Source organism: Drosophila teissieri, chromosome 2L (assembly GCF_016746235.2).
Source record: "Drosophila teissieri strain GT53w chromosome 2L, Prin_Dtei_1.1, whole genome shotgun sequence".
NCBI classification, from domain to species: Eukaryota; Metazoa; Arthropoda; class Insecta; order Diptera; family Drosophilidae; genus Drosophila; species Drosophila teissieri.
This window is the reverse complement of record NC_053029.1, coordinates 7,766,333-7,883,316: the sequence shown is the minus strand read 5'-3', so window position 1 is coordinate 7,883,316 and position 116,984 is coordinate 7,766,333. Positions and strand designations below refer to the sequence as shown.

At 41.2% G+C, this 116,984-nt stretch overlaps 20 protein-coding genes across 33 annotated transcripts; 7 read left to right on the top strand and 13 right to left on the bottom strand.

Annotated features, from left to right (window-relative positions):
- Nucleotides 1-1,299: 1,299 nt before the first annotated feature.
- LOC122619895 (protein rolling stone) lies at nt 1,300-8,261 on the top strand. 2 transcript variants are annotated; one of them, XM_043797104.1, is made up of 7 exons: nt 1,300-1,358; nt 2,192-2,262; nt 5,826-6,075; nt 7,066-7,291; nt 7,356-7,475; nt 7,535-7,718; nt 7,783-8,261. In XM_043797104.1, exons 3-7 carry the CDS (start codon nt 5,974-5,976, stop codon nt 8,114-8,116), a joined length of 966 nt encoding a protein of 321 aa, XP_043653039.1. In that variant the 5' UTR covers nt 1,300-1,358; nt 2,192-2,262; nt 5,826-5,973; the 3' UTR covers nt 8,117-8,261. The 2 variants fall into 2 exon arrangements, with proteins under 2 accessions (XP_043653039.1, XP_043653048.1); XM_043797113.1 differs by lacking the exon at nt 2,192-2,262 and having other exon boundaries at nt 1,312-1,358.
- On the bottom strand, nt 4,675-5,490 carry LOC122619908 (sex-regulated protein janus-B). Its single transcript, XM_043797126.1, has 3 exons — nt 5,340-5,490; nt 5,107-5,271; nt 4,675-5,042 (listed from the first exon to the last, which is right to left on the bottom strand). The coding sequence occupies exons 1-3, from the start codon at nt 5,389-5,391 to the stop codon at nt 4,819-4,821; spliced, it is 441 nt and encodes a 146-aa protein (XP_043653061.1). The 5' UTR covers nt 5,392-5,490; the 3' UTR covers nt 4,675-4,818.
- A 2,533-nt stretch (nt 8,262-10,794) lies between the features above and the next one.
- LOC122626315 (adenylate kinase isoenzyme 5) lies at nt 10,795-15,683 on the top strand. 2 transcript variants are annotated; one of them, XM_043806516.1, is made up of 9 exons: nt 10,795-11,302; nt 12,655-12,966; nt 13,141-13,283; nt 13,673-13,855; nt 13,949-14,057; nt 14,133-14,448; nt 14,509-14,725; nt 14,831-14,995; nt 15,064-15,683. In XM_043806516.1, the coding sequence occupies exons 1-9, from the start codon at nt 11,281-11,283 to the stop codon at nt 15,463-15,465; spliced, it is 1,869 nt and encodes a 622-aa protein (XP_043662451.1). In that variant the 5' UTR covers nt 10,795-11,280; the 3' UTR covers nt 15,466-15,683. The 2 variants fall into 2 exon arrangements, with proteins under 2 accessions (XP_043662451.1, XP_043662450.1); XM_043806515.1 differs by having other exon boundaries at nt 13,949-14,448.
- A 266-nt stretch (nt 15,684-15,949) lies between these two features.
- LOC122626314 lies at nt 15,950-19,076 on the bottom strand. The gene is made up of 3 exons (XM_043806513.1): nt 18,642-19,076; nt 18,273-18,570; nt 15,950-17,802 (listed from the first exon to the last, which is right to left on the bottom strand). Exons 1-3 carry the CDS (start codon nt 19,070-19,072, stop codon nt 16,540-16,542), a joined length of 1,992 nt encoding a protein of 663 aa, XP_043662448.1. The 5' UTR covers nt 19,073-19,076; the 3' UTR covers nt 15,950-16,539.
- A 1,561-nt stretch (nt 19,077-20,637) lies between these two features.
- LOC122611945 lies at nt 20,638-23,390 on the bottom strand. Its single transcript, XM_043785372.1, has 3 exons — nt 22,715-23,390; nt 22,346-22,643; nt 20,638-21,900 (listed from the first exon to the last, which is right to left on the bottom strand). Exons 1-3 carry the CDS (start codon nt 23,152-23,154, stop codon nt 20,638-20,640), a joined length of 2,001 nt encoding a protein of 666 aa, XP_043641307.1. The 5' UTR covers nt 23,155-23,390.
- Nucleotides 23,391-26,571: 3,181 nt separating this feature from the next.
- On the bottom strand, nt 26,572-29,495 carry LOC122611943. Its single transcript, XM_043785369.1, has 3 exons — nt 28,700-29,495; nt 28,333-28,630; nt 26,572-27,834 (listed from the first exon to the last, which is right to left on the bottom strand). The coding sequence occupies exons 1-3, from the start codon at nt 29,137-29,139 to the stop codon at nt 26,572-26,574; spliced, it is 2,001 nt and encodes a 666-aa protein (XP_043641304.1). The 5' UTR covers nt 29,140-29,495.
- Nucleotides 29,496-29,631: 136 nt separating this feature from the next.
- LOC122616117 lies at nt 29,632-31,823 on the bottom strand. Its single transcript, XM_043791428.1, has 3 exons — nt 31,412-31,823; nt 31,069-31,354; nt 29,632-30,975 (listed from the first exon to the last, which is right to left on the bottom strand). The coding sequence occupies exons 1-3, from the start codon at nt 31,819-31,821 to the stop codon at nt 29,710-29,712; spliced, it is 1,962 nt and encodes a 653-aa protein (XP_043647363.1). The 5' UTR covers nt 31,822-31,823; the 3' UTR covers nt 29,632-29,709.
- A 251-nt stretch (nt 31,824-32,074) lies between these two features.
- LOC122616109 lies at nt 32,075-34,685 on the bottom strand. Its single transcript, XM_043791415.1, has 3 exons — nt 34,228-34,685; nt 33,865-34,162; nt 32,075-33,373 (listed from the first exon to the last, which is right to left on the bottom strand). Exons 1-3 carry the CDS (start codon nt 34,665-34,667, stop codon nt 32,084-32,086), a joined length of 2,028 nt encoding a protein of 675 aa, XP_043647350.1. The 5' UTR covers nt 34,668-34,685; the 3' UTR covers nt 32,075-32,083.
- A 935-nt stretch (nt 34,686-35,620) lies between these two features.
- LOC122611767 lies at nt 35,621-38,552 on the bottom strand. Its single transcript, XM_043785071.1, has 3 exons — nt 37,753-38,552; nt 37,385-37,682; nt 35,621-36,912 (listed from the first exon to the last, which is right to left on the bottom strand). Exons 1-3 carry the CDS (start codon nt 38,190-38,192, stop codon nt 35,650-35,652), a joined length of 2,001 nt encoding a protein of 666 aa, XP_043641006.1. The 5' UTR covers nt 38,193-38,552; the 3' UTR covers nt 35,621-35,649.
- A 384-nt stretch (nt 38,553-38,936) lies between these two features.
- On the bottom strand, nt 38,937-41,742 carry LOC122611774. 2 transcript variants are annotated; one of them, XM_043785091.1, is made up of 4 exons: nt 41,327-41,742; nt 40,983-41,268; nt 40,098-40,916; nt 38,937-39,398 (listed from the first exon to the last, which is right to left on the bottom strand). In XM_043785091.1, exons 1-4 carry the CDS (start codon nt 41,734-41,736, stop codon nt 38,952-38,954), a joined length of 1,962 nt encoding a protein of 653 aa, XP_043641026.1. In that variant the 5' UTR covers nt 41,737-41,742; the 3' UTR covers nt 38,937-38,951. The 2 variants fall into 2 exon arrangements, with proteins under 2 accessions (XP_043641026.1, XP_043641017.1); XM_043785082.1 differs by lacking the exon at nt 38,937-39,398 and having other exon boundaries at nt 39,525-40,916.
- Nucleotides 41,743-41,892: 150 nt separating this feature from the next.
- Nucleotides 41,893-44,125, top strand: LOC122625945. Its single transcript, XM_043806007.1, has 2 exons — nt 41,893-42,307; nt 42,365-44,125. The coding sequence occupies exons 1-2, from the start codon at nt 41,928-41,930 to the stop codon at nt 43,983-43,985; spliced, it is 2,001 nt and encodes a 666-aa protein (XP_043661942.1). The 5' UTR covers nt 41,893-41,927; the 3' UTR covers nt 43,986-44,125.
- Nucleotides 44,126-45,540: 1,415 nt separating this feature from the next.
- Nucleotides 45,541-51,221, top strand: LOC122612825. 3 transcript variants are annotated; one of them, XM_043786676.1, is made up of 2 exons: nt 45,541-45,708; nt 49,198-51,221. In XM_043786676.1, exons 1-2 carry the CDS (start codon nt 45,609-45,611, stop codon nt 50,763-50,765), a joined length of 1,668 nt encoding a protein of 555 aa, XP_043642611.1. In that variant the 5' UTR covers nt 45,541-45,608; the 3' UTR covers nt 50,766-51,221. The 3 variants fall into 3 exon arrangements, with proteins under 3 accessions (XP_043642611.1, XP_043642626.1, XP_043642619.1); XM_043786691.1 differs by lacking the exon at nt 45,541-45,708 and adding an exon at nt 46,702-47,264 and having other exon boundaries at nt 49,198-51,219; XM_043786684.1 differs by lacking the exon at nt 45,541-45,708 and adding an exon at nt 48,766-49,096 and having other exon boundaries at nt 49,198-51,219.
- Nucleotides 51,222-53,701: 2,480 nt separating this feature from the next.
- LOC122614422 (glycoprotein-N-acetylgalactosamine 3-beta-galactosyltransferase 1) lies at nt 53,702-61,556 on the top strand. Of its 2 annotated transcripts, none has more exons than XM_043788988.1 (4): nt 53,702-53,920; nt 59,596-59,766; nt 59,887-60,776; nt 60,842-61,556. In XM_043788988.1, the coding sequence occupies exons 2-4, from the start codon at nt 59,724-59,726 to the stop codon at nt 61,073-61,075; spliced, it is 1,167 nt and encodes a 388-aa protein (XP_043644923.1). In that variant the 5' UTR covers nt 53,702-53,920; nt 59,596-59,723; the 3' UTR covers nt 61,076-61,556. The 2 variants fall into 2 exon arrangements, with proteins under 2 accessions (XP_043644923.1, XP_043644928.1); XM_043788993.1 differs by lacking the exon at nt 53,702-53,920 and adding an exon at nt 58,464-58,610.
- LOC122614439 lies at nt 57,225-57,794 on the bottom strand. The gene is made up of 2 exons (XM_043789003.1): nt 57,724-57,794; nt 57,225-57,659 (listed from the first exon to the last, which is right to left on the bottom strand). The coding sequence occupies exons 1-2, from the start codon at nt 57,764-57,766 to the stop codon at nt 57,484-57,486; spliced, it is 219 nt and encodes a 72-aa protein (XP_043644938.1). The 5' UTR covers nt 57,767-57,794; the 3' UTR covers nt 57,225-57,483.
- A 188-nt stretch (nt 61,557-61,744) lies between the features above and the next one.
- On the top strand, nt 61,745-62,902 carry LOC122626067 (dTTP/UTP pyrophosphatase). Its single transcript, XM_043806181.1, has 4 exons — nt 61,745-61,891; nt 61,949-62,193; nt 62,361-62,507; nt 62,564-62,902. Exons 1-4 carry the CDS (start codon nt 61,802-61,804, stop codon nt 62,709-62,711), a joined length of 630 nt encoding a protein of 209 aa, XP_043662116.1. The 5' UTR covers nt 61,745-61,801; the 3' UTR covers nt 62,712-62,902.
- Nucleotides 62,903-63,055: 153 nt separating this feature from the next.
- Nucleotides 63,056-65,126, top strand: LOC122626065 (argininosuccinate lyase). Its single transcript, XM_043806179.1, has 3 exons — nt 63,056-63,915; nt 64,295-64,695; nt 64,755-65,126. The coding sequence occupies exons 1-3, from the start codon at nt 63,189-63,191 to the stop codon at nt 65,034-65,036; spliced, it is 1,410 nt and encodes a 469-aa protein (XP_043662114.1). The 5' UTR covers nt 63,056-63,188; the 3' UTR covers nt 65,037-65,126.
- Nucleotides 65,127-65,393: 267 nt separating this feature from the next.
- LOC122626066 (tetraspanin-6) lies at nt 65,394-67,826 on the bottom strand. The gene is made up of 5 exons (XM_043806180.1): nt 67,797-67,826; nt 67,561-67,672; nt 66,381-66,569; nt 66,099-66,269; nt 65,394-66,035 (listed from the first exon to the last, which is right to left on the bottom strand). The coding sequence occupies exons 2-5, from the start codon at nt 67,639-67,641 to the stop codon at nt 65,550-65,552; spliced, it is 927 nt and encodes a 308-aa protein (XP_043662115.1). The 5' UTR covers nt 67,642-67,672; nt 67,797-67,826; the 3' UTR covers nt 65,394-65,549.
- Nucleotides 67,827-69,034: 1,208 nt separating this feature from the next.
- On the bottom strand, nt 69,035-71,554 carry LOC122622011 (CD63 antigen). Its single transcript, XM_043800147.1, has 4 exons — nt 71,493-71,554; nt 70,465-70,554; nt 69,409-70,011; nt 69,035-69,280 (listed from the first exon to the last, which is right to left on the bottom strand). Exons 2-4 carry the CDS (start codon nt 70,531-70,533, stop codon nt 69,206-69,208), a joined length of 747 nt encoding a protein of 248 aa, XP_043656082.1. The 5' UTR covers nt 70,534-70,554; nt 71,493-71,554; the 3' UTR covers nt 69,035-69,205.
- Nucleotides 71,555-71,894: 340 nt separating this feature from the next.
- Nucleotides 71,895-107,785, bottom strand: LOC122621543 (serine-rich adhesin for platelets). Of its 8 annotated transcripts, XM_043799861.1 has the most exons (12): nt 107,630-107,779; nt 89,739-90,150; nt 82,150-82,695; nt 80,122-80,447; nt 78,642-80,031; nt 78,114-78,408; nt 77,901-78,056; nt 75,908-76,575; nt 75,186-75,849; nt 75,031-75,097; nt 74,399-74,464; nt 72,476-72,611 (listed from the first exon to the last, which is right to left on the bottom strand). In XM_043799861.1, the coding sequence occupies exons 2-11, from the start codon at nt 89,964-89,966 to the stop codon at nt 74,446-74,448; spliced, it is 4,359 nt and encodes a 1,452-aa protein (XP_043655796.1). In that variant the 5' UTR covers nt 89,967-90,150; nt 107,630-107,779; the 3' UTR covers nt 72,476-72,611; nt 74,399-74,445. The 8 variants fall into 8 exon arrangements, with proteins under 8 accessions (XP_043655648.1, XP_043655874.1, XP_043655796.1 ...); XM_043799713.1 differs by lacking the exon at nt 75,031-75,097 and having other exon boundaries at nt 71,895-72,611; nt 74,218-74,464; XM_043799939.1 differs by lacking the exon at nt 75,031-75,097 and having other exon boundaries at nt 72,444-72,611.
- A 7,070-nt stretch (nt 107,786-114,855) lies between these two features.
- On the bottom strand, nt 114,856-115,201 carry LOC122626799 (kappaPI-actitoxin-Avd3c). Its single transcript, XM_043807177.1, has 2 exons — nt 115,120-115,201; nt 114,856-115,055 (listed from the first exon to the last, which is right to left on the bottom strand). Exons 1-2 carry the CDS (start codon nt 115,196-115,198, stop codon nt 114,856-114,858), a joined length of 279 nt encoding a protein of 92 aa, XP_043663112.1. The 5' UTR covers nt 115,199-115,201.
- Nucleotides 115,202-116,984: the final 1,783 nt, after the last annotated feature.

Sequence of the window (116,984 nt, the reverse complement as noted above, 5' to 3'; positions counted from 1 at the left end):
TGTTATCAGATTTGTAAAGGTTATTAAAGCATATACTGTAAAGTGGAGCAGGTTAAATGACACAAAGATTTCGGTAACCGGAATACTTACTTTTTCGCTTACTTTTCCTAACCCAAATTTCAAGACTGTTGTTCTTTTTCAATGAAATGGTGACTAAGCTGCTTTCCTTGTAATGCTGCAATTAGACCACAACTCCAGTTCCAGTGTTAAACTCAAAAAGTGTGAGGTTCTTTCTAAATATTACGAAACATAACAATTAAGACATTAGCGAGATCGAGCTTCTCTTCTCTTCTGTTTTTTACCAGCTGTACGCGCAGGTAAAACCTACTTTTATGTGGCGGCAAACATTTGCCAAATAAAAGCACACACAAATGCACATATTTAGGTGAGCGAGTAATTAAGCCCAAAGTGGATAAAAGAGGAGGGCAAAAACAGAGCCAAAAAGCATCCATCGTTTTTTATGGCTACTTGGTCGTTCTGTCAATACAATACCCCCCAACACTATAAAAAAAAGTCGTTTCAATTCGATTTCAATTTTTATTCAAAACATAAATGAAGTTATCTAAATAAAGTGGAAAGTTTTTTTTAAAAAACATATTCTTGAGAATGCTCTGTGGATTTGCCACAACTAAAGGGATTCCAAAAATTGATAGGACAGAATTTTTAGAATATATGCTTGAGAATCGTATGTAGAATTTTAACAACTATAAAGTTCCCAAAAATGGATAAGATATATTCTTGAGGATATTCTGTGGAATTTCAACTAAAAAGTTTCCAAAAACTAATGACTGTGCCTGATTCGTTTCTGGAAAGCCCCGTTTAAAAAGAGCTGCACATTAAATCGCTTTCAAGCCATATGATCCCAAATTATCAAATAAAAAAGCTGATTTTAATTGTTTTGGCTTGAGATTATTCCCATTTACTCATATGGAATTTTTGTTATTTTAATGTAATATTATATTCTAGTTATTTTTAAAACGATAATTATTATGAATAATAATGATATTAGATAAATGTTTTGTAAACGAAAAGCATAGAATAAAACGTTGTGCAGTTTTAAAATTCATACCAAACATTTAACTAATAGTATTGCTGATTTTTCTCTGTACAGCTTCTCTCTTCCTCTCTCTTTCTCACGTCTCTGCCATAAAATACATGTGCAAACACACCTGCCTGCGTCGCCGTCGCCGCCGCCGTCGGCTGCGCAGCCGCGTCTGCGCTTACGATATTATATCGTAATACGATATACGGTGACTCCAGCAAAGCAGCACAAACGACAAGCCACGATCAGTTTTGATTCTTTCTTCGCAGCGAAAAGTTGTGATTTTTCGAGCCCATCTCCGCATATCAACTTTTTGGTGCGTTACTTAGTAGTATTATTTGGTTTTGTTTTCGCTGTTGTTTCTATTGCTGTTCTGGTGCATCGGTGCGTGAATGCGAAGTGATCGGCGGGTGTAATACTCAAACAGACTACAAATCCACTCACAGCAAACAAACAAACCAGCTCCAAATGGCTGGATACCGTTATGCAAAGTTGTTGTAGCTGTTACTGTGGTGACCCAAATAGAAATTACCAACCAAAAACCGGGCAAAAAATAAAAGACAATTCAAACCAACAGACCACGTTTATAATCGGCAAAGTACATGGCGAAAAAATGAAGAAAACTGTGTGCTACTTGACAAATTGGCAAACTAAAAAAAACAAACCAAAACGGTTGAAAAACAGCTAACATTTATTTAAAGAATTCTTGTTAGTGTGCTGCATGTGCTCAGTTAATTTAAAAGGCAAATAATTCCAAGCCACAATTCAACAAACTGATTACATACCTGAAAGTTATTCTAAGCAAAGAATATAGAATTATTCTATTCTATTTAAAGTTTGTTAATCAAATTAGTTATTAGAGCTAGAAATGGGTACTCGTCTAAATGATTTAACTTGAATTGAGAATAAAATCTTGACGGTGGTTTCTTTTAGTTCAAGGCCCTGCCAGCACTTACACACTTTATTCATTCGCATTTCATGTAAATTAGCGTTCTTAGACGTAAATATTTCTACTTTCGTGGCATAGGTTTTGCATACATATTGTCTCATTGGATTTACGATACGCTTCAAATCGCAGGCACGTCCGCAAAAAAGTTAATGAAAAAACGAGCCAAGTGAACGATTAAAAGTTTCCTGTTCTCCAAATAGCAACAATTCCAAGGAGCGGCAACCCAAATTGGACAACCAAATAAATCATAGTTTAAAGTGGTAGTGTGAAGGTGAGTTAAGCCGTGTAAAATCTGCAAATGCGCTCTAAATACACATTAAATCTTTAGTGTTAGCTAATTGACCGGTATGCATTAGCAAACTAGTTAGTGGGCATTTTCCGCGGTTTACTTTGGTTAGCTTGGAATTAATAACAAATACAGGGCAGGCCGGATTTGTTTATATTTATATTCTCTCTATTAACACTTTAGTAATTCGCTTCCGCTTGATTATCGAGTGAGATAATTATTTTCTTGCACTTTCAGTTATTGTACACTGACCTCGTTCAATTCCATAATGACACCTATTCGAAAACGGGTTTTATTTCGTAACGGAAAGTTGTCTGTGAGAATATGGGCCACAAGTTGATTATGAGCTATGTATGTACAAAATATTAGCTAGTTTAAGTAAGAATTAAATATAGCAGACGCTCTAATCTAAATAGCTGTATTTCTGAGATATTTTAGCCAAATAAAAACCAAATAATCAACCAAAATAATCATAATTGGCACTCTGCGCTTAATCAACAATTCGCAAACTAATTATATTGAGGGCTCCAATCGTCAATCAGGATTTATCAATTGGTTAATTAACGTCTAAAAGTGGTCTATTAAAAACTCGAGAATTTTTATGATCATTTTCGATTGGCCTTTGGACCAAACATTTTTGGACATCCACTTGAAGCCCATATGAAAGTTTCGATTGGCTATGATTAGCATTAACATAAGAAACACTTTCAATGGCGTTGAACTCTTTTGATTTCACTTTCTATTGGAGTGATTGAAAAGACTGTGACTGCTGAGTAGATGACGTCTCTTATCTAATCGAGTGGATCTTGATGAGGGAGTAGATATCATGGGAATCTAAAGTCTTCGGCTTGCCATTCACTCGAGTGGTTTGACGGCATTCAAGACGAACATTTATTTACACAGCTTGTAAAGGTCAACAAGTTTTAGTTTTTAAGGTTCAATGTGGTACAACTTGAAGAGCCATAAACCTATATTTCATTTGCCTACAGTTCGTTTCATTAATAAGGGCCATTTAAGAAAGTGACACAATTATGCTTAAAAAGCTCCTCATTAATTAAACTATTTGGAAAAAGAACAGTAAAAAATTATGAATGAATTATGTATGTATGTATGAATTAAACTACACTTTAGCCTTACCGTTTCGTCACGCAAGTTACACATTTGTGGACTGAAGGTAGTTTTGGCATCTTTTGTTGACGAAAATGAAGCCCAAGCGACAGCCGAAAAACCGTGTAAATAAAATGCACACTAAACAAGACACCAAAATGTCTTGGCCACCAAACCGAATGGCTCTGGGTTTGTTAACTGAATTAGCTGCCCTCCTTCCCTCACTTTTTAGCTCGTTAAAAAGATTCATTAGCGTGCCATGCGAGCAAGTTCAGGGACAATGAACATAGCACTCGAAAAATGTTTATATCAGAGTTATACTCTAGAGAAGTAATTACAATTAGACGGGTATGGCGCCACGTTTCTGTAAAACCAACGCGATTGCCGTGAAAATTATGACTGAATACAATTTTAGGGTCTAGTGTTTCAGGCAGAAAAGCTGTTTATAATTCTGGTTTCTGGTTTAGACCCAGCATATGCCGCTTTAATGAATACTTAGTCCGTCTATTGATACTTAGCTTTTTATTTAAGCACAACAAGCTAATTACTGTATTATTGCATCATTAAATGATTTTGAGACCAAGGTTAAAGAACAACTGGCTTTTTGAGCACTATCTTATCGGAATTGCCGAGGCTGCTCAGGTAATGTGAAGAAAAACAAAGATGTTTTATCTAGTCATAGGCCATTATGGCAGATGGCTGTAAATATTCTGTACAGCTTAAGTACTTTATTAATTACTCAGCTCTTTTATTGCAATTGGCGTCCTACCTCAAGGAATTTTTTTATAGAACCCCATTGTCGGAGCTTAGTGTGCTAGTAAATAAATTTATTGGGTAACCTTATATTTAATTTTTGCAATTAACAATCAACCCATGACAGGCAATATGCAGTACAATAAACTGCTGAGGGTCTCTGTCTGTTACCCCTGATGAAGCGAATAATTATTCACTGAATACATAATAATAGTGCGCTCGACGAAGCGAATGAACTGTGTGGTAAATTGATCCATAAATGATGCTACCCCCACCGCTCCAATTTATATAATTATATGAATAGTCAGCCATACAATAGTAGCATTATTAGCACGATAAACAGTCTACTAGCTCCAGCTTTTGAACCTTCGCCACTTGGGTTTCGCATTTTGCACACTAGCCTGTAACCTTTTTGGGTCAGCTTAATCTTAAAAACCTGGTTATGGCTACGCTTATGGCTTAGTAGATAAACTGAACAAACAAAAAACAGCGCAAGCATCGGTCAAAAGTTCAGGGATAAATGTTAAATGAAAAACCTTGTTACGTATAGTCCAATTTAATTAAAATTTAAGTAATGTATGCACGCAGTCACAAGACCAAAATTTTTCAAAAATAATTTGAACCAATAGTGATTGTCAAAACGAAAATAGTAACCGGACCGGACCGAAAGTACACATTTTTCTAGGGTTCCATACCACCAGATTCAGCATCGATCTTGTGATCGTTATAGATGGGTTTCAGTAGCTCACGGGCAGCTTCGTGATCGGCCTTTCCCAGGGCCTGGGATTTTCCATAGAGCTTGATGTACTTCTTTTCCTTGTCGTGGACCAAGTAACCACCTCCAAGACCCTGGGTGCACAAGCCCATCGCCTCAGCCTCCTTCTTCAACTCATCGTACACATCAACTGGGAAAATGGAAAATGGAAGAATGTTTGTAACCTTAGGGTCATGAGAACTATCCCAACTCACGATGGTACTTGGCCTTGGAATGGCTACGAATCACCTGCTTGGCGCTGCCCATTTCGCCATGGATGTAAACGTGGGCCATCATGTACTTGGACTTTCCACTTTCCACCTTGGCAACAGGGAACGCGACTAGACTTCGCATCGGCTTCTCACAATAGAGACGAGCCACTACATTAATAATTAATAAAATAATAAATTGGGATAACCCACTAGTCAGTTAGTGATTGTTGACTTACCTTGCATCATTGGCCGCCAAACGGGCTTTAGAAATTTTCCAGCAAACTCCATCTCCAAAAAATATTTTTTATTTTTATTTCTGTACGTGTGCTGTCGACTATACTGAGAATGAAAAGTGAATAACCTAAGGTCTCATACGAGACCGATGAGCCTTTTATGAATGTTTACTGAGGTTCGGAAAATTGGATTTGGATATAGATTTCTATAAACATAAAATATAAAATAAAAAATATATTTATCGATAGTAAACCAATTTGTTCTTATTAATATAATCAGATTGCTTAAAGGAATCGATAATGCTTTTTGTGGTTAAGTGAGCTCCACGACAATGTATAATGTTCTTTAGAATATATTACAGGCAGCCATAAATTATTATATTCTGGCGTGCTTATAACTAGGCAATAATTTAATGTTCCAAAAAGTAATTAATTAAGTTTACTTTTCTGTATATTTAAAACTGTATTTTCCCACATTACAAATTACAGCGAATCGTGATAAGCAATACACAGCTGCGCGTAGAATGGAATCGCTGAGTACGATTGTGATTGCATAATCGCACTGGGAATCACTGCTTTCGCAAAAGCTCCAATCCAAATACAAAGTCTGGTTCTTAAGGGCTCAGAAGCTAACGAGATGAGCAAACTACAGGTGATCGTGCACCCCGTGAAGAAAGAGTTCCAGCGCAAGAGCTGCGGATTCGACCATGATACGCCCGATGATTTTGTCAAGTCTCAGGTAAGAATTAACTCGGGGGATGGGTCAATTTAAATAGTTCAATGAAACGTTGACGACAGTACAAATAATCGCGTCCTTGGGCCTACGAAAAAAACGCCTCCACTCGACACGCACCTGAGCAGGTGTGCTTCTGTTTGCTTTGCACTCAGGTCAATGTACACGGTGGTCATATAAAAGTGCAGGTTGTCTCAAGCTACGAGACTATATGATACTATAAGATAGCTCTAGAGATGAATCTGTTTGCTCTTGTCAAAGGTCTTGGCTTAAATCGCTGTATGAATGTCTCAGATGCTTACTTTAATATAAAACCGAAAACTGAAGTAATGCAGTAAATGCAATACCGACTTTTGTGTTGATCACACATTAAAGTATTACAAAAATTGCTATTTTTATAACTCACCCAAAAAAAATGCCAATTCGTTTTATAATACTTAACCGAATCGAATCTCCTTACCATTCGTGAAAGACATTGGCCGTTTTACCATTTGGTATGGGACTCACCTTGAGCATTTTTAATGACTTCTTTTATTCAGAGTATCAACAGAATGAGGGGTCTCTGGATACGAAAAAATATGCACAAGCTGATATATATGACAGTACACTTTGACTTGTGTACACCGATTGCTCTTGCATTGTAAATTACTGTATTGAAATATTCATAAGCAGCAAGCCGTTACAAATTGTGTGGCAAGTCAAGTAAAAGCAATACTTTAAACATGCGACAGGTACAACAAATTGCGCTTCCCACTAATGGTGACCTTTAGCCCACTCTAATATACAAATTTTGAAAGGTTCGCTGCAGTACTTGCATGATTTAAAATGCACATCGAAAGCATTATAAAGAAATTATAGTATTTGGTTACAGCAATATGCAATGCAATTTTTAGGAGAACAATATGTCAAGTAAATATTGGATATTGTTCCTAAGCTGGGAAGTTTTTAAACAACCAATAATTGATGCTATGTTTAATATTTTTGTATCCATTGCAGTGGCAATCATGTACCAAGAGTATGGCCTACTTGTTTTATCGCTGGTTCATGGCCCTGTTCTTCGTGGTCGTGGTAGTAATCTCAATGTGGCCAGAAGCAGACGACAAAAGCAGTTATTGGCTCTACTTCATCTACATGACCAACTGGGGCATATGGATGTGCATGTTGACGAACGTCTTGGGTGCTGTTCTAGTCACCATATGGCATTATCATCCAGAATATGCGGGTGAGTTTGATATGGCAATTTTAAAGGAATAATAATAATAATATGCATGGTTTATATGCTCCAGATAAACTGTTGAATATGAAGAGCTTCTTTAGCTATTTTCGATTGTACTGGGGTATGCACATCATATCACTGGTCTTGTCCATCGTCATCACCATCATCTACTGGAGTCTTCTATATAATGGTGAGTTGTTCTTGCACTAAAGATCCCATATATCATGGACTGGTTCTCGTTTCCTTTAGCTAATGAAAGCGCTTTGGACGCCACGAATGTACTCACTCATGCATTCAACTCGATTTGCATGTTCATCGATCTGTGGATTGTAGCCCATCCTCTGCGGTTGCTGCATATATTTCTGCCAGTGTTATTTGGAGTTGTGTTTGCCATCTTTTCCTACATCTATCACTTGTGTGGTGGCATCAATAAGTGAGTTTCACATTTCTAACCGCAAACAATGAGCTCTGATTGACAAATACACCATTCTCTATAGGAAAGGCAAGCCTTATATCTACCATGTTATCGACTGGAGCAAACCTCAGAACGCCTTCATCACGGTCGTTGGCGTACTTATTTTGTCCTGTTGCATTTATGTGCTGCTTTTTGCCTTCTTCAAGCTGAGATTATTCCTCCATCGACGCTGTCGAAATGCTAATTTTGTACTGCCCACCAGTGCGAAGTCAAATGGGCAAGCTAATGGACTAGATGATAAATCTGGAAATGGAATTCAGCACTCACCATCCCGCATATCAATGGTATTGGGCAATTTCGCTGGCTACGAGAATCAGGCTTATTTGCCCACTGGCGAACTGTCGAATAAAAGTTAATGGATCAGTGTAACATTTAGTCGGTAGCATTTAGTCAAGTCAACTTGTAGAATTTATAACCAGTGATATTATATTATATTGTTTTGAGTTAAGTAAATAAATTCGTTCTGTGGAGTATTGTTACCCAACGGCTTTTGAAGGCAAACCCAATGTATGTCCTTCGTGGGAATCAATATTTATAGTTAAACAGAAAACATGCTCAAGAATTCCGATCAAAAATTCAAATAGTTAAAAGTTCCAAAAGGAAAGCAGGACCTAACCAATAGCCTTCGGGGTTTTTCAATTCGTTTGACACGCCCGCCTTTGGGAACTTCACAGTTGATAATTAAGAATTTATGTCAGACCGCATGAGGATAGCTGGAGGTGCATGTGCACCAAGAAGAATTCCAAGCCAATTACCTAACAGTGTGGCTGAGTAAGAATTGTGTAAATATTTTACTCAAGCCCTTAATCACTTTTGAATGGTCGCATTAGCCCAAATAGGCCCGAAGGACATTGAGTTGGAGGTAATAGGCCGGCAAGGACTGTAGTATTTCTGATAGTGGGGCATCTATTTATAAATGCTTGCAAGTGCGAAGAGATTTTCATTGTGGGTTTCATCTAATTATATGTAAAGATCCACTGTTTGCCTTATGAAACTCCCATTGAATCAATTTGAAGGAGCCCTTGTTTTTTAAACAAAAGTTGTATCTATTTTGTGGCTTGAGTCCAAATTATGAAAAATTATATATGATTATTGGAAATTAGTGTTTTATTCAATTTAAGGTTGTATGTGTCTCACTTCTTTATTAGACCATCCTCAAACAATGGGCTCAAATAATTTATAAGATCTCACCTGTAATTCGATTGAAGGTATTTTCATAATTTCTCATCCTCTCAACGCACTTTACGCCAACAAAGGAGCTCCTTAGCCAGTGTCCTTAATCACAGATGTTCGGTTCGAGTTGCTTAACCCTAAGTTGGCCGCCCCCGTCTGCCATTGTGTACACACGTTGGCCAAAACGCGTAGCCTTAATTAAGCTGGAAACGGGGATTTAATAGCCAAAGGACCCGCCCAGAGGGCCCAAGGACGAGCACGGGACACGAGCTGCGGCTGTTCACTGGTGGTTACTGGTGGTCATTGCAAGGATCTGCCTTACGCATAAGCTGGAAAAGCAAACCGAGGACTGCTGGTCAGGTGTGGGTTCAATGTCAATTGGTTGGTTGGTTGGTTGGCTGGTTGGCTGGTGGTCAATTCGTTTTGGTCAATTCGTCTGTTGTTATCTTTGTTGTTGCCGTCCTTGTGTCGACGGCACATGACATGTCACAAATTCCAACAAATTAGGCGTCGCATCTGTGGTTGCCCACGGATCGATATGAGACCAATTTGATCGATATGAAGTTTCCTTGAGCTTTGAACTTCTTCTACTGTCCTTGACGGGCCTATTCCACCTCTTCCCTCGCCCTTGTGCCAGTGTCAACTTCAAAAAACCCCCAGCGAATCGAATAGAATTTTAATTGAACACATTTTGGAAACTTTGACAGCTGTCCACACATTGCGTCTAGTCCTCCCCCAAAAAAATGAGGTATCATTGAACTGCAACCAGAAGTAAGCTAAATAATTAACGCCAATTAATAGTGTGAAATATTTATTGAAAGCCCGCCCACCACACATCACACAGCCCAGTGTTCCATTTCCCATCTACTGCATAAGGAATCCAACCCTATGTTACCACTTCCTGCCCCTGCTCCTCTGGATTTATCATTTTGGGGCTCTTGTCACTGTGGGTCAACATGACTGCGCAATTCTCCGCCTTCGAAGTCATTCATGATGATGATTCACAATGAACACGTACCTTGTGGCAGACTCATGATTGTTGAACGCACTTTCGAAAAGTACCAAAGGACATTTTTGTAGGGTACTTTATTTATATAATTATTTAGATATTATATCAAGAATTTGGAGATTTTAATGTTAAGAAGTGTCTTATTTGGTAAATTATCTAAGATATAAAATCTGGGTGTGTTTTAAAACCTTACATTTTGATCTTGAAACTTAAGTATTTGGTTAATTCACTAAGCTAAATTTAAAACCTTTAAAGGCTTTATAAAATGTAACTATTATTATGAGCCACGTTACCTGGTATATAACCTCTTGACCTGAACAGCTGCAAGTCAGGGGATTTATTTACACCTACGAAAACGGAAGGCTTAACGCCAACAACCAACAACGACGACAGGACACCAGCACGCCAGCACGGAAAGCACAACAAAAACCGGGAAAATGTTTTAAAAACCATGTACCATATACGCGAGAGCACACACATGTGTGTGAAGGATGTATGAGAAACGCACCGCTGGTTCCAGGACACAGGACACAGGACACGGGACACGGGACACTTTGTTTGGAGCGCATAAACAAATGGCGGCCCATGAATGACACGGACATGTGAGGTGGATTTCAGATGGGGGCACTGAGGCATTCTAAGGTCGTGCGTGAGACTTCCAATGGGGCAGGACAAGGAAATCCCGACCACCCACGCTAATACGAACGAGTATGGAGCTGCATTGGGGGTACGAAACTACTGGAACCGCTGCTCATGAAGTATTCATTAATTGGAATAGTGACCAGGGGAACCGGGCTCGTACAGCTAAAAACCGAGTCAGTTGTCAATTCTGAAACTCAGTTTCGTTTCGGACGTTCGTCGAGTTGTACGTGCTCGGTTTGTTCAACTGTTGAACCGTTGGCACCATTGGCACCGTGGAGCACTCGGATATCGGAAATCGGAGACCAAGTCGGCCGAGTTCGCGGCTAATGCAGGAATCAAAACACCAAAACCGGCAACGTCATGTAGTTCGTTGTGGTGCGTGTTGCCGACGATAAAGCGCGAGAACAAGTATCCCAGAGATACCAAATAATAAATGTACACATATTTATAATATACATCGGGCGAATACCACACACACGGTCGTCATGGACAGACGCAGTTACGGAGTGCAAAACATTTGTGGAATTCTAACAATTTCCACCGAGAATTGCTCCTGAATTGCACGCTTCATCTACGTTTTATTTTTAACGAGCTAATCATTTTAAAGTGGAAAGTGAGTGGGCTCGAGTGTGTGGGTGTGTGCGGTAGGGAAAACACTATTGCGAAAATTCAGCTATACTGGCCACCGAATGGATAATGGGTATTTGTTTAGACACAGGTGAGTAATGCCACATGCAGGAGATTTGTAATCAAAGATTAGCATTGCCTCTCCACGGCCAAAGATAACAAAAAGAACCCTAATGAGTCGCGCAGGCGAACACGACAGGTGAAACACGGTATAGAAACTTCATGGGTTTTTTCTCTGACCACGAGTTTTCAATGGCAATCGGTTTAAGTATAGAATAGCTTCTAGCTGAGCGCTGAAAACTATGAACTATTTTGCAGCATACTTTCGGGATACAGTCTATACTATTTTTGTAACTATTACGTATACGAACTACTGTACTTAAATATTATATATAGAGGCAGTCTACATTTTCTGAACCACATGTCAGCAGTTACTCTCGTTTCTTTCAAGTCCCGGTGACATATTCAATTGACCACAATTCAGGTTCAAAAAGGACAGGTTCAATTGAAATTACTGCAATCACTTTGCTTGAAATTTATTGAAAGAAAAAACAATTATCTGTGACAAAACGTTGCTTTTATGTGTATACACATAGCGTTATATCAAAATCGAGACCTTGCACAACGCTATAATTTGTATCGGAACTTGGACTCTTTGGACTCGTTGGCCTCCATGGCTGCCAGGTCCTTGGACATGTTCGTTGACCACCGAAGCTAGTACACATAAATCCTGACACTGGCGTCACACACAAAAACAAAAAGAAGCACGATACAAACGGGAAATCCCCGAGTCGAAAAGGGATAGCAACAATAACAAAACATGTCAATTAAATAAAACTGCAGGAAAATCAATAAAAATGTCACAAGACTGAACTGGTTCCGCCGACGCGGCCGCGGGTGGGAAAACGTGAAATGTCTAGGGGGAAATTTAGAGTGCTATGGGTTCGCTATTGAATGCTATGGATTCGCTGTGTCGCAGCTGATTTTCCATGAATGAATTCAGCGGTGACGCCATTCTATACTAAATACGGTTGCCATACAATTAAATAATTGTTAAACATGTTTTAATGATGGGCTTTGCGATTTGTTTCGCTCCCTGCTCTCTCACCTCTCCCGCCTTTCCACCCATCGAGTGCGTGTGCTTTCTGTCACTAATTTCCTACTCCTGGCAAATTGCTTCCGGCCTCGGTGAAGGCTGGCTAATGGCTAATGCCAACTTGGCACGTTATGTCTGCCCTTGCCTTTTTCCGGACCCCGGCTTCCTTTCGCTAACTTGCCAACACATCCGGTTTCCGGTTGAAAAATTTCTGCGCTTTTGCCGAAGTCAACTGTTGCTTCCACTTGCGGGGACTTGAAACATTTTCGTAGTCCATTATATAACACATTTAGCATATTGATTTTGTATTTTTAAACGATTAAATTGAAAATCATTTAACTTGCTAGATGCCAGCGCGGCACAAGATACCGGCGAACCAGGCAACGATTGGAATCTTACACGGAATCGAAATGCCCAAAATGCTGGCGATTTGGAGGCCGCTGCGGCGGCAGGACGATTGGGTTCTACCAATGTCGGCGCTATCGATATGCAAAATGCTGGAAAAATCAAATTCGATCCGCCCAAAGTGCCAGTGATATTTGTTTTAGGCGGCCCCGGTAGTGGCAAGGTCACCCATTGCGACACCTTCATGCAGGAGCGACGCGGCGTAACGCACATCAATATGATGGATCTCCTCCAGCAATATGCAATGGGCAATGGTAAGATGCGAGAATCGTTGGCTTTTAAGGCCAGAAGGTATATAAAAGCATGCTTTAGAGGAGAGACAGCTGTTTCGCGATGAAACCCAAGTGCAGTCTGCTTTATAAATTTAGTGCTGCATACTTTTAGACACCTTACCTCGTAGGCAAGTCTATAACATTTTCTTTCTACAGACATGCAAGACTTCTCGCAACTGTCGTCGAAGACAGTCACTGAGGTGCTGATGTTGGAAATGAAAATGGCTCCAGCTGCCAAAGCATACCTGATATCGGGATATCCACGCTCCATGCGCGACGTAGTCGAGTATTCTGAAAAGGTAATTTTCCACGCAAGCGACTACTTTTCGCTGTCTTCACCACCAGCTCACCCAATTATTATTATGAAGCCATTTTGGTTGCCGCACACTTTATTTGCCCAGTAAATTGCTGCCGAACTATTTCAACTAATTAACTGGCAAATGGGTCGCCGACAGTGTGTTTATTTGGCCATAATTCCCATGGATTTACACTGTCTCCAATGTACGAGTATATTATATATGCAAGTGCTAATTGGACAGTCTTGATGGAAACGGCACTTGGGGAGTTTCAAACACATGGCGTTAACCATGGCGTACAGACCTATCCTTTGCATAAGTAGGACATAATAATTTGGAGCCACAAGTAAAAATTAATCTTCTTTGTTCGACTTTTCCCACTTCCTTTTCAGATTCAAGTCGTGAATGGCGTGATTCTAATATCCTGGCGTCAGTCGGTTCTGCAGAAGCAAATCGATTATGGGGCCAAATTAGGTCATGTAGTACTCTCCTTAGCCAAAATGGAATTAGAAAATTTCTTTAAAAATGTGATGCCCGTCGCCGATTATTTTGATCAGAGCGACATGTTGTTGGCCGTAAGTATTGTGAAGATTGCAATAATTCTGAAGTAACAGCGTTTTAAAATCTAAATAAATAATATGATGTATTCGAATTATGTTCTTCTACAGGTGAATGGCGAACGTGCGCCCACAGAGGTATACAAAGACTTTCGCACCGCCGTCCTCGATATACTGAGCACCCTCGAGAACCAAGAGGCCGTGATGAATGGAGTTACAGGTATGGGCAGAGGGATACATGATATACCCGGCAGTATAGTTAGCGTAGACACCGCACCAAGTCAAGCCCAACAAGGGACTCAAATTGCAGAAGACATCGCGACCAATGCCTCTGAAACTGCGGGAACCGCTTTGGTCAGAGATTTGGCCATCGAACGGATGGAAGGTGGGCCAAATGGAGCCGTGACAGCCCTGAAAACGGGCACCACCAGTGCGGATGATGACAGCGGCGTTGTGGTCACCCAGCAGCCAAAGTTGCGCCTGGCTGCGGGACCAGATGAATCGGGATCGGACCTGCCACCAATTATCTGGGTGATCGGCGGTCCGGGCAGCAACAAGGCCACACTTTGCCTCAAGGCAGTGGGACTGAATCCTGGCTGGGCTCACATCAGGTATGTTGCATTCAATGTCTTCACTAAATAATCTGGCTTAAACTGACATTATTTTTGAAGTGTCGGTCGTCTTTTGCGCAACATCACGGACTCTGCACCACGTGCCAATACGGAGAGCTTCGCCGTCAAGGAAGCCCTGGCCGCTGGGGACATGGCCCCAGAGAAGTCGCTGAATCAGCTCCTGGAAACCAATCTGCGCCAGTTGCGAGATAGAACTGGAATTATCGTGGATGGCTATCCCAGAAACCTGCAGCAAGTCAAGTACTTTGAGAACAAGGTAATTATAGGGTGGCTAAATCCTTATTTATAAGTTACTTTACCCTTGGTAATTTGCAAATGTTCTAATCATTTGTATACTTTTTACTCCCTTTGGATTGCTCAGTACAAACAACTACCGCCTATTATCCTGCTGGATTGCTCTAAACTTCAGTTAGGCAGAGGACGTATAGATGACACGGTTTCCTCCTTTCGCCGCCGCTTGGAGCTCTTTCGTGAGCAAACCCTGCCCATGCTTAAGATTCTGGATACCAGTAATCGTTTGCAGATTGTAAGTAGCCGAAAGAACAATCAGAAAACATAAAATAACTATAACATAATATATAAATAAATTGACAGGTTGATGGAGACACGGATAGTCCATCTGTGCAGCGCGAGTTCGAGCGTCTCATCCGGAATCACATCCAGCGTTTGTTGAACAAAGCCGATGACATAGACGACTCAGCCAACTTGGGTAATCAGATGATGCGGAACGAGCAAACGGATGCCATTCTCCACGACCTGGAAACCAATGTGCCAGGTGCCGTGTCCACGATCAGTCACCACGTGAGCATGATGAACGGCCATCTAAAGAGTCGCGGAAGCGCCTTGGGGAGTGGGAAACCCCACGGCCAGATGATGAACGGACACGTTCCCGGCAGACCCGGAACTGGAACCGGACCCGTGGGCCAACCCGTACCCGTCGATTTCCGGCACATGCTCGAGGAGGCCGAGCGATATCCGGTCGACTCGTATATGTAGGTGTAGAGGTAGACTCAAAGGAATCCGCAGCGCAGACGGAAATCTAAGTTTTATAGTTTTCTAATCAATCTAGACTAAGCGTACTGTTAATGCTGGCTTGTTGAGTTATCGAAAGCGGTGCGGGGGACCAATGCGTAAGTTAGTTCGCCTAGATTAAGAGTTAGAAGAATTCAATTCAATACTTTATTTCACTGGACGAGTACCGACTTTGCCTAAGAGTGCGTTAGGGATAGACGTTAGAATGTACGATTTCAATAAAATCTCAAGAGAGTCGAAAGTGGCTCAAGAAATTAATAGTTTTAATATTTATTTATTCAATCAATTGCTATATTGTGGCACACCAGTAATTTTGCCCAAAAGAAGAGGTGAGCATCGTTCGGAAGAACGCTCGAATACTTCATGCACATCGCATAAGCTGCAAAAATTCCAGTAACTTATCATCCAGAACGACCCATCAAGACTTGCATTCTCTTTTTACGTTTTCTCTCCTTCGGATTGTCCAAATATTCTTTGGGTTTCTTCACATGTTGATAATTATTCAAAAGGACTTTATTTTCGGCATCCGTCGAACGCTGAATTCCATCCGAGTTTGGCCTTTTCTGATTGCGTTGTTGCATAAGCTGTTGAGCATTTTGATTAACAACTTTGATATCAACAGAGTCAATTTGGTCAACAGGACTTCCTAGCCTGTCAGGACTAATGTGATTGCACCATATAAATACAACGAGCATGGCAAAAAAAATAATTATAAACTTCCTAATCTTCATCATGGTTTTCAAATATTAAATTGATATCAAATATTCAATATCACATTCAACATAAAATTTTATAAACAAATTTTAAGTAGATACTTTTTTGACGAGTGAGACAAATAATGTTTGATGTTAAGCACATATTACTAATATATAACTAATATCTACAGTTTGGTTCGTTAAGGAACCTGTACATATACTGGGAAAAACTATTAGATACATAGTTTGGCACGACGGCTGCGGTCTTTTGTCGAGGCTAAATACCACGAATTACGGAAACCAGGGAAAAAACTAACGTAAAGGTATGAACTTTATATTGTACTTAAGAGCTTTTTGTGAGGTCAATGAAACAAATACAATATAGTTTTGCAAGCTTATCATCAATGCATGTGGAGTCATTTTTGTAGGAGTTTGTTCTGCTGATTTGTTCCACATCTACCTGGGCATATTTGGTGGAATTATGGTACACCACTGTAGCTTGGAAGTCAGCACTATTCTGTTTCACTTTGAACTTAGTACGATAAACGGCAGTTTCCATTTCTTTCATTTTTTGGTGCCAATCGATGTTCAGACCCGTCTTTAACTCAGTCTTATGGATATAGTCCAACGTCAAATTGCTGCAAAGGCTTGTTAGGTTCTTTCGAACGAAATACTCGTTCATTCGATCGATCACACTTTGGGCAATTGGAGTGGTCCAACTCAGTCCCGTGATAGTCCTGTAGGGTTCGCAGGTGCACCAGTGCTCCTCAATGCCCGCCTCCGAACAGGTACGGCCCTCCGGCAGAGGATAGAATAGCGACTGGCAGGTGGGGCAGTCGAAGGACTTGGGTAGCGTTTGACCATCTGGGGTACCCCCCAGCTCTATGATATGTTTCAGTGTATTGTGGAGGTCAAAGTTGGAACTAAGCCTGTGCTGATTTAGTTCTAGAGCCCTCACATAGGAAGGATATGTCTCACGGAACCAGGGAGGCAGATATATAAACATCATGGGCAGCCTCTCCTCCAGATAGCCCTCCTTCAGATCAGCCAACTTGCCAAATCTTGTTCCATGGTCGGCGAAAAATATCATAATCGTTTCCTCGAAAGCCCCATCCTCGTGCATATCGAGCAGATCTCCCAGAATCTTTTCCTGCATGGACGAACACAGAAATGGATCGTCGTGACTGAAGTGAGTTGACCAGAACATTCCCCAAATGGGACGATCGTGGACAAAACGCTGCGTGAACTGCTGGGCATAGTCGTAGATATAACGATTCGCTATCTTGCGTCCCAAACAGTATCGTATTATGTCATTTCCCGGCAATCGGTACACATCCATTTCGGTCTCCAGAGCCTTAAGCAATGGGCGAAAGTAGTAGTCCACCGGCTTCTTAGAGAATCCGGGCTTATTGAAGGTGAAATGATTAAATGTACTCTCGTCCTCCGCGTATCCTGTCAAATAACTGGCATTCTTGAAATACTTCCATATCATTGGCATTTTGTCTAAGCAGCCTTCATCATCAGTATCGCACACATTATCTTTCGCCGTACTGGGCGAATATCCACTGAGAATAGCGAGTATGTTGGGAAATGAGTTGTCGGCCACCTGAATGAAATAAAATGTGGAATTTTTTTTTATTACTCTATTTTTGTTCCAGTTTTTTTTAGGTAGTAATAGCTTTCGATATTTAACCCACATGTCCAATATCCACGTTTTCCACAGCTAAATAATTATTTATTTTAGCAACAAAGTACTAACAAGTTCTCAAAGATATTTACTCTCGACGGGGCTGTTACCCCATGCCGGTCGCAAAATGGTTCAATATTTAACGATGTGAACAGTTGTACACGTGGTTGATATTTAAGTTTTTAAAGATTTGGAATTGGGGGTTACAGCAAAGACCAAGAAACTTTGGCTCCCGACAAATAATACTTATAAGATCAGTTATCAGTTAAATAGAAATATATATACTTTCTTAATGTGATTCTAATCAATACAGCTTACTTAAAATCGAAAGTCAAAAACTTAAATCAAGCATTCGCAGATCAGAGTTTAGATGTGACTTATATTCCTACCTTATTGTATCCTTGCATCTCGTACCATCCTGGGCCCTGTAGAAAGTTGAAAACTTTGGGCATAGTTCGGCGTAAGTTTATCCGGGAAAGAGAGTCAATACCGTACATTATCACACTGGGCTTTCGAGCTGCCCTGGGTTTTATGTGGTCCTTGGGCAACGGCCGATGCTGGATGAAGGTGAAGGCGTCTTTCTGGAGGACGACTATCGGATCCTCAGCAGTCTGGCACTCGACGATTATACCCTCCACGTGAACTGGCACCTCGTAACCACTCGTGAAGTACTTTTTGCCCTTAAGACTGCGAAATATATGAAGTTGACGATTGGGTAATGATATTCAAGTGAAAAAGGAGACTCTCCCATGTCTTACTTGTCGTAAGTATCTACAAGATTTCCATATTTGATTTCGCGGTAAAAGCAATTGTAATCCGTATCTGTGAAATGAAGTAATTTTTGGGCGACTTCGTCGTCGATGTGCAGAACGTGCCGTTTGATAACTTTATTGTATTTTGTTGATATGAGATCGGTATCATTCGAGCAGGTGATTAGTGTTTGAGGTTTGTATACCTCCATAGCTTCGTCGTTAAAAGGGTCAACGAACGGAATATGGCATTTGGATGTTTTCACATAGTATTTCTGCGGTTCAGACTTCTTTGAAACTCGAGTGGTAGGCGGATATAACTTATTATTTGCATTCGAAAACGTATTCAATGGATATATTAGAAAAAGCGCGATGATCAAAAAGCAGCACAAGCCAAGGATCTTGTACAGCGAATGGGTGTAACAAATTCGCAACTCCATGGTGTTCCTTCGACCACATACACGACGCTACTAAGACAAATTCTAAACAGAACGCCCCTAAATAAGAATAACTATGGTTTCGTTATGATTTGCTATGAACAAATAACGTACGCGTGCCCGAAATATGTTCTCGAGGCACACTCAAGCTTCTTTACACATCGGCTGTTAAAAATTGAATAGGTTCGGAAATTTTCCTCAAACACTTTTAAAGTTATTAAAGTTCAGTCAATACATTACTTGGACAGAGTGTTATTAGAGTTCGATAAGCTCTAGTTGTAACGTTTGGGCGAACACAAGTTTTTAGATTTACCGACCGCCATTCTTACTTCGGTGACGTTGACTACCCAAGCTCTGAAGGTTGTTATACTGGAGGTATTGGTTAATGCGATCTACCACCAGTTCGGCCATCCGCCAAGTTTCTGGCAACGGGTGGAAGAGCGACTGACACTGGGGACAGTCGTAGGACCACTTCGTATCCTCCACCAAACCTTCAATGTTTAAAATGTGTTTCAAGGTATTGTACACGTCGTAGTTGGAACTCAGCCGGTTCTGATTCTGGGCCAAAGCCTCCACATAGAGCGGATATTTTGTTCGGAACCAGGGCGGTAAGTAAATAAACATCATGGGTTGTCTCTCCTCCAGAAACGATTCCTTTGTGGCCATTAGGGGACCAAACCGAGATCCATGATCCGAGAAGAATATCATAATCGTATGCTCGAAAGATCCATCCTTCTCGAAATTCAGCAGGTCGCCTAATACCTTGTGTTGCATGGCCGAGAGCATTGCAAAGTCATCGTGACTGAAGTGAGTTGACCAAAACATGCCCCAGATGGGACGTCCGTTGCATAAACTGGCGGAAGTAATCAAAGATGTAACCATTTGCTTTATTACACTCCTTCGACTTTAAAGGGCCGATTGTCCATAGATGATATTCTGGTAAAAGCTAGCAAAGTCATTACTGTTAGACTGCGACAGCTTGTGCAGCACATCCTTATTGACATCCAGGACATAGTGTTCCACACAATGAAGAGGAATAAAATCAATATGCATATAATAAATTGTTTAGATGACATTGAAGAATCCCTTTTTATTTTCAACATCGCCGTAAATCATTAATAAAGAAAAACTTAACATGATTTTATTATGTATTTCAATGAGAAGTGAACCGAGCCGATTGGGCAGAGCTATGTCTAACAACTGACTTCAAGCAGCTCCCGGAGATCGCAATCGATAAACATGGTCAATAGAATGAAAACGAATAAATATAAAATGACTATCCATCGACGATGATATTGAATGTTTACTTTTTATTATAAGTGAAGGTGTGGCATAAGCTTTATTCAACACAACTTAAATTCAGAAGTGAGGAATATAGCCTATTAGTTTCTTTTATTGAACTTCAAGTTTATTTTTACTTTATTATAGCACTGAGCTTAAAAAGTAATAGAATAGATTGGCACGACGACATGCGGGTCTCTTGACGAGGCTAAACATCACGAATAATGAAAACCAGGGAAACAACTAACGAAAAGGTTTTACAACTTAGTTTCAACTTTATTTTGTACTTAAGGGACTTTTTTGAGGTTAATGAAACAAATACAATATAGTTTTGCACGCTTATCATCAATGCATGTGGAGTCATTTTTATAGGAGGTCGTTCTGCTGATTTTCTCCACATCTACTTGGGCATATTTGGTGGAATTATGGTACACCACTGTAGCTTGGAAGTCAGCACTATTCTGTTTCACTTTGAACTTAGTACGATAAACGGCAGTTTCCATTTCCTTCATTTTTTGGTGCCAATCGATGTTCAGACCCGTCTTTAACTCAGTCTTATGGATATAGTCTAACGTCAAATTGCTGCAAAGGCTTGTTAGGTTCTTTTGAACGAAATACTCGTTCATTCGATCGATCACACTTTGGGCAATTGGAGTGGTCCAACTCAGTCCCGTGATAGTCCTGTAGGGTTCGCAGGTGCACCAGTGCTCCTCAATGCCCGCCTGCGAACAGGTACGGCCCTCCGGCAGAGGATAGAATAGCGACTGGCAGGTGGGGCAGTCGAAGGACTTGGGTAGCGTTTGACCATCTGGGGTACCCCCAATCTCTATGATATGTTTCAGAGTATTGTGGAGGTCAAAGTTGGAACTTAGCCTGTGCTGATTTAGTTCCAGTGCCCTCACATAGGAAGGATATGTCTCACGGAACCAGGGGGGCAGATATATAAACATCATGGGCAGCCTCTCCTCCAGATAGCCCTCCTTCAGATCAGTCAACTTGCCAAATCTTGTTCCATGGTCGGCGAAAAATATCATAATCATTTCCTCGAAAGCTCCATCCTCGTGCATATCGAGCAGATCTCCCAGAACTTTTTCCTGCATGGCCGACGGCAGAAATGGATCGTCGTGACTGAAGTGATTTGACCAGAACATTCCCCAAATGGGACGATCGTGGACAAAACGCTGCGTGAACTGCTGGGCATAGTCGTATATATAACGATTCGCTATCTTGCGTCCCAGACAGTATCGCATGAAGTCATGTTCCGGCAAACGGTACTCATCCATTTCGGACTCCAGAGCCTTAAGAAATGGGCGAAAGTAGTAGTCCACCGGCTTCTTAGAGAATCCGGGCTTCCTGTAGGTGAAATGATTCACGTTACTTTCGTCCTCCGCGTATCCTGTCAAATAACTGGCATTCTTGAAATACTTCCATATCATTGGCATTTTGTCTAAACAGCCTTCATCATCAGTATCGCACACATTTTTTTTGGCCGTACTGGCCGAATATCCACTGAGAATAGCGAGTATATTGGGAAATGAGTTGTCGGCCACCTGAAAATGTGGAATTTTTTATGTATTACTCTATTTTTGTCCCACACTAATAACGCTTTCGATATTTAATCAACATGTCCAATATCCAAGTTTTCCACAGCTAAATAATTATTTATTTTAGCAACAAGTACACAAAGATATTTACTCTCGACGGGGCTGATACCCCATGCCGGTCGCAAAATGGTTCAATATTTAACGATGTGAACAGTTGTACACGTGGTTGATATTTAAGTTTTTAAAGAGAATTGGTGGTTACAACAAAGACCAAGAAACTTTGGCTCCCGACAAATAATACTTATAAGATCAGTTATCAGTTAAATAGAAATATATATACTTTCTTAATGTGATTCTAATCAATACAGCTTACTTAAAATTGAAAGTCAAAAACTTAAATCAAGCATTCGCAGATCAGAGTTTAGATGTGTCATGTAACTTATATTCCTACCTTATTGTATCCCTGCATCTCGTACCATCCTGGGCCCTGTAGAAAGTTGAAAACTTTGGGCATAGTTCGGCGTAAGTTTATCCGGGAAAGAGAGTCAATACCGTACATTATCACACTGGGCTTTCGAGCTGCCCTGGGTTTTATGTGGTCCTTGGGCAACGGCCGATGCTGGATGAAGGTGAAGGCGTCCTTCTGGAGGACGACTATCGGATCCTCAGCAGTCTGGCACTCGACGATTATACCCTCCACGTGAACTGGCACCTCGTAACCACTCGTGAAGTACTTTTTGCCCTTAAGACTGCGAAATATATGAAGTTGATGATTGGGTAATGATATTCAAGTGAAAAAGGAGACTCCGCCTTGTCTTACTTGTCGTAAGTATCTACAAGATTTCCATATTTGATTTCGCGGTAAAAGCAATTGTAATCCGTATCTGTGAAATTAAGCAATTTTTGGGCGACTTCGTCGTCGATGTGCAGAACGTGCCGTTTGATAACTTTATTGTACTTTGCTGATATGAGATCGGTCTCATTCGAGCAGGTGATTAGTGTTTGAGGTTTGTATAACTCCATAGCTTCGTCGTTGAAAGGATCAACGAAGGGAATATGGCACTTGGATGTTTTCACATAGTATTTCTGCGGTTCAGACTTCTTTGAATCTCGAGAAACTCGAGTGGTAGGCGGATATAACTTATTATTTGCATTCGAAGACGAATTCGATGAATATATTAGAAAAAGCGCGATGATCAAAAAGCAGCACAAGCCAAAGATCTTGTACAGCGAATGGGTGTAACAAATTCGCAACTCCATGGTGTTCCTTCGACCACATACACGACGCTACTAAGACGAATTCTGAAGAGAACACTCCTAAATATGAACTACCCTGGCTTTGTTATCATTTGCTTTGAACAAACAACGTACCCGTGCCCGAAAATATGTTCTCGAGGCCACACTCAAGATTCTTTACACATCGGCTGTCAAAACTTGATTGTCAAATGGCACGAGCAGTAATATCATTCAGAAAGGTCCGGTTTCCACCTTTCGCCGCGGCTTGGAGCTCTTTCGCGAGCAATCTCTACCCATCCCTAAGATTCTAGACACCAGTAATCGTTTGCAGATTTTACAATCGAAAAGAAGAAGAATCAGAAAACATAAAATAACACATGTTGATAATTCTCCAAAAGGACTTTTTTTCCGGAGGCATTTGGAGGCATGTTACCGAGTTTTGCATTTTCCGCAAGCGTTGTTTCTTTAGGTCTTGAGCATTTTGATTAACAACATTGATATCAACAGGGTCAACCTGGTCAGCAGGACTCTAGTCTGGCAGGACTATTGTGATTACACCATATAAATACTAAATGCATGGCAAAAAAAATTATCGCCCTGGGAGAACTACAGTCCGTATATGCAGTGTTCTAGATAGATAGATATGTAGATAATGTTAGATAATGGTAAAAGTGCTTGATGGCATTAAACACCGCCAATGTTTCAAGATCATATGAGTGATATTTAGATTCCATTGGCGTGGTACATTTGCTGTAATACCTGACTACCCTGCGCTTACCCTCGACCTTGAGCAATAACATAGCGCCATAACCATTTGTGCTTGCATCCATATGCAACTCAATTGAAAATTTGGGGTCGAAAATAATTAATACTGAATCACTAGTTAATAATTTAATGATTTCCTCATCTTGTTCTTCCCATTTGAATTCATTTGATTTTGAAGTTAATTTGTAAAGCCTGAAGTAGTATATAAGCTAGGTTTATAGTACTATAAACTGTCTTATCTATGTGACTGAAGATGGTTTTGAGAGAAAGCTTGGATCTTCCTGGGGTTGGGCTTCGGTTCACCCTCCTTTATAACCAAATCCAAGTATTTTATCTCGGTCCGCAAAAATACACCTTTTTTTACATTGAAAGAAAACATTAATATCGATAACATGCTCAGCACATTCTCTAATCTCTCAAACGCCTCCTCTTTAGAATCTGATACGAGGGTCGTTTGATAAGTCCGTGACTTTTTGAATAAAATATATTTTTTTCGTCAAAGAAGCGTTTTATTTCTCAATATAATCTCCTTTTAGCTCTATACATTTAGTCCAGCGTTTTTCCAATATTTTTATTCCTTCCAAATAATAGGTTTTCTCAAGGCCCTCAAAATAGTCGTTTGTTTCTGTGATGACCTCTTCATTTGACCCGAATCTCTTACCGCCGAGCCATTTCTTCATGTTTGGAAACAAAAAATAGTCACAGGGGGCTAAATCTGGAGAATATGCTGGATGGGGTAGCAGTTCGTAGCCCAATTTATGAAATTTTGCCATGCTGACTACACACGTGTGCACCCGTGCATTGTCCTGATGGAACAAAAAATTCACGAGATCGTCTGCTTTCAATGCCTATAAAACGCAAACCAAAAAACGCAGCTTTCTCAAAATTTTACAGTCAGCTGTTAATCGATAACTGCTGACAGGAGCAGTGTTGTATTTAGAGCAGGTGCGCGGCAAACACAAAAAGTCACGGACTTATCAAACGACCCTCGTATAATTAAAACATCCACTGCATAGGTATTAACTAAATTCCCCAAGGCTTGGACTATGGCACGCTGAAACAGATAACGCGTTCTACAATCCATTGGCATTGCTAGAAATTCATATTGACCCTCGGAGTTACAAATGCTGTTCTCTCAACGGAATCGGGGTGAATTGGCACCAGATAAAAACGACCGTTTGAGTTCTATAAAAATCGAACCTCTTATTCTCAAACATTACTCCAGATCCAAGTTGAAAAATATCTTGCCCAATTATCATATCATATTTAAGGCACTTCTTATCTACAACGTGAAATAATAACTAAAAGTTAAATACAGAAATTTGTAAAGTGGACAGAATTTGCAAATTGCTCTTGACAACATTGTCGCCTATGCCACTTAAAATTACAAGAGTAAGGCATATTTTGCCGGCTAGCTTCTCGCTAATTGTTTCCTTTCTTAACGAGCATTCGGAACCAGAAGCAAAAAGAAAGGAAAACCGCTCACCAAATTGTATTGCCATCCCGTTCGGCTGAATTACCGCACACATGTCCACACTCCTCTCGATACTTTTATTCGCTTTTGCTGGTCCCTTCGTACACACTGATGCAATATATACAATGTTGCCGCATTTGAAACCCGTTACTGTTGATCTGCCGCTGCTATGGGCGGGTCTCGTCTTGTTTCTCTCTGCTCTTCTCTTTCGGCACTCGATTGCCTTGCGTCCGAATTTTCAGCAACAGTGGCATCTAATCGGTGTTTCCATTTTGTGCTTCTTCTTTTCGGGGCCTTGCTTAATTCTAGCGAGTTCCGCATTTCTCTTCGCGAGCGGTTTATGTTTGTTGTAAAAACTACACGCTGCAGTCTGAAATCAATTTGCGATTTGCTTAGCATCATCAGCAATGTTGCACCTTCTTGGGGATGTTCGCAAAGAATGATGCTACTTTCCGAATTGTCTTGCAGCGGTGGTGATCCCACTTCTGATGTTGGAGAAGAAAAGGACATGTTGATCCGCCATTATTTATTTCTTTCTTATTTTCCTTCACAACGCAGCAGCGAGTCGCAATGTTACTTTTTTTTAAATAGTTCTACTGTTCTCGACGGAGGGCCAACTCAGACTGCCTCAGCAAGAACTTCGCTCTCCTTCCCTACCGCGCTTTCATTCAGAAGCTCTCTCATGGAAAAACTCCCTTTAATTCTCTTCCTTTATCTTTGAACTTCCTTTATTTTCTGGCATATATCAAATTCAACATAATATTTTATTAAAATATTTCAAGTAAATACTTTTCTTACGAGTAAGAAAAATGACGTTTGATGTTAAATACTTATTTATTGAATTTATATATCTTTATATATATATATATATTTATATATTATCCTCAGCTGTTGGTCGTCCCTTAAACTTTATTTATCTTGAGCCTATGACAGTGCCGATCGACATTCGAAGCCATTCGGCTTACAGTCCATTTCCCCGGTCGTCTTAGGAAATGACTGATGAGAACAGCCACAAGCGGCTGTCAAGTTCAGGATTGAACATTAATTCCCGTAACTCAGCAGTTTTCAATACTGGGAAAAAGAAATTTAATATATTGGCACGACGACATGGGCTGCGGGTCTCTTGACGAGGCTAAACACCACGAATAATAGAAACAACTAACGAAAAGGTTTTACAACTTAGTTTAAACTTTATTTTGTACTTAAGGTACTTTTTTGAGGTCACTGAAACAAATACAATAAAGTTTAGCAAGCTTATCTTCTATGCATGTGGAGTCATCTTTGTAGGAGTTCGTTCTGCTGATTTTTTCCACATCTACTTGGGCATATTTAGTGGAATTATGGTAGACCACTGTGGCTTGGAATTCAGCATTATTCTGATTCACTATGAACTTAATACGATAAACAGCAGTTTCCATTTCCTTCATTTTTTGGTGCCAATCAATGTTCAGACCCGTTTTTAACTCGGTCGTATCGATATAGTTTAACGTCAGATTGCTGCAAAGGCTTGTTAGGTTCTTTTGAACGAAATACTCGTTCATTCGATCGATCACACTGTGGGCAATTGGAGTGGTCCAACTCAGTCCCGTGATAGTCCTGTAGGGTTCGCAGGTGCACCAGTGCTCCTCAATGCCCGCCTCCGAACAGGTACGGCCCTCCGGCAGAGGATAGAATAGCGACTGGCAGGTGGGGCAGTCGAAGGACTTGGGTAGCGTTTGACCATCTGGGGTACCCCCCAGCTCTATGATATGTTTCAGTGTATTGTGGAGGTCAAAGTTGGAACTAAGCCTGTGCTGATTTAGTTCTAGAGCCCTCACATAGGAAGGATATGTCTCACGGAACCAGGGGGGCAGATATATAAACATCATGGGCAGCCTCTCCTCCAGATAGCCCTCCTTCAGATCAGCCAACTTGCCAAATCTTGTTCCATGGTCGGCGAAAAATATCATAATCGTTTCCTCGAAAGCCCCATCCTCGTGCATATCGAGCAGATCTCCCAGAATCTTTTCCTGCATGGACGAAGGCAGAAATGGATCATCGTGACTGAAGTGACTTGACCAGAACATTCCCCAAATGGGACGATCGTGGACAAAACGCTGTGTGAACTGCTGGGCATAGTCGTAGATATAACGATTCGCTATCCTGCGTCCCAGACAGTATCGCATTAAATCATATTCCGGCAATCGATACTCATCCATTTCGGACTCCAGAGCCTTAAGCAATGGGCGAAAGTAGTAGTCCACCGGCTTCTTGGAGAAGCCGGGCTTAAGGTAGCTGAAATGATTCAAGCTACTCTCGTCCTCCGCGTATCCTGTCAAATAACTGGCATTCTTGAAATACTTCCATATCATTGGCATTTTGTCAAAGCAGCCTTCTTCATCAGTATCGCACACATTTTTTTTGGCTGTACTGGCCGAATATCCACTGAGAATAGCGAGTATATTGGGAAATGAGTTGTCGGCCACCTGAATGAAGTAAAATGTGGAATTTTTTATATATTACTCTATATTTGTCCTACAGTAATTTTTAGGGAGTAATAACATTTTCGATATTAAACCAACAAGCTTTCCACAGCTAAATAATTATTTATTTTAGCAACAAGTACTAACAAGAACTCAAAGATGTTTACTCTCGACGGCGATGTTACCCCATGCCGGTCTGAAAATGGTTCAATATTTAACGGTGTGAACAGTTGTAAACGTGGTTTATAATTAAATTTTAAATAAATAATTTAAATAATGAGAATTGGTAGTCTTTAAAAAATACCAAGAAGGTTTGGCTGCCGGCAAATAATACACATTAGGTAAGTTATAAAATGGAAATATTCACATTTTCTTAATGTTTTTTCTAATCAATCAATAAAAAATGATATCAATTTATGGACTTAATATAATAAGTGTAAAAATTCTTGACAAAAATTTAAGTTAAGCATTCGTATGTCAGGGTCATATAAATATTCCTACCTTATTGTATCCTTGCATCTCGTACCATCCTGGGCCCTGTAGAAAGTTGAAAACTTTGGGCATAGTTCGGCGTAAGTTTATCCGGGAAAGAGAGTCAATACCGTACATTATCACACTGGGCTTTCGTGCTGTCCTGGGTTTTACGGGGTCCTTGGGCAACGGCCGATGCTGAATGAAGGTGAAGGCGTCCTTCTGGAGGACGACTATCGGATCCTCAGCAGTCTGGCACTCGACGATTATACCCTCCACGTGAACTGGCACCTCGTAACCACTCGTGAAATACTTTTTGCCCTTAAGACTGGGAATATATGATGATGATTGTATAATAATTTTCAAATGAAAAAGAGGACTCCCACACTTGTCTTACTTGTCGTAAGTATCTGCATGATTTCCATATTTGATTTCGCGGTAAAAGCAATTGTAATCCGTGTCTGTGAAATTCAGTAATTTTTGAGCGACTTCGTCGTCGATGTGCAGAACGTGCCGTTTGATAACTTTATTGTATTTTGATGATATGAGATCGGTTTCATTCGAGCAGGTGATAAGTGTTTGAGGTTTGTATACCTCCATAGCTTCGTCGTTGAAAGGATCAACGTAGGGAATATGGCACTTGGATGTTTTCACAAAGTATTTCTGCGGTTCAGTCTTCTTCGAAACTCGAGAAACTCGCGTGGTACTCGAATATAACTTATTATTTGCATTCAAAGACGTATTGGATGGATATATTAGAAAAAGCGCGATAGTCAATAAGCAGCACAAGCCAAGGATCTTGTACAGCGAATGGGTGTAACCAATTCGCAACTCCATGGTGTTCCTTCGACCACATACACGACGCTACTAAGAAGAGAACACCGCTAAATAGGAATACACTTGGTTTCGTTATCATTTGCAATATATAAACGACCCACGCGTGCACGAAAATGTATTTTTGGCCTCGAAGCTCAAGCTTCATTACACATCGGCTGAAAAAATGTGTCAAGTGGCACGAGCAGTTTTATCTTTAGGATAGGTCAGGTTCGGGTATTACCGGAAAACACCACGTAGAAGCTATTAAAGTTTAGTTCTATGAGTTCAGAATAATTATTTTCTAGACAGAATATTTCTAGAGTTATACAAGCTTTAGTTGTAACATTTTTAAGCTCTACACTCGAGCGAACAAACGTTTTTAGATCTACCGACTTGGCAACGCTAGTCATTATGTTAATAGTATTTACAACCCACCTGAAATATTTTTCCTTTTCTTACCGCAATATTCCTCATTATTTTATGGTTAATATATCGTTTAAACCAGTTCGCCAGTTAAAATTCGAAAATATTTTGTTTATTAAAAAAAAATATAGAACTATATTGCATACATACATATATTAGGGTGTTTGATTACTGGAAAGTTAATATGGTTTCATTGTTTCTTATCTTTGATAGGCATATGCAGTACAACTTTTGAACATCTTCCTCTAAACATTCCGCATCCGGCCTATACTTATTAATTCGGCTAATTAGCTCCACATTGATCTGAAGCTCTTCAGTTCTTCTATCGTAGAGAACGGTGGCAGAGAACTCTGTCAAATTCTGATGAACCTGGAATTTGGTGTGATAATGGCGCAATCCCTTGCCCTGACTTACGTGTTCTTCGATCTCCAGCATTCTTACTTCGGTGACGTTGACTACCCTCAGGGTGAGATTGCTACACAAGCTCTGAAGGTTATGATGTTGGAGGTATTGGTTAATGCGATCTACCACCAGTTCGGCCATCCGCCAAGTCCCGCGGTCCTCCTGGACCTCCTCGTAGTTGTGGCAGGTACAGTAAGCCTCCGGTATGCCAGCCTCCGAGCAGCTTCGGGTTTCTGGCAACGGGTGGAAGAGCGACTGACACTGGGGACAGTCGTAAGACCACTTCGTATCCTCCACCAAACCTTCAATGTTTAAAATGTGTTTCAAGGTATTGTACACGTCGTAGTTGGAACTCAGCCGGTTCTGATTCTGGGCCAAAGCCTCCACATAGTGCGGATATTTTATTCGGAACCAGGGCGGTAAGTAAATAAGCATCATGGGTTGTCTCTCCTCCAGAAACGATTCCTTTGTGGCCATTAGGGGACCAAACCGAGATCCATGATCCGAGAAGAATATCATAATCGTATGCTCGAAAGATCCATCCTTCTCGAAATTAAGCAGGTCGCCTAAGACCTTGTGTTGCATGGCCGAGAGCATTGCAAAGTCATCGTGACTGAAGTGAGTTGACCAAAACATGCCCCAGATGGGACGTTCGGCCACGAATCGTTGCATAAACTGACGGCAGTAATCAAAGATGTAGCCATTTGCAAGTCGGCGACCCAGGCAATATTTCATTTTACAACTTGGGCAGTACAGGTTAAATGTTTCTTTTTCCAGGGCATCCAAAAGGGGACGAAAGTAGTAATCTGTGGGCTTATTGAAAAACCCTGGTTTCAAATAATTAAAAGTATTGATATTTAGTGAATCCTCGGCGTATGCTGTTAAATAGCCATCTCTTTTCATTTCCTTCCAAATGAAGGGTATTTTATCTAAACATCCTGGTTGACTTAAATCGCATATCTGATCTACAGCCGAATGTGGGGAATATCCTGTTAGGATGGCAAATATGTTGGGAAACGAATTATCAGCTACCTGTAATAAAAATTAGGTCTTAAGACAACAGTGCGACGATTGGTTTTTATAAGCGATATAACACTTGGGAACAACTATTTTTGAGTTCCTTACCTTATTGTAGCCCATCATTTCGTACCATCCTGGAGACTTTAGGAACTCGAAAACCATAGGCATCAAGCGCCGGAGATTGGTTCTTGAGACGGTATCTATGCCGTACATTATTACACTAGCCTTTCGATCTTTCTCCAAATTCGGTGGAGGTTTCTGGTACTGTACAAACGTAAAAGCGTCCTCTTGCAGGATGCGCTTCTCGTCCGCGGACCTACACTCCACCAACATTCCTTCGACATTCAAGGGTACTACGTAGTCGTGCGTGAATTTAGTTCTGTTCCCCATCCTACCCAGCATAAAGAAGCCTTGTAAAACCTCAACTTCACTTTAAAGATATCATTACCTATCATAGTGATCCGCCGATTGTCCGTAGATAATATTCTGGTAAAAGCAAGCAAAGTCGTTAATGTTCGACTGCGACAGCTTGTGCAGCACTTCCTTATTGACATGCAGGACATAGTGTTTTAAAATGGAATCAAAGTGCACTGTAATCAGATCACTTTGATTGGAGCAGGGTGTAAAGTTTTTTGCCGTGTAGAGTTTTGTGAACTCGGTATTAAAGGGTTCCACGTACGGCATTTGGCATTTTGAGCTATTTACGTAGAAACGTTTTCTACTTTCCTTGATTTTAATTGTCAACTCATCATACACTCCGAAAGACGTTATGTTCCACACAATTAAGAGGAATAAAATCAATATGCATAAAATAAATTGTTTAGATGACACCGAAGTATACGTTTTTATTTTCAACATCGTCCTAAATTATCAGAAAGAAATTCCACAACTAATAGGGTTGTAAAGAAAAGCTTGAAATGATTTTATTATGTATTTCAATGAAAAGTAAACCGAGCCGATTGGGCAGAGCTATGTCTAACAACTGACTTTAAGCAGCTCTCGGAGATCGCAATCGATAAACATGGTCAATAGAGTGAAAACGAATAAATATAAGATGACTCTCCATCGACGATGATATTAAATGTTTACTTTTTATTATAAGTGAAGGTGTGGCAATAGCTTAGTTCAACACAAGTTCAATTCTGAAGTACTGGTCTTTTATAAGGTTATCGTAACAAATACAATATGGTTTTGCAAGCTTATCATCAATGCATGTGGAGTCATTTTTGTAGGAAGTCGTTCTGCTGATTTTCTCCACATCTACTTGGGCATATTTGGTGGAATTATGGTACACCACTGTAGCTTGGAAGTCAGCACTATTCTGTTTCACTTTGAACTTAGTACGATAAACGGCAGTTTCCATTTCTTTCATTTTTTGGTGCCAATCGATGTTCAGACCCGTCTTTAACTCAGTCTTATGGATATAGTCTAACGTCAAATTGAAGCAAAGGCTTGTTAGGTTCTTTCGAACGAAATACTCGTTCATTCGATCGATCACACTTTGGGCAATTGGAGTGGTCCAACTCAGTCCCGTGATAGTCCTGTAGGGTTCGCAGGTGCACCAGTGCTCCTCAATGCCCGCCTCCGAACAGGTACGACCCTCCGGCAGGGGATAGAATAGCGACTGGCAGGTGGGGCAGTCGAAGGACTTGGGTAGCGATTGACCATCTGGGGTACCCCCAATCTCTATGATATGTTTCAGTGTATTGTGGAGGTCAAAGTTGGAACTAAGCCTGTGCTGATTTAGTTCCAGTGCCCTCACATAGGAAGGATACGTCTCACGGAACCAGGGGGGCAGATATATAAACATCATGGGCAGCCTCTCCTCCAGATAGCCCTCCTTCAGATCAGTCAACTTGCCAAATCTTGTTCCATGGTCGGCGAAAAATATCATTATCATTTCTTCGAAAGCCCTATCCTCGTGCATATCGAGCAGATCTCCCAGAATCTTTTCCTGCATGGACGAAGGCAGAAATGGATCGTCGTGACTGAAGTGAGTTGACCAGAACATTCCCCAAATGGGACGATCGTGGACAAAACGCTGTGTGAACTGCTGGGCATAGTCGTAGATATAACGATTCGCTATCCTGCGTCCCAGACAGTATCGCATTAAATTATATTCCGGCAACCGGTACTCATCCATTTCGGTCTCCAGAGCCATAAGCAATGGGCGAAAGTAGTAGTCCACCGGCTTCTTAGAGAATCCGGGCTTTTGGAAGCTGAAATGATTAAATTTACTTTCGTCCTCCGCGTATCCTGTCAAATAACTGGCATTCTTGAAATACTTCCATATCATTGGCATTTTGTCTAAGCAGCCTTCATCATCAGTATCGCACACATTTTTTTTGGCCGTACTAGGCGAATATCCACTGAGAATAGCGAGTATGTTGGGAAATGAGTTGTCGGCCACCTGAATGGAGTAAAATGTGGAATTTTTTATATATTACTCTATATTTGTCCTACAGTAATTTTTAGGGAGTAATAACATTTTCGATATTAAACCAACAAGCTTTCCACAGCTAAATAATTATTTATTTTAGCAACAAGTATTAACAAGAACTCAAAGATGTTTACTCTCGACGGGGATGTTACCCCATGCCGGTCGCAAAATGGTTCAATATTTAACGGTGTGAACAGTTGTAAACGTGGTTTATAATTAAATTTTAAATAAATAATTTAAATAATGAGAATTGGTAGTCTTTAAAAAATACCAAGAAGGTTTGGCTGCCGACAAATAATACACATTAGGTAAGTTATAAAATGGAAATATACACATTTTCTTAATGTGATTCTAAACAATCAATAAAAAATGAAATCAATTTATGGACTAATAAGTGTAAAAATTCTTGACAAAAATTTAAGTTAAGCATTCGTATGTCAGGGTCATATAAATATTCCTACCTTATTGTATCCTTGCATCTCGTACCATCCTGGGCCCTGTAGAAAGTTGAAAACTTTGGGCATAGTTCGGCGTAAGTTTATCCGGGAAAGAGAGTCAATACCGTACATTATCACACTGGGCTTTCGTGCTGTCCTGGGTTTTACGGGGTCCTTGGGCAACGGCCGATGCTGAATGAAGGTGAAGGCGTCCTTCTGGAGGACGACTATCGGATCCTCAGCAGTCTGGCACTCGACGATTATTCCCTCCACGTGAACAGGCACCACGTAACCACTCGTGAAATACTTTTTGGCCTTAAGACTGGGAAATATATGTGGATGGTTGGGTAATGATTTTCTAGTGAAAAAAGGTACCACTTGTCCTACTTGTCGTAAGTATCTGCATGGTTTCCATATTTGATTTCGCGGTAAAAGCAATTGTATTCCGTGTCTGTGTAATTAAACAATTTTTGAGCGACTTCGTCGTCGATGTGCAGAACATGCCGTTTAATAACTTTATTGTATTTTGTTGATATGAGATCGGGCTCATTCGAGCAGGTGATTAGTGTTCGCGGTTTGTATAACTTCATAGCTTCGTCGTTGAAAGGATCAACAAAGGGAATATGGCACTTGGATGTTTTCACATAGTATTTCTGCGGTTCAGTCTTCTTCGAAACTAGAGAAACTCGCGTGGTAGGCGGATATAACTCATTATTTGCAATCGAAGACGTATTCAATGAATATATTAGAAGAAGCGCGATGATCAAAAAGCAGCACAAGCCAAGGATCTTGTACAGCGAATGGGTGTAACCAATTCGCAACTCCATGGTGTTCCTTCGACCACATACGCGACACTACTAAGACAAATTCTGAACAGAAAGCCCCTAAATAAGAACTACCCTGGCTTTCTTATCATTTGCTTAGAATAAACAACGTACGCGTGCCCGAACATATGTTCTCGAGGCCAAGCTGCGTTACACATCGGCTGTCAAAACTTAATCAGATGACGCGGAACGAGCAAACGGATGCCATTCTCCACGACCTGGAAACCAATGTGCCAGGTGCCGTGCCCACGATCAGTCACTACGTGAGCATAATGAACGGCCATCTAAAGAGTCTCGGAAGCGCCTTGGGGAGTGGGAAACCCCACGGCCAGATGATGAACGGACACGTTCCCGGCAGACCCGGAACTGGAACCGGACTCGTGGGCCAACCCGTACCCGTCGATTTCCGGCACATGCTCGAGGAGGCCGAGCGATATCCGGTGGACTCGTATATGCAGATGTAGATGTAGACTCAAAGGAATCCGCAGCGCAGACGGATATTTAAGTTTTATAGTTTTCTAATCAATCTAGACTAAGCGTACTGTTAGTGCTGGTTTTTTAAGTTATTGAAAGTGGTGCGGGGACCAATGCCTAAGTTAGTTCGCCTAGATTAAGAGTTAGAAGAATTCAATTCAATACTTTATTTCACTGGACGAGTACCGACTTTGCCTAAGAGTGCGTTAGGGATAGCCGTTAGAATGTACGATTTCAATAAAATCTCAAGAGAGTCGAAGGTTAATAGTTATAATTTTTATTTTTATTGCGGTACACAAGTAATTTTCCCTTTTCCGATTGAGTAGTTGCATAGGATGTTACGCATCTTGTTTAACAACTTTGATACCAACAGAGTCAATATTATATGTCACTTCATTATCCTTACCTGTCGGTCGCCCCTTCAACTTTAGTTATCTTGAGACCATGACAATACCGATCGACATTCAGAGCTAACGTAAGGGTTAAACTTAGTTTAAACTTTATTTTGTACTTAAGAGTCTTTTTTGAGGTCAGTAAAACAAATACAATATAGTTTTGCAAGCTTATCATTAATGCATGTGGAGTCATCTTTGTAGGAGTTCGTTCTGCTGATTTTCTCCACATCTACTTGGGCATATTTAGTGGAATTATGGTACACCACTGTAGCTTGGAAGTCAGCACTATTCTGATTCACTTTGAACTTAATACGATAAACGGCAGTTTCTATTACCTTTATTTCTTGGTACCAATCGATGTTCAGACCCGTTTTTAACTCAGTCTTATGGATATAGTCTAACGTCAAATTGCTGCAAAGGCTTGTTAGGTTCTTTCGAACGAAATACTCGTTCATTCGATCGATCACACTGTGGGCAATTGGAGTGGTCCAACTCAGTCCCGTGATAGTCCTGTAGGGTTCGCAGGTGCACCAGTGCTCCTCAATGCCCGCCTCCGAACAGGTACGGCCCTCCGGCAGAGGATAGAATAGCGACTGGCAGGTGGGGCAGTCGAAGGACTTGGGTAGCGTTTGACCATCTGGGGTACCCCCAATCTCTATGATATGTTTCAGTGTATTGTGGAGGTCAAAGTTGGAACTAAGCCTGTGCTGATTTAGTTCCAGTGCCCTCACATAGGAAGGATACGTCTCACGGAACCAGGGGGGTAGATATATAAACATCATGGGCAGCCTCTCCTCCAGATAGGCCTCCTTCAGATATGTCAACTTTCCATATCTTGCACCATGGTCGGCGAAAAATATCATTATCATTTCTTCGAAAGCTCCATCCTCGTGCATATCGAGCAGATCTCCCAGAACTTTTTCCTGCATGGCCGACGGCAGAAATGGATCGTCGTGACTGAAGTGATTTGACCAGAACATTCCCCAGATGGGACGATCGTGGACAAAACGCTGCGTGAACTGCTGGGCATAGTCGTATATATAACGATTCGCTATCCTGCGTCCCAGACAGTATCGCATGTAGTCATGTTCCGGTAATCTGTACACATCCATTTCGGTCTCCAGAGCCTTAAGCAATGGGCGAAAGTAGTAGTCCATCGGCTTCTGCGAAAATCCGGGCTTAAGGTAGCTAAAATGATTCGAGTCACTCTCGTCCTCCGCGTATCCTGTCAAATAACTGGCATTCTTGAAATACTTCCACATCATTGGCATTTTGTCTAAGCAGCCTTCATCATCAGTATCGCACACATTATCTTTGGCCGTACTGGGCGAATATCCACTGAGAATAGCGAGTATGTTGGGAAATGAGTTGTCGGCCACCTGAATGAAATAAAATGTGGAGTTTTTTTTTATTACTCTATTTTTGTTCCACATTTTTTTTATGTAGTAATAGCTTTCGATATTTAACCAACATGTCCAATATCCACGTTTTCCACAGCTAAATAATTATTTATTTTAGCAACAAAGTACTAACAAGTTCTCAAAGATATTTACTCTCGACGGGGCTGTTACCCCATGCCGGTCGCAAAATGGTTCAATATTTAACGATGTGAACAGTTGTACACGTGGTTGATATTTAAGTTTTTAAAGAGAATTGGTGGTTAAACAAACACCAAGAAATTTTGGCTCCCGACAAATAATACTTATAAGATCAGTTATCAGTTAAATAGAAATATATATACTTTCTTCATGTGATTCGAATCAATCAACTTACTTAAAATTGAAAGTCAAAAACTTAAATCAAGCATTCGCAGATCAGAGTTTAGATGTGTCATGTAACTTATATTCCTACCTTATTGTATCCCTGCATCTCGTACCATCCTGGGCCCTGTAGAAAGTTGAAAACTTTGGGCATAGTTCGGCGTAAGTTTATCCGGGAAAGAGAGTCAATACCGTACATTATCACACTGGGCTTTCGTGCTGTCCTGGGTTTTACGGGGTCCTTGGGCAACGGCCGATGCTGAATGAAGGTGAAGGCGTCCTTCTGGAGGACGACTATCGGATCCTCAGCAGTCTGGCACTCGACGATTATTCCTTCCACGTGAACTGGCACCTCGTAACCACTCGTGAAATACTTTTTGGCCTTAAGACTGGGAAATATATGTGGATGATTGTATGATGATTTTCAAGTGAAAAAGGGGACTCCCACACTTGTCTTACTTGTCGTAAGTATCTGCATGATTTCCATATTTGATTTCGCGGTAAAAGCAATTGTATTCCGTGTCTGTGAAATTAAGCAATTTTTGAGCGACTTCGTCGTCGATGTGCAGAACATGCCGTTTGATAACTTTATTGTATTTCGTTGATATGAGATCGGTTTCATTCGAGCAGGTGACTAGTGTTTGCGGTTTGTATATCTTCAAAGCTTCGTCGTTGAAAGGATCAACGAAGGGAATATGGCACTTGGATGTTTTCACATAGTATTTCTGCGGTTCAGTCTTCTTCGAAACTAGAGAAACTCGCGTGGTAGGCGGATAAAACTTATTATTTGCATTGGAAGACGTATTCGATAGATATATTAGCAAAAGCGCGATAGTCAGAAAGCAGCACAAGCCAAGGATATTGTACAGCGAATGGGTGTAACAAATTCGCAACTCCATGGTGTTCCTTCGACCACATACACGACGCTACTAAGACGAATTTTGAAGAGAACACCGCTAAATAAGAATACCCTTGCTTCGTTATCATTTGCAATGAAGCCACTACGTACTCGTGAACGAAAATTAATTCTCGAGGTCATACTCAAGCTTCTTCACACAGACAGAGTGTTTTTAGAGATATGCAAGCTCTAGTTGGAACATTTTTGAGCTCTTCACTCGAGCGAACACACGTTTTTAGATTTACCGACCTGCCAACGCTTTATGATGTCATTACGTTCATAATATTTGCAACCCACTGGAAATAGTTTCCGCATTTTATTTTAAAATTGAAAATTTCCTTACCGCAATATTTCGCATGGATAAAAATGTATGATAACATTTTTATATTTTTCTATTTTTACACATTATATCGTTTATATATCGTAAAATTCAAAAATATTTTTTTAATTAAAAAAATATATAGAACTTTTCGCATTTTTTTTTTTATTATTATTCTCAGCACCAACCGCCTTCTTCAACTTCTTCTTCACAATTACCCAGTTAACATAGCTTCAGTTTTAACATAGCGTCAGTTTTAACATTATCTAATTGAAGTTGGCTGCGATAAACACAGCTGATTATTGTTTAGCGCTTACAAATAGGAAAACATTATACATTCCTATGCTTACTTATGTTATATATTTATATGTTTCTCCTACTACACATCTATTTGCTTATCCTACTACAAAAAATATTGCATACATATATTAAGGTGTTTGATTACTGGAAAGTGAATATGGTTTCATTGTTTCTTATCTTTGATAGGCATATGCAGTACAACTTTTGAACATCTTCCTCTAAACATTCCGCATCCGGCCTATACTTATTAATTCGGCTAATTAGCTCCACATTGATCTGAAGCTCTTCAGTTCTTCTATCGTAGAGAACGGTGGCAGAGAACTGTGCCAAATTCTGATGAACCTGGAATTTGGTGTGATAATGGCGCAATCCCTTGCCCTGACTTACGTGTTCTTCGATCTCCAGCATTCTTACTTCGGTGACGTTGACTACCCTCAGGGTGAGATTGCTACACAAGCTCTGAAGGTTATGATGTTGGAGGTATTGGTTAATGCGATCTACCACCAGTTCGGCCATCCGCCAAGTCCCGCGGTCCTCCTGGACCTCCTCGTAGTTGTGGCAGGTACAGTAAGCCTCCGGTATGCCCGCCTCCGAGCAGCTTCGGGTTTCTGGCAACGGGTGTTGTCATTTTATGTTTAAAATGATTTCAAGGTTTTTTAGCTTCCGGAGATCGCAATCGATAAACAAGGTCAATATAGTGAAAACGAATAAATATGAGATGACTATCCATCGACGATGATATTGAATGTTTACTCTTTTATTATAAGTGTAAGTGTGGCAATAGCTTTGTTCAACACAACTTCAATTCTGAAGTAATGAATATAGCCTATTAGTTTGTTTTATTGAACTTCAAGTTTAGTTTTACTTTACTATAGCACGCAGCTTTGACAAGCAAACGCAATATAACTTTTGGTTCTTATTGTTAACGCACTCTGAATCGGTACCATACATATTAGTTCGACTGATAAGCTCGACATTTATCTGGAGTTCGTCTGTCTCCTTATCGTACAGAACGGTGGCAAAGAACTCAGCCAAATTTTGGTGAACTTGAAATTTGGTATGGTAGTGTCGCATTCCCTTCGCTAGATTTTCGTCCTTGTCGTGCATTCTAACTTCGGTGTTGTTGACAACCCTCAATGTAAGATTGCTACAAAGATTCTGCAGATTATGATAGTGAAGGTATTTGTTCATGCGATCAACCACCAGATCGGCCAAGCGCCAAGTGTCTTGGTCCTCCGTGACTTCCTTGTAGTTGTGGCACGTACAGTAAGCCTCCGCTATGCCTGCCTCCGAACAGCTTCGATTCTCCGGCAGTGGATAAAAAAGCGACTGACACCGAGGGCAGTCGTACGACCTTTTTGTGCTCTCTACCAATCCTTCAATGTTTATAATGTGTTTCAAGGTATTGTACAGGTCAAAGTTGGAACTTAACCGATTCTGATTCTGGGCCAGAGCCCTCGCATATTGGGGATATTTTATTCGGAACCAGGGTGGTAAGTAAATGAACATCATAGGCAGCCGCTCCTCTAGAAACGCTTCCTTCGTGTACATGAGCGGACCGAACCGAGCTCCGTGATCCGAGAAGAATATCATTATGGTATGCTCGAAAGCGCCATCCTTTTCAAAACTGAGCAGGTCTTCGAGGATCTTGTGTTGCATGGCCGAAAGCATAAATAGATCATCGTGGCTGTAATGGTTCGTCCAAAACATGCCCCAGATAGGGCGATCGGCAACGAATCGTTGCATAAACTGGCGGCAGTAGTCGAAGATGTAGCTGTTGGCAAGTCGACGGCCCAGGCAATATTTCATTTGGCAACCAGGGCAATATTGGATCGATGTCTCATTTTCCAGGGCGGTTAGAAATGGACGAAAATAATAGTCTGTGGGCTTGACGGCGAAGCCTGGCTTTGCATAGTTGAAGGTATTTGAGTGCTCCTCATCTTCAGCATAGGCCGTTGAATAACCGACTTTCTTGAACTCCTTCCATATGAAAGGTATTTTATCCAAACAGCCATCAGCATCCGTATTACAAATTCGTGATTCGGCCGACTCGGGGGAAATGCCAGTTAGCATAGCGAATATGTTGGGAAAGGAATTATCAGCCACCTAAATTAGGAATATTTAAAAAATGTTTTTAACGCGAGTGAAACAATTTCAATGGAAGTCAACGACCTTATTGTAGCCCATCATCTCGTACCATCCTGGAGACTTGAGGAACTCGTGTACCATGGGCATCATCCGACGAAGATTGGTCCTTGAGACGGTATCTATACCGTACATAATTACACTGGCCCTTTTCTCTAGCCTTACTTTCTGTGGAGGATCCTTGTATTGCACAAATACAAAAGCATCTCTTTGAAGGACTCTCATTTCGTCAGCGGTTGTACACTCCACCAACATCCCTTCCACATCCAAGGGCACCAAATAGTTCTGACTAATTTTTGTTCTTCTACCCTTCCTGTAGTTAAGGAAATTAAATTATATGGTAACACTCATCGCATAATGCACGCCATTACCCGTCATAATGATCCGCTGATTGGCCATAAATAATTTTCTGATAAAAGCAAGCGAAGTCGTTCGTTTTAGACCCGGACAGCTCATGCAGCACTTCCTCATTTATGTGAAGCACATATTGATGCAATATTTTATCGTAGTGAGCGGAAACAAGATCACTTTCATTCGTGCACGGTATAAATTGCTTCGGGCGATTGATTTTTAAGAACTCCGCATTAAAGGGATCCACATAACGCATTTCACACTTTCCGGATTTGACATAAAAGCGTTTTCCCACTTCCTGAGTTTCCCGAGCACCAGTCCTAAACTTTTCATCGACTCTTGAGGAATTCATGCTCCACAGACATATTAAGGTGACAGCCAGAAAACTCACGATAAGTCTTTTAAAAGAGTATGAAATAGACCGCGTCATTGTAGATATGTCAGCCAACTAATATTTTCAATTACTTTCAACATCTGTCTAGGCTACCGAGAAGAAATGAATTTCACGCTGAATTTTTATTTTGTATCCCATTTAAACCAACTTGGCATGCAATTATATTTATTATTTAAACTAACGAAGCTCTGTGATATGTCAAATACTTAGTTCAGTTTGGAGTTAGCATGGAACCTTGTAGGACACTGCTTTTGCTAATACCCTTACTCCTACAAAGCCATTTGTCTATAAGCACGAAAAGGCAACCAGTTCTTCGAAATCATGAACACCATATCAAGACATCAGAGTGTCATATTCCATACATAATAAAACCGGTCAAAAATAATAAAAGGAACATAAAACATGACAAGGTTTGTTCCAAAGAGAGTTTGATAAACCTTGGTTTCGACGACAAAATCCAGCGATATGTGTTATATGTAAATGATTCTGTGGCCCAGCTGAAATTAAAGTCTATGGATAAGAACTCTCCCAACTTGGTTGGATACAATTGCAGTTATCGTGAGATTAGAAGAGTTAATCGCATCTTTACTGTTGATGCACCTGCTGTGTATGTATGCCACTTAACAGTTGAAAGCCTTATAATTTGATATAAATTTCTAAACAGCCTTGGGGACGAAGTTAATTTTTGGAATGGCTATATTGTTCCCCGCACCGTTGAGGGTATGAGAGCAGCCTGCCGAAATGAGCTGGCAGAGGATTTACAATCGGATACTTTTGCATTAGTCCAGCCTCGCAAAACATACGCACCACTTATGTCCTGGCACCGCAGACCGAGTGTTCTAATGATTGGAATCGATGGCATTTCCCAGATCAACTTTCGCCGCAAGTTCCCCATTGCATTCAACCATCTTAAAATGCAGGGCTGGTTCAAGATGGACGGATACACAGATATTGGTGAGAATACCCAGTCCAGTGTAATGGCTTTACTGACTGGATACAGTCCTCACACTTTGATGAACCTCAAATGCAACTCCAGTGGGATTGGTTGCCTCAAAACTGTTCCGCTGATATGGAAGCATTTCAAGAAGAAGGGTTACATAACCGCCTATGGCGATGGAATGTCCGATTTGTCAATATTTAATTCGGATAAGTATGGGTTTTTTGAAGGCCCCATTGACTTTTATGCTCGGCATATTCTGGAGCAGAAGAATGGCCAAAGTTGCATTGATGGACGATACGACTACTGTGAGGAATTTTTAAAACGACATTCTAATTCATCCCGACCATTATTCGGAATTTTCTTCGAGAACGGAATACCCCAAAAATCCTATGATAATGACAAAATACAAACTGAGCTGTTGGATAGAGTGAAGATATTCAAGAAAATGGGTATTCTTACCCAGTCAATTGTCATTCTATTCAGCTATCCCAGGCCAACTGTGAGAGAAAAGAAAAGGAACTTTCTTGAGGAAAGTTTACCCATCTTGTACATTTGGTTACCACCCTGGTTCAGAGCACTGCGTCCTGAAATAGTTCAAGCCTTAAGGATCAATAGTAAACGTCTTACATCCCCATACGATCTTCATCTCACACTGCAACACCTCTTGGAACTGGGAGAACGCTGGCCTCGAGCGGTGGACAAACTGGTGGATTGCCCCACTTGTCAGACCCTTTTTGCTCCTGTTCCCGAGAATCGAACCTGTTCAGATGCCGGCATAGGAGAATCCAACTGTCCCTGTGATGCCTACAAGTTGCTTAACACCAAACAAATAAAACAAGTGTCTTTGGGAAAGCTACTCGTGCGCAGCATAAATGAATTCCTTCATCATCACAACTTGCAGGAGCTGTGCCACAATCTTACACTTAAGTCAATCAAGATGATGATGCAACGAAAGGACAGAAAGTTATCAAGTGGCAGCACCTATAGAGTATATTTCACTGCCACCCCAAATAACGCAGAATTTTCCACAACTACTCGCTACAATCACAAGCGCCAAGAGCTGGAATATATAAATGTAGAGTCCATAAACCGATTGAATCACTATCAAAATGACTCGAGTTGCATGCGAAGATTACGAGGCAGAAAGTTTTGTATATGCAAGAGCCGAATTCTAGGGGAAATTTCAGTTACCGCTAAGGGAAATGTGGGAAAACAGCAGAAAAGTAAACTAATAGAACATCACAGCATTCAAGAGCTTAATAATAAAAATAAAATAGATGCTAGTTTATATGAATTACCAGAGATGCAAGAAAGCGACAAGAACATTCAAATTATCTCAGTGTAAATGTGTTGGGTTTGAAATAAACTTATACACTCCGTCTTTTAACAAGTTTAGGAAATATAATCTTTTTGACTGACACATCGGGTAAAGCGAACATCTGAATCTTATGGCTATAGTTTCTGGTTATACTCCAAGTGATTTGAACAATAAAGCACTCGGTGCCACCTATACTTTAACTGTTTAAAAACGAGGGTTATCTCACTTCTGCCTTTCAGGTAAACCTCGCTAAAAGCAATCTCTGATATCGCATGCTTACGCAATCAAACTCATAAGTTACTGAGTTCAAACGATATTAATGATTACGCTGTATAGTTCTCGGAACATTATCTTAACAACTTCCAGCTACCAACCGCATATAGTCTTATGGTATTTATATTATCAAAACAAAGAAAATGCCACGAACATACTAAATCTTTTGATAAAGTAGCCTATTGAAACGACAGCCAATCAAAATAGATATCAACAGGTTAAGGTATATGCTATTTAACTATTTAATGCAATCATTAACTATTAAAATCTAAAACCAATGTTAGATATGAGAGCAAAGAATCTTACACCCATGTTCAGCCTGCATTTTTGATGCAAAACTTTCCACCCCTACAATAAAATAATTTGCAATAGATAAGATTAACTGGCCCGTAAATCCTTAATTTATTTGGTGTCTAGAACTTTCATGTCAGGTATACTCCGGAGATGCGTCAAGAAATAATTATACCCGTTACTCGTAGAGTAAAAGAGTTGCTAGATTCGTTGTAAAGTATGTTACGGGTAGATTCTGTAAAGTAGAAGGCGGCAAATTTTTGCACTCCCCCTAGATAGATAGGTAGCAAGACTCCAACTGAAAAATCTTTTCTCGGAAGACGACAAAAATGAGATAACATTTAGTATAAGGTTTTAATAACCTCGTTCAGGAATGTGTCGTGTAAGTTTCTGTGTATCTTTTTATAATTTTGTTTTCGCTCTGCCATTAGGTTGCAAAGCGGAAATTAAAGCCATACCTAGGTTTTGTAGCTGTGGGAATTGTGATGGGTCACATATTAAATATCCAATCAATATGTCCAATCATCAGATAAATTAATACTTGTGTCCAGGTTCAAAGCCAGGGCTTCTGCCTCATGATTAGTCGCTTATCATTTGAAAGGCTGTGTTTTGTCTACTTATTAACATTGTTTACTAATTCATTATGATAATAGGCCGTCGGCGGCTATCAGTATCAGTTCAGATGAGGACAGGCACCCCCGTAGCACAGTGACACAGTTAAAGTTTTCTCTTTTGCTTTAATTTACTATTGTTTTCTATTAACCCAACCTTTATTAGGATGTAACCAGGAAACATAATTTTATGATTATGATTATGAATTATGGTTTTTAAAAATATTTAACCAATAAGCGCTAAGGGTATATAACCCTCAATCAATTTGATTTACGCAATGTTTTTGCTTATGTGAACCACTGTGCGACGTCTGTTTGGACTAAGCGTCATCGTTATCCCAAACACTGCCCACAGTTGGCTCTGTCCCGATTTGGATTATACTCATTTCATTAGTTCGCTGCGATAATTCGCAGCCGTCGGTTCAGTTCTGTCTTCCATTTTAGTTCTTTAAAGAAATTCAATTTATTGTCCAGCATGGCTAACAAGAAGATGTTCAACAGGACTACCTCTGTAAGTCCTGGACAATTGCATTACTATCACACGGATTTCTATTACTCAATGCCGGATTTGCATAGTAAGTACTGCGGGAAATTAGAGACAATCCTTTTGTAAACCAAGTACATTTTGTAGCTAGTATATATTTTGATAGCATTAGAGCGAACCAAAATATTAAACGTAATCTTTCATTCATTTTCGACTCTAAAAATGTTATTATTAAATACGTGTAAGCTACAATATTTTAGGTCTCTTAAGATTTAGTCTTTTCGTATTCCTTTTTTTTAACCACAGACTTATGTAATCATGTTACATTACATTAGTTATTCATATTGTTTCCTTGATGGACATATGTACATATGTTGATTTCTATATGCTTTTCTCGAAGCTATTTATTTATTGTATTGTAAAACAACTGAATTTTTTTTGAAGTGCTTACCAAAGAAAATTAGTTTTAATCCAGCGTTACTGAATATTTCTCCACTTACTGATACTATTTAAGTATGTAGACTATTTAGAGTTTAGAATTCAAATTTTTTTTCGTCACAATCGTAAATTCGCGCCTTCAAGTTAGCCAAGTTCTCAACCGGATTTTCATCGCAGCCAACTTCACTTCACATGATTTTCCCGAGCGAGAGCAAACACTCTACAAAAAATTGTTGACAAGTCTTTATTGTATACAGTTTTGACGTTTATTGTGTTAATATAAAATTATAATACAAGTAGCCATATCTTAAAATACGAAGAAAATCTTTATAGCTGTGGCCTCATTAAAAATAATACCGCGACTTTATTTTAATGAAACCCAAAACTAACCAATCTTCCTAAATTTACTGACAATAAAAAAAAACACAAACTTAAAATGTTAAATTAGCTATGTATATAAATAATAACCAAGTTTCTCCATATTTAAAATTTTCTTTGTGTATATGGTTAATACTTATCAACATTGTTTTGAAGTTACATTTTTTACAGTGCACCCTTAAAACAAAGAGCACGGAGAGCGCCGACATTTCTCTGGGGTTAAAATTTCCACTGAAGCAGTTTCCCGTCTCATTCGTTGGGTTGCTTTGTAGTGAATTGAAGCGTTTTGTTGTTCGTCTGTCCAGTCTGGTGAAAAACTCGTAATAATAATGCTGGATAAATATTTAAACATTTGGAAAATGAGGGAAAAGGCTGAATTGTGCGAGAGGGGACATTAAAAGTAGCCCTTTATTTATAAATATTCCTCGACGTGTCTCAAAAACAAACAAAGATATGCGGAAACAAAGTGTTAATAAAAGAGTGAAAAATAGAGAGAGTGTCGCGATAAGCGGTTGAGAGAGACAGAAAATTGTTGATTAAAATGTGTGTCAAAATAAAACATAAACCCACTTGAACAGTAAGTTGCTTCTGATAATAATCATGGGAAGCGGCACGTGTGTTTCAGTTCTCGGACTTATGAATTACTTAACCGAATGCATTCTTCTAATTTTGGATATGTGCTCACTTGAGCTACTTTGTTAAACGACAAATAGCAAGCCAAACAAACGAATAGAAAACCAAATCGACAACTGCATGTGAAATTCACAAATCAAATCGCCATTGTCACATCCCAAAGATATAGAACAACTTTAGGAATACAGAATACAGAATGTAAGTGCCTTGCTTAAATAAACAAACAAGAATAACATTTCCACAGGTGTTTTGCATTTCAATGCCTATTTCCGTCGCGGCTACAAATCGTTTTCAAAACCGGATAAAAACCGGCTACGGTTATTTCAAGGATTTTCACGATACACTAAAGACAAAAGAATGTGCCAAGAAACACACTTTCAATATAAACCTTTGTTTCAAATAAAACTTAAAACAAAAGAAGCAAATTATAAATTTCGTAAAAAAAATAAAATTGTTTAATTAACAGCTTGGCACCTCAGCAACGGAAACAAATGTCAGCATTGCCAGAAAAGCAAAACAAAATATAAAGCATAATAAAATACCAATAATACACGACCTATGCCATTTTTTGAGGCCACCTACATATGTATGTACTTTCATATGTGTGTCGTTGTCATGGGAAAGACCCGGGAAAACCTGAAAAAGAAAATAAAACCTCAATTGTACACAGAAATACAAAGAAAGAAATTTTACTTAATATTTGCCTTATCAAATTGATTTAGACCAAGGCTGTAAATAGTACTGCTGATAACAAGTCTTCGGAAAGTAGGGCAAGTTCATCACTTTTCTTAATTCGATTATTAAGCTGATAATATTAAAAATATGAATGTGAAAGTGTTTCAACCAACTGTTTGGTTATTAGAAAAATAACATCACTTGCAATAGTTAATATTTCTATGTGCTATTTTAATGTAGAATTTAATTTTGCATGTTTTTTAGTTTTGCTATTTAGCGTGGTGTATTATACTGGAGATTTTTTATTTGTTCTTAATTCTTTCCTAAACTCTGCGAATAACATGGAATCGTTGATAACCTGGAGAGCAGCAAACTTGTTTTTCTGATAGTGTTTTTATCTCGAAGCACATTTCACATTTCAGTCGAGTTCAAAAAGCACTCGACAAAAACGTGACAAAGAAGCACTAATCGTGTATGCCATAAATACAATATTTATGTCACATAGGTATGGCATATGTGAATTTATTTATTCCTGAACACAACGCGCCAACGTCGATAAGACCTGACTAATATTAAGATCATTTCGTGGAGGAAAAACACTGCTTATCACAGTTGGCATCAATAGGCGCGCGGTAATTAGCTAACGCGCCTGATAAGGTACCCAAAACTATTCGTAATCATGTGAGATTGCAGAGTAATTAAAAACTAAGTTGGAAAATGAAAAAATACAAATTTATAATGGTGAACATGTGTGTGTATGTAGATAATATAAACTATACGATTTTTCTTCCTTTCTTAATTTAAACTTAATGAATCAGATTTACAAAAAGAATTCCAAAGCAAAGAGATTATTTTTAACATTTAACTCCTATGAGTTTACCACCCTAGGAAAAGAGGCCGCTCCTGGTCTAAATTTTCGCTTGTTAACCGCGATAAGCAAATCTTTTTCCGCAAAGCCTAGTAATTGCAGGGAATGATCCAGAGTCGCGGGTCGCTAAACATCGATCAAACATCGGCTGTCACTTCGATATGGCTGGCCATCGATCTGAGTCTGCCAATTGAATCTTGTGAATAGCTTAGTTATACACTCGGCCAATATCAACAATCGTGTTGGACTGTTGATACAATCTCGCCTCTCACAAATACTCGGCTGAACTTATAAGCCCCTTCGTAGGAAGGGGAAGGCGTGAAAACATGCCGGTTCCAGTGGCCCAGACTAATTTGATAATCGCGCAATCAGACAGTGTACAACAAACCTGGCTGGCAATCAGACGTGGTCGCAGGAAAACTTTTTCACAGTCAGGGGAAATTTTAAGCCGCCAGGATGCAGCCGCTAACGGAATATCACTTTGAAGGTGCCCCGTCAGGCCATATAAAAAATATATACATAAAAACTAAGCACTATTTCTACATCTCCAGATTGTAATCTTTATCTTTTCTCCATGCTTATTTGCAGAAACCCGCAAAATGCACGGCGTGAAGAGGGTGCTGATTTTCTGCCTGATGATTGTGATACTGCCGGCCATCCTTATCATTATGCCGCTGCACTTGCGAAAGTCGGTGTTTGCCGACGTCATCTACCCCATGGCGGAGTCCGATATCATTGAGATTCGGGCAGGAATCTCGTCGATCTTTTGCTCGAAACACACACTGCGCATGAGCTCGAACTTCAACGCTTTTCAACTACGTAATAAGCCGGAGATTGCGACGAATCGCAAACACATTAGGCTAAAGAAGTCTATGACATTGCCGGATGATACCCTGGAATACTGGGGCTTCTTCTTGCTGAAAGGCGCCAAGGTGCGAGTGAAGTTCTGCTCCCGCTACGATGGATCCAGCATCATGATCATCCACGGTCAAAGGGAGCTTAATCTTTGCGGTCTGACCGATCACAATAAGAACAAGTTGGGCCCCAATTTCGCCAAAGGCCACGACCAGGTGCAGGTGTTCTTCGAAGACAATGTGGAGATCACGGAAGAGAAGGGCAACCAGGATATCCTAATCGAGCACGAAAATCACGGTGGAGAGGATTTGACTGAGGATGTTCTGCAGCCGCAGTTGAACATATCTTTGAAGCAACGGAGTTCTGTACAACCTAAGTTGATCAGGAAAAAACTAAAAAAGGGCACAATCCATCATGGTGAACATGATCTGCATGCTATAACAGATTTGCAAGGATCACATCACACGGAACACATACTGAATCACCACGATCACAGCTCCAATTCTTCCGCACATCATCATAATAGTTCTGTCCATCATCAAAGCCAGAGTGCGAATATCACAAACGAAGAAACCAGTGGCAATCACATACAATATGAAGATGTTGCAGACCAGAACTCGAGTAAGACACATCATAGTGCGGAAAGTGCGCCTCATCGGGAACGTCTCAAAAGACACAATAGAGGATCCTCGTCCCATAGGAATCAGAAGAGACAGGATCTTTACGACACGCTTTATAAGAGATCAAAGAGGGAGAATGTCTACGATAGAAAGCCCATACACGGAGGAAATGCCATGAATTTCACAGAAACCGACGAGTCGAATTCGGTGTCCAGCTTTGAGACTGGACTACGTGTCTGCTTCGATGGAATGATTCTGCTGCAGGAGTTCTTCAGACCATACAATGAGTGCGCCAATCCGCACATAATGGACCCTTCGCCCAACAAGAGTGCGATGGTGGTGCACAACGTCATCGAGGATGGGTACTACTATTACATATTCTACAGCGATAACGATCACGTGCAGAACGAGATCCATGCCATATTCGATATTTACAAGCCGACGTATCAGTACTCGAACATGAGCGATTCGCAGAGCTGTCTGAACACCACAAACTGCACATTCAACATCAGTTTCCTTTCGGACGCGATCGTCGTGGTGGAGGTTCCCACTCGGGATGGCATAGAGCACGAGGCGGACGATATAACCCACCTGATCTCCACCTGTCATCCGCGCAGCGAGATATACGCCATCTTTCCCATCACGGTGCTGGTCCTGATCCTCTGCTGCTCCTTCCTGTAGTCCTCTTGATCCAATATTATATATAATACTATTGTGATATTTATGGTGAGCTAGCTACCGGGTGATATACTCGCTTGTGAGTGTGTTAACGTTATGGCCGGTCCCAAGACGAGAGCTTTTAAAGTAGCCATACAATATTCCATATCGTTTATACACACGGAATGAACAGTCTGAACAATTCGCTATAAATATTCGTAGTTTTTAATGTGTATGTAGCCTAAGACGACAGCATTTTAAGGTCTACAAATTAGAGTATGAATGTAAGGAAACATATTTAAATTGTATATTGTGTACAAATAATTGTAGATACAAAGTAATTTTAAGAACGAACTGTAGTACTTATCAACCTAATCAATAACTCTCATTTTACAAACGACTTTGATCTTTTCGTTTACCTTATAATCGTTATGTTGAACACATTTTAAAGACAATTCTTATGTACTCATTTGAAATGAATTAGTTTTAACGCTTTTGTTGAATTTGTATTAGTGATTTAAATTTTAAGGTAATTTCCATTAGTTTTTAATAAATACAAAATATGAATGGTACTTATGCGTTGTATTTTTTCACTTTATACTTAAAACCTTAATTTTGACGTTGCCGCAAAATATTTTCCACTGGTTCCAGTTTAAGGACAGAAAACAATTTTGTTGATTCTACTTATTTTAGATTAATTCACACTCAAGTCAGGCATTCAAAGCCACTTTGCCGATCGTTTGTGTGTGACTTGTTTTCTAATTTGGCCACGGGAGTAATGCAAATATGTACATTAAATTAATGTACATATGCCTGCAGTTGACATAAGAAATGAAGGAAAATAAGATTGTCATGGAATATGAATTAGTTCACTTTCTAGTCTTTTAGTTTATACACTCAATTGAGCAGCGTAAACAAAGTGCCTTGGACTATCCGTATAACATAGTTTCATTAGATTAAGTAATAAAATAAATCAATAAAATGATATAAACAGAATTCAGCAAAAAAGCTTATTTTTATAAAATGGGAAGGAAAACCTTTTTAAATTTAGCAGATCGATGGGAACGTCAGCGAAATAAAGCTGATTGCTATGAACCTAAAGTTCCTACCCTGAAAGATCTACACCGTGTGTTGTGTAGATAATATGTAAGATTACAGTAAAAATACACAATTTGTTACCGTTACTTGTAAAGTAAAAGAGTATACAAGATTCGTTGAAAAATGTGTATCAGATATATAAAGGCGTGTCTGGGCCTAAATAGTATATACGTATATATATAAATTCTTGACGCACCACAATTTTATTTCAGAAGATTGCCACGCCCACAGTCCGGCCAAAACTGCCCACACTTTTAAAATATTTAATGATTTTTTCACTTTATTAGTTGTTATGCAAACTTTTTATCGATAAGCCCAAAACATTTCTGCCGCTTCCCTCTAACACCCACAAAACCGTCACGCCCACAGACTTCAAAAATGTTTTTATATTTTGTTGCCCTTATTATTTCATTTTTGGGAATTCCTAATGATATGCCATGATTTCGCACTCTCCTTAACTGAATAATGAGTATCGGTCAGATACCAGATGCTATCTGATAGTCAAGGAACTCCACTGTTGCGTTAAAAAACTTCTGCTTCAACTAATTAGAAAAATTTGGCCTTATCAGAGTTGTCGGTTAGATGTAAACAAGAAATACTATCTTATCTGTAGTGATCGATTGCAAAAAGTTATATAAGCTCCTATACCAGCCCCATATCAATAAATATTTATTGAAGGCATTCGTCACTAATTGCCATAATTTCAATTTCTGATTTAAAAAATACCGTATGTATATTCATTACTTTCGGCTGACGCCATGCAGTAACTTTAATAAATTTTTAAGTAGTCTAGGTTCAGGTTCAGGTTTCGAAAATGAAAGATTATAAGTGTTTAGCATCTTAGCCGGTTGTTAATGGAGATAACGGATCAAACAAAGACGTCTTTTAACGAGTTGGCGCGTATACCTAACTTGTTTTTACTTACAGTCTAATCGAAACAATTAATATGATTTGGGAAAGGTCAATTATTACTCACTTAGAAAGCATTACCACCCATTTGTCACGATTTGGATACGATGCAACAAATTTCTTTCTTTTAAACTTTGTAAATTGTGTAATTTATGTCCTTGGGAGCTTGTAATTTTTTCAACGTAGGTTACATACATATATTAATTATATTCTTTATACTTTCGTTAAGACATTCTTATAACCAAAATACACAATACAAATGAATATTCCAAAGAGGGGACTCGTGAAATATATTTTATTTTAAGAGATCGTCATATCCTAAAATCACCCCCAAAAAGAAACCCTTAACATACATAGTTTCCAACAGCTGTTTTGCCCAATATAGGGTGAATAGTAGAGAGTGTTGAAAGAGATAAGCCTTATCGAAGTCTAAATCAAAATTCACATCACGTATAAATACAAACTATATACTTAAAATCCTAAAGTTTAGTATAAGTTTTGTTATAATTTCCAAATAATTTCTCGCTCTTCATAGGAAGCCGGTACCGGTTTACACCCCCTTTCCAACACACTGCCACAAAAAGAACAGCAAGAGAGAGAGAGCGAGCTTTTCCTTCTCTTAATTCTGTTGAGTACACAGGTAAAAACAAATAACTATTACTTCTGCGGTAATTACATCAATAAATTAAATTATTTTCTAATTAAGGTTAAATAGTTAAAACTATTGATTGGAAACTGATATTTTAAAATACGTATTTAATAGTACTAATTATTAAATTTTTTTTTATTTATATTTGCACTAGACAGCAAAGATATCTCTCTTAATGTTTCAAGTTCGAGGGAAATAAAACAATTTCTTGATTTGTAACAATGAACTTTTTTTTGCCTGTGTACTCTCTTCTCGTTCTCGTTCGTGCTCAGTTTTAGAATTCGCGGCAGTTGTTTTTGTTTGTCCGGCGCGTTCGCTCGTTTCACTGATGCGCTTGTCGAAAATCAAGGAAAGGGCGCGGAAAATAAGTTTAATTAAATATTTTGAGTGCCTCGACTAACACAGCAATTAAGCGAATGAGCAAAACGTGAAAGCAATTGTGAATAAAACGTACTCTTCGCGAAATTAAAACCGTTTTTGGGAGCGTCCTGCGATGGAGAAACGCGTGAGGAAAAATCAATTTGTAAGTAAATGGGCGACGCGGAAAACGGTGATTTAAAAACTAACTGAAATGAAACGCGTGCGGAATTTACCTGAACGCCAAACCACTTGGTCAGCAAAAATAGCGTTTTGTGCCAAAACAGAAAGCGCAATAAATATTATATACTACTGTGCATATGATGTTCATATGTATGTACATAGGGTGCAAGAACAACGTGCCAGTGAAGACCAAACGAAGGTGAAGAGTGTGAATAAAAACAAAACAATAAGAACGAACAAGTTTAAGTCACTGTTACGGCAAGTAACGCACGAGAATATACATACATGTGTACATATGTATATTGGTTTCCAACTGGATGCATTGGAATGGAATGGCAACAGAAAATGACTAGAAGGAAGTGGAAGGAAGAATCACCGCTGACGGCCCTTCTTCCAGTCCGGCCTCTCACACTTTCATAGCCCCTTTGCTGCAGGATGTGAATATAAACCCAGTGAAAAGAACTGGGAACAGTTCAGAAAACAATAACAGCTTCAGGGATCAGTTGGGATCTAAACTCCCAAAAAAAATCTTTACAACTATTCCTGATTTATTAGTGAACTCTGATCCTGTGCCGGTTCTAAGATTTTATCAAATTTTTACATTGAGTTCAAATTATGAGCTACCAAAAAAGAATTTATTATATTTATTGTCAACATTTAATGTGATATTTTAGGAGTGTTTGAGTCATTAAAGTCGACACAATCAACTCTAATATGTTATCTGTTCGAAGGTCGTTGGTCTCGAGTATTTTTAAAAACTCGCTAAATACTAAGGCATATGCTGATAAAGAGGCGAGAAGTGGCTTTCCAAATCGTGGTGTCTTATCCTGCTGGTTGTTGTTGTCACTATTAATGCAATGACATTCCCCAAACAGCTGCACTTCGGTCTCTCGCTCTCCGGCTCTCTTCAGTTGTCATTTCCGTTATGCCTTGCCATGCACCCTACCCCCACCCTCTTCCATCCGGGGGGTGAATTAACTGCAGTCGAAACGCATTTACTTTAATTTATTTGTGGTTCCAGTGGGCGTCACTTTCTCTGCCTCTCTCTTTTCTCTCGACAGAGAGAGCAGCACATTGTGCTCGCATTTGTATTTGTAATTCTCGTCTCTGCTCTCTGATTAGCCTCCTGTTGTTATTGTTGTGGGGATAATTCGTATGCAGATTGCACCTAATGATTGCCATTCAAATTCAACTGATAGTGGAAGCTGGAATTCGCACTACAAGCATATTTTCTTCCTGCGTCAAGTGGGAATACAGTATTACTTTATCGTCATTACCATGTGTCATCAAAATAATGAACTGTACTTACAGCATATTATAATAATACTAAGTGCTATGGTTATCTTGGTTTTTCCAAAAGAGAGCTAACAAGCATATGAATAGTACATATACCCTTATCATTAAATTATAGTTTTGATTATTATGAATGACTGTAACGCAAAATCTAAAGAAAGTTCCCTAAAGAGCTATTTTATCCAAGAAATCCACAAATCATATTTTCAAAACAATACAATGCGAGTTCAAATAGTTTTTTAATGCATCATGCTTGTGTTGGGTGAATTTCATCTTAAATGTACATATGTAAATTCGTAACTGCAGAAATCTGAATTTGAATAGACTAACCCAATAACCTTAAACCAGCTGTGCCCTGCGGGACTTTACTGTAGAATAATGTTCAATAGCCCTCAAAAGGTGCCATTTCACATAAGATTGACGTGAATAGACCAATAGCTCTTCATTAATCAGCAATCAATTATCTATCAGCAAAGCCTTTTAATCAATATTTAATTAAGAACTCCGATTCCGACGTTTCTTCTTATCCATTGCTTTTGTCCATGTCGTTTGAAGAACAGAGTAATAGATATTGTTAACTGGGACAGAAAATAATAGTTACTTGAGAACACTTATAGATAAGCGCTCCATATGGTAGAACAAGTTTTAAGGAATGGAATTGTAAAAAGTTTATTAATGCTGTAATCAGTTTTTGTTTTCTTATGGGATTTCAACTTGTGTTCGTTCGCTAAGTGAATCATAGTAATATTTCCATATATAATTCATCATGAATTGCAATGAATAAACAAAGGAACTGTGTTTTAAATACAGATGCCATGTTTCTTTTTTGTGCCTGATAACAATATCGCAGTCCAGTTCCACTTTGATATACCACACTGGTTCTGTTGTGCCAGTCCTTACTGTATTGTTTATCAGAAGGGGAAGTTACTGAAAGTGAATTTAAATAAAACGAAAATCACAGAGCCAGGCATTTTAGTACAGGGCTCCAAGAATAAAGTACCATTTCTGAATTGAAATATTTGCGGGATCGCAGAGCGTGGCTGATTTTATTGACCGCAGATGAACAGCGGCCAAACAAAACAATTGTACAATTGGTTTGGATTCTGGTTTTCGTTTTGGTTTTGGGTTTGGTTTCGGTTACTGGTCTTTCTGTTTTTATTTGTTAAAGCATGATGAATAGACTGTCACGCTAGTCTGAGTATAGGGCAGGAAAAAAGACCACTCTATTAACTGAATGACATAATAATAAATTTAGTTTAGCTTAATTTCTATTAACAGATGCTCCATTACGCGCTTTCGATGAATTAGTTTAGAAATCGATTTTTTTTATTCATAATTGATCGTGGCTCTTTAAAGAAGCTTCAGACCTTAAAATTATATATAGTTAGTAACAATTTAAGGTACATAAGTTAACTGTCGGGCAAACTTAATAACAATATTGAGCTGTTTTATAGAACATAGTTGCGCTTATCTATTTGAGCTACTGTGAGGAAAACATTTCATGTCAAGGATTCTACACACATTTTGATATATTTTTAAGCTTTACAATGTCATAGAATAATTTTTTTTATTATCTTTGCAAGGTACTACCTTCTTCACGAGACAATCTGGTGTTATAATGTTTTATTATCTTTGGCGTTATCTGAGTGCGCCACAAAACCCGAATTTTCAAAGATAACCACTCAAACACGTAATTGCGCGAATAAAGCTAATCACCATGGATATCAAATAGATCACTAAAATAGAATTGCTGGGCTAGAATTGCTGGATGAATTATACACACGTTCATATTCGTGCTACTGAACAACATGTGATTATATAATTTTCTTTTTTGCTCGACTAGTAATTTTTCAATTGGCCGCTGCAGTGCATGGGAATAGTTTTGGATTGGCAATGGATCTAATATTAGAACATTTGTAGACACAATATTTGCCGCGATTCGCAAACTCGCAAACTCGCAAACTCGCAAACTTTTGTTTGTTATTCACTCCAAAAAGCGTTCGAATCTGCTCAGTAGACTACAATGATAAGCAAATACGCTGTTAAATTGCGTTTAATTGCTATCGTAAATTGGATTTGAACGGCGCTGGCCGTCTGACATGTTGTTCATGCTTAAATTTAATTAATTTGCAATTACAATCGCAATTGCAAAGCGCCAAGCGCCAAGCAAGTCGGGCAAAGGCACAGTGGTCTCCGATGTGCCACCACCCACATTACCCACATTACATTAACGATGATGATTGCTGGCTGGGCTCAGGGGTCTATCTCAGATTTTCCAAATCCTTGACCTGGTGACTGCCCATCCTCAGTGGGATTTGGTCTGAAGCTGTCAAAGTCATCGATTCGCAGCGGAATGGCGACGAGCTTAACCAGGCCGTAGAAGACGGCTAGGCACAGGAAAATGGTCACAATCACTTGACTGGGCGGCACTAGAAAACACATCATATTTTATTAAAGAAAGCATTTAAGCATAAATTTATAAACTCTGCAGACCCTTGCTGGAGGACCAAGGCAGTTTAATTCCAGACGTTATCATTTTTATCACACTTTACACTTTGATGACAGGGTTCCAAATGAGAAATAAAGTCAAATTGAAATATCGAGTTCAAAAAGCCACCAACTGATCAAACAAAAATTACGCCTAGCCATTCAAACATACAGTGATCCCTAGTAATAAAGGGAACAAGTGAACCAAAATAAGACCCGGAAATCTTTTGTTTTCCTTAAACTATAAATAAGTAATGTACAGTCTATAGATAGTATAGGTATTTTATTACCACCATTGAGTACTTGCAGTATCTTTCCATTTATATGGGCAATTCCCCGAAATCAATATATGCCGAAATCAATATATGACTATTAGTCCGAAATTATATAGTGGCAACGGAAATTGACCCAGAAAATGTTATTAGCACATCGCCGAAGTAATCTGCACTCTTGGTGGATGTTGGTGATAACCACTAATAATATGTTGCCGATAAGTCCAAGTAGTGTGGAGAATGATAAGAGCCGTCCATGATATTGGACAGGCCCGTGTGATTCACTGAAAATCAATTACCAAAATGCCCATGCCCCCATATACTACATATGTATGTATCTACATAAATGCATTAGCAAGGCCTTTTCTTGCTTTACTGATAAGTGAAAACAACTGCGAAAAATGAAAAGAGAACAGAGCGGAGAGCTGGCGGAAAATGCAATTGTAAATTGCTTAAAAACCATCTGCATTTCGGTGTTCTAGCCGCATTTATAAACCAAGTGTCGACTTGTTCGGGTCCAAAACTGCAGTCAAGTTCGATTTACTGGCGCAGCTGGTTTGCATTCCCCTGCCACTTTTACAACCAATATTATTGTTTTATCCACACAAACAAAATTATTAAGTAAGTGCTAAACAAAGAGTCACTAAACAATAACTGCGACGGGACGAGTAGAGTCGAGTCGAGTCGAAACAAAGAGATTTTCGTGCTCAAATCAAAGATTTAATTGCTCTAACTGCTCGACTGCAACTAATTATTCTAAAATAAAGTTTATTCGTGGTCAGCAAATGAAGTCATTCTTAGGGCTTAAGCTGCACTTACAAAACCATTGAAACATAGTTCTTTCAAGCCAGTGACTTCTAGTTGAAATATAGTTTATTAATTAACATCAATTATGCAAATATCACTAATTGCGTGCCTAGTTCGACGACACCAACGAAAAGCATTCAATTATATTGGTTTAGTGTCGTTTAGCTCATTCCTAACTGCGAGTAAACAAAACTGTGAAACTAAAAGAAACCCATGACGAAAATAGTTATCTTTATTGCGGTGTCAAAAGTGTAATTGCGTTTCTATTTGCACTTTGCATAAAATTGCCAAATACTCGGTGTCCAAAATCCCATGAGATTCTCTATGTTGTCCGCTAGTTTTGTGACACAAACTCGAAAATAGTAAAATATTCTTAGCGCAGACTCTTCACTTTTCATGATTTTTCTGGCCTTTTTGCAATGTTTACGTGGAGCAAAGAGGCAACGTATTGCAGTTATCTCGGAAGGAAAAAACGCGCAGACACGTGCACAACTCAAAAAGAGCAAATATAGAAATATTAAAATGTTTTCTGAAATAAATATTTATCAGCAACGTCGCTGCACTTGCAGAATGCAACTCCGAGCGGCGGCAATTGTCACGTTTTGCATGAGATTGACACAGTTCGAGTTAACCGGGTGGAGGCGAGCCAAAACCGAGCAGAAGCAACTAGCTCCATGCTCAGATAGTTGACACAAATGACCGAGTGCAGATGCGATCCGAAAAACGCAACGATTTAGTCTAAAAATACATACATACATACGTGGCTAATTTACTGGAAATTTGACCGACTTTATTGCAGAAAATGTAAGGAGAAGCCTCGCCGAATTCCCCAACCGAAGAAACGCAACCAAAGAAGCTGCCAGTCCTCAGAAAAGGCTCCTGAAAGTTCCTTCCATCCGCAAGCCAGTAAGCTCAAACTAAAGCCAAATGACTGCCAACAGTTTGTTGGGAAGGTCCATACTCAATGAAGGTGAGTCCTAAGAGCTGTCTTAAGTATAACTTTAGACACCATAATAACTTAGCGTTAAAGAAATGCTAATGAAACATTCTGAATGAACATCCGCATTAATTCAGCCTACATTTTCCGCAGGACGCTCAAACAAGCGATCATTTGTGTCCCTCATCGTGGGCCTGATCGTGGGCTTCTGCCTGGCGGAGCTGTTCGTCTACTCCTCGCCGGAGCGGAGTGAATTCATGCCATACGATGGCCATCGGCACGGCGACGTGAACGATGCCCATCACAGCCACGACATGATGGAGATGTCCGGGCCGGAACAGGACGTGGGTGGGCACGAGCACGTGCACGAGAACTCGACCATTGCGGAGCGACTGTATAGCGAGGTGCGGGTGCTCTGCTGGATCATGACTAATCCGAGCAACCATCAGAAGAAGGCGCGCCACGTGAAGCGCACCTGGGGCAAGCGGTGCAACAAGCTGATCTTCATGAGCTCCGCCAAGGACGACGAGCTGGACGCAGTGGCTCTGCCCGTGGGCGAGGGTCGCAACAACCTGTGGGGCAAGACGAAGGAGGCCTACAAGTACATCTACGAGCACCACATCAACGACGCCGACTGGTTCCTCAAGGCGGACGATGACACCTACACGATAGTGGAGAACATGCGGTACATGCTCTATCCGTACAATCCGGAAACTCCAGTCTACTTCGGCTGCAAGTTCAAGCCGTACGTGAAACAAGGCTACATGTCCGGCGGTGCCGGATACGTACTCAGCCGAGAGGCTGTGCGTCGCTTTGTGGTCGAAGCCCTGCCCAATCCGAAGCTGTGCAAGGCGGACAACACGGGTGCCGAGGACGTCGAGATTGGCAAGTGCCTGCAGAATGTAAACGTGCTAGCTGGGGACTCGCGAGACTCAAACGGTCGGGGTCGCTTCTTTCCATTTGTTCCGGAGCACCATCTGATTCCGTCGCACACGGACAAGAAGTTCTGGTACTGGCAGTACATCTTCTACAAGACCGATGAGGTAAGACCAGAATCAGTTAAAAAATGTCGCATTACATCTGCTAAAACTAATTCTTCTCAATTCAGGGCCTTGACTGCTGCTCGGACAACGCCATATCCTTCCACTACGTCTCGCCCAATCAAATGTATGTGCTGGACTATCTGATCTACCATCTGAGACCGTACGGCATCATAAACACACCCGAAGCATTGCCCAATAAGCTGGCCGTGGGCGAGCTGATGCCGGAGATTAAGGAGCAAGAGACGGAAAGTACGAGTGACGGGGTCTCCAAGAAATCCGCCGAGACAAAGACGCAATAATAGAGACACACGGATAGACTCTCCTCAATGTACATATAGCTTTTGTATATATCAATAGATAATTGTGTAATCCTACACGATGATTCGCTACTAGCTATCCTAGCAATGCCATTAACACTTCCATTAACCAACTTTATGTCGTCGGTCCATTTCTTCACATCCCGAAAGGTTTCGTTTGGGTTCCCTTGGCGGAGCTCTTTCCTTTTGTACAAATACCAAAACTAGGTATAATTTAGTTATGTTACTGTAGTTTGTAATTAAATCTAGGTTGTAATTATACAGTCATCACTAATAGGGCGCATTTACTATAGCATTCTGGTTTTCCGTCACTAAGTTGGCCATTACGTATTTATGAGTCGCCTAAGTAAATCCTATACATAGGTAGTTGTATATTTAATCTCTTTTGTGATTGAGATTATTACGTATTATAGATCTTAATCTTCTACATGTATTGAATAAAATGCAAATGTATTACAACGGATGTGATTTCTCTTTTTTTTATGTCTAAATTAATTTGAATTAACAAATTTCCGGGTGTAACCGCCACAATTTTAAATTTTAAAATGAAATGCACTGTAACTTTGTTCTATCGATTCACTTGGTCAGAATTATGATATCGGTGCGTGTCTCAGCTATTTGGTATGTGTGACCAATCGATTCAGCGTTAGTTATCGGTTCGCCTGCCATCTCTATAACACGTTTTGTTTGTAAATAAAATAAGTAATAATGTTGGCGCCAATTAAGCACTTATTGGCGAATTATCGCATTGTCTTGGCCAGCGGCTCTCCACGGAGACAGGAACTGGTCAAGATGCTGGTAGGCTACATCAGGATTCAAAATCCATTCAAGGCATAACCCATTTTCACATTTAAGGGCCTCAATGCGGAATTGTGTCCATCGACTTTCGAGGAGAACTTAAACGTGGAGGATTTCAAAGAGTTCTCGGATTATATTGAAGCCACTGCTCTGGGAAAGGCCGAGGAGGTGTACTCGAGATTGAGCTCCTCGGGGGACTCCAAAAACCTAATTGTCATAGCCGCAGATACGATGGTGACCTTGGGAAAGGAGATCTATGGAAAGCCCAAGGATCCTGCGGATGCTGTACGCATGCTAACCAAGTAATGCCCTTTCTATTCAAAACTACAAACTTCTATAATTGCTTGGATATACAAATAATGTCAGAACTATTTGCAAATAGTTATACGAAGTTGTGTATATCAGGCAGTTGGAGAAGTATCTACATCTATTGAGATCTTGCTTTAATTGTTTTTAAATTGTCTTGCAGTCTCTCTGGAACCTCCAACCGCGTTTTCAGCGGCGTTGTGCTGAAACATGCCAACGGTGTTCGCAAGTTTACGGACACGGCGGACGTATACTTTGGTGATCTGCTGCCAGAACAAATTCAGAGCTATGTGGACTCCGGACATCCCCTGTAAGCAGCTAATACAGAAAATATGATAAGCATACATTGTGATTCTCGAATTGCAGGGATAAAGCTGGTGCTTATGGCGTCCAAGGACCCGGGGGTGCGCTCATCCACCGGATCGATGGCGACTTTTACTGTGTCATGGGACTGCCCCTGCATCGACTGTGCTGTGAACTGAACAAGCTTTTCCTAGAGGATCTGTCGTCGTAAAAGCTGGTTTCATCGTCGCCGTCATCACAACCAAACTATCTGAGCTTTATGCAGCAACAAGCGTCAGAGGCTACACACACTCCAGCGATTTTAATCTTGGTTGATAAGCGGCTATATGTCTCCGCCGTTGAGGGCCTGTTTGCTCTTTTTTAGCCCAAGTCCGTTAAAAATAAAAAATCATACAACAGCGAGCAGAAGAATTATAGAACATGTTGTACGAGAGAGCAGGGCACAGTGGTCATATTGCTATGTATTTTTCAGAAAAATGTAAACGTATATTTTGTTTGAAACTACTGTTCGGACTGAGAGAATCTCACTTTTGGCGTGCCCTAATCATTTAAAAATGAGCAACTTTATTCTTGAAGATAATACGGCTGTACGACACAATAAAGTACTGGATTTACGAGCTTGGCTGCAGAGCGGCCCGTTTATACTGGGGCCAGTAGTCAGACAACTGTTGCGCCAATCGGAGCCATCATGACACAGATCCCCGAGAGCAGCTACAAGATGTGGGGTGGACGGTTCAGCGAGGGACCGCATGAGGCCCTCCAGTCGCTTAACAACAGCCTGCCCTACGATTCCCGCCTCTATGCGGACGATCTGGATGCCAGCAAGGCGTACGCAGAGGCGCTCCAACGAGCTGGTCTCATCACCGCGGCCGAGGCGGATAAGCTGGTCAAGAATCTGGAGCTGTTGCGATTCGATTGGATCGAGGGAACTGTGAAGATCCTGCCCGGGGACGAGGATGTGCACACGGTCAACGAGCGATTGCTGGTGGAGATTACCGGCGAACTGGGCCAGCGCCTTCACACGGGCAGAAGCAGAAATGACCAGGTGGTCACGGACATGAAGCTCTGGCTACGCAAGGCCATTCGTGAGACCTTGGGCCGCCTGAGTCGCATCATCGAAACGGCCACCCGGCAGGCAGAACTCCACCTGGGCGTGCTCATGCCAGGATACACGCATCTGCAGCGAGCCCAGACCGTTCAGTTCTCCCACTGGCTGCTTTCGCACGCCTTTGCCCTGCGGGAGGATGGCCAGCGGCTGGTGGAGCTCAGGGATCGGGCCAATGTCCTGCCCCTTGGAAGCGGCGCTCTGGCGGGCAATCCCCTCGCCATCGATCGTTTGTGGCTGGCCGAGAGACTGGGATTCGCGGGCGTCACGGCCAACAGCATGCACGCCGTGGGAGATCGAGATTTTGTGGGTGAGTCTGGCGGAGAAACGCCCATTTAAGTCATTTCAAAGTCGTTGATAATGGATTTGGTTTCGATTGATTTCTTATCAGCGTATCGCTCCACTTTTGATTATTAAGGGGAGACACTGATAGGTGTGGCTGGTATAATTGCGCAGATTAAACAAAAATAGAAAACTTGATTGCGCTTCTTGGCTTGTCGGTGTTTTTCCCACAAAACAGAATGTTTTATTTTAAATTTTAATTATACAAAATTATTATTATTTTTTAAATCCTAACAGCGCAGCAATGCAACTTTTTGATTGTAATAGGAAAAACGTATACCGATAATGAACTTTTATGGATTTCGAATATACTTTAATTCGAATTGGTTGATTGTTTATTCTTTTAGTTGACTTCATCTACTGCTGCTCCTTGGTGAGCCTCCATCTGTCGCGATTGGCGGAGGACTTGATCATCTACAGCACCAAGGAGTTCGACTTCATCAAACTGGCCGATGGCTTTTCCAGTGGCAGCAGCCTGATGCCCCAGAAAAGAAACCCGGACAGCCTGGAACTGATTCGCGGCATAGCCGGAGTGATCACCGCCAATCTGACGGGCATAATGATGACCATTAAGGGCACTCCGTCCACCTACAACAAGGACTTGCAGTACGACAAGCAGTTCTGCTTCCAGTCCTTCGACAAGCTGACCCAAGTGCTCGAGGTCACCGATGGTGTCCTGCAGACGCTTCAGCTGAAGCCGGAATCGATGGAGGCGGCACTTAGCACCGACATGTTGGCCACCGACTGGGTAAGTGTGCCTGCAGAGATGCTCAACTAAAATACAATACAAACATTCCCTTCTTTCAGGCCTACTATCTGGTGAAGAAGGGCGTTCCGTTCCGCCAGGCGCACCACATCATCGGTCGCGTGGTTTCGGAGGCCGAGCAGCGAGGTGTGGACATCACCGATCTGCCGCTGGGAGAGCTTCAGGCATTCAGTCCTCTATTTGGATCGGATATCGTTGCGGTGGCCGATTTCTCCAACAATGTGCAACAATATAGTGCGATTGGTGGAACCGCCAGCAGCAGCATCGTGGAACAACTGCGATTGCTCAAGAAGTACGCAAGGGATTTGGCCAAACAGTCTTAGGATGAAAACCTTACATTTGTGTATATTACTGTTCCGCTGGCTAATCACATTTTAATCAAATTAAAACCGATATTATATATTGTCAAAAAACTGGTGTTTACCGAAATAGAACATACTATAAATAAGAACAACGAAGGAACATTTGTTCCCTTGTTTTCCCTGTTTATTCCTATGGCAGCTATATAGTATATACATATATAAATATATATAAGGCAGATATAGTGCCCTGATCCTGCTTGCTGTTGATACGGATCCAGAATATATATAATTTAGTCCTCTTCGCTGCTGACTGCAATCAATATACTTTCTGCAAGGGTACTAAAATGTTGTCATATCCTTTATAAAACAACTATTGCATACCTTTAGCAGGTAGTCTAGTACCACCGCGTTTATTTCGTTTAACTATGGTATAATGGTAGTTAACAAATTAAAAAGTTACATTTACAAGGGTATCTCTTTGGGAATGCTATACGGTATAAATAGGGCTTCGATCGCAGTCGCTGCCTAGTTTGCCTAGTTCACGCTGGGGCTCTGGGGCGTGTAGGTGTAGGGTTCGTGGGAGCCCTGCTCTCCGTTGTCCAGCTGCTGGTAGCCGGTGACAGCGGAGTTCTGGGGCAGACCCACCTTGCCGCCGGAGATGAGGACGCCGAGGCTCTGCTGCAGCTGCCAGCGACGGGCCTCGCGGATGGACTTGTTGCGGCGCAGCGTCTTGGCCAGCATGAAGGCGCAGAGGACGCCGAGGAGCTGGACAAAGGCCACCGTGGTGGCGCCGGTGGCAATCAGCATGGCGCTCTGCGACACGATGAAGTTCATCTTGCGGAAGCAGCCGTAGTCGTAGGTCTCCAGACAGTTCATCTCGGTGGCGCCGTCCACACTCCTGGGCGGTGTGCCGCAGCAGGAGTTGGGCACCACCACGTCGTCGGCTGCCAGAGTGGAGTTGAAGTTGGGCGAGTAGTAGTTCTTCCAGTCCTCCGGCTCATTAACTCCGCAGCACTCAAGCTGCAGTCAGGAAGCACGTTCAATTACATTGAGATTCATATCTTTTTCTTTCTGTGTACATACCATAGATTGCATGAAGTCCACTCCAGCTTTCACATACTCATCGTGTTCGTAATCAGCCAGGGCCTGGTTCATGGTTCGGATCAGCATGCCCCTCACCTGCGATTGCATCACAAAGGCGGCGATGGCGGCGGACACCTCGAGGATGAACACCAGGAACAGGCACACTCCGTACTGCAAAAAATGTCATTATATTAGAAGGGAACTTAATAGAGTAAAAGGTTTAACTGTATAGCTAAGTCTCAGGTATCTATTAAGGATATCCACTCCAGTTATGGCCCTTACCAGATTAATGACCATCACACTCTCCTTGACGGCTCCATAGGCTCCCAGGGTGGCCACTGCGATCAGGATGAATCCAATGGCAATGAGCAGTGCCGGTGGCGACGAGAAGTGTCCGTCGATGAAGAGGCTGAAGTCGCCGAAGATGGTCTGGATCGTGGTTCCCACCATAATCAGGAGGATGGCGGTCAGCTGGGGGGAAGATGGAAAATGGGAAAATTGTAAGAAATCGTTGGGAATTGCATGTTGCCAATTTGCGGTGAGACATTCAGTGTGACATTGTGAGCACATGGAACGCAGTTGATTTGCAGTTGAGTGCATTCATTTGGGTGTTCATCTATAATTATGTCTATTCTGACTAATCAAAAATGGCGAATGAGCTTTGTTTTTTGGAATGCTAACACTTTATTCTACTTATATTTTTATTTATAACATTATTAATAAAAGTATCGCGTAACAGGTAATGGATGGGCATTGTTAGCTTTTTAAAGCATGTTTGCCTCAACTGCACACCCACTCATTTTACACACTAACGTAGTTATTGGCTTGTTTAGAAGCAGGTATGTTAATATTTGAATATTGTAGATCAACAACAAAGTGGAGAAAACATTTATCACCTGGCCCGGAAATATGTGTACATGTGTACATTGTTCCACCCACACTATAAAAAGTATTTTGGTCTGGCTATCTTATCAAAATGAGTAATTGCAAAGCTGAGTTGTCGTAAGGAATGGTGAAATATGAAATAAAAATATTTATAACCGAAATTGGTATGAGTGTAATGTTGAACCTCATGATTTTCCTACTACCAAATATATAGTTATCAACAGTGGGGTAAATTCTCTATTTCTTTCGATCTTGTTGGTATTTGATGTGTTTTTGGAAAGCAAACAAAAAACAGTTGGTAAGAGAAAATGGTTCTTGACCCGTTTCTCTTCCTCCGATTTCCCAGTTTGCTCTCATTTATTTTCCTATCAGCCACTTACGTAGGCGCAAAACAAAAAATAAAGTGCTACACTCACACTAATTTACCTCGGTGATAAGACTGGGTGCTCTGTGTGATAAAAAGGGCAATCGCAGAAAATGGAAAATAAGCCAAGATGGCGGAGCAGTGATTCATGGGTGTCATTCATGGAGGACTACATTTTCAGGATCTATGATCCAGGATGCAGGATCTACTCACCGCAAACATGAAGCTCACGATGATGAGCATGTACTTGGCGCACCTCATGCCCGAATTCAGCTGCAGTTCCCTATTCGCCATTTCGCTGTTCGCAGTCTCGCTCGGATGTCAGCTGCAATTTGTGAAAGTGTTAATCGCAGTCCGATTCCGATATATATATATGTGTATATATGTGTATATAGTATAGTGTATCGCTCGCTTTAATTTGCCGCCGACCGACCCGGCAGTGCACGTACTTTAACTTTTGCTAGTCTCACCTGAACTGAGTGGCAAAACGGTTAAGGCAATCGGCCAACTCAATTCAACTCAACTGCCAACCAGCCGTCTCTCTCCCACGCTCCGACCTTGCCGCCCTCTCCCGCCCACTCGCTCTGACACTGCGAGAAATTTAAGGCGTTTATACACATTTTGCTAAATACAAATACTTGCTCTTTAATTAGTGTTTTCTTTCTTTGATTCAATTGTATGTTCTGGTATTTCAAGTCGTCAAATTTATAATCCTTTTTCAATGGAATAAAATACATGTTTAACTTTAGAAAAAAATCTTATTCAGTTTCGAAAAATGTTGAAAAAAATCCTAGAGCCATATATATATTTAAAAATATTAGATGCCATCTACTTTTTCAGTGAACGCGCCACTTCGACTCTCTGGAAAGCTTTCTAAGCGACCGTTATCAGTTGGACAAATACATGATAAGATAAGGATTTCCATGTTTCATTAGGCAAGTTTTCGCAATAATACGAAGTTTCTAATATCGACTATCGGTACATTCAGTGCCCTTTAAAATGCTAAACTTACTGAAACTACCAGGAACTCATCTACTTATAGGACTTCACTCCCCCTAAACCCACATATGCCGTGCTGGTCAAGTTCACATGTCAATGGCAGTGGCTCAATCGAGTATATTATCGATTTAAATTCAGTTTTAAGTGAGTCAACTTCTAGGGACTATCGATTTTTTAATCGCGCCGCACTTCCAAATCGCTTAAATTATTTACAGGTAAACACAGGTGTGCTTGCTCATAAGTGTATTAGCTGTCTGCCTGGCTTCGAAGGGAAAAAAACATACAAAAATACAAACTTACATGTGTATATTTGGGATGGCTTTTTTAAAATGTCATAAATAGATCTTTAAAATGTAAATATTTTATTGTGCAATTGTTCTGAAACTAACTATAAATATATTACAAAAAAGGAACAACCCAGCATAAAAAAAGATTATTTGGTATTTTATAAAAAATATTATTTGGGTTAGCCTATAGTTCACATCGAATTTGATTTAAAGTCGCAGTATTTTAATCGACTAACTTCTATAATCTGTTAGTACAAAAGTGATACGGCAAGTTTAGAGGGGCAGGATAATGCATTCAGCAGTTTATAGACCACAATAGCAATAAGAAAGATTAGATTGCATTGCTAAATGCGCCAATATAATAAAGAGCACCCTTTTAAATAACGAAAACAAAGGCGACATACATTTGTTACCGTTTTTGTTTAGAAATATATGTATTTATTTATTTATACAAGCAAGGGTAAAAGTCAGTATATGTCTAGGAACAACATCGATATCAGCAGTGTCTTAAAGTAAATATCGGCACTATCCTCATCTAGCTCGTGATCCTCCAGAGTCGAGTGCTTCCGGACCTACATGAAGCCAGTGATGCCATTACGGATTTTGATCTCGCGTGCAATGTAGCAGGCGAAGATTACTCCAAAGAACTGGAAGGTAAAGAAAGATAGTAAAGTATTTAAGGTAGTAGTAATTAGAAATTTACCAACATAGGTCTGATTATATATTTATATATCAATATGGAATGCATCCAGTAATTCGCGACAGCTTAACTCACCTGGAGGATGGCAATGACCACGCCCGCCGCCCCCAAGCTGACCGCATGGGCGGAAATGTAGGCGGAGAATCCGTCGAGGCAGCCGACCTTGTGTCGGGTGTCAACGCTGTCCATGGACGCAGTGCAGTTGAATGTGCCCACTGTGCCAACCGGAATGTCGCAGCAGGAGAGGGGCAGTTCGCCAGTGGGGAAGGCCACGCTCCAGTCCTTGTAGTTGGTTACGCCGCAGCACTCGAACTCATCCTGGATGTCGTCCCAGAGTTTGGTGGTCGCATTCTGGTTGTCACTGTTATACTCGTGCAGCGAGTAGGTCAGCGAGTTTTTGATCAAATCGCTGGCGTCGTTGCGCAGCACATAGCCACTGATGCCAGCGGCCAGCTCCAGGATGAAGATAATGGCCAGCATCACCGAGAAGCTGAGCACCAGGCAGTAGTTCTCCTTGAGGGCACCCCAGCAGCCGAAGAAGGAGATCACGATGATGAACGAGCCGATCACGATCAGGAACGTGGGTATCGAGAAGAACTTTCCGGCCAGAAAGAGCTTGTAGCCCGTGTAGACGGCGCCCACTCCGGCTCCAACGGCAATCAGGATAATGCCCGTGATCTGGATGGATGGATATAGTGATCAATATCAACGTCTTTGTTTGCGCTCTTTTAGCAATGCATCAATAATATTGATTAATGTGTAATTATTTCTAAGAAAAGGTCTCGTTATTTATCTTAGTGAAATTAAATTTGTTGTCGAAGAGATAAGACTATGCTTGTAAGACTTCCAAAAATAATAACAAATTAAATGAGACTACTTAAACCCCTTTCAAAAGGTAACTTATTGATTTGGAAATATAGCTCATAAGCTTGTAGTTAAGGCGAATGTAATAATACCCAATATATTTAATGGCTAGAATAACCTTTTGGATCTTTGTTCCTCCTATTTAGTACATGTTATTTTCTTTTAACAACTGACCAATCATCGTTTAGTCAATATATTCTCAAGTTTGCTTTATCAGTGCCCTGTGACTGGTGACTCATCCAAACAAAGACCAAATTATTTACTTACCAAAAAGATCAAGTTAAATCCGAAAAGCGTGTACTTCACGGCATTGGCGCTGCCCGTTAGAAGCGACATCTTGTAGTTTTAGTTTATGCGCTGTGAAATCAATATTATTATTAATAAAAGGCTTTAGACCAATAAATATAGACTTTGCGGGTCAAAAATGAAGCACAACCGACGCAAATCAATTCTGGAAGTTAAATACGCTGCAGTCGAAACTAAGACACCAACGAAGGTTTGACTCCTAATCAACAGAACCCAATATATATATATATATTAACTTATCAGTAAATGATATGGCACATAGCTTTTGTCTAAGCCAAATGTGGTCAACTGCTGTATTTTTAATGTGCTGATGTTGCCGAGACCGCCATTTCAGACAAGATAAACGAACGTTTTGAATAAGATAAGATACGATAAAGTTTGATAGAAAAAGTTTGCACATATTTCGGGGGGAAAACTAAGTAGTGGTAATAAAACATTATTGTTAAATTACCAAAATATACCATAAATAGTCGCATTAGTATCTATTAAACCTACTCAATCCAGCTGCTTTTTATTGTTGCGAGTACGGTTTGATTAACAACTTTTTATATATAATTTATATATTGGAATCAAAAGAGAAATTCAACGAACTTTGTGCCAATAGTTCACATGACTCATTTTGGCCACGGAAGAATTCTAAACACACAAATTTCATGGAAGACACATATATATTAATTCGGCTTGATACGAGTAGTGAAGATTATAATCATATTTATAGATAAGAAAGCCAAGTGTTAGGGTTCCTCTGCCTATCGGGGTGATGACTCATCCTTATGCCGGACCAGGTGGTGCAGTGCATCAGAGTGTCTCCAATCACTTCACACATTGGCATACATAATTATGTGGGTTTTTGAAAGGTATTTTTCGAATCGCTCGCAATCAGCTATCTGAATGTTGCATTGGTTCTTATCAGTGGCCCAGTTGAAACGTAACGCAGCGACACTTGAGTTTTACGTTATCACTTTTTACTGCTTTTTCAATCTACTCACGGCACTGAAAGTGGACAATTTTAGTTTAACCTGACGGCAGTTGGACAACAACTGAGAGGCTCTTCCATTTACCGAATCGCTCGCAGAGGATTACTATTGCGAGCACCCATAAGCTTTGCTACCTATCGAGTTGTTGGTTTGCGTGAGTTGTTGTTTAGTGATAAAAAGTAAAATATATAATGAAATACCTTGGGAAAAGCTGCGAAAAAGCTTTTCATGAGTTAGCACTGGTCTGCGAAAAGAGAACTTCCACGTTGTTTTTTTCAAATTGCATGGGCGAATATATTACATTATATTTTTGTTAAAGTATTAACTGCAAGTGGCAGTGGCTTACGCGTCGTATACGCGATTTATCCCAATTCCTCATATAAAATAAAGTAACGCCATTCGTATTTCAAAATGTTTAATTGAAAAATGTATTATATTTATTTTCATTCACTTTGCTTGTCGTACACTAAATGCTATCGAAGAATATATATGAGTATCATTTGTTATTTTATATGTTTAGTTTTTAGTTTAATTTTGTGGAGTTGCTGGCATAATTTTAATACTTGAATTTCGAGTGCAATGCCAAAGCGTGTTTTTTTTTTTCGTTTTCTTTTTTTGCAGTGTGTGTGGGAAATGCAATGTGGAAATGCGAACAGGAACTGGGAACTGGAACATTTTGAAAGTCACATTTTGCAGTATTAGTAAGTCGGTTAGTTGGGGGGTGCCGTCAACCTTGAGTAATTTGTTTGAAATTTATCGCATTGCCAGAAAATTTCGCAAATTACCAAAAGAAAGTCTCATCGAATTGGGTTGGTCGTTCGGGTGTTAGTGCGTATTACAAATGTATACATAAATCATTTATAAATCATTTAAATTAGATGTCTTCTTTTTTAGTAGTTCGTTGCTTCTTCGGAGTTCTGCGCCGGAGTTCCCACATCCTACTTCCTATCCTTGCCGTGGCGATCCCGCGGATGCCTGCCACTCGCCATCGTCGAGGTGGCCAGGCTGTGGACATGATGTGGCTGCTGCTCCCGATGACCATGTCCAGATCCCTGATGCTTGCCGCTGCTGCTGTGCTGGTGCTGATGATGCTGATGGTGCTGGTGTCCATTCAGTGTGCTTTTACCGTGTCTGTGGAGGAGGAGGAGAATACCCTGTTAGATCTCAGATGACACCGCTGATAGTACAAATAATTTTTAATGATTTTTCTACGGTTTTGTTTCAAATTGCTACTTCAACTACGTAGTTCCAGTTGCTAGAGAGAAATAGAATAGAGCAAGGCCGTTTGATGTTGTGTTTTCGTTTTTTGAATTCCAATTTCATTGATGATTTCTGTTGGATTTTCTTTTCTGCTTTCCAGCAACATGTTCATAGTCAGTTTCTAGAGTTGAGTCTACTGATAGAGCGGAGTGTGCGTGGGGTTAGAAAATTAGGTGGTGTGAGTTCATTAATAGTGGTCAAACATGCAAGATCCATTGAGAAACGAGAATAATTTGGTTAAATTATATAGTTGTTGTATTAGTGGAGTTTGAATTCAGTTTGAATTAAAAGTTGTTTATAGTGCTACATTTGAGAGTAGAGAAATTATGTCCATTGCCAAACCACTTTTCGTACTTCCCACTAAGTCCAAACATGCAATACTGGGGGTTAGAAAAGTAAACGGAATTTGGAAAAACGCTTACGCTGTGAAAAGTAAAAACAGAACCCAGACAGGCCCTTGTTTCTTTTTGTGCTTGTGTGCATTGGCCGAGTTTTTGATTGTGTGTGCGCTCCGAAATAAATAATAATCAAAACAATAATTAACAACGAAAGTCTCTTTCACACTCGAGTATTATTTGTGGGGATTTAGTATTAGTATGGGGGAACACAGTGGTTGGGTGGTTTTTTTGGGTGGTGGTTAGGAAAATGCAGTTCACTTTTTGCCCGGCTGTGGGATATCAAACGTAATCGTGCATTGCGAATTATTTGCGTGTGCTTGTGTGATTTCTGTGACGAGATCCTGTCAGCCAAAGGATATGTATTTAATTTATGTTGATTTTTGGTTTCTTGTGGTCTTAGTTCTCAGTTCTTAGTTCTGTCCCGCGCTGACTATGAACATGTGCAGATGCCGAAGGGCTGGTGGGTGGACACACTGCTGCGCACTTGCCGCATCTTCAGCCTCTTTGGCCAGCCGCCCAGCCGGCCACGCCCCTCCCGAGCTAACGCCCCCGCCGCCGAGGCACCAAACAGCTGCGCATGCTCATTGCTCAGATTGTTTTGGTAGGGACGCAGCTTGTCCGCTTTGTCCGCTTTGTCCGCCTTGGCCAGCTCCTCGCTGGTGGCATAGAGCAGGTAGTTGTCGTAGACATGGCTAACACTCGAGTTCCGCTTGGCCGGCAGGTAGGGCAGGAAGGCGAAGCTCGAGCTGGTCGACTGGGTGGCCTTCAGGGAGGGCTTCTTGCGGGCCACACTGCGACAGCGCAGGGTGGACTGGTTGGAGTAGCTGGGCGGTATCATCTGCAGCTTGGTGCGGTACTCGTAGCTGGCGGGCGGATTCACTGGCACCGGGATTAGGGATCTCTTTCGTTTGCTGCGCGGCGGTGGCTGTGGTGGCTGCGGTGCTTTCGTCACCGACTCCACCTCATCAATGCTCGCGTAGTCCGCCTCTTTGGCGGGCTCTGCGGCGCTTTCGGCACTATGCTGTCCGCGTGACTCCTCGCTGGTTTCGGTAGGGGCTAAATTCGTTACGTATACGTACGTCAGTTCGTGGTGGTGCGTGGGTGGTGCTGTGGTGGTGCTGGCTGATGCAGATGCGGTTGCAGATGCAGATGGTTTATGCGCTGTGGTTTTCGATGCTTTCGCACTGGCTGTGGTGCTCGTGGTCGACTTTTTGTGTATCGTTGCCGAGTCGTGGCTACTGCGACTCGATCTCGTCTTACTTGGCCGACTGCTCTCCCTGGTTCCCGACGACGGGTGCTCACTGTGCCTAGAGCGACTGGAGTGACCTGTAGTTGGGAAAATTGAGTATTGTTAGAATAAGCTTTAGGAAATATTACCTTAAACCAGAATGTAAAATGTAGCTTTTTTCATCTTATATTATTTTTAAGATCTCAGATTACGTTTTATGTTTAAATAGCCTCAATAATAACATGCTGCTGTAATCATTATAGACCTTACGTAAATTTGTTTAAATAGTGCCTTTTATAATTATTACAAATTACTTGATTTATTTTAAATTTGAAAGTAATCAATCTCAATGTTGGCCTGGTTTTAAATTACATTGTGCTAACGTGTTTGACGGTGGTGTAGAAGTAAATGATTAACAATTTAATCAGTTCTAGTGTTTAATAATCTGTTAAATGTAAAAACGTGTAATACTCATATGGGTGCTTGATGCTAGAAATTTAGATATAAGTTAATATGATAAATTCCAAAATGGAAGAAATCAATACATTTTGTTTATCAACTTTGTGTGGCTAAGATCGTTTAATCAGAGGGACGTGTATTTGGGTTCAAGTGTGTTGTTTAAGTGTTAATTAATCTGATCGGAACTGAAACTCATCTGGCGAACCTAAAACGTTTGTTCAGCCTCTGCGGCTGTGTGGCACCCATAATGAGTAAGCCCAAAACAAGAAGTTCTGCAAGAGACGGGATCAGATTAACCGGATTCGATCACTCGGTTGTATCCTTCTTTAAAGAAAACTAGAAGACTTTTCCAGATCTTACCCCTGGAGCGCGTGAGTTCATCGCGGTGTTTCTCGGTGCCTCGAGAGCGTTCCCGATCGCGTTCCTTTTCCCGATCCCGATGGCTGCTCTGCCGGGAGCGACTCTCGTCCGCCACCCGGGAGGATCTCATCAAGCGACTGGAAGACGAGGTCTTGGTCTCAGCGGATTGATCCACCTCGCGGCTGTGGCGACTGTGATGGGAGCTGCGCTTGGACTCCAGCGAAGATGAGCCCGCTCCGGTGGCACTGGAACTGCTCCTGGGCTTGCTGCTGTTCCGATGGACTCGCACCTCGATTGGCTCATGGCGCGACTTCTCTCGCTTGGGGGTGCGCATGCGCAGACGCTCGGCTCGCTGCTTGGTGGCCACTTGGTCGTCGGAGGAGCCGCCGCCGTGGGTCATGGACTCCCGCGAACTGGAGCGGGATCGGTCGCGTGGACAGCACTCGATGGAGGACTGCGATGAGCTGCGAGCCCGCGTCGGCGAAGGAGTCGACTGCCTGGAGTTGCGACGCGCCTCGGAGGCGAAGGTGCCACGGGCCACGCCCATCGATTGCGGGTGAACCTTCACCTTCTCGTCGATGGTCTCCAATGGCTTGGCGCTGCGCCGCTGCAGGGAACAGGATCTGCGCCGCTGATCCTTGATGGCTGCCTCGTCGAAGAGAGCCTGTCAAAGAAGTTCGGGTTAGTTAAGCTTTAGGTATACTTATGGATGAGCAACTTGCCTTCAAAGTCTGATCAGCGTTGCGGGTCATTTCGCTTAGGATCTGGGCGTCCCTCTGCAGGTCGGTCTTTCGCTCATAGCTGCCCGGCGATCGGGATCTCTCCGGCGAGTGGGCTGGTGACTTGACCCTGAAGGTGGTGGTCAGTTCGGTGGCTATGTTCTCGTAACAGTGCTCCTCGTCCTCATCCAGATCATCGTCATCATCGTGGTTGTAGTCGTTGTCGTTGTGTTGGGGACTGCTGTGCCTCAGCAGGTCGGGTCGATCGTTGAGCAGTTGCCACTTGGTCGCGGTCGTGGTCGTGGTGTTTGCCATCACCTCATCCTTGTGGCTCACTTTGCTGCGACTGGGCAGTGTCCTCCTGGGATTGGTCGTGGTCGTTGTGGCGAGCTTCGTTTGCTGTTGCTGTTGCTGCACTCCAAAGTAGGAGAGCTCGTGTTCACGCAACTTGCGGGCACCGCGTGCCTCCTTCACAATCTTCAAGGACTCGCTGCCGGACTCATCGGCATTGTCCAGGGTAGACTGCGCTTGGATTTGCGGCTGTATAAAGAGGGTTCTTGGCTTGGCCACTGGGATCAGCTGGCCGATGCGTAGGGTGGGCGGAGCTGCCTTAGGTTTCTCGATTTGGGGAGCATGGAGCGCTATGTTCATCACGTTCGACTTGGGAAGATCTGAAAAGATGATGAAGAAATAAGTGAGGTGCTATTTGATTATTTGTTCTAGTGAACTCCTTAAAATATATAATCAATTCCTTGGCCTTTTATGATAAATACTTATATTATGGTATAGTACCATACTACATCACTGTTTCTATTACTCAGGATCCTTATCATTTTGGATACAGCTCCAGAAAATGTACTATTCAACTGCCTTAAATGAACTCCTCTAACTCAACCCTATCTCCTCTGTGCTTCTAGCAGGCGTTACCTGCTCGCTTCAGCATCTGGTCCTGTGCCTCGATCTTCCAGATGGTTCGCTTGGCCTTGAGGCGACTCCAGCTGCTGGAGTATTCGCTGCCCCTGAACGTCTCTGCGGGCTGCTGATCCGGCGAGGAACTGGCCTGGGTGCCTCCGCCACTGTCACTGTTGCTGTCCCGGAAGTACCGCTTCACCTCCTCGTCGGCACTGTCTTCCTGGTCCTGCTCGGCGGCATCGTAGAGCCTGCGCAGCTGGGTCAACTGCTGGCTCACCGGGATTTGGGTGTTGCCCAGTAGCTTCAGACGCGGCGGAGCCAACGGAGTTCGGGGCAGGGAGTCGTACAACGCGCTGCCGAAGAGATCGCTGCTCGTAATGGAGGTGGTGGATATGGTGGAGGGACGGCGCGCGGAGGAGTAGGATCCCTCCTCCTGGTAACTATGCGATCGCAGCATGGGCGTGGGAACCACTATCGTGGGTTGCACCAGGGCGGACTCAATCGAAGCTATGCTCAGGCGACGCATGGCCTCATCGAATTCACTGGCCGAGCGCATGGTCCTCATGATCAGCGACGTGGACTTTAGGCCCTCGTCCAGGATGCGCTGATGCTGGCGCAGATCCTCCAGCAACAGCTCCTGGGCACTGGGTCGTCGGTGTTGGCGGTATTTCGAGATGGGATGCTGCTGCTGATGCTGATGCATTGCGGTGCCTGTGTGGGAAATGTGCGGAAAGTGTCGTTGGTGGATTTGGAAATTCATGTTTCTTTTGCTTTTGCTTTTTCTTTTGTTTGATTTTGTTTTTAGAGCGTGGTTATCGAGCTGAGCGTAGCGGGTTGTGTTAGATGTAGCATTAGATGTGGTTGGTTTAGAAAAGCGGCAGTCAGAGCTCACGACATGCATTAAAAATACAATTCAGAGTACAGAGTTCAGAGTTCGAGTCAAGTAGAGGAGTCCATGGCTAAAACCCAGATAGACTAGATCATACAACGTAATTCAGTGGACGAGGTACTACAAACTACAGGCATTCCAACTAGCTAATCAAATGTACAACTAACTATACTTAGGTAAAAGTAAAGCACCAACCTGATTCAGCCCAATCCTCGGATCCGAGGCTCACATTGATCTTGGTCGAGTACCCATTGCCAGCTGGTGAGGATTGCTGCTGCTGCTGGCGCTGCTCCACGATGCGAATCCTTTCGGCCACCGACTTGGGACTAATGGGTGAATCACTGGTGATGCCTTATGGTGAAAAATACATTTAATTATTTCTAATACTATTATCTTCAATATACTCACCACTATCCCTTGCCGAAGGACTCTCGCGATCCGCCTTCATCGCTGGAACACTCCAAAGGACGTCGGCACTCTCGATGTTCTCGCCCAGGTGATAGGGCTTCGGCTTAACAGGCTTGTTCTTCAGGATGCCCCGAATGTTGGACAGCTCGTCCGTCTCGTTGTCCGTGGTGTCCACACCACTGGTGGAGGTGTAGCTGTTCCGCGACGTGGACTCCATCAGGCTGTACCGTGGTTCGTGCACCGGCTTGGCCACCGTGGTCACCGTCACTTGACTGCTGCTGCTGCTCTTGGAAATCTGCAGCAATAAAATTCTATATTACTGGGATTCTGATAAAATTATTTATATAATTAATACAAATGTAGCCACTTCAGTACATCGACACTTTAAGCAAATATCTTTATATCATACATCTTTTATATCATTTATTCATTCATTTGGCTGAAACTTATACACTTTTTTACCATCTTGTGAGTCATACTTATATACTTATAATTTTCTTGGAATATTTTTTTAGGTAGAGTACTCACCGGCTGGCTAACCACCTCCGGCGGATCCATGAGCGTGGCGCGGTAGGCCACTGTGCTGGTGGCTATCGTCTTGCGGCGCTGTGAGTCGTCGCCAAAGTGGGTCACCTCGCTGCTCGGAGTGCCGCTGCTGCTGGAGCTCCCTCCTCCGACGGCGCTGGCTGACTTCACCAGACTCTGCAGCGGACCACTGGTGGTGGTGGTGGTGCTGCTGCTGCTGGAGCGGCGGCGTCGGCGAAAGTTTTGCGTTGGCGGCGGCTTGCCGTCGGTCTCCACGATATTAACGCGACCCGATTCGGCGGCAAAGTGCACCTCCGTCTTGCAGAACTCCACTCGCTTCTGGGCGCTACTTTTGCTCAGGTGGCTGCTGGTGGTGGTGTGGGAGGAGGTGCCTCCATTCACATGAACCTGCGAGGTTTTGCGGACATCACGCCAGGTTTCCTCCACGGCAATCGAATGGCGCTTACTCAGCTCCCCCTCTGTGGGGCTGGAGGAGGGGATGCGGGGTTTCACGGAACGGCCAAAATGCACAATGGTGCCAACGCCATTCTGTTGTTGTGCCGCAGCGGCATTCTTCTCGTTCCTCTCCCGCTCCCTCTCGGTGGGCGACCAGTTGCCCAGCTGCTCACCGGATCTGCCCAGGCCACTGTCCGTGGAGGCGTCAACCCGGAAGATGCTCTTATCCTCCGGCGGCGACATCTTCTCGAAGCCGTACGACTTGCGCCGCAAATGCCACTCACTGGAACTGGTGTCCTTCTGCCGCTGGCGTGACTCCAAGCTGTGGGTATTGTGGACGGGTCGAAAGGCCGAGGGAGTGGATGGAGTGGGCGGCGTGGGAGCTATCTGCTCCACGCTGATCTCCCGCACCACCACTGGCTTCTTCTGGTGATAGGCCAGGAAGTCCTCCTTGTAGAGACTCTCGTCCGAGAGCTTCTTCAGCTTGCCGCGTATCTCCTGCAGCGACTCGGCGGTGAGGAAGGTGTTCCTCTTGGCCACCGTGGGCTTGATCGATGGTGTGTTCAGTATGTTGTCCAGAGCGGCCAGATCCACGTGATTGTTCCGCATGGCCGTGTGGAGGCGTCGTCCGTTCTCCAGTTCCGCTCGCAGACGGGCCACACTCACCGAGTTACTCGGCAAATCCAGGGGTCGTGGTCGGACGGAGGATGCCGGACTCTTGTAGTGATCCTGCGACTGGAAGGAGCGACGCAGCTTGCTGACCCTGCGCCACTCGCCCACCGGCTGTTCGGCGGGGTCCTCTCGCTCCCAGTCGTTGCTGAGATCATCCGTGGAAATGGAGCGGGATCGCTGGAGCAGCGTGGATCCTATCGAGGGCACTGGAGGGGCGTAGACCGACTGGGACACCTGCTGGCGACGCTGATGGCGAGCGGTGAGTCTGTGTGTGGAGATTGGGATGGGAATGGGAATGTGTTACTGGATTCAGGGCCGATCGGCTAATGGATCGAAATTTGTGTGCGCGACTTACCGCAGATCGTCGTTGTCGTCGTCGTCATCGTTATAATGCCGGAAACTTTCCAAATCACGACGCTGCGTTGGCGGGGCAGCAGCTACGTCAGCACCACCAGCTCCACCAGCTCCGCCAGAACCACCCACGCCACTTGGTAGCTGGCCATATAAGTCAGCCTGCTTGGCCCAAACCGCTGGCGATGATGATGATGATGATGATTCTGGTGCCACAATTGCATGTAGGCTTATTTTGCCCGCACTTCTGTGGGTGTTGCCCGCCGCTTGCGCTGCAGTTGTTAGGATCGAATTGCTGCTGCTCTGGCTGGAAATGCTCGAACTGCTTTTCTGTAAATGGCAAGCACAACAACGAGAGGCGAGAAATTAAAGGCAAAATTAAACAATATCAACCGTATTCAAAAGCAGCACAAAGACGAGCTCAGTCCGACTGAGCGCATTATATAGTTATATAGCCGGGCTATATGGCGATCTCGAGTGCGGGTGTCTTTCGTTTGGTTATCGTCATTATGGGAATTGTTATGCTATATGGAGTGGGTGCAGTGCTTGACAGGAACTGCTCAAGGAAGCTGGGCACTTAAGTCGCATATGAGCGCTGAATAAGCCGTGGCAAATGGATTTCCGCATTGCCGACAAATGGCTTCCAGAGAACTGAGTCCTCGAATAAATAAAGAACTAGTAATGGAATAGATCAGGCCTAAAGTAGCGTATGGAAGTAAAGCTTATTGCTATAAGGCAAAGTCCTGGAATACAATGCAGTTTAAGTAGCTTAATATAAAGTTCACAATTTTAAAGCATATTAACACAATTTATAACATAAGTTATAAACATATATCTTTGCTCATTTTCTAAGCTGAGCAAATTGAGATACAAAATGGAATTCCCCGAATACGTTTTCGCAGCAAGATTAATGACCAGAACCTCAGGTGACTGTGCCAGTGGGCGTTGATCTCGTCTCAAGACACTTTCTCATCACTTTTTTTTTTGCCGCCCAATAATTAGACACTTTTAACTATGCGAATGGCGTTTTGAGAGAGTTGGCGTAGAAATTTCCTTTGTGGTCATGACCCAAATGTCCAGCTGAAGTGCTAAGCAACGCCTAATTGAGCCACGCTATTATTAAATGTTTCCATTCGATTTCGATTCGATTGATGAGTCAAATGATCAGCCGTACCAGACAGTTTGTGGAAAGTCTGGTGAGGTTTAATTTGATATATGAGCTATGGCCAATTGCAGAGAACAAGCTACTTGTATAAGTGTATTTTGGTAACTGTATGATGTTCAGAAATGACACTGCCATTTATTTATAACTGATTTTATTTGGCTTGGACTATTTCGTCTAAAAGATACTTATTGGTGATAGCGAAAAGCAAGACCATTAACTAGAGAAAAGTTTGTGAATTATTTTGCAGCTCTATTACTTATTTTAAGCACCCCGATAAAATCTTAGAGTTGTGATGTTAACAACCACCTTAGGACTTTCTCAATCCCTGTTCATTACACGTTTTCCTTGAATTTCCCAGAGCCATAAATTTTTCCCCAAACCACGACCATCGGCGACTGTTAACAACTGGCCATTTTCGGTCATTGCCATGGCCATGGTCAAAAGATTACTCCTGAATAAGAGACGAGATGGAAGAAAGCAAACATTGGTTCATGCTAATGAGCCAACTAAACAAAGCCAACTACACGGAGAGAACTGGATGAGCAACTAATATTTACTGTAATAAATGATACGAAATACAAGCACCTGCTTAACTGCTTATTTAAAGAACTGTTATTATTTTAAGAACACGATAAGCATTAAAGAAAACTACTTTAAATGTTTTAATCAATATGAAAATGTTGTTATTATAAAGAAAATTCCAATGATAATGGGAGTGTAGAATAAACAAAAATTGTTTACTGAAATATTTCCAAAAACATTCTTTTTTAAGGTCATAAGAACTGTCTATTTCTTGCAGTGTAGCAAAGGCGATTGAAACGAGACCCTGACTGTGGACTGCTGCATTTGAGCCTGGCCCAAACTTACCATTAGATTGCTTAATTTCAGACTTGGAGCCGTATCGGGTAACAAATTGTGGCAGCCTTTGTGCAAAGGCTCGTCGGCAGCGTCCTCTTTATCGCTCGCCTCGCCATTAATCACAACAAAATCAACATGATCGTCGATTAGCTCCTGGCTCAGTGCGGATGCGGATGCGGAGGCAGAGGCGGATGTGGCTGCGGATGCGGAGTGAACAATACCAGCATCGCTGCCACTGAGACTGCAATCGTCGCTAAGCTCGCAGATGTCAACACCCTGGCTGCTGATGGGGGATAGGAGGATGGTGGACTTTGGAGGTGGATCGTGGCCATTACTCTGACTCGTGCGGTGGTGGTGGTTGTGGTGTTGGTGGTGGGTGGTGGATGTGGTGGTGGTGGATGAGGAGGAGGACCACGAGGACGAGCTCTTTTGCACCGTCTGGGTGCGGATCACCTGCATGGCGCCGTTGGCGGTGCGGGCCTTCAGCACCTCCAACTGTTTGCGCTGCGTGTGCTGTGTGCCATTGGGCTGTGAGATGTTTTGGGAGTCGGATATCTGGGGAGAGAGCGGAGAGAGAGAGAGGGGGATTCAGTGGTGGCAGGATAATGAGTGGATGTTTCAGGGGGATTCATAACGATATTAATATAAACATAATGTGGTATTAGGATTTTAGTACGATTTTTAAAGTTTAGTTGGTGTGTGCTTTGGAAATATTCCAGTTATCCAACCCTATACTTATAAGTATACCTACATTACCATTTATTTTAATCTGATCTTTAAGTCTTATTTAACCACTTCAATTGATCTAATTAATACATCAGTTGATGCCGAGTTATATCGATTTCTTAACCATAACAGCATATAAATGGGTGCAAAGTAAGATAAATAAAACATTAAACAGGCGATCGCGATGTGATTGTCTAAACTCCACCGCGGGTGTGGGTGTGTCCCATGCGAGGCGTAAAAGTGCTTTGTCGCATGGCATTCGGCATTCGGCACTCGGCCGTTGGCAACGGGGCGTATGAAAGTTGCCAGACGAAACACTTGACCGTCAGCCACCCTTTCCCCCCGCTCCAAGTTGCCCCCCCTCCAAAACGCCTCTAGATGCCTCTTATCTCGACAGCTGGGCGTGCGCAGTTCGCCCGCTTGGCACACGTGACCAAACGCCAGCCACAAATCAAAAGACTCTCGAGAGCAACTCTCGAATGCAACGGCAAACAACACAGCAACTGCACCCTTTTGTCGTAATGCACTCAGAGAAACACTTTATAAACAAATATTTCCCTGAATGATTGATTGTGTTTTATGCACTGCTGCGATAAATAAGTTTAACATTTCATATCTGCTGTATAAATGAACTCTCAACAAAAGATCTTTCATATAAATGATAAAATATTATTTTAGAAATTATGCTTATTTATTATTTATTGTGCACAGTTTGGAACAATTAGCAGATCCGTTCATTGGATCGTGCCATGACACACCATCGAAGGTAGGAAACAGAAACAGAAACCGAAATAGAAACAGAAATACAAAACACACTCGAATCGAGCTGGCCAAAAGATCGATTGTGGCAATCGATTGCATTGATGATTTATAGTGCTAAAATGCATAATATGCGCCAAATGAAAACTTTAACCCGCCGGTTGTCCAGTTCGCGGCGTATTCGTGTCAATGACCAAAATGCAGCCGCACATTTGACTATGAGTCAAAGTGCAGCATTGTTTATATAGAATATAAAAATTTGAATGTTCACCAGGCGGTTCGAAACAAAGAAAATTGCATATTATATGCATATTGTGGGTTGAGTCACCTCAGTGTTCTAGGTTCTCACTGGAAGTTTTGTCTTTTTTTTTTGGGCTGTAACTCATAACTCATAAGTCGGCGAATGGCGAAAATAATTTCTGTGGTTATACTCTTGGTAATTAGCTTCATTAGATGGGAATTTTTGCGGGTGGCTGAACAAAGAACGGAGTATAACTAAGGGATACGCAAATTCAGGAAAGTATTGAAGACTTGGCAGCAGTTTTATATTTTGTACGAGTTCAGGGTTGTCCCTTTCAAAGTTCTCCATCAGGCGGTTTCACTTATTCAGTTCAATTCACCATTCAGTTTGGTTCGATTTCTGGCTGGCTGGTGATTTTAATACTTCAAGCTTCCCATTGACCCGCGGGCAAACGGACAATGCATAATAATTTCAGCGGCTCCCTAAAGTCACACTCATCCTTGGGACTTGGAATTGAAACAAAAAAAACTTGGAACAAAAAATAAGAGTGCAGAATAGCGTGGCAGACATAAATTATAAGCCCAGTTTGGCACCCGCGGCCATGCACGTTCTGCCGCAGTTTCTCACGATGGTCAGAAAAGGAGACTCTTGGCGATCTGGGACCGCTTTTCCTCCTAATGCCTCGCAATTTCCTATCGAGTGAACGCTGCAATATGTGTATGCCTGTCTATCCATCGATGACCTCTTTTCGCTGGCTCGCTGATTTTCCAGCTGGCTGCGCCGTTTTAGTTTAGGCCAGCATGTGTAGGCTGGCTGGCTGGTTGGTTGGTTGGCTGGTCTTGATCTTGGCCAGGCTAATTAAGCTGTTTGGGAGCAATCTGCATGGCCCAGGGGGTGGCTCAATCATGGCAACAGCTGGCGAGGAATGAAAGCCAACTGTAAATGAATTATTCCGACCTGGCCAAAATCAGCCAGCCAGCTAGTCAGCCAGCTAGCCAGCGATCAGTGTCATGATCTTGTACAGCCTCCTGTTGATACACCCAACCAAAAGCACAAAAAAAAAAAGGAAACCACATAATTGAAAACCGTTCCGAACTGAACCAAACTGAACCGAACCGAAGCGCAAAGTCAAGTTGAAGGTTCAATGAAATGCAGAGACTTGCCACGACTTCCACGGAGCCCAGCACTCGCATATATTATATGCCAGCCAAAGTCGTGATGATGTAGAGGAAGACTTGGCTCTCGGCTCTACACTGATCAAAATCACTTGAAAATATTTAAACTATAGAAAAAAACTAAGTAAAAACAGAAACCAATTTAACAATTAAAATTTGTATCCATACTTTAAGGCGTATCGTGTTATGAAACATCAAAGAAAATTCGTACAATTTTAACAGTCATATTTAAAGTATTCAAATATTTTGTTCACTTCATGGATATGCCAAAATATTTGGTTGCCTGCGCTTGAAACGAATTTAATGATGCTGCACCATCATCATCATGGTCATCATCATCAGTCGCAAACTCAGTCGCAGTCGCAGTCGTCTGCCTGGTCGTGTTCGGCTCAGTCTGTCTGTGGCCATAAGATTGACTGTCTATCTCCCGACTCTGTGACTCTGTGACTCTGCCTCTGCATCTGCCATGTACGTCCGTGTCGTCCATGTGGCATACAGTCCGGCCCATGGTCCATATGTCCTCCAGTTCGTGGCATGCATGTCGCCTTTTCTACCTTTTGTGGCTCTCCCGGCTTCTCTGGCTGCCAATTCGCACAGATCGTCGGCATAGACATGCCAAACCATTGACTCTTTTATTTTTAGCTGGCACTGACTTTGGTACTCTGCATCAGAGCACCGCACAGTGGGATGCGGCCTCTTGGCAGTAAGTAATGGGAATAGGAAAATAGGGTTTACGATTCATAAATTGCCACTTCTTCATATATGTATGTACCTACAAGGTTTTCTTTTCCTAGGAGCTTTCATTATCTTTGGCACCTTTCTTTTAAAGCCAAAAACCATTATGAAAGGCATTCCTGATCCTATTTCGAACAACTTATGAACATTTAGCCAAGGTCATGCTGCATGACTCATATGAAATATGTGGCTGAGCATCACCACAGTGCAGTGTGAAGTGTTTTCTGCTGTTCTGGTTTGTGCCATTTTGTGAACCGCGTACCTTGCGACCTGTGGCTCAAGCCATAATAATATACATTTGTAGATGCATTATTTCTGTCACGATCTCGTTGGCTTCATATCTCTATATACTCGTATGCTCGAGCTTTCGAGTGCAGTCGGTATATCATAAGAGTGCCTATATCTACGACACTGACTCCCCTACCTGAAAGCCACCTGAAACTCACTGCGGTCTCGGAGTGGAGTGGAGTGTGGGGTTCATTAGCGGCAGAGGAAACACTTAATTGCGGCAAGACACGTCAGTTGACATCCTCAATTAGTTGCAAGTAATTTACGTGTGTCGGCCAAATGGCTTGAAGAGCACTCGGGCAAGAAGACAAATGAAATGCTGGCAGTTGACCACAGGTAAATCCCGTGAGTGGCCGGTTGCATCTTCACCGCGGGCCGCATCTCTGGATTTTATTTTTATTTTATTTTCTTGTTAGACTTGTGGCAACCCAGTGACCCACAAAGGCGGCGGCATTGCCAGCGGCCCGGTACCGTTAGGCGGCAACATTGTGGCAACATGGCCAGCAACTGAGACCCCAACTGCGAGCCAACTGCAACTGCCGGCGAATAATTCAAACTCTGCTGCGCTTGCATGCTGCACAGCAAAGACTAAAAGCAAAAAAGAATCTAGCAAAATGTAAATTTCTGCCTTGCCTTTCCCTCTCCACAAGCCGCCAACCATAATGCTAATGAAGAAGTCGTCAGGAGATCCCTGCTCCGTCCATCTGGCTGCCTAACGGTGTCTGGGTGCGTCTGCATGGAGATCTACTCTGCTCTGATCTGCTCCATAGACCGTGGCAATTCGATATTGGATAATGGGTATTGCCAAATTGATTTCCCTGCGATCCGTGGCGGCAATCGCTGCCTTTGACTTTGTGTTTGTCTCTGTCTTTGTCTTTGTCGGCAACAGCGCTTCGAATGAACAGCGGGACATCGGTGATATAAATCCCGGACTTGGCCATCAAAAAGAGCCGAGTCGAGCTCTTTAAACTGAAACTAATGCGGGCTAGGACCAGCGCTGGCCAGCTTCTAGGTCTGAAATGTTGTGTAGAAATGTGACTAGCACTAACATAAATATTTAATAGCATAGTCTTACTGTCATTTAAAGAATTTATTAGTGGGAATTATTTCGATTTATTTATATGGCACTTTTTGATAACATAATTACAATAATAAAATTCTTTTTAGGTTTTCATTACATTATACAGCGTACTACTATTGCCCAGGCTAAAGGAGGATACCTTTTCGCATCTCTGGCAAGGACTTGGTGTCTTCTTTCGACTGATCGTTTCCAATTGATTGTATTGATCGCTTCCCCAGCCAGTCCCCCACTCTATTACCCTTTCATCTTTGGGCCAGGCTCTGAGCATCGTCAGCCGCAGTGGCAACAAAGTTCAATCGCGATAAGATACAAAGTCAGCGGAATGAAACGACTTTCCGAGGTATTTTTCTTTTGGGTTTCGAATACCCTGCAGGCATAAAAGTATGGCTCAAAAAGGGCATATCAACACTGATCGGGTGAATGTAACAGTTGCCAAATTGAGTGATTGTGTGGCCATTAAGTGATCTCGAATTTGGCTCCAGGAAGAATGCACATAAAATGTCAACTTTGAACTAAGCCGCTTTCGATTGATCGTTAGTACGGAAATACGAGGTAATAAGCTGCAATAATGTATAAACTTCATCATCCGCGTGATCATAAAAATTAACCCAAATTGTGGCGCGCTGCTCCCAAATCCGAGTAGAGATACATTCTAATAGCCTGAAATGTCATAAAATTTGTCTGGATGCTTAGGCAATCCTACGGTCAACAGTCTTAAGATATTTCGCTATGATCTCATCGGCGGGGCAATAGGATATTCTATTGTTTTGTAAGCCGATCAGTATTCAGTTGGAGCAAAAAATCACTTAATTATTTGGATCAATCTCTTCAGCTCGAGTGCGGCAATGCCAGAGCCATGATGTCATTGCATTTGATGGACGTTGTCCGATGCCGGGCAGTCCAAAGCGAATAGCTCGCAGTTGGCTAGAGTATCTTGAAGTCCAGATCTCGTTAAGTATCTTGGGCTATTTCAGTTTGACCGGACCACGAGCAGAGCCACGAACTAAGATTCAAGATTCGAGATTCTATTTCGATTTGGTTCTGGGCCGAGCACTCGAGGCGCGAACTCCAACTTGGCCCCACACACACTCCACCATCTACCAGTAAACATGACTGGATGGCCACATGGCCACATGGCCAGTTGATGATGATGGGCTAGGTTGATGACGGCTGCCAGTGGATGAAATGGCATAAAATTAACGATAGGCCCCGAAGTGCTGCTGTGCCATCCAGCCCAAAGGCATTTATAATTAACCGACAAATTCTAGAGCAATCAATGCCGAAGCGTAGCCCAGAGACAAGTGAAATCTTAAATCTGAAATCTGCAGAAGAATAGCACGAATTAATTAAGTACCAGAAGTGTTTCGCCTTTTGCTGAAAATCTCTCTGATTTCTGATGCGAAATCGAATCGTAAGTGGCACAGCGTGTGCAACTGCGTTGAAGCTCTTTATTTTCCTTTCCTTTCTATTAATTGTATTTAATTTCTCTTCTCCAGCAGCAATTGGAACTCGCATCCAACTTATCAGAGCCATGCGTGTGACCTGTTAATTATGGTTGAGTAAAAACGGTCAACGAATCTCCGTCCATGTCCAACTCAATAGGAACTTGGGGAAAAGCCGGCTGACACGCAAAACAGTCTCAACTGGCTTATCGAGATTGCGGTATTCCGTAACCACCATCGAGCAGCTGACGAGTTCTCAAGCGATTAACTTTGCCGAATTTCTGAAAGCCAGCTGCTTGAGTTTTCATCTGGAGAATTTGTGTTGAATTTAATTGCGTTTACTTTTCTCAAGAGGCAAGCAATCTAACCATCAGCTGTTACTGGCAAATAATGCTAAAAACTGTTAAATTGAACTATTAAGTTATTTTCGTTTTGAATTCCAAACTAGTATGTGCACCTTAATCGATCAACTTCTGTTTCTGGCTGCTTGCCCAGGGATCCAAGCTGTAAGTATTCAACTAAATAAACTATTAACTGATTAAAATCGAACAGCAAGGAAACCGAAACTAGCAATCAAGCCGCTATTGCCGCAGACTCTGCTAAATTAGTGAACGCCCTCCCATTTAGAGAGTCTGGACCTTTCAATTTCATTTAAAATACGATGGACAAACACAGAGCCCAGCAATTAGGTCTAGACCCGAGGGGAGCTGAGCTGAGACTAGAGCGACCAGCTAGTCATGGACTGGAGCCACTGGGTCCATCAATCAGACCCAAAAGTAATCGCATTGTGGTCGTGGCTATACTTCAGGGATGAGTGCTTAGCTCGTGAGTGGAAGAAGTGCTACCGGTGTTTACTGCAAACTAGGAAGTCATTTCGAGAAACTGATGAATGATCGAAAATAGAAAAAATATAACTGCTTTTAAGTTAAATGTAGAGCAAAGAAATATGTAATTTTTTATTACTCCCCATCATTCATTATTTAATATGAATTATTTAAAGTTTTGTAATGTCAATATATGTAGGTGTGGCAGCTTCTTGAGACCTGTATAAGCCACAGATACCCTGTATTTCCGGACACATACCCACTGATGGGCCACTCCGGGTCACGCTGCCACCATTAGTCTGTAGTACGTAGTCTGTAGCCACTCACCTTGCCGTAGCTGTTCAGCGGTCCGTTTATCCAGCGGTCTGCCTCCAAGCGTCCGCTGAAAAGGGCTCCGGTATTGGGATCGATGCGTTGCCATTCACGCACCTCCCTCTGGAAGGGGGACCGGGAGCCCCCCGCTCCCCCTGCGACCACCGCCGTCGGCTGCAGATGATGATGATGATTGTGATGATGATGGCTCTGACTGTGATTGTTTGTTGTGGCCACTTCCATGTCGAGAAGATGGAGCTGGGGCTACTGTGGTGCGCTTTTAATTTGCACGCTCGATGCGCTCGAGCTGCCTTTTCCGCTTTGTTTTTTTCTTTCACTTGCTGCTTTGCTGGCTGCTCCTCTGGAAATGGGAGGCTGCACTTGGCCAGTGCTTTGTGGTCGTCTTCCTCTGCTTTCTGGTGCTCGCCTATTTCAAATTATTATTTATTGTTATTATGCTACTGTCTAGCTGTTCGTGGCCGCTTCCCAGGCCTCGTTCGCGTTCGCGTTCCGTTCCGTTTTGGCTAAATTAATGGCAACTTTAATTCATTATCATAATAATAATTTTCTAGCTATTCTAGCCCTGCTACTGTGTGCACGTGGCTGCCCCCCTCCTACACCTATAATAATTTCCTCGACTTTTCTTTTGCACGCTTTGCTAACTATTTGCTCTGTGGCTTTCACGGTCTAATTTGAGACTTCTCTGTGTGCCTTTGCTGTATGTTGTGTGCTGAAATGACAAGAACAAAGTAGATAGAATTTCGTCAGTTAATTATGTTGCAAAGTGTGGAGCTACAGGGTATATGGATATATGGTATGTATAAGTGACTTTTTGCTGATCTCTAGCGGAAGCAAAAGTGCTTTGAACCGCCGTCGTGCAGATTTCTAATTAAATTTGCGGCCATCGTCCAGCGACCAACGGATATGAGACGGGTCTATAGACAGTGCTATACTCACAGAGACTGATAGCCGCCAGAGGCTTGGATTCTTTTGAATCCACTCTCTCGCTGTCAGCGGATGTCACAGTCTATTTCCGCCTCAGAGATCCCCCGGTTAATGGCGGACATGTGTGTCCACTTGTTGTTTCTCTTTTTAATTCAATTTATTCTGCCGTTTCGTTATTATTTCAGGTAGTCGGGCGATAAGTCCGCATCCCCAATGCGTGGCTATTTTTTTTTGTTTTGGCGTTGTCGTCATATGTCAGACACATCATTTGTAATTGTCAAAGTTATGCAAGAACTTCATTTATTTTGGGGCACAGTGGTTGGTCATCACGGTAAGGTTAAGGTTCCAAAAAGTTATTAGGGTAAACTAATGATTTCAGTTCGGTAGATGTATGACAAAATTAATGGAGTTTTGGTCATGGAATTCGATTTACTAAATGAACAAGTATATAAACCATTTCCGTTTGGAAAATCGGAAATCAAGTTCGTTGCCTAAGTCTTTCGTTATTTGAAGAACTTGTTCCATATTTTTGAGTTGTACCTTGCATATTTTCTATTTTGTGGCATAATAAATTATATTAAGTTACTTATGTACAATAAATATATTTTTCACTCCCAAAATAACCATGATCACCCCACTGTTTCCCCCATTAAGGCTGTCCAAATAAGTGCCAGTCGGTATTAACACTGAAATGCTTGTGTTTTATAGCTCTGGTAACATAAACAAAAAATAAAGCAAAGAAAAAAGTCAAATTTGGCCCAATCCCCATCGCGAAGCCTCAAGTGGAAAGAAAACCAGCGGATGCAATTGGGTGGACAGCACCCTCCTCCGCCGCCAAAAACACCCACGAAAGGCGAGAGAAAACCAATTTTCCAAATATTTTATGCAGCTTTGGCCGACCGCTAAATAGTAACTGTTACTAAATTTTCCACAGCTCGACTCGCTTGTTGGCTTTCGTTAGCCGAGCTGCTCAGCCATTAACTTCCTCATATGCCCAAAGAGCAGGCGGTGGAAACCCGTTTTCCCCGTTGAACTTGCACTCGTTTTGGTTTTTGGATTTGGATTTGGTTTTGGCGAATGCGTCGCTGAATCTTTTAGCACTTTGGCTAGAAAGAAAAGCTGCTCGAAACTGTGGACGCGCACTCTTTTTGCGTTTATTTTTTGCTTCGGCACGCAGACTTACTCCACATTCACAAATTGGATTCGTATTTCGGACACGTTTTGCCGGTTTTCTTTGGTGACTCTGTGTTCATGCATCCCAGTGTGTGCGCCCTAGTTGATTGTGTTAATTAAAATTTAATTAGGCGTAATTTAGCGTAATTAAGCGATGGCATAAATTTAATGACATGGAACTGGGCGCTGGGGCGTAAGCATGGCCAATTTATTAGTGTTATCCTATCGCTGATTTATATTTTTTTGGCGCTGTCCATATGTGCATGAGGCAAGTCCCAAGTTCGTTTCCTAAGTCTTTCGTTTGGTTTAAACAAATTTTTTCTAAAAATCTATAGCTTTCAGCTTTATTCAATCAGTTAAGATTCTAGCCATTGGAAGCAATAACCACAGATGTACAATTTTCAACTTGAGTTGTTCACGTCCACTTGGCGACTACAGGCACAATACCATCAATGATGTGACGACGAAGGTCAGCGTAATTATTACTATTGTATTTTTTACAGTTTTGCTGTCACCCAACCGCAGTAAGGAAATACTGAAAATGCTTTGGCCGTTCACAACGGTTATTTCCGTTGCAATACTTGGCCAAAACGAAAGTCATTTGCTTGAGGTTTCTGCGGTTGATTTCGTATTGGGTTCCAGTTATTTCAATATCAATTTGATGCGTAATTCGCCAGAAATTCGTTTGCTTTATTGTTGTTTCTTCATGGGTTAAGTGTCCCTATGTAGGTTAATCCCTCATTTTTGGTTTTGCCTTACATTTTTTCCCCACCCACTCGCAATTTGTTTAAAAATAGTTTGAAATGAGTGGGCTGAGAAAAAAACAATAGGTCCATGTTTATTAATAAACACAAAAAACAGACAGCAGTGATGTGAGGGTGTTTAATTGGCATTGAAAGTGCGTGATAGGAAAAATATTTGTGTTACAAAATTTTGGCGAGAAACTGGAAAGGTAATTCACACTTTTCAGTATTTGCAACGCGTGCGCAGTCCACGAAAATCGTGCAACAATTGACCGATATGCAAATCGTTCTTTTTCTTTCAGACAGCTGAAAATTTGCATAATTGGCTCGCATTCGCGTGTTTTTCGTGTGTTCTAATTTGAATTTGATTTGTGCGACACAAAAACAGAAGCCGCACGCTCCACAAGACTTGGACAACAAGTGTGAACAGAAAAGCTGGCACAGCAATAAATTGTGAGTTTTATTTTTACAAAGGCTGTCTTGCAAAATACCCCAAACAGCTGCAGAGTAAAAATTGCGATTTATTTCATTTACGTGGAAGACAACTATTTGAAACATGTGTTAAAAGTGAAGTTCTCCGCAGCCAGTTATTTAATCTGATCAATCATTTCAAGTTCTCGCTGTCTTTTTTCAATTAATTGTTTCCCCTGTTCTGATCTTGGCATACACAAGTTTTCCCAAATCTCACCCGCTCATAATTATTTATTTCTTATTTATCTCGTTCGCCTTTCAACAGTAATCTTTAACCTCATGATTTCTGTGTCTCAATCAACTTTTAATGCTTGGCTTCGTTTTTGAAGAAAGGCAATTTTTTTCGCGTTGCTACAATTCAATTATCAGAATATAAAAACTTTTTGATCGCCGCCACAATTGAACAGCAACGCCTCTATGTGTCTATTGATATATCTAGCCATAAATATATCTATCTACATATGAAAAAACCACAATGGAGGCAAGCTTCCGTCTTTTATTGCCTGGGCTGGGTTTTTAATACACTATGACTGAATGGGTTTTGCGAGGCTTGGAAAATAATTTATATTTAATATTTTTTTCAGATTAGCTTACTTGAAACTGAACTCGCATAGGGGCAGACTTCGTTTAGCCGTCATTATTAGTCACACGCAAAATAATCTTTGAGTCTTTGTTTGACTTCCGTATGAGACATGCGGTGCCATAGACAAATGCGCAAATCAGTTAATTATATAGAAGTTGGAATATTGTAACGATGCCCGCCAATTAGCAGCACCCGCACTGGATTCAACCGTAAAAGGTATCAGTGTGTTCTCCCATTTTCATTTAATTAGGCAAATGAGTTGTAATCGTGTTGACATTTGTGAAAACTAGATACCTATGATTTGCCATTGGTTTTCGCAGTAAATGGTTCCTTGGAGCATTTCACTCGTATTACACAATTACATAACTTGGGCCCGCCAGAGTGCCAAAAGCAGAGACAGGTTCCAGCCCCTATGCCATTCACACTCTGCCCACGAAACAGGTAATTGTGGTCGTTGTTTTTCCCGCTGTCGTGTCTCAAATGTACAGACATATCATAGATATAAGTATAATGATATATCTACTTGTTCCGTCCAATGAAAATTGTAATTTTACGATTTCCTGCTGACGCCCACAAGCAGCCCGTGCGATCAATTTTCCGCTACCTGCACCACGAGCACCACACATAACACAGTGCGTATGCGTAATATGCAAACGCTGCGTATGCGTAATGTGCAATTTTATATCCAACTTGTGTAACAAGTCTCCGCTGAAGCAAAAGCTGAAAGCTAATTTTTCGAAAGTTTTCAACCATCTTCAATATTTACGACGCTCTATAAAGTACGAAAATTATACATTTTTTAGGTGTTAATCAATCTTATACAGTTAGCTTTAACACTTGCACTTGTCTTTGGCTTGAAACCAAATATTGGAGTTTTAAATTAGCGAGCATAGACTGAATCAACAGTAAACATTAAGCAGTGCTATGTCTGCTTAAATAAACAAAACTGTTTACATTGAGAAATTGAATCATAAATATACCATATAGACTTATATGAATGAAATAGTAAGTAGTTTTTGTTCCTTTTTCCGTTAACTTCGAATCAGTCTTTACTTATTTTATTCAAATATTTGGTGAGTCACTGAACAGACATTAGTATTTCCAAGTTAACAATAACATATTGCAGAGCTGTCTTGGCGAACTAGAGTTAAGTTCGTCACATAAATACCATTCAGCGGAGCAAACAAATTGAGTTGCATGCCACGGCGCCTGCGATTGTCAGGCCACATTTACAAAAAAAAAACCGCCCTCACAGCGGTTTACACCGAAAGTGAAACGGACCAATAAATAAAGCCAACATCCAGGCTTTATCGGAGTTAAGAGATCAGGCCGCAAAATGTGAGTTTGTGGCCCAGCTTCGCCCTTCTTTTTTTCCGGGCTCCCACATGCATTTCGGACTTCCATGTGACAAAATAAATGAGCCGTTTGGCAATGCGAACAGACAGAGCGAAAAGAAAAAGCGAATCAAAATCAGGAACTGCATATTAAATGAAGCGTAACGGGTGAAAAACGGCCAGGGGTTACCGCACATCGGTTGCATGATGGGTTGGGGATTTCAGTGGAAAGGGTCGCTGCAGGGCCCAAAGTTAATTACAAGTGACGCCTACCAGGGAACCGAGCTGAGGTGAACCAGCTGGGTGGCCCACAAACTCCTCGACTGGCGACTTGCTTTTGGACTGAGTTGGTTAAGTGAAATATGAGCTGTAAGCATATAGTTTTGCGAATTTTTCATGGTTTCCTTTTTGTCAGCTGCTGAAACATAATTTCATCATTGTTTAACACTTTTACTTTTTGGCAAGGTAACGCGGGCAGTAAGAAATTATAATTTACATAATAATTTGGCGCTATTTGCTGATTGATTTGCGCCGCTTGTCGCTTATTTCTTGTCGCCAGCTAATCTGCAGCCTTGAACACCTCGAACACCTCGAACAAGCTGTGTGCGCGCATTTGTCGCCCCGGTCTTTTGTTTGGCTTTAATTGGTTTCGATTTTGGCAAGAGAAGGTAGAGAAAAACATGCAAAATGTTGCCATAGATACCGCGAAAGAAAGCAACAACAAAAAAAAAAAGAAATAGTGTCCAAATTTGCATATAAAGTTGGGGATGCCACGATAAATGACATGGGCGGTGTGCGAATTTTGTTTGCAGATTAAGATAGATTAGGCTTTCATTTACATAAATGGAGTTAAGTAAGGTGAAAGACTCCTGCCGGCGAGCACCCACGGCTTTTAGAATGTTAATTGACAGCCAGAGATATGCTTTTAAGATTGATTTGGAATTATTTTTGGAACTAGCACATAATATTTTATACACCAGGTCCGGGACCATTTATATGAACTGGCTGGAATTTTCATATTGTGAGTTGCAGATCTAATGAAATACAGCTAAGCAAGTGCAGTTTTAAGGGAATTTAAGTAATGATAATTGTAATACTGAAGAATAAAATATTTGATGAATGGTTTGATTTGTATCATTTTTGCAAGTATATATGCCTTTAAGATCGTACTTGACTTACTTGAGATAAAATAACTACGTTCAACAAGTTTTAACTAGTCCAACATCACTTGCCCAAAAACAGAACTTTCATTCTTCAAATCGTCGACACCAATCGTGTCTTTCAATGTCATTACAGAAAATTATACACCCAAGTACATCTAAAGTACCCACTGCACAGTGAAATACCGAAAAGCAAACGACTTTCACCCAGCAGCTGGCGGCTGCTACCAGATACCATTTGCTACCGCTGCTGTGAGAAATCTCTGACATTTCTCCCGATTTCAGTTCACTTTATTTTGCACCATTTTATGACACATTCTTCGTGTCGCTTTTCTGTCAATTGTGCTTCACAAACAACGGGTACAATGGGCGCCGTGGCTTGAACAGAAAGCAAAAGCGAGCAGTACTTCGGCAGTAGAATGGCAGTAGTCTTCTGACCGTAATTATATGCACGATAAAGAGTGAAATAAAATAACTTGATACCCATTTAAGTGCCAGCGAGAAGAAAGTCAGAAGTGAAGTGATTTGTCAGGCGTGACAAAGGCAGTACAAGAAAACCAGGTAATAGCACAATATTGGAGTGTTCTTTGGGAGCTCGGGTCTCGTTAACAATGGAGGGGGAAAGTGCCTCTATTCTACGGTGAGTATTCCTCATTTTGCGCGACTAATTTCATGCAACAGAAGCAGTTTATGGCCTATTAGATATGCAAATTGAACACGATTCGCAATCAGCCTTATCACATAAATTATTTAACAAGTTGCCGTTGTCGCTGTTGTTGTTGGTGTTGTTGTGGCTTATGCCCAACTAAGCTTAGCTTAGCTTAGCTTTGGATGTTTTTGTTTGCTTTGTCATTGCCATATATGATTATGGTTGTACAACAACCTATCTTATCGCCCGAACCTTTCCTGATACTTGCCGCGAGTATTTTCAGTACTTGATGGCATGAGTACGTCATTGAACTTGACTTTGAAGGCGTTCCACTTTATAATACCATGTTTAGCTCTAGATCTTCACCAGAGCCAGCAATCCCGCCTCCTTCTGCCACACTCGGTGTCAGTTGGAAACGCATTCGGATTTGGATTCCGACTCGGAGTCACATCTGTTGGCCAGAGGAAACCAGTTTTCTAAGCGTCTGCCGCTGCCCCGATGGTCACTCATAGTCGGTACGGTACGGTACGGTCCGCTCGGTCGGTTGGAAATTAAAGTTAATTTTTGCTTTGCTTTTTACTTTTTTTTTTACTGATCATCGGGCAATGTGGGGGCGTCATCAGACAGAAAGAACTGGGGGCAAAAGTTGGCTGCCGTCTCATGGCTGCGCGGCTCGCATCAATATGCTAATTAAAACTGGAAACTGGAAATCATCCACGGACAGAGACAAATAAAATGTGATTTTTTCTGACTTTTCGTTTTGTCATGAAATTTCCCCTTTAGCCCCATCGGAGGTCTGTTCCCATTGAGTCACAGTAATATCGTTCTTTATTTTTGGTTTACAACTTGCATGCGCCCATTTCGACAAGTTCGTCGCTTGAGTCTTTTGTTTTTTTTTTTTGGTTTTCACTTACTCATTCAAGAACGGCGAGGAAAAATGGCAGTTAATAAAGCGGAATGACTTGTTAAAACAAAAATTATGAATTGCCGTTAGCATTTTGGGTGAAATTACACAACTTAACGGTTAATTTCGTATTTTTTTGCGTAATTTGCGTTTTGTTTGTCCGAACAAAACGAAATAACGACCGCAAAGGGCAACTCTGCGGCATTTGTTGCACTTAATGAAAGAGAAAAACTCAAAACGACTGAAAAAACCAAAAAACCGAAATAACTGAAAAACAGACGGGGCCAAAATAAAAGACAAAACGGTCGAGCAATCCGTCAGACTGACAGGCTTTTGACAGCTGAAATGCTTTTGAGGGAATTTCGCTCCGCTCTTTGTTCATTCTTTGTTTCGGTCAAAAAAAAACAAAATTTAATTTTCATTATTTATTTATTTTGCTTTTCGGTTTTGTCGTTTCACAGTTGCATGCGGAAATAATTCAGATAATCGATGACAGCTTCATTTTTACGTTGCTTGACTGCCGAGTAAGTGGGTTTTCAAAGAAATGTAATACTCTGTGTTCTCGTTTATTTAGCTGGAGAACCAACTTCAAAGAAACCGTTCTGCGCTTTATGGAGATTGCATATTTGCAGGTGCATTAAGGCTTTTATTGCCGTCACATCCTTTACTGTTTATAAAGATGTATCTACATTATTATATTATTATTCTTAATAATTTCCTGTGTGTTGCTGATCTTATTTGATCATCAAGACGGTTTAATTTCCAGCTCCTATTACAATATTTCTTCTTTCTTTTGGCTAATTTCCATACTGATTGTCCGTCACACGGTTTGCGACTTTATCCATTTTTTTTGCGGATTTCGCCGTTAAGTCACGAATCGTTGACCCGTAGAACTTGTTTGGCTAGGCTTGCCATCAGTTGGCCAGATCTCCGATTGAGAAAGGTTAGGTTAGGTTGAGCAGAGTCGGGAATGGAACTCTGATGGATGTCAGTCAATGAACGAGAGCTAAAGATCAGATTTCCGAGAGTTCTATCATAATCCCGTTGCGTGGGCGATGACAAATTTTTTCGGGCCACACGTGCCCGTGCAAAAAGATCAAACGAATTGTGGCTGTTGGGTTTGCCGGCATGTTGCGTCATTATTCCGTGGATTATTCCGCATGGGTCGCCACACACGCGGGCCATAAAACTGCAGTTTATGGGATTGTGAATGGAGGAAACCATATCAAGGAACCGAACTGGTAGTTAAAATGGCCAAAAACTAGCCTGACACTGCCACTGCACGTCTTTAAGATCCGAATCGCATTTGGCGGATGGACCTAAAAGTGCACGGAACATGGCAGAATCTCCTTTTTTATAGAAACTCTAGTTCTTCGACCTTTTGGGACCAATACAATACGAGCTGGCAGCAACGCAATGCACATACCAAATAGATTGTGATTCAGCCGTTTGATTAGCACTGACACTTTTCCCATAAATAACCAGGTAAAACATGTGCCCCCAAAGGCAGCCAAAGAACTGTAGACTCGAATGCGCCCCTGACACGCAAAAGTACTTAACAATGACCAAAGTGTACTTAAAAGGCTTAAAATGGTCAATACTGCAAGTACGTGGTACGTACAAGCGACAAACTTGAAATGGCAGCGAAACAGACAGCAGCTGGACTGGCTGGCTAACAAGCTCTGATGCCTTTTGGCCAAAAGACAAAAGGATGCCTCGTCGAACTGACTGTGCAGAATGGCAATAGCAACAGCAACAGCACCAGCGACAGCAGCAGGAAATAAGCTGCAGCTCCTTTTAAAGCTAACCAAGGCCTTAAACAAACAGCCATTGGCACACGGCTCTCCTCCGCCAGAATCGCGGCCAGCAGAACCCGAGGAAGGGGTCTTGGTCAGAGCATCCTAAGTGCTGCAGCTTGTTAGGGCCAAAACTCCCCGGTTTCGGCCATCTCTGTCTCGCTGTGTGAGAAATCATTTCAAGGTGTCTTTTGATTGCCGTGCTATGGCAGTTGCTAACGGGGTATATCAATTGGAAACGAAGAATAGGTTTTTAACTTCTCAATAATTAAGTCAAATTAATATATAATGAATAAAGCACAGAAATCATATATATATTTCATGTATTAGAACTCCCTTCTGATCCCGAATATTCCAGTTATTTTATTTATTTCTATATATACCCCTCGATATGTACAGGGCATCAATGCCGCCTAACCTTCCCCTTAAATCATTTCTTTCTTGTTGTTATTACCTTTGCGGCTGCTGCGTCGTTTGTTCCTTTTGTGGCTGTCTTTAAAAATAGTTTATCGCCCGATCGCGCATTTATTTCGTTTGTCTCTGTCGAAGTGTTGGCCCCCCATCCACCCCCCTTGCACCCCCTTAAGACGCCAAAAGTTAGGGCTGTCAAGATAGCAAAAAGGAAATCAATGCAGCAGCTTGTTTGGCCGGGGCTCTAAGGGCTCTTACCACCTCTGGCCGCCGTTTTCCCCCCTCCAAGTGTCCGTCGCTGTGTAAGTTACATGATAAATGCAACAGCTGTGCCACCAACAACAGCGGTAGTGCCACAAAGTGTCCAAGAAACAGGAAATGAAATCTGGGCCCTCCACCATTCGAGATCTTTTGTGCTGCGCTTTTTGGCCGCAGCCAAAGGAAAAACAAACTGAAGGCGGAAAAATATTCTAAATTGCTGATCAACACGCCGCCATTTGCTGGCCCGATCGACTAACTTTCAAACTGAATATAATGAGGTGGTTTGTGCAATGGCCATAAGCGCAAATGCAAAATGCAAATCTGGCCGGAGGATGACTTGTATTTTTGCTAAGTAGTTATGGCCAGCAATCAGTGGTGGAAGTTGCACAATTGAGGACGATTTTCTTAGTACTCATAGGTTTCAATTTGGTTGAGACTTAAAATTCAAAAATGAATCTATTCCTTCAACCAGCAGTCTCAAGAAAAATAGTAGTATTTCCACCAACCAAAAAAGTAGTTATTGAGACTTTCGCTTCGGTCGATTTATCACCTACGAAGACACTCAATCACACCGCATCACGTCTAAAGCAACATTAGGGGGCAGGCATAAAAGACTTCAATCCAGCCAGAGACCTAATGACTTTCAAAATGTTCACTTTGTGCAGCCGGTGATTTTCAGTGGTGGCTATTTCTTTCAACAATTAAATCATAAAGCGCTAAAATTAATTATGACAAATGGCGAAACGAAAACTTTTCATTTCAAAAGCGAAGCAGAAAAAACACATGGACCGAAATGAGAGCAATAATCAATAATCGATACAAGAGTGAGTAGTTAAGGAAAAGTGAACAGCGAAATGGAAAAGTGAAAGCCACCCAAACGCAGAATGGAGTTGAAAAAGTTTAAGGAAATTATGTCTGATTGTCTCTGAGTGTCGGGCACAGCCGCAAGATACAGGAAAATTTGTATCGAAGTTCCGCATTTTGGTATTGAGTAACACTAAATATAGTACTGCACCCTCAGACAGATAACTCAACCCGCCGGGCCATTGGACTTATTATTACCCGACTAGACAAGCCGTCAATAATGTACAAAGATAGAGAGTTTTATTGAGTATTCCCCCGCTGTACGAAGGCAATTAATTTTCAGGGTCAGAGCGCAGAAAGCAGGCCGAAAATGAAACCTGAAATTGCTTATTTCCTCGCCCAGTTATCGCACCTCGAAAGTCACACAAAGCCATTTCTGTATTTAATTCTAGGTCAGCGACGACCTTCACGTGTGTGCCGACAAAAATTTGCATATCGCCCCATATAAACACGGTTATACAACTCCATCCAATTAGCCCGCATTATTAAATTTCAACTTGAACTTTTCTAACGACCGAAATGTAGACAGAGGAAATTGAGCTATCAAAAAACGCTCAAAACGACGCTACAAAAATGAACTAGAAACGAAAAACTGTTGCAACATTTTTATCTTAGGTTCAAGTTGAAGAGTTTGTATATTTGTGGAGTTGTCAATTTAACAAATGGTTGTAAAACGTTGGTTTAAGAGCTGTTCTCTCTTTGTTTAATAATGCCACAACAAACATAGTGAAGACTTACACAAGTACTTTATTAAAATTTTAATTGTCGAAGGCAGACTAAGAATAAATCATTTTAAATATTTATTTTATGGAACGCGAGTTCTATGCAATTCGTTACTTTGTTTCAATTAGTTGGCTGGCAATAAAGCCCTGAAGCTTGGCAATTATTTACCCACATGCGTTGGCTTCTTTCGAATGGGATTATACATAGGTAATTGTAAAAATTCTACCTGATTAATAGGTAGTGGTTGCAGCTAATTAAAACATTAAAATTTTAATGGTAAAACAATTTAACTGAACAAACACAAACGACTGATGAAGTAAGTTATGTGGGTTAACGGAAAAGCTTCGATTGTCTGTCAAAGTTTTCAATTTAGAAATCGTGTAAAAGTTAATTGCGATTGGCGATCAGAGTTAATTGAAAAAAATTGTTTCTGTCGGCCGTCAGTTTTCTTGCAACGATGACAGAAAGTGTAAGTGGGAAATGCTTGAAAAAATAATGAAAATTGTTGGAAAACAAATATGAATATCTTTATGCCATGGATAGCATTTGCATTGGACCAGCATGTAAAATCGCGATTATCTCTTACACATTGTACAACCATTTTCATTGCCATATCTTAAGCATTTTGCAAGCCAATCAACTCAAGAGCGTGAAAAGTATTCACAAAATATTTGGGAAAAAACGTTCAAGATGAAAAAATAGGCAATAATACGAAATATAATTGCTTGACTTCATCGGATAAGCAACGACGCACAAATTAAAACCATGAAACACAAGTCAGAAAATGCTATAAGACGCCAGAAATGAAATAACAACATCAACTAAAACTAAGACAACAAAAAATGTTACAAATTTTCTATCTGTTTTGTAGTGCTTGGCGCTGCTGAGATTGCGCAGTCAAAGACCTTCATGCTCGTAATTGGCAGCCCCACATTAAGTCCATACCCGAAAATCCCCTAAAAACCGAAGAAAAAAGGCACAAGGCGAGAGTCCAAAGGTGACGTCCCTCTGAACACGAGAATATCGTGAACATAATTTATGCAGGCAACTCAAACTAAATAAGCAAAAAGCCAGGCATGGGACAGGAGCCCACACAGGTCTGAACCGAACTGAACCCAAACTGAACTAATGGAAGTTAATATGGCTTCCCTGCACCCATGTGATGGCTCCAATGAGTTAACCCCTGATCAGGGAAAATATGCTCCACAAAATATGGCAAAATCTCAGACAAGACAATGGCCAGAGTTTGATGTCCGCGAAATGGTAACCAATGGGTTATTTTTGGCATGGGGTATTCTGTTTCTGGTAAATGGTGCTTATATTAAAATGTACAGTAAAACTATAAGATGTTTGAAATTTTTTAAGAAGCTAAATAGGTTGTCAGCGAAACGATTTGCTAAAACAAGGTATTTAATATTTATTAGCTGTAAGCATTAATTTTTCATAGCGGGGTATCAAACAGTCTTTTGAAAATAGACCCATTTTCATGGATCTCATTTTTTCACCTCGCTTTAGTGTCTCTGTAATTGTTCGCAATTATTACAATTCGCTGGCAGTTTTTGGCTTTGGCTTTGGCTTCGGTTACGGCTCAGCGGGTGGGGTTGGTTGGCCTGGCCAGGCCAACCCCCTGGATCCTCCCGCAAAATCTGGACGGAGCCTGGATTTTCTCCACATTAAGAGTTTTTTGCCTGTCGGCTTGGTGGTTCCGTGGAATGACGTCAATAAAACATTTCGGCTTTTTGTTCGCTGTCATTTGGTTTCTGGTTTTACTATAGTTGAGGTTTGTTGTAGCCTTTTTCATTCCACTATTTTATGACACTCTGCCGCGTAAATAATTGTCATTCGCCATTACTTGGCTTGTCATCAATCCTGAGCGCTGACGACTGCAAAGCAAGCGTTTTTGTGCGACTTTTGGTAAGCGGCTTTGATTTGTTGGTTCAATGACACAAGTTGGGAGACGCGTCTCGGTTGGGGTGCCGATTTGACGGCTCATTTAAATGGTACCAGCAGGATGGGAGGTGGTTTGAAGTGACAGTTGACGATCGCAGACACTTTGATATTTAGACGATTGGCCATGGAAACTTTCACTTAGAGCAGAGTCGCCGAGTTTGGATAAAGAGATTAATTATATGCACTCGCGGCAAAGTAATTTTTTTCCAAGTTTGTGTCCTAAGTCTTTCGTATTGAGATGGCTGCTGTGCCAGTTTGTTGATGGCTTTGTCCAAGCTAAGACATTTTGAGAGGATTTTCAGCTTTTGGGTTGTTGACATCTTTAAATCTACTTAGTATTAATGTACAAAATTTAATTGCTATGGATATAAAAAAATGAATATAAATCCATATATGTACTTTTTCATCAATTATTCATTAAAATTGTTTAAAAGGTATACATGCACTTAATTAATGTTTACTGCCATGATATCAAGAAATCAGATAGTAAATCCCATTTATGATCAGCTTGAAAAGACATCAACAATCACTCAGAGCTACAATAAATTCTAATAAAAGTATACACAGCCCCTCCTGGAACTGTCCGCACTTGATTCCCTATGAAATAACTTTGTGACTCAGTGGTGCATTTGCATTTTATAAATCCAAAAAGTAAAGCCGACACCCACCAAACTCTGAAACTCTGTCCATTATGCATATCGAATGAAGCCATTAAACGTTTAATTGCCAGCCATTGGCCAATGCCGAAGTTAGATATGCATGCATCTATTTCAGACTCGTGGAATCTGAACAAATTAGTGGCATTTCCTCATTTGCATTTCATTTATGCAGATGCTGATGCCCGATGCCGATGCCGAACTGAAGACTTTTCGCAATGTCCACGGGACCGCGAACAAAGAGCCTAATTGAAGGTAATTTAAATTGATTAAACACGTCTATAGGCTGGGCCCCACCGTTAACTGTTCGCTGTTCAGTGGATCGTGGTCGCTGTCTGCTTTTGCGGAGGTGTTTGTTTGCTGCAGTTTTTTGGCTGCTCAATGATTTGGCATTGTCTTGGAAAAAAATGAAAAATGAAGCGAAACAATCGATGTCGTGTGGGTCGCTTGCCAGTTGTGATGGGTGGGTTACCCCCACGATGTGTGGGGCTCTACAGTATTTTAAATATAGTAGCATGTTTTGAGGTGTTTATGGTTCAATTATGGCTGGCGATGGTGAAAAATGATAGAACTGGAAAATATCAAACTGAGAAAACAAACCAAAATATTTATCTTTATATATGCAAGCCTGCTGAGCTCATCACAGCCAGCAAGAGACCTTGACACAGGCTTTAATTCCATTTTTCTATGAATCACATTTGAACATCCTGTTCAAACCCGAAAAGATAAATATGTGGATGCGAAATGCAAACGAATTGCAAACGACCTGGCAAAGTTCATTGGAAGCATTAGCTAGAAAATGATTTATAAAGAATTTTATTTATGCCTCAGCCATACAAGGTACAGCTAATAATTATGAAAACTGAATGCTTTGTTTTTATAAATTATGTGTGTTGTTTGATTTTTTCAAAATAACAATAGAAATATATTTCGTTTGAAAAAGTTAAAAATATCATTAATGATTATTGAGAATACAAAGCAAAATTCCACAAAATACGAATTTTGGACCGCATGCACCATTAAGCCTTTTTCGGTCAAAAAGGGTGTGTAAATCAAAGTGTCAGTTGCAATTTCGGCATACCAAATGCGACAATAAACGTGAGGAGCTACACTAATTTGCAATCCATTCGATTGGGAATTGGCTGGATTATTCGTTATATTCTTCTATAAACCATGGATAAATTCAGCTTGATTAAAAAGTCTCTCGCTGTGGTGTTGAAATGGTCTTAATGTCAACTTCGGCTGCCATGAGCAACTCAAGTTCTAACTTTGACATTCAGCTCGACCGATAAAGCGACCAACAGGCGCGTGCCCATAAAAATACATATAAAATACCAAGTAGAGGTAAAGAAATCGAGTATTATCGCAGTTTTTTGACGAAGTAATGCAATATGCCATAAGCTGCGAGTCCCACACCCAGTTTTCCGTTTCAATATCTTTCTGAGGTGACAATTGGGGCCAACACCTTTTGAGCCCCAATGGTAATTTGCACTAATGCACGCCACAAGTTCCTAATGCGACACTTCTAGTTACCCGAAATCACTGGGTATAGCCATAAATATAACTTAGTTTCGGTGCACATAAAATGAACCGTTAGTGTTGAATGTCTTATAATAAATAGATGTGTAAATGAGAGAAAACCAGTCATCTATCCCGATTTGGCTTGAGCGGGATACTGGAATCTGGTGTGTAGATTCTGATGACTAATGGGCAATCTGGGAACTCAGGCCCAGCACCAGAATCATTGAACCCTAATTGTTCAAAAATATATTAGTGATTCATGATATATGGATAGGGTGATTTGGTTGGATTTGGGTGATCGCTGATGAGTTGGGTGGAGGTGGTAGCAAGATAAATTGGCAGACTTGGGAGTGAACAAAATATCATGGCAGACCGAATAATTAACTGAGAAAAATAACTTTATAAATCAGACAAAGGAAAGCATAAGAATGTTCTCTTCTATTGTTGGATGCTTTAAAATGGATCAGGGCGAAATGGCTTTGGAAATCATAATTATAACTATGGGAATGGTTTCTAAGCATAAAAGAGAATGTATTTCTTTCTTTTGCAATGTTTCCTAGTTTTGAATAGGAAATAAATTAACAGCAATTCCAAGCAATATGAGCTAGTCAATGACCTCAGCTAAAATATAACTATTTTTATATAGTTTATTTGTTTTAATTTATCATCGAACTCAATCAAGTTATCTCTAATTATTATTAATCTGATATACCATAGAGGTGGATAACTAAATTTTGCTTAATTTTCTGACTGATGTATTGCATCATCGACTATAGTTATTTTCTCATTAGTTGTTTGATTTTCTGGCAGCAATTTATCATAGGTACTAACTCCTCTCACCGAATTTCTGAAAATATACATGTGAGTTTTAATGCCTAGCAAGTATAGCAAGTCTAGCAAAATATACACGACAATTTATGGCTCTGGGTTCAATTGATATAAATCAAAATGAGACGAATTGCACGTACCTGTCCGTTTGATATCTCTTTACAGCCTGAGGTCCACTGAAGGCGTTTTAGCTTATATTTTATTTGGCTTTATTTCATTATATTCTGGTCCGATGCAAACAGCAACAGCAACAACAAATGCACTGGCGATTGGCATCAATGTCGCTTGGCCGCTTTTTTCCTTTTTTCTCCGTGCTCCGTTGATTGTATTCACCAATACTCACGTACGCACAGGCACACAAACACACACAGATAAAGGCACACAGACAGGGGGCTCAATGAATCAATGGCAAATCGACTTAATAAAAAAACGCGTGGTATACGCGATTTTTTGTACTTATTTTTAATAATTTTTGTTAGCTCTCGGTGAGTACGAAAAACGCGTAGTCAGCCAGGCATTGGACAAAAATTATTGAAAACGTTTGCTTTCTGGCAAAAAAGTTTCAATGATCAGTGGGCGATTGTCTGAGTGCAACAGCTGTTGGCTTTCAGGGGAATAATAGGGTAACCGGAGGCTTCTAATCTCGATGCACCTGACGGAGCATCTGAAAAGAAAAGTCGAGTAGCCACAACCTTTTCCTTTCCCTTTCTCGGACTTTTCCTTTTCTCAGTCTCTGGTCTCTGATCTTTCACTTTCTTTGCAATTGTTTTTCGGGACTCCGGGCTGCTCAGTCTTTGAGACGAACTTTGTGATCTCGGGGTCTTGAATTTGCCCGTTTTGCATTTCACACTCAACGCTTGGCTACACTCGAAGTCACAACATTCAAGCACTGTTTAATGTTTACTCGTGTTTTGTTTCTAGATTATTTGTATACTTTTGTTTTCGGCACAGAAAAGTGTGTGCGTGTGTGTGTGTGTTTATACAGTGTCTGCGCTGGCACACACAGCTATATACACATTAATATTTGCTTTATAACGAACTCGTTTTGAGGCTTCGAAGCTTCGCAGAAACCGAACCGACTGTCTCGCACGCCAACGCTGTACTAAAAGAGTTTCGCGCTCGCACCGCGCATTAAATAGCCGACTCACCTACCGACCGTACCAATCCGACAATCTGGCTATAAGTTTTTCGACTTGGCCAGGTCCGCACTCCGGAGGAGACTGGGCCTCTCGATGATGTCAGCCCCGTTGGGAGCGGCTCTCTGCTGGAAAGAGATCTCCTAGGAGAACCTAAAGAGAACCTGGTCGAAAAAGTTCAAAACTTAGAGCCTCTCTTTGGCTTAGTTCCACTTTTTTTGCAGGGGGATAAGTGTATTTATTATGGCTTACAATAACCATACCTACACACTCTGCCTAACGCATTGTGGCAAATGGTGATTTATGGCTCCATCTCAAAAAGGAGCTGAACAATAAAAGTTAATAACAATTGAAATGATTTCTATAAGTTAAACGCTGGCCAATGATATCATATCTTATCGCCACTGCACCTTCTGTTGTCAACTTGTCTAAAGGAAACCTTGAAAAAACCAAGTGCTTGTAATGCAAATGTTGTGTTAAATTATTCTTTATGATTTAAGACTCTTTGCAAGCTTCGACAACCCTACTCAGCGCTCTCTTACCAACTCGCTCTTTTCAGCCGGCTTTTGCTTGTCAGACAACCGGCGTTTTTAACGTAACGTAGAGGCAGCCTACGTTGCGTTACGTTACGTAGCGAGTGTGCCATTGAACCAGTCTTTATGGCTCTTGCACCGAAATTGGACTTTATTATAAATATTTTTACGATGCTTGTGACTCGGGCTAATTAAACATTTGTTGTTCTCAGCCTTAAGGTGTCATTGGGTCCGACTGGGTGAGCAAATGAAGCCATTAATTGGAACAGCACACTTTCGATATGCGAACGCAGCTCAATGCTGAACGTGGGATGAGCCCAATGCAGTCTAGACTGATTACTACCCTACCTACAGCACTCATGCAACACGCACCAGCCGGTTGTTAATCACGATCTGCTTGGAAATCGAAGATCAGGGGGGTTTCAGACTATATGTATGTACATACAGATATACATTTGCTTACATATGCATGTCAAGTTCAGACGCAAGTAAGGTCTCGCCACGCACTGGGGCATGAAGATCGAATGCTCGGCTCGGAGATCGGTTCTCCTACGTTTGGAAAACCCTTCAGTGCTTCAGTGGGTGGCCATATATACGTTGGTCGTAAAACCCAGTTGGATTGGCTACCGCTGGCAGCGGTTTGGGGTTTTAGCCATGGCTTTCGCTACACGCGCCACTTGACCCTTTCGGGGTCGCTTGGTTCAAAAACGTGTCTCTGGCTGCCGCATTCGCATTCGCAATGCAATTGAAATTGGATTTGGTTTTGGACTTGGAGTTGCACTCACTCCGAGTTACTTGGAGTTGCTGGTAGCCTGGCCAACTGGTGTCACGCCGTTCTCCTCCTCCGCCTCTTTCTGGAACAAATTTTTGTACAAATCGCATTTGAAAGTTATGGCACGAGTTGTGAGCTGTCGTCGCTGGGTCTACAAATTGCATTTGGAAGTGTTATTTTTGCCTATGTTTGTAAGAGTCTCGGTGTTCCATTTGCGGCCCTCAATCATTTCTTTACATAGGAACTACACTAGTAAATTGTAGCTGCTGAATAAGGGAAAAGTGTTACCTGGCGAAATAAAAGATAACCATTTTGGCTAAGGCATATTATTAAATCTGGCCAAAGTGGGAAACAATTATGTTTTATTTCCCACTAATATGCCGTTTATTTTTTAATACAAGTTAAAATGTCAATGACTTCTCAACTAAAATGTCAAAGCTTTACACATTAATGAATCCACTAATGGGCAGCAAATGGGCGTAACCGATAGTATCACTCCATCATTGGGTCCACCACGTGCCACACGCATACATATTTTTCAAAAAATACACAAAAATAAACATAATAAAACAAAACGCAAAAAACCTCAAAAAAGGTAAGCAAGTAATTTTTGTGTGTTCACCTGGGTGCTTCCTCAAACAAATTGTTGTACGTGTTTTGACAATCTTCCTGATTTTGAGCAGACACTGCATGCCTGACTAATTGCTAAACACAAAGCCGAAAAAAGACCAAAACAAGTGACCAAACCTGTGGGAAATTAAATGTTTTAATACACTCTAAGCTCAGGCCAATATAGTAGTCTTTACTTCTCACTACTATTTGATTAGTAATGCTCTTTAATTTGATAATTAAAGCGTGCGACAAAGATTTATTTACAGATTGCACACCAGAAGCCTTAATTCTTTTGTGAATTCTTAAAATATATTCTATACTTGGTAGTCTTGGTTTAATAGTATGTTATGATATATACATATAAATAATGTATCGTCGCTGTGTAATAAATATTATTTCTGGGCCAAATGAGCTTACAAATATTTTTAGATTTTAACAAATTATTTCTGCAGAAACCCTAATGATTGAATGATTTCTTGTGCCAAATATGAAATCAAAGTACCCAAAAAAAGGGTATGAATACACAGAAGATGTTTAATTAGCCGCAAAGCATGAAGTTGATGTTTTTGCTGAATATTTGAATTTTTTCAGTTGGTTTTGGAGACACGCCCTGATAATGGGCAAAGGTTCACATGTTCACGTTTGCCAGAGGCTTCCGGTGCCGCCACTCAAACAGGTGAGCCAACTGACTTGGTAAAATAAGTTTTAGGAAGCGCATGGCAATTTATTAATTGCAGTTTTTAATCAAGTTATAAATTTGCTTGAAGGTACGGGTCACTCTTATATTTTTCTGGGAATTATGCATCTTATTCACTTAACTATGGACATTGTATTGCAAAAGTAAAAGCAATTGAAACTCATCTTAGTCGTACAAGTGTTTCTTGTCTGGTGCGAACTTATGTTTGATTTACGCCTCAATTTGCATTTGCCGAAGCTACGTGCCCTTTTTGTCAAAAACCAAATCATAAAAAAAGGAATCGGGTATTTATGAGACATTTATGGTGGGAATATGCTTTGAATATTTAATTGGAGCTCGTCTTTGGCCACGCGCTAGACTTGGCCGCATTTTGGGAGTGTGGGCTGATAGACAAGTTGATACGATAAAAGTGGTTACAATGCAGGATCATTGTTTCAGCGGTATTAAAAAAAGTTATGATAGATTCATGGCTGATTGAGTTTCAAGCAAAACTTGCAATCCATAGTAACACTCTAAGCAGCCAACTCTTTTTTCGCACCACAAATTGAGTCATATTGTGCTATGTTTTTGCCAAAGCCTATTTGCCAAAAAGTTCGGTTTCGGTTTCGCTTAGTTCACTTGGTTCGGCTCACGATTAGCCCCCGTAAACTTTGACCCCGGCTAATCATTGTTCATCTCCGTACCTGATGTGTGTGGCATGCCCCAAAAAGCCTTCATACAAGCTACGTTGGCTGGCTGGCAACCGAGTTGGTTGGCCAAACTAGACGCTGCAGCTCACATGCTCTATGAGTAAATACTTAGTCGCATACATAACACTTTGCTGACCCAATTCAAGAGTCGAGAGTGTGCTTGGGCTCTGAACCTTTTAAAGAGCTATTACATGTTGCAGCCAAAAGATTAAACGGGCTCCCAAAAGCGGCCTGCCATCAGAAACAGAAACAGAAACAACAGCGAATGCCAGAGTTAAGCCGGCAAAAAATTATTGCGTTGTCTCTGACTTGGCTGACTGACAAGACAGAAGTCGGCTGCAAAAACGCTTTGGAAATTGAAAAAAGAGCCAGCGAAAAGATTATATGAATTTAAGGCGAAAGGAAAAGGTAAACAAATTTTAAGTATAATACTAGAGCGGCATACACCAAACAAGCCCTTACACAATTTCATTTAATTTTAGATTATTAGTAATAATATCTAAGTCCACACTCTGCACTAAATAAGTTCCAAACAAAACAAAGTTATTGGGCATAATCATTATTCCACACACTTCCTTCCTGTCCTTTTTGCTTGGTTCAAGATCATTTGACTTTTCGATGATCACTTAATTAACTTAGATCGTGGATATTTGATATTTCCTACGGCTTCAGCCAAAGATCAGGCGATAAAAATCTTGAGACTATATGGAAAACGGCTTGGAGATGCTGCCAACAAGAAACGTCAAATAGTTTAGGCCATATACAGCTAAACTAATTGGCTTCCTGGCGAACCGAAATGGCAAAGACCACATCTGCCGCTAAATAAACAATTTAATTATAAATAAATAATTAAATAAATGCCCGACACGGACAGCCAATTTACATGGCATGTAAATGTTTTTGTTCTGCTTAGTTCTTGCCAAATTCTATAAATAAAATTCATATAAATCAGTCAGTCGAACGATTTTGGACAAGTTCAAGTTTTTATCGAGAAGCGCAAATGTATATGGAAAACGTACAGTGCGTTTCACTGCTATAAGGCTCTGCCCTTTGAGTTGACATCATTATAAATGAGAAAATGTGTTAACTAGAACTTATAAAATTAGTAAATCTCCTTTTAGTTTTTAATGCAAAGCAGCTGCTTAACAAGTTGTATTTAATATTAGCAGCATTACAGTTTCGTTGGGAACTGCAAGTTTGGCATAGGCTGTCAGTGGATCGATCTGCCTTATATGGCAACTGGACCATGTGGCAAAAGTGAATATCAATTCGAGCTTCAGCCTGTTCAAGTATTTCTATATCGTTTGTTCTCGCTCGTTGGATCGTCGCAGTCTGAGACCCACGCGTGTTAATTACAAATTGTTTGTTGTGCCTGCTGCTGATGTGGTTTTTGCCATTGTGGGCATTATTTTGTAGTAGACTTTTGTGTTTCGAATTTTTTAATTTTATTCTCCTCTTTATAGTTTGAGGCGCGCAACTTGTGTCACATTTAGACGCAGCGTATTTGTCATGTCAGCAATTAATCAATGGAATTTTATAATTTTATGCCAGTTACATGAAAATCACTGGAGGCTGCATGAAAAGTTGTCAATGTGAATAAAATTCGAATTGCGGTCCACATGGTTCACCATATCCATGTGTTTTGAAGACACTATGAATCTTTTCTCGAAATCAAACGCTTAGTTTATATGGCAGTTTTATTATTTCCTTCCCGGGTTGTCGTTACTATTCATTTTTTCATTTGTGGACTAGCTTGGGACTTTCGCAATGTTTCTTCATCTTTAGTGAGTACAGCATGCCATAAAGTCTGCGCCAGTCAGTCGGTTACTCAGTAAGCTGGGCTGTTATTCATTAGGTCTCCGTAAATGGACTGCAAAAAATACTTCAGTTGGTAGATGGTTAAATGCGAATTTCTTGTTTTCCGACCAGCTGAGAAAGCTGGGTGAGCTTGTGTTGTGCCATGATCTAATCAATAAACGATAAAGTACAAGCTTAAATCGATCCTTGTGCTGGGAATAAATCCGATTTTGATTGATATCATTTAAGCTAATTTAAAGTATAGCAATGTAAAACTGGAGATTGCACAGTTACTAGTTCTTTCTGACCCACATTTTGTCATGCCTCAGCCCAGTTTGGGTGGTATTACATAATCCAATTAAGATGTGGGAACAGCGAGCTTAAAGCCATATTATATGTTGCCCACCGAACGGCAGTTGTTCATAATTAAACACTCTGTTAATTGCCGCAGATGAATGAGGTCCAAGTAGGCGTTTCTTCCTCTTTACATAAACACCTTTGATTTGGGGGTTGCCCAATGCGGGTTTTGGGCTCCAAAAATCCACGAGCGTTTACAATTGCGCACTTCATGTGTGCCACGGGTCTTGGAGGCTGATTCACCTACATTAGTTAATTATGCGCCCCATTAAGTGCGAGCCAAAGGGGGGAGTTGCCGGGTCAGGTGTTGGGTAATCCTTCAGTAGACAATTGTCTCTGGAGCGACTTTGTATCTGGCAACTTTACTGCTCGCTCAGGCGGCCCACACCCCAAAAAGGTACAGTGAAGCCCGCTAGGAAAGAATAAGTTCCTGCGGGAAGTTGAAGTATGAAAAGAGAGTAAGGCAAACTATATCTTTATTACAACTAATTAAATTATGAAAGTAAATGGGATATTTCTTTCAATTGGTATAAAAGAATGATTGTTGTTAATTGTTTAGGCTTGTTTTCAGTAGTTCAGCTGGAGTGAGCAGTATCCAGAAGCCATCAAATATTAATTTTAAATCATCTTAAAATTGTATAAGCTTCCAAGGTTTTACTGTAGCGAACTGTCTATTGTTGTCGCTCGTCGGCGCTGATGGCATCATTTCAGCAGCTTCACCAAATCTGCAAAGCACATGCAATGTCTGCTCTTTTGTAATTTAACATTTTGGCTGGTGGGAAGCTCACTGCCTCATTGACTCACTAACTGACTGACTGACTGGGTGACTGACTGAGTGACTGACTGGGTGACTGACTAACTGATTGACTGACTTACTTACGGGCTGCTCCCTCGAACTCCACGCGATGCCATCCAGCGTTGGCATAAAGTTCGTCGCTTAAGTCTTTCTCCATTTTAATTATTCATTCAATTGTGTTAATTGTATGCGTGCCACACACTGCACAACGATTCAATTTTCTATATGCCCCAGACATAATGGCAGCATTCGATACACGAGTTGCGTGGGCGGTGTTTCATGACAATAAAAAAACACCAAACAGAGAATTAATTTCTGAAAAGATGCTAATGATTGATTGCGTTTGCATCGGTGGATCTCTTTAAGACATTCGGCTAAATGTCAAAATGCATTGCGTGAGTTTTTCCTTGTAATTGCTTTTATTTCGATTGTTGGTGTGCTGATTAATTTAGGTGCAGCATGATGTGCTGCAAGCGATTACACAACTGTCTGGTATTTCAATTGATTTTGTTTGGAAAAAAAATGTTTAAAGTTTATAGGTTTAACATCTACAATTGCTGCGAACAAATTGACAAAATCTTCGACGATTCCTTCTGCAATTTAAAATCCTTTTAAATAATGCATAAGATGTATAAGATTTTCCCAATCCCAAGATGTAACCAGCAATCTTTGAGTTTGCACAAGATATAATATTTTTTGATTTCTTTTGTATAACATTAAACACCATTCATATTCATCACGTCATCTGGGGAATTGGAATAGATTCACTGCCTAGGATCGTCGAACGCAGAGCCGTTGACAGTCGGTTAGCTTGCAGTAGCGATTGCGGTTGCCCAAACAGCCGAGGTACCTCATCTTGATGCACCTGTTTTCGTGGTGGTTATAGTACCACATCTCTGAGTTGGGATCTCTAGTGCAATGCCTTGCGTGTTCAACTCCTTCGTCCTTGCCGCGCAGACAGTCCTGCAAGACTATTTAAAAAATGTTTAAATATTAATGAATCACTCTCTTTAAATTACTGAAGATTCAACTCACGTGGACGTCCTGGGCAAGACTGGGCTGAGGTGACTGCCACAAAGAGGACCACACTGGACAGGATCAGAAGGATTTTCATATTAATGGTATCTTTTCGAATTAACGATTTGAACTGTTTCTTACAAAATTAACGTACGCTTATATACTGATATTTAATTTCAGTTCATTGAACGTAATTCGTGCGTCGCGTGTGTTTTTCCATGTGCCATTTAACAATACGAATGTTTAAATATATTGTGGGTAAAACCATTGTTCAGCTACTGTATTAACATTAACTCAAATAAGCTACGTATTTACAATTTGCTGTATTGCAATGTTTGATCAATGCACTGCCATAATTGCCAAAATTTATAATACAAAGATTTGTCAATTCTGAAGTTAAAGATTTATGACTCCCTAAATCACAGTATTCTCATTTGATATTAGAAAGTGGACGTATAAAATCCCCTAATACAGCAGAATTATCTTTAATAAGCGAAGTAAGTAAAAATATAATAACATGAGCCGTGTAACGCCCACCAAACGTGGTCTTAACTTCAAAGCAGGTCCCCTAAAAGCGGGACAGAAACTTTAAACCTGACATAAGCCCAATGGAAGTGCTCGGCTTGTGATGCCAAGTATCCATAAAGATCAGAATTTTATTGTCCATCATTTCTGGGCAATCGAGATCACACGACCTGGCACCGATTCGTCTGCCAACGCCAACTCTTTGACGCAGAAAGTTATCTATATCCATATGGATATCGATGGCAGCGATGATTGATTGCCATTAGCGATTCGTAACGGTTTCGCCATTGTCTCTAACCGTGATTTACCACCAACTTGGCAGTGGTGTCATCATCACATCAATCATACGCCCCAGCTGCCGCGAGTCGAGCTCCAGTTCACTGCAGCTGACACCTTCCGATGCATTAAAGGTTATAACGATGCTTTTTCTTTTTTAATATGGGAGAAAGTTTGAGCGAGAACTTATACTCATGACTGACACCTACTCCTAAATTCAGTGCCATTAAAATATCACATACGTTGTTAAATAAAATGTATTGCCCTTCAAAATTTAAATATTTGTATAACTGCTAATAATCGTAAAAAAAAGTGGATTTGTTTGCTTGGAAAACATTTTAAAAATAAGTTTTTTGCTACGTATTAGTTTGACCAACTTTGAAGATTTCTGTTGCTAACTGATTTTAGTGATTCCCAAAGCTGCCCAAAATCTGTTGATTTATTTTATTGGCATCTATTTGTCAACTTTCCATAAAGTGTCTACTTTTCTTGTTTTTTCCAAATTTGGCAACAGCAGAAAATTAAATAAATTTCGTGTTTTCTTTCAAATTATTTTAATAGTGTTTAAAGTCAAGGTAATTCCCCGTTAATAAAACTGAGGTAATTCTAACATCCTGTTAAAAGTTAAATTTGTGTTAGACATAATTATTTCTTAGAACCAATCTAATACTCAAAAAGTAAATGACAATCTTTTACTCTAAATAACATATTTCGATTTTCAAGTCACTAAAACTATTTTGATTAATTTCTAATAATTATTCATAAATCATTTAATTAATTTACCATTGTTTGGCTTTCTTTGTTCATCTGCAAATCTTGGATATTCTTAGCGCCGCTCGCATAAATCGCATAAACATCAATACAAAATATTTTTATTGATTTTCTATATTTGTTTATATTAGATTTCTTTGTTTAGTGCCTCACGACTGTACAAACACCTTCGACCGCCGAGTTGGGGGTGTGGGAAGCAGGGGGCCCATTTATTCGAATGATTTGACAGTTCTCTAAGGCGATTGAATCAACTCGTAAAGTCGTAAACATTCGAATTGCTCAAAGAAATACCATTAAATAATAATAGTTCG

Excerpts from the sequence above, each read along its gene's own strand:
- LOC122619908 (XM_043797126.1), bottom strand. The coding sequence starts at position 5,391 with ATGGAGTTTGCTGGAAAATTTCTAAAGCCCGTTTGGCGGCCAATGATG. Across the intron at positions 5,272-5,339 it reads TTGGCGGCCAATGATGCAAG|TGGCTCGTCTCTATTGTGAG; the intron begins GTAAGTCAACAA and ends TTATTAATGTAG. Across the intron at positions 5,043-5,106 it reads TTCCAAGGCCAAGTACCATC|TTGATGTGTACGATGAGTTG; the intron begins GTGAGTTGGGAT and ends CCATTTTCCCAG.
- LOC122619895 (XM_043797104.1), top strand. The coding sequence starts at position 5,974 with ATGAGCAAACTACAGGTGATCGTGCACCCCGTGAAGAAAGAGTTCCAG. Across the intron at positions 7,292-7,355 it reads TTATCATCCAGAATATGCGG|ATAAACTGTTGAATATGAAG; the intron begins GTGAGTTTGATA and ends TATATGCTCCAG. Across the intron at positions 7,719-7,782 it reads TTGTGTGGTGGCATCAATAA|GAAAGGCAAGCCTTATATCT; the intron begins GTGAGTTTCACA and ends CATTCTCTATAG.
- LOC122626315 (XM_043806515.1), top strand. The coding sequence starts at position 11,281 with ATGGGTATTTGTTTAGACACAG. Across the intron at positions 11,303-12,654 it reads GGGTATTTGTTTAGACACAG|ATGCCAGCGCGGCACAAGAT; the intron begins GTGAGTAATGCC and ends TTAACTTGCTAG. Across the intron at positions 14,996-15,063 it reads CCAGTAATCGTTTGCAGATT|GTTGATGGAGACACGGATAG; the intron begins GTAAGTAGCCGA and ends ATAAATTGACAG.
- LOC122626314 (XM_043806513.1), bottom strand. The coding sequence starts at position 19,072 with ATGGAGTTGCGAATTTGTTACACCCATTCGCTGTACAAGATCCTTGGC. Across the intron at positions 18,571-18,641 it reads CTTGTAGATACTTACGACAA|TCTTAAGGGCAAAAAGTACT; the intron begins GTAAGACATGGG and ends TATATTTCGCAG. Across the intron at positions 17,803-18,272 it reads AGATGCAAGGATACAATAAG|GTGGCCGACAACTCATTTCC; the intron begins GTAGGAATATAA and ends TATTTCATTCAG.
- LOC122611945 (XM_043785372.1), bottom strand. The coding sequence starts at position 23,154 with ATGGAGTTGCGAATTTGTTACACCCATTCGCTGTACAAGATCTTTGGC. Across the intron at positions 22,644-22,714 it reads CTTGTAGATACTTACGACAA|TCTTAAGGGCAAAAAGTACT; the intron begins GTAAGACAAGGC and ends TATATTTCGCAG. Across the intron at positions 21,901-22,345 it reads AGATGCAGGGATACAATAAG|GTGGCCGACAACTCATTTCC; the intron begins GTAGGAATATAA and ends CCACATTTTCAG.
- LOC122611943 (XM_043785369.1), bottom strand. The coding sequence starts at position 29,139 with ATGGAGTTGCGAATTGGTTACACCCATTCGCTGTACAAGATCCTTGGC. Across the intron at positions 28,631-28,699 it reads CATGCAGATACTTACGACAA|TCTTAAGGGCAAAAAGTATT; the intron begins GTAAGACAAGTG and ends ATATATTCCCAG. Across the intron at positions 27,835-28,332 it reads AGATGCAAGGATACAATAAG|GTGGCCGACAACTCATTTCC; the intron begins GTAGGAATATTT and ends TACTTCATTCAG.
- LOC122616117 (XM_043791428.1), bottom strand. The coding sequence starts at position 31,821 with ATGTTGAAAATAAAAACGTATACTTCGGTGTCATCTAAACAATTTATT. Across the intron at positions 31,355-31,411 it reads TCGGCGGATCACTATGATAG|GATGGGGAACAGAACTAAAT; the intron begins GTAATGATATCT and ends TATGCTGGGTAG. Across the intron at positions 30,976-31,068 it reads AAATGATGGGCTACAATAAG|GTAGCTGATAATTCGTTTCC; the intron begins GTAAGGAACTCA and ends TTTTTATTACAG.
- LOC122616109 (XM_043791415.1), bottom strand. The coding sequence starts at position 34,667 with ATGGAGTTGCGAATTGGTTACACCCATTCGCTGTACAAGATCCTTGGC. Across the intron at positions 34,163-34,227 it reads CATGCAGATACTTACGACAA|TCTTAAGGCCAAAAAGTATT; the intron begins GTAGGACAAGTG and ends TATATTTCCCAG. Across the intron at positions 33,374-33,864 it reads AGATGCAAGGATACAATAAG|GTGGCCGACAACTCATTTCC; the intron begins GTAGGAATATTT and ends TACTCCATTCAG.
- LOC122611767 (XM_043785071.1), bottom strand. The coding sequence starts at position 38,192 with ATGGAGTTGCGAATTTGTTACACCCATTCGCTGTACAATATCCTTGGC. Across the intron at positions 37,683-37,752 it reads CATGCAGATACTTACGACAA|TCTTAAGGCCAAAAAGTATT; the intron begins GTAAGACAAGTG and ends TATATTTCCCAG. Across the intron at positions 36,913-37,384 it reads AGATGCAGGGATACAATAAG|GTGGCCGACAACTCATTTCC; the intron begins GTAGGAATATAA and ends TATTTCATTCAG.
- LOC122611774 (XM_043785091.1), bottom strand. The coding sequence starts at position 41,736 with ATGACGCGGTCTATTTCATACTCTTTTAAAAGACTTATCGTGAGTTTT. Across the intron at positions 40,917-40,982 it reads AGATGATGGGCTACAATAAG|GTGGCTGATAATTCCTTTCC; the intron begins GTCGTTGACTTC and ends TTCCTAATTTAG. Across the intron at positions 39,399-40,097 it reads AGAATCGAAGCTGTTCGGAG|GCGGGCATACCGGAGGCTTA; the intron begins GCAGGCATAGCG and ends AGCTGCTCGGAG.
- LOC122625945 (XM_043806007.1), top strand. The coding sequence starts at position 41,928 with ATGGAACCTTGTAGGACACTGCTTTTGCTAATACCCTTACTCCTACAA. Across the intron at positions 42,308-42,364 it reads ACTGTTGATGCACCTGCTGT|CCTTGGGGACGAAGTTAATT; the intron begins GTATGTATGCCA and ends ATTTCTAAACAG.
- LOC122612825 (XM_043786676.1), top strand. The coding sequence starts at position 45,609 with ATGGCTAACAAGAAGATGTTCAACAGGACTACCTCTGTAAGTCCTGGA. Across the intron at positions 45,709-49,197 it reads CTCAATGCCGGATTTGCATA|AAACCCGCAAAATGCACGGC; the intron begins GTAAGTACTGCG and ends GCTTATTTGCAG.
- LOC122614439 (XM_043789003.1), bottom strand. The coding sequence starts at position 57,766 with ATGATAACGTCTGGAATTAAACTGCCTTGGTCCTCCAGCAAGG. Across the intron at positions 57,660-57,723 it reads GCCTTGGTCCTCCAGCAAGG|TGCCGCCCAGTCAAGTGATT; the intron begins GTCTGCAGAGTT and ends TGTGTTTTCTAG.
- LOC122614422 (XM_043788988.1), top strand. The coding sequence starts at position 59,724 with ATGACTGCCAACAGTTTGTTGGGAAGGTCCATACTCAATGAAG. Across the intron at positions 59,767-59,886 it reads AAGGTCCATACTCAATGAAG|GACGCTCAAACAAGCGATCA; the intron begins GTGAGTCCTAAG and ends CATTTTCCGCAG. Across the intron at positions 60,777-60,841 it reads TCTTCTACAAGACCGATGAG|GGCCTTGACTGCTGCTCGGA; the intron begins GTAAGACCAGAA and ends TTCTCAATTCAG.
- LOC122626067 (XM_043806181.1), top strand. The coding sequence starts at position 61,802 with ATGTTGGCGCCAATTAAGCACTTATTGGCGAATTATCGCATTGTCTTG. Across the intron at positions 62,194-62,360 it reads GCTGTACGCATGCTAACCAA|TCTCTCTGGAACCTCCAACC; the intron begins GTAATGCCCTTT and ends ATTGTCTTGCAG. Across the intron at positions 62,508-62,563 it reads GTGGACTCCGGACATCCCCT|GGATAAAGCTGGTGCTTATG; the intron begins GTAAGCAGCTAA and ends CTCGAATTGCAG.
- LOC122626065 (XM_043806179.1), top strand. The coding sequence starts at position 63,189 with ATGACACAGATCCCCGAGAGCAGCTACAAGATGTGGGGTGGACGGTTC. Across the intron at positions 63,916-64,294 it reads GGGAGATCGAGATTTTGTGG|TTGACTTCATCTACTGCTGC; the intron begins GTGAGTCTGGCG and ends TTATTCTTTTAG. Across the intron at positions 64,696-64,754 it reads ACATGTTGGCCACCGACTGG|GCCTACTATCTGGTGAAGAA; the intron begins GTAAGTGTGCCT and ends CCCTTCTTTCAG.
- LOC122626066 (XM_043806180.1), bottom strand. The coding sequence starts at position 67,641 with ATGGCGAATAGGGAACTGCAGCTGAATTCGGGCATGAGGTGCGCCAAG. Across the intron at positions 66,270-66,380 it reads GTGTGATGGTCATTAATCTG|TACGGAGTGTGCCTGTTCCT; the intron begins GTAAGGGCCATA and ends CATTTTTTGCAG. Across the intron at positions 66,036-66,098 it reads TGGACTTCATGCAATCTATG|CTTGAGTGCTGCGGAGTTAA; the intron begins GTATGTACACAG and ends TCCTGACTGCAG.
- LOC122622011 (XM_043800147.1), bottom strand. The coding sequence starts at position 70,533 with ATGTCGCTTCTAACGGGCAGCGCCAATGCCGTGAAGTACACGCTTTTC. Across the intron at positions 70,012-70,464 it reads GATTTAACTTGATCTTTTTG|ATCACGGGCATTATCCTGAT; the intron begins GTAAGTAAATAA and ends CCATCCATCCAG. Across the intron at positions 69,281-69,408 it reads TGGTCATTGCCATCCTCCAG|TTCTTTGGAGTAATCTTCGC; the intron begins GTGAGTTAAGCT and ends TTTACCTTCCAG.
- LOC122621543 (XM_043800024.1), bottom strand. The coding sequence starts at position 89,966 with ATGGAAGTGGCCACAACAAACAATCACAGTCAGAGCCATCATCATCAC. Across the intron at positions 78,057-78,113 it reads TCCTTCGGCAAGGGATAGTG|GCATCACCAGTGATTCACCC; the intron begins GTGAGTATATTG and ends TTTCACCATAAG. Across the intron at positions 74,465-75,185 it reads TGAACTCACGCGCTCCAGGG|GTCACTCCAGTCGCTCTAGG; the intron begins GTAAGATCTGGA and ends TCCCAACTACAG.
- LOC122626799 (XM_043807177.1), bottom strand. The coding sequence starts at position 115,198 with ATGAAAATCCTTCTGATCCTGTCCAGTGTGGTCCTCTTTGTGGCAGTC. Across the intron at positions 115,056-115,119 it reads GTCTTGCCCAGGACGTCCAC|TCTTGCAGGACTGTCTGCGC; the intron begins GTGAGTTGAATC and ends TTTTTTAAATAG.